Source organism: Podarcis gaigeae, assembly GCF_964106915.1.
Source record: "Podarcis gaigeae genome assembly, chromosome: 9".
Taxonomy (NCBI): Eukaryota; Metazoa; Chordata; class Lepidosauria; order Squamata; family Lacertidae; genus Podarcis; species Podarcis gaigeae.
Window position 1 is genome coordinate 14,011,069 of NC_139685.1, and position 121,963 is coordinate 14,133,031.

General features: G+C 43.8%; 1 protein-coding gene and 1 long non-coding RNA gene across 8 annotated transcripts; both read left to right on the plus strand.

Moving 5' to 3' along the window:
* Positions 1 to 8,421: 8,421 nt before the first annotated feature.
* On the plus strand, positions 8,422 to 100,119 carry RBPJ (recombination signal binding protein for immunoglobulin kappa J region). 7 transcript variants are annotated; one of them, XM_083755011.1, is made up of 13 exons: positions 8,422 to 8,604; positions 8,654 to 8,740; positions 49,786 to 49,936; positions 78,326 to 78,364; positions 80,949 to 81,044; positions 83,532 to 83,697; positions 84,807 to 84,981; positions 88,454 to 88,591; positions 88,698 to 88,810; positions 90,311 to 90,451; positions 91,991 to 92,146; positions 92,545 to 92,648; positions 94,322 to 100,119. In XM_083755011.1, the coding sequence occupies exons 3-13, from the start codon at positions 49,932 to 49,934 to the stop codon at positions 94,635 to 94,637; spliced, it is 1,449 nt and encodes a 482-aa protein (XP_083611137.1). In that variant the 5' UTR covers positions 8,422 to 8,604; positions 8,654 to 8,740; positions 49,786 to 49,931; the 3' UTR covers positions 94,638 to 100,119. The 7 variants fall into 7 exon arrangements, 6 of the variants coding, with proteins under 6 accessions (XP_083611137.1, XP_083611136.1, XP_083611141.1 ...); XM_083755010.1 differs by lacking the exon at positions 49,786 to 49,936; XR_014567986.1 differs by lacking the exons at positions 8,422 to 8,604; positions 8,654 to 8,740; positions 49,786 to 49,936 and adding an exon at positions 57,466 to 57,578 and having other exon boundaries at positions 94,322 to 97,743; positions 97,866 to 100,119.
* Positions 85,003 to 86,288, plus strand: LOC310852187. The gene is made up of 3 exons (XR_014568019.1): positions 85,003 to 85,445; positions 85,823 to 85,845; positions 86,223 to 86,288. It is a non-coding gene; the product is annotated as an uncharacterized lncRNA (long non-coding RNA).
* Positions 100,120 to 121,963: the final 21,844 nt, after the last annotated feature.

Sequence of the window (121,963 nt, forward strand, 5' to 3'; positions counted from 1 at the left end):
TCAGGGGAGCATTTGCAACCGTCAGGCACCATTCTTGAGTGAATTGGAGAAATTGAGATTTTTGCAGAAATTGTGACCCCGGGGCTTAGGGATTTTTTCAAAAAAATCTTTTTCCGCAGGTCAAGTTATGAGGGCTTATTTCTTGTCCCGTGATAAAAAGCCTTCTGTTTCGACCGCCAAACCTTTCAGCGGAGCATTTGCAACCGTCAGGCACCATTTTAGAGTGAATTGGAGAAATTGAGATTTTTGCAGAAATTGTGACCCCGGGGCTTAGGGATTTTTTCAAAAAAAAACCTTTTTCCGCAGGTCAAGTTGTGGAGGGCTGATTTCTTTTCTTGCGATAAAAAGCCTTCTGTTTTGACCGCCAAACCTTTCAGGGGAGCATTTGCAACCGTCAGGCACCATTTTTGAGTGAATTGGAGAAATTGAGATTTTTGCAGAAATTGTGACCCCGGGGCTTAGGGATTTTTTCAAAAAAATCTTTTTCCGCAGGTCAAGTTATGAGGGCTTATTTCTTGTCCCGTGATAAAAAGCCTTCTGTTTCGACTGCCAAACCTTTCAGCGGAGCATTTGCAATCGTCAGGCACCATTTTAGAGTGAATTGGAGAAATTGAGATTTTTGCAGAAATTGTGACCCCGGGGCTTAGGGATTTTTTCAAAAAAAACCTTTTTCCGCAGGTCAAGTTGTGGAGGGCTGATTTCTTGTCCTCTGCTAAAAAGCCTTCTGTTTCGACCGCCAAACCTTTCAGGGGAGCATTTGCAACCGTCAGGCACCATTTTTGAGTGAATTGGAGAAATTGAGATTTTTGCAGAAATTGTGACCCCGGGGCTTAGGGATTTTTTCAAAAAAAACCTTTTTCCGCAGGTCAAGTTGTGGAGGGCTGATGTCTTGTCCTGTGATAAAAAGCCTTCTGTTTCGACCGCCAAACCTTTCAGGGGAGCATTTGCAACCGTCAGGCACCATTTTTGAGTGTATTGGAGAAATTGAGATTTTTGCAGAAATTGTGACCCCGGGGCTTAGGGATTTTTTCAAAATAATATTTTTCCGCATGTCAAGTTATGAGGGCTTATTTCTTGTCCCGTGATAAAAAGCCTTCTGTTTCGACCGCCAAACCTTTCAGGTCAGGGGAGCATTTGCAACCGATTGGCACCATTTTTGAGTGAATTGGAGAAATTGAGATTTTTGCGGAAATTGTGACCCCGGGGCTTAGGGATTTTTTCAAAAAAATATTTTTCCGCAGGTCAAGTTGTGGAGGGTTGATTTCTTGTCCTGCGATAAAAAGCCTTCTGTTTCCACCACCAAACCTTTCAGGGGAGCATTCTAACAGTCAGGCACCATTTTTGAGTGAATAGGAGAACGTCAGATTTTTTGCTGAAATTGTGATCCCGGGGCTTAGGGGTTTTTCATTGTAATTTCATTGTCCCCGAGAGGGGGCAATGACAATAAAGATATTTTTATTTTTATTTTTATTTTTATTTTTATTTTTATTTTTATTTTTTTCAAAAAAATTCTTTTCCGCAGGTCAAGTTGTGGGGGGCTGATTTATTCTCCTGTGATAAAAAGCCTTCTGTTTCCACCGCCAAACCTTTCAGGGGAAAATTTGCAACCATTTGGCACCATTTTTGAGTGTATTGTAGAACGGTTGCAGTGCTCATCTCGCTTTACTAGCCCAGGGAGCCGACATTTGTCCACAGACAGTTTTTCTGGGTCATGTGGCCAGCATGACTAAGCCGCTTCTGGCGAAACCAGAGCAGCGCATGGAAACTCTGTTTACCTTTCCCACCGGAGTGGTACCTATTTATATACTTGCACTTGATGTGCTTTCAAACTACTTGGTTGGCAGGAGCAGGGACCGAGCAACGAGAGCTCACCCCATTGCGGGGATTTGAACCGCCAACCTTTCTATCGGCAAGCCCTAGGCTCAGTGGTTTAGACCACAGCACCACCCGCGCCCCTCATTTAAGGGTAATTATAGTTAATTATGATTTAACTGAATTGCTTTGGCAACTTTGCCTTTGACAGAGGGAGTTTTTGCTTCCCAGACACTCTTCCTAGGTTGTGATCCTTACATTTGGGGTTTAAAAAGTGTAGACATCCTTTTAAAAAATAAAATAAAATAAAATACATTCTTGCTTTTTTTCTAGAGACAAAGGGACCCACAAGTTTACTTGCAAGGTGGCATGATATGTTGGCATTTCCTGTGATGCTGCTAAGTTTCAGGTTATTCATTCCACTTTAAAGCTTTTCAGTAAGAAATGAGTCACGCTTTGATGCGAAATACAGATATGAAAATGTCTGAATTTAAATGTGCAGTTGCTTACATTGTGTAAATTTACATTGTGTAAATTGCCAGGTCTCCCTGGAATAAGTCCTGGTGACCAATCGTGCAGTCCTATGCACGACTCCTTGAAAGCAAGTCCTAATGAGTTCAGTGAGACTTACTCCCAGATAACCATAGACTAAACAGATTCATCCTACGCATGTAACCTTAAATGTGGTCAGTGGAGTCTGCTTCTGCATTAGACTGCAGTCTGATACTTGGGAGTAGTCTCACCAAGCTCAGTAGGAGCCATGCATATGATGGCTTGTGTTGTGCACCAGGAAGTCAATGGCTACCGGTCATGATGGCTATACAGTGGTACCTCAGGTTAAGTACTTAATTCGTTCCGACCGTACTTAACCTGAAACTGTACTTAACCTGAGAAACCACTTTAGCTAATGGGGCCTTCTGCTGCCGCCGCACAGCCGGAGCATGATTTCTGTTCTTATCCTGAAGCAAAGTTCTTAACCTGAAGCACTATTTCTGGGTTAGCAGAGTCTGTAACCTGAAGCGTATGTAACCTGAAGCGTATGTAACCGAGGTACCACTGTACGTTAATTCAATTAATTGCTTGCTACATGTTCTAAGGTGTATTTACTTTCTCCCATAATTACCATTTAAAGCCTTTTCCTGTCTCACAGGCCCTCAAAGCAAGTTGCCGTACAATAAAATCATGAAAGCATGAAGACAAAAAACACAAGCAGTAGCTTATTCCACAGTAAAACGAGCATTTATCAGGAAGCATTGCTGAATAAAAAACACCCAGACCTCCTAGAGATTGCAGTAGAGCTGGTCTCATGAATTTCAGAGGAGAATAAATTCAACAGTGCATACAAGCACTGTAGGCAGTAGCATGGCAATTCTGAGAGAGACCATCAGCATCCAATAGAGACCCATGGACTCTTGTTGACTAGTTTGCAGATTTGACCGTAGCTGGTGTGTAAGCAGAAAATGGGAGGTTAGTGAACTTCTATACCACATATTTCCATACTGTCAGAGCTGCCCAAGGTCCCAGCTCACAAAGGACCAACGGCAGTTCTTGTTATATACAAAAGTCTTTATTAAGGTTCAGTTTCGATTTCAAAGCCGCGGCGCGCAGCTCTACGTCTCAACTCTAGACCGCTGAAGCTCCGTCTGAATCTCCTCCCCCCAGACACCAGTTTAAGACTCTAGCCTTGCTCCACCTCTTCCTCTGCTCTTTCCTCCTCTGGGTCCGTCTGCCCGCTGGGGTGTTGCCCTTTCTGGACTCTTCTGATGCTGAGTCCCCGGATTCTTCCCCCTGCCTCCGGCGTGCTTTAGGACCTGGCTCCCAATCCGGGCTTACAGCTGTCCCGCGCGCCTGTACATTTGAACTTGGCACGCACGCCCAGCCGGCAACCTTCCTTCTGACCGTTTCACTGCTCCTGTCACTGCTTCCCCCTTCGGGGGGGCTAGCTGGACCTGACTTCCCCTCCGTTCCCTCGCTCTCCGATGGAGGCGTGGCCAGCTCTGACTCATCTTCTCTCCCTACTGGAGAAGACGCTGGCCCTGATTCATGAGACTCCTCCCCCCCCCCCACTCCGCTCTGGTGGGGGAACTGGTCCTGATCTCCCGCTGCTGCTTTGGGAGTCCCCGCTGGCCCCTTGCTTCTGGTGTGTCCCCCCTGGGACCCCCCTTGCCCTGGCCACCGGCGCCCCCCTCTGGGAATCTCCTGATTCGCTGGAGAAGCTCATGGAATCTCTCGTGCCACTGTCATACTCCCCTACGCTGCCCTCAGATTCCTCCCCTTCGCTCTCCATTTCCTCTCTCCCCTGTGTCTCTGCTCCTGAGCCCCTGACACATACTGTGTTGTGACATGTTAGTGTCGGCTGCAGTGGTGTCATGTGAATGCTCCCAGCTCTCCTCCCGGGGCTGGAAAGGGGTTAGTTTATCATTTCTGGGAAATGATATATAACGAATTGAAAAGGGTGTTTAAAATAATGTTTGTAAAAACAAACAAACCCAGAAGCTTTTCTTTTGGGAATTATAGGGACAGAACTAGCTAAACTGTATAGAAGATTATTCATGTATGCTACTACAGCGGCAAGAACATTTCTCACCCCAAAATGGAAAGAAGCAGAAGTCCCAGAAAAGGAAGAATGGATACAAAAACCGATGGATACAAAAGGAAGAATGGATACAAAAACCATCTCGCTTTATTGGCCAAGGGAGCCGGCACACAGCTTCCGGGTGATGTGGTTAGCATGACTAAGCCGCTTCTGGCAAACCAGAGCAGTGCACGGAAACACTGTTTACCTTCCCGCCGGAGTGGCACCTCTTTATCTACTTGCACTTTGACGTGCTTTCGAACTGCTAGGTTGGCAGGAGCAGGGACCAATCAACGGGAGCTCACCCCGTTGCGGGGATTCGAACCGCCGATCTTCTGATCGGCAAGCCCAAGAGGCTCAGTGGTTTAGACCCGCGTCCCTTTGACAATAAAGAGTTTACTATCTGCCATGTACATTCCTTTGGCTGGGACAGAGTGACAGGAGCTCTGTCCGTCGTGGGGATTCGAATCGCCAACCTTCTGATCGGCAAGTCCTAGGCTCTGTGGTTTAACCCACAGTGCCACCCGCGTCCCCAACTTAAGGGAGTACTTAGTACTTAGTAAAGAGACATCACTTTTAAATTAAGATCTTAGAACAACCAGTTAAGTCCTGAATAAAGTCAAATTTTTTACCTTGGCAAAAGGGGATGAACACTGCAAGATTTGTGGTGCTAAATACCATCTGTAAAATTGTTTCCAGTTTTCCTTGGAAAGCCATTTTCAGTAACAAGGGTTACAGAGTTTACATTGAAACCCTTGTTAGGGAGCAACTGTTTTATTATTTTCCAGATGATGGAGTACTATCACAACTCATACAATGATTTTGTCCTTTTCACTAAAACACATCACAGGACTTTGCTCAGGGGTCCCATGACAGTTCTGTGATTGTCCCGCCTCCTAACTATTGTGTACCGATTGGCATTGCATTTAAGTCTAGGAATAAAGCAGTATTGGGAGCATGATAAAGTCAACGAGTGGCGTTTTTCATTTCAAAGTTATGTTCCAAATGGAAATACCAGAACTATAGCACATGATCCAAATATTCTTACCAGCTGTGGAAAATCTGAACCCACCCTTTTATCCAATGACAGTTCACATTTTTTTCTGCCTTTATTGGAATTCCACCCTACTGCATTTTGGAGAAGGCTCAGTTCCAACCGAAATCCAAACTGTGTTTCAAGGATCAAATACTCTCCCATTAGTATCAACAGCCTAAAATATTTCCTATTTCCAGGGGGCCAAACCACGCCACCCCTCTTTAGGAAGCTCAGTAAATAAGAATTTAGACAAACAGATTCCAAGTCATGCGCAACAGAATTAATTGGTGGAATAAATTTGTTTAGAGTGATGCATTATTATTTTTGGAATAACAGCTAATAGATTAATAGCCTTTACATCCAATTGCACATTTAAAGGGCCCTATGCAGTGCTCACTGGAGAATATACCCATTTGGAAATAATTTGCATTTCTATTTCTTCCTCTGATGACTAAAAGTATTATAAATGACAGGAAGGAATAGCCTATTTTTATGAGTTGATTTTAGTCTTCCTTCCAGCTTGGCTCATGTTCATACATCATGACTAATAAGGGAGGCTGCTTACTTGGAAAGCCAGAGGGAAAATCCCATATAAAACAGGTACACAGCTTGGAAGTCTGTCGTTTTGAAAGAAGAGTTCATGGCAGCCCCGTAAGGATTTCTTACAACCCACCCTTCCTTCAGGGAGTTCAGGACAGCATAGCACAGGAGTGTTGCTAGTTGTATCTTCCCAACAACCTATTGAGGTACATTAAGCTGAGAGATAATGAACTTTCTAACCAGGTCAAAACAAAAAAAAATCCTTCCAGTAGCACCTTAAAGACCAACTAAGTTGGTTCTTGGTATGAGCTTTCGTGTGCATGCACACTTCTTCAGATACACTGAAACAGAAGTTTCCAGACCCTTCTATGGTGAGAAGGTGGGGAGGGGCATTACTCAGAAGGGTGGTGGGAATGGGTGATTGGCAGATAGCTGTGATGAGCCTGTTGACGACTCTTAATTACTGCAATAGGTCTTACAGGAAAAAGCAAGGGGTGAGAAGGTGAAAAATGGCTTTGTCATGTATAATGAGATAAGAATCCAATGTCTTTGTTCAGACCAGGTCTCTCCATGGTTTTAAGTTTGGTGATAAGTTGCAATTCAGCAGCTTCTCTTTCCAGTCTATTTCTGAAATTCCTTTGTAGTAAAACAGCTACTTTGAGATCTTGTATAGAATGTCCTGGGAGACTGAAGTGTTCTCCTACTGGTTTCTCTGTCTTGTGATTCCTGATGTCCGATTTATGTCCGTTTATTCTTTGGCGTAAGGTCTGGCCTGTTTGTCCAATATAGAGAGCTGAAGGACACTGTTGGCATTTGATGGCATACACAATGTTAGACGATGAGCAATTAAATAGTCCCGAGATGGTATGTGTGATGTTGTTGGGGCCAGTAATGGTGTTGTCCAGGTGTATGTGGCAGCAAAGTTGGCATCTGGGTTTATTGCAGGCTCTGGTGCCAGTGTCCGTGTTAGGTCTGGTAGTAGTATTATTGTGGGTTAGGAGTTGTTTAAGATTTGGTGGCTGTCTGTAGGCAATGAAAGGTCTTCCTCCCAGAGCTTGAGAAAGAGAACTGTCATTGTCCAGGAGAGGTTGTAGATCTCTGATGATGCGTTGTACTGTTTTAACTTGGGAGCTGTATGTGATGACTAGAGGTGTTCTGTTATTTTCTTTTTTGGGTCTGTCTTGCAGCAAGTTCTCTCTGGGTATCAGTCTGGCTCTGTTGATCTGTTGTCTAACTTCATCTGCTGGGTATTTTAGTTCTAAAAAGGTTTGCTGTAGATCTCTTAGGTGAGAGTCTCTGTCTGTAGAATTGGAACAGATGTGGCTGTAACGTAGTGCCTGGCTATATACAATGGACTGTTTGGTATGTTTGGTATGGTAGCTAGAGGCATGTAGATATGTTTGTCGGTCAGTTGGTTTACGGTATAAGGTGGTGTCTATGCGCCCATCCTGTATTTTTATAGTAGTGTCCAAAATTTTATTTTGTTTTATTATTTTTTTATTTTTTTACTATGGCAGACCAACACGGCTACCTATCTGTTTCTAACCAGGTATTTCAGGTAGACTCACATCTTCCTGGATCCAGTCCAATTCAGCATTCACTATACCACACAAGCTTATTTAGATAGCTAAGTGTTTACCGATGTAAGGAAGTGAGAGCTGGACCATAAAGAAGGCCGGTCACCGAAGAATTGATGCTTTTGAATTATGGTGCTGGAGGAGACTCTTGAGAGTTGCTACCTCAGGGTATGATTGATGCTACCTCAGGGTGAACACACCCAGCTCCCACTCTCCATCCCCCACCCCAGGATGTGGGGGGCATCTTTCAGAGCCACCATAGCCTCATACTACTTCCAGTATTGGAGGCAGCCTAGCTTATTTTATTTATTTATTTATTTATTTATTTATTTATTTATACCCCGCCCATCTGGCTGGGTTTCCCCAGCTACTCTGGGGGGGCTTTAAACAGAAGATTAAAAACAGAATACAATTTCAAACATTAAAAACTTCCCTATCTTACCTCAGAGGGTTATTGCAAGGATAATTTGGACAGGGAAAGCACACCATATATACCACTTTGAGTTCTTTGGAGGAAAGGTGGGTTTTCAAGTGAAAATAAGGCATAAAGTAAAAACCCCTGAGAGTACAAATGTGTTTTTTTGAAAGCTGCCTAGAGGTGGTGAGTTAGCAAGAACTTTCAAACCAGTGGAACCGATAATGCACAATGACTAAATGAAGAACAGCCGGCCACCCAATACCCTGGGCAGGCAGGTGAATTTTCATGAGATGTTGGAAACTGGATCACAGTCAAGGCCCACCTTATTCTTTTTTATTCCCATAGGGATGCGAGGCAGGGGGTGGGAAGCCAAGATCCAGCTGCTCTGGACCTCCTGGTGAGGGTAAAATTAAGGGGCAGGCCAGGTGCTTGGAAGCTGGATGAAAATATCAAGTGTTGACATGGGCCTGAGATGGAGAGAGAAAGCCCACAGTCCATTGGGTGAGGTCTTGGCCAAGATCTGACTTCACAATGGGCTGCAGAATGTTTTGTTTCCCAGGAAACCAGGTGAGTTGTTTGAAAGGATCCTGAGATCAGTTAACAGCTCCTTCAGCTGCCTCCCTTCAGATCGGTTGACACCGCAGATGTCTGTCTGCTTCAGAGAACTGCCTTTTTTTTGGATCAGTTGATGTCAGAAACATGGGTCTTCGGACAACTATTTTTGGCTCAGTTGAAAGCCCAGAGAATGGTCTTCTGCCTCCCCTTCTACCACAGAAGATAAGGTAAGAGGGGAAGAAGCCTTGCTCTTCCCTCCACCCTTTGGGCAGTTTTAAAAGATGCTCCTTGGTTATTTGACCTTCATAAGTCCCATGCTAGCTAATTTTCTGATTATTTCGTTTGTCTCCATCCAAATGTCAGCAGAATTGCCACCTTCCCACCGCCTCAAAAAAAATCAGTAAAATGCTCCCCCCGCCCCCTATTTCACCATCCACATAGGAAATTCTGGGATCTTATTTTTCACTCAGCGAAACAATTGCAATCTATAAAACACTGTTAACAGAGCAACAACTAAAAAATAAGCCAAACATCACAACTGAAGCAAAAGTCATATTACATGATTAACAAATCAATACAGAATAAACCACAGAGCCGAGGACTTGCCGATCAGAAGGTTGGCGGTTTGAATCCCCGTGACGGGGTGAGTTCCCGTTGCTCGGTCTCTGCTCCTGCCAACCTAGCAGTTCGAAAGCACGTCCAAGTGCAAGTAGATAAATAGGTACCTCTCTGGCGGGAAGGTAAACGGCGTTTCCGTGCGCTGCTCTGGTTCACCAGAAGCAGCTTAGTCATGCTGGCCACATGACCCAGAAGCTGTACACCGGCTCCCTCGGCCAATAAAGCGAGATGAGCGCTGCAACCCCAGAGTCGTCCGCGACTGGACCTAACGGTCAGGGGTCCCTTTACCTTTACAGAATATATAATCAACAAACAACATTAACAGAATAGCAACCAAAAGTAAATTAAGCATCTTCACATATAAAGTGCAGTGAAGGCAAAGGTGGCTTCCCTCAATGACGGGTGCTGAGAAGAGTCACATCAGCTTCCCTCAGTGGGCAGTGCGAGGGTAGAGGCAGCTCAACATACCGTATTTTTTGCTCTATAAGACTCACTTTTTCCCTCCTAAAAAGTAAGGGGAAATGTGTGTGCATCTTATGGAGCGAATGCAGGCTGCGCAGCTATCCCAGAAGCCAGAACAGCAAGAAGGATCACAGCTTTCACTGCGCAGCAATCCCTCTTGCTGTTCTGGCTTCTGGGATTCAGAACATCTTTTTTCTTGTTTTCCTCCTCCAAAAACTAGATGTGTCTTGTGGTCTGATGTGTCTTATAGAGTGAAAAATACGTAACTCTCTCATATTTCCAAGTCTAGTAAATGTGGCAAAGCAATGCTATGTTCTCCTCCTTAGGTGCAGACACCTATTTAAGAGCCAGTGCAAAGGCTTATGCAGACTATAAATATTCAAATTTACTCTTGGCTTGTGCTTCTCCCTCTGCATTTTTTAAATTACTTATTCAAGGAGTTATATCTTGATTTTCAAGGCAAAAGTCTTCACAAAGTGGCTTCGACTCTAGCACAAATAAAACCAGTCAATGGACTCTCATGGCCAGCAGTGTGATTTTATTCCCTCACTTCTGTTTTCTTGCAAGCATAAACAAGCTGCAGCATTCTGGATGTCATTCAATTTCACCGTCATTTTTCTTGGAATTCCCTCTCAGCTTTTACGTGAGTCATATGTCTGACATATTATGCCCGCATTTAGTGCATCAGACATGTTGTTTTCTTAAAAAAGGGAACTCAAATTAAGAGAATCAAAGTTTATTAGCATCCTATATCCTTTTAATTTTCTTTTCTTTTTTCTTTTTTAAATTTATTTATTCAAAGTTATAACAAAACATATTTTCCAAAAACATATCCTTATTCCTCCCCCCCCATTTTTTCCTCCCTCCCCCACAGAACCCATCCTCCCACCCCACCCCCCAACTTCCCTCAGTTCCAGTCTTTGGTTTCTCCAATAACACTATTTTCTGCCTGTTACAGAGTTGTGTAGATCTTCAAACTGTTTGGCTAATTATTATCAGTAAAAAATTTGTGAATGTTTATTCAAAACCTGCCAAGGAGTCCAGTTCACTTTGTTGTGTCTTCAAATACTTTGTAAAAGGTTCCCATTAGAGGATGGATTCAAGATGGCGACGTGAACGGCAGCCTTGTCCTATGCTCGGTAAAGCTTTGTTTTTATTACCTACTTTGGTGGGTTCTAAGGGCCCTAAGACGCCTTAAGGTGTTTATTTTAGAAGTTTTATTGTTTATGGTTCAGATTATTTCTACTTCTCCCATAAATCTGCAAGAATTCGTGGCAGATAAAGATAAGTGTGGCAGTTAAAGACTGTTAAAGGGAGCAGGGCTCATTAACAGCACAACCTGCCCTGACCCTGCAATTTTGAGAAATCCTCTCCCTTTTTTATTTGCCGACATGAGAGGGAAGAAACGCTGCAGGCAGCATTCCAATGAAGCCACGAGCACGGCCAAAAAACAGACTAATATCAGGGATTTCCTACCTGACAATGACCTAAACGAGATCTGTAGAAACTTCCCTACAGCAAACAGTTATGAGGCCCTTGCTCCCAGCACTACTCATGAGGAGCCTGCCGGCATTGTGGACGGCCCACAACTAGCCTCGAGCCTGTGCCTGAAGGAACAGATGGAACAGACTCTTGAGTCCCTGCAAAAAACTTCACCTGAATTATCCCAGCCACCAGCCCAATTAAACAAGGACCGAGAGACACTGGAACTGCTAACTTGCCAGACTGAGTTGATAACATATACCATCACTAACCTATATAAAAGGCTGGATGGGATTGAAAAGAAGCTCGAAAAAGTCTTCGGCTTGCTCAGTTGCCCCTCCTCACCTCCTCAGCTCAACAATACTGCAAATCCTACTCGCCCCTGCTCAACTGCGCAGGCTAACCTTGCACAAAAACAAGTGAGATGCCTGCCCAACCAAGTACAAAACTCAAGTCTGCAACTCCAGAACAGCAAACTTGCAGTACTGGTGGGAAACCACCCTTTGAATCACAACAAATGGGTGGATAAACATTCGGTCGCAAATTCCCTGTCCCAACTGCAGGGGGAGACACTACGCCCCGCAGATATCGTGGACATCTCATGGCTGCCTTCTGGACCTTATATGAGACGTATGGTTATTAACTTTAGATCTACCCACTGCGTTGCAAAGATTCTAGGACTAAGAAACCGTACAAGAAAATGGCACATCTATTTCACAAGGGTATTCACCAATCTGACCCGTACACCCCTATGCACCAGGATAGGTGCTGTCTGTGCTGATGCCGGGCCTGTGTGCCATAAAGAACAAACAGTCGGGGGATTGGAGCCAGGACACATTACCCCTCAGAGAGTGGCAAGCCTGCCCGTAAATGACTTAATTGATTTTTTACACCCCCCGCTTGGTACCCTGGCCTCCACGTGCAACGAGCCTGGTATTGGACTACTGAAGCAAGATCAGTTTGAAATGCTCTCGTCCTCATATGCCTCGATGCCGGAATTGGAGGCTTCTATTATTTCAAGCCCAACACGTAACCAAGATCCACAGCACTTGTTAAATTTTGACCCGCTAGCAGTACCGTCACAAGATTCAGCTGTTGACCTGCTACCTGTACAGCCTATACGGGTCGACAAAGCCCTCGCTCTGCAAAAACCAGCGGAACATCATGATACATCAGCTGATCATCATGATATATGTAATGGTGTCATCGAAGATCCTCTGGGCCAAATCAACCTACTGGCCCCCCAGTCAAAGCCATCACACCTACCTAGGGACCAGGGACCTCAAACCTGGAACCACCAAGCAGAGCAGAAGGAGGAGGAGCTTAACTCAGGAGCCCCAAACCACCGGAAAAGTGATTGACTGCCACTATTTCCACCATCACCCTATTTCCACATTCTATCTTGGAACGTGGCGGGATGGTTATCTAAGCAGGGTGACGTCGACCTTCTGGATTTCCTTACAAAATTTCAGATTATATGTCTACAGGAGACATGGTGTTTAGATCTCCATGTTCCTTCTCTTCAGGGATACGATGCCTTTGCTACCCCTGCGATAAAACCAAATCTCCGAGGCCGACCTAGTGGTGGCTTAGTCACTTTTGTTTCCATCAAGCTAAAGTGCAAGGTCCGGCAACAGCAGTGGGCGAAGAGTAACAACCTACAAACCCTACTTATCTCTAGCAGTGAAGGAGGTGACTTCCTCTGCTTTAATATATATATCCCTCCCATAGGTACCCCTTCCCAGTCGTCACAAATCTGGGAAGATTTAGAGCTATGTTTGGAGAAGGCTGAACTAGAATTCCCTGGCATGGATATCCTGCTGGCAGGTGATTTCAACGCCAGGAGAGGAAACGACTTTAATACGTACTGTTCTAAATCTCAGTTACTGCCAGAGGCAGATTGGTTTATTCCCTGGTCCTCTGACGATAAGGTCTTGAATAAGGAAGGCATTACATTAATGGAGATTGCCTTCAAACATAATTTGTTTAATTTGCATGGTACCCATATGGATAGGTCAGGGGGTTTCTTTTCTTTCCTTGGGCCTAGAGGTGCGAGCGTTATTTATTATATCCTGGTCTCCCCAAAACTTTTGGAGAGGTCACAGGGCTTTAGGACTTTCAACAGAACTGAGAGTGATCACCTCCCTATCTCAATCTCACTAATCCCCCGCGGTTTGGAGGATCCGCAACACCGTAATCACTGTGCAGACCTACCTCCAACTCTGGCCCTTCGTAGGCGTAAATGGAACAGCGACCTGGAACTCAAAATCAAACTACACCTGCATTCACCTGACTTATTGGCCTTGAGAGACCAATGCATTTTATCAAATTCTGACCCATTTTTAACATTTCAGCAGGTCTCAGAGTCGCTCCTCCCATTACTTACGAACTCCAACCCTCCCAAACAACAAAATAACTCGAGGGCCTGGTTCGACAAAGACTGTAGGAATATAAGATCTTTGCTTAGGAAATTACAAAATAAGGTAAAACAGGAAGGGACCCTGTCCTCAGTGGAAAACCTGCGCAGGTGGCGCTCTCATTATAAAAATACTCTAAAATTTAAGAAATCCCTCTATAGAAAGGAACAATGGGAGGCTCTCGACAAGGCGATCAAATCGCGGGACGATAAAAAGTTCTGGGAAATAATTGCTCAGGGAGTCTCACCCAAAGGGAAAATTGTAACCAATAGTATCTCATCTAACTTATGGTACCAACACTTTTCCCGGCTATACACAGCTCCAAACATTGCTAAACCGAGCCAGTTTCCTCCTATTAAAAACGATCTATTAACGGGCTGGGATCCTGTTACCGAATCAGAATGCTTACAGCTAATTAATACACTCAAGAATGGCAAGGCTCCCGGTGAAGATATGATTCCTCCTGAGGTGCTTAAACTAAATGCCCAGTGGTGGGCTGCTTTTTTGGCCCAACTTTTCACGGCAATAAATGATACATGCAAAATCCCAGAAAATTGGAAACTGAGCCTGGTAGCCCCCATCTATAAGAAGGGAGACCCCCAAGACCCCTCAAATTATCGCCCCATAAGTCTCCTGGACATTGTGTATAAACTTTATACTCGCCACCTGCTAAACAAATTGGTTGATTGGGCTGACCACTCTAACTTGTTTAATCCGGAACAGGCAGGGTTTAGAAAGGGCCATAGTACAATAGGCCACTGTTTGGTATTACAGACAATGATAGATAAGTATACAAAGACATATAAGAGCAAACTTTTTGTGGCTTTCGTAGATCTCACATCCGCTTTTGACTCAATCTGTAGGGACAAATTATGGCAAAAACTATATGGCACAGATATTGATAGACGACTCCTCAAAATACTTAGAGAGTTACATTCAGACACCACAGTTAAAATTAGAACTGGGATGTCAGGCAACTATACTGACCCTCTGCCACTGGGGAAAGGGGTTAAACAGGGCTGTTTGTTAGCACCGTTCCTTTTTAATTTTTATATAAATGACATTGTTCAACATATGGCAAAGTATAAGTCATCAGCTCCTGCCCTGGAAGGCAAACACCTGAACATACTGCTATATGCTGATGACATGGCGGTCATGGCACTCACTCGAAGGGGCCTACTCAGCATGCTGGAGGGGCTCGCAGCTTATTGTTCTCAAAACTCTCTAAAGATAAACTATGATAAAACAAAAATTGTGGTGTTTACTAGAGCTCGACATACATTTAGATGGTCTCTAGATGAACACAAAATTGAACAATGTCTCCTCTTTAAATATCTTGGTATCACCTTCCAAGCCACATCTAGCTGGCTTGCCCACTTCAAGACTGTAGCCCTTCTAACACGTAGGACAACTGGTGCTCTGCTCAGCTTTTTTTATTCGAGGGGAGGGCAACTGGTGATCCCGGCACTAAAAATTTTTGTTGGAAAAGTGATTCCACAGATGTTATACGGAGTAGAACTCTGGGGTTGGAATCAGAAGCTGTTAGAACGGCTTGAAATCTTCCAAAATTTTTATCTCAGAAGAATTCTAGGCCTCCCTCAGAGTACTCCGGCAGCTCTCCTAAGAGTGGAAGTAGGATTACCTTCTGTGTCTGCCAGGGCACACTTAAGATTCCTGCGTTTTTTTACCAACCTCATAGATGCCCCGAACACCTTATTGGCTAAACAAGCCTTTGTATCATTACAAAATAACACTACTTGGCATAAAAGTCTATCAGACATTCTATCCAGATACAACCTACCTGAGTTAAATACTCTCAAATTGTGGAGCGCTGATAAAGTTCGGGAATGGATCTTTGAAAAAGACGCCTTTATGGACTCCACCAAGATAAAGAACTCTGGGTTTTCCTACTGGCTCCCCCAAGTAAAAGCAGTCAAAATCTGTGCCAACTACTTGGTCGAGATCACTGACCCCACCCTTCGGAGAGCTTTTACTATGGCACGGTTTCAAACATTGCCAACTGCCTACCTGACCGGTAGATACACAAAAACCCCAGTAGAACATCGTCTATGTCCTTGCCTTATGAGAATTAAAGAGGACCTTACACATTATTTCCTCTATTGCCCCATTTATTCGGGCTTTAGAGATGCATTGCTGCAAATTATACCCAACTGTATAACCAGTCCTGAAGATAGAGTAAAATTTTTGTTAGTTGATGCAAACCCACGCATTACCCATGTGGTAGCGGTCTTTGTGATGAAGGCCATGAAAGCCAGGGAAAGATTTATGAACGACAATGTAAAGACCCCTCCATCGTCTGTTTGACTCGCTGCTCGTTTTCCCTCCTTTTCTATTTTGTGGGAAGAAGGTTTTGTCGGCATAGTATGTAATGAATTTTAACAATTTTTAACTACTGTAGTGTTGATTTTTGTGCACAGGCATGGTCCTCACAATAAACGAATTTGTTGTTGTTGTTGTTGTTGCAAAAGGTTCCCATTCTTCCTTAAAGTCACAGTTATCCTTTTATATTTATATATATATATTGCAACCAAGGAGTATATAAATTGTATGACTAACCAAATAAGTGCCCTTGAATGCTGGAAATTACTGGGAACCAGTGGCTTTGGTTAGCAGAGACATTGGAGCACATCACATATGTGGGAATAGAAGTAGCTGCAAATTACTCCAGCAAATGTTAGGGAAGGAACAGCAGCGAGTTATGGGAAAATTTGCTGGGGAAATGCTGCTTTGACATAGTGTGTTCTCCCTCATGGAGAGCACGTGTTGTGGTGGGGGCTGACGAGACACCTCACTGTTGCTAGGCAAATGGTTTGGCCATCCTTTAAGCAGGGGCGGGCTGTTACTGGGGAAAGTTATATGTTGCCATTTAGTGATTGACAGCCCTATTTGTTAAATACATTGCACACAGCGACAAACTTCCTCTCTTCGCTGCATGCTTCGGATCACCCACCCTCCCTTCCCTAATGTTAGGCTGTTTGCTTGACCTTGCTATGCCTGTCATGGGGTCGTCTGCTTTGGGGCAGGAGACCGGTAGGAATTTTGTCCATTTGGCTGATTGGCTGGTGTCATTTGGTTTTTGCCTACTGCGTAGCAAATCGTCACAACTTGTAAGGTTGTGGTTAGGCATTGGTTTGGGAATTGGTTGGTGGAGGGGTATGGATTTGGCTGTGCCTGCCCCTCCAAAATGCTGCTGCTGCTTCAAGGGTTTTCCGTTAAAGGAACCCAGGGGCTCCCCATGCTTTTGTCCGAAACCCCCTGGCAAGGGGCTAGGGCCACACAAGCCCCTGGGAGCATGCTGGGGAGAGGTGAGGCATGGTTCCCAGTCCTGTCTCTCTCCCCAGGTGACTTACCCTTCCTGACTTCGCGGGGGGTGCGAATGTCAGAGCTGTCCCCGTGTAGTGTTCAGGGAAGTTTTTAATATGTGACATTTTAGTGTATTGTTCATCTCTGTTGGAAGCCGCCCAGAGTGGCTGGGGAAACCCAGCCAGATGGGCGGGGTACAAATAATAAATTATTATTATTATTATTATTATAGTGCTACCAATGCCTAAGCAACCACTCACATTGCTGTATTTGAATAAAGTTGTGGCCAAAATTATGCCAAAAACTTTAAACAAAAATTAAGTGTCATTGTGTTTTTCTTTGCGGTGTCTTGGGGACCTCGACGTGCAACTAGTGTGAGGTAATCCCCTCCCCCAAAATATTTATCCATTTAGCAGTACAGTACAAATTATGCAAGAATATGCATATAGCCAGGGGAAAAGAATTATATTTCACACACACCCCTTCCCTCTTTGCACTTCGTTTATTAAATGTGACTAATTTTTTGGCGCTTTTCTGTGCAAGATCTGTTAGGGCACGATAAAATGGGTGTGATCATAGCAGTTAAAAGGTCTTGTTTCTTCCCCTGAGAATTATGTGCTGTTATTTTACTTCAAAAAATCCATGCTAGTCAAAGTTATGTTGGATAACAAACCCTAGCTGTACGCTGATACGTTGCAAGTCTTCCACACAGGTTAATAAAAACAATCAAAACATTATCAAAACAATCAAAATACTAATGTATACATGCTAATAAACAATGCACACGTAACGAAAGCCCCTAAACAATACTCCAGCACACAAGTACAAAAATTAACCTATAACATTTAACAATTTAAAACAGCCCCACCCTCCAAATAAAACAGCACCCACCCAAGCTGAAAACCCCATCCCCATTAAAACAATAATTTGTTTTACACCCAGTGAAATGTGGATGTCTTTAAGGTTGAATGTTCAGTGGAGGAGATTCTGAGAAGCGAATTAGTTTCCCCCAGCCCTCGCTTAGTATGCTGTGAACTCACTGTCATGGAATTCTACTCAGTATTGATCCAGAGCATATTCCAATGTATAGTTAGCAGAGTAAAAACGTAGACACGTTGCAGGATTCTCAAAAAATAAGACCAGGGGCAATTAATATTTCATCCAGCAGAGCTTTACTGCTACTGAAGGCAAATGAGCATCATGGCCACAAATCCAATACATTCAGGATTAGCGCTGTCCATAAGAAAACCAGTTGCAGCACACTTAACTTAAACTTACAATAACTTATAATTCTAAACTTTAACACTAAGCATACTATGTACAGAACACCACACCAGAAGGAAAAGAGATAGAAAGAGAAAAGTGAAACCCAGGTTCCTTCTGGCCTCTTATTATAGTCAGCATGACCTTGACAGAAAGAGATAACAGAGTCAGTTTAAGCCAGCTGCCCTCAGCTTCTCTGAAGGAATAACCCAAACATCATGAACCTTCTGCTTATTTCTTTCACACAGAGAAGCTTCCTGAACCCTCTTGAATTAATTAGAATAGGAAAGATCTCTACACATCAGATCAATACTTTCTGTACTAAGAAATGCAAACTGACACTCAAAGCGGGAGAAAGAATTAGGAGCCAATCTATGCCCTCTGCTCAATGCCATGGCTAAGAATTCATGCGGAGGTGCAGAGTGGGACCAAGTGCATAGCTCATCTCCATAGTTGTCAAGCGTCCCTTATTTGGCGGGACAGTCCTTTATCCCAGCGCCATGTCCCGCTGCTGTCCCTTATTGATGATGTCCCTTAAATTTCCGAGGTTTCATGCTCGCCCGGCTCGGGAGGGATGCAGCGGCTCAGGGTCCTCTGCCGCGAGAGAGAGCGCACACATGAGCTGCCGCATCTCCATCTCACCCTTTTCCCCCTCAGGGGCGCGTTGTGAGGGTGGTGGCGGGCAGGCAGGCAGCCCCTCTCTTGCGAGACTTCCACCGCGCTGCCAGGGGAAGCCGGAGGCAGGCCTGAGGGAGGAGGAAGAGGAGGGGATGGGGGGGACGCAGAAGGGCAGTGCTTCAGTGGCTGTGGTGGCACCGCAAACACCTCATGCCGGGCTCGCAGGCGCATGGGCGAGAGTCTCTATTCCACCCTCTTTATAACTCTTTATAATAGCTTTTCAAATAAATTATAAACTTTCCCCATTCTTTATTAAAGAGGTCCTCTTCCTGGTTTCTAATTCTGCCTGTAAGCTTTGCCATCTCAACGTCGTTCATCAGTTTTGTCTGCCACTCTTCTTTGGTGGGAGTTGTAGACCCTTAGGATCATCTAGTCCAACCCCCTGCAAAACACAGTCAGTCGCAGCAAAAGCAGCATGGCTCCATCAGTGCCGGATTTATGTATGTTAAGCAAAATCCCGTATTTTGCCTGCTGATCCCTTATTTCCAAGGCTGCTGGTCCCTTATTTTCAAATCTGTAACTTAACAGCTATGCTCATCTCCCGGGCAGCAAGTAGAAACTGGGTACTTTTCTAATGATCATGGATTTGCTGCTATTGGGAAGCTCCCTGACTTGGATCACCCCAAGGTATTTGTCCTGGGAAAGATGCGTCAGGAGAGACCTAGGCAGCCTAGCTTAGCCAACTCTTGAAGAACCCTTTGAGTCCCTACCCCTCAAAAATCCAGGCAGGAACCAAACTGTCATCGCTGCACACAATGATTTATGCAGAAATGCTGGGGTAAATTGCCCCTGGCAAACAGTCTCCTTCTTGTTTTCTGCTCTTCAGGATGGTGAAAGAATGTTTGGTTCTGAGTTCCATTTTTTATAGTATTTTTCTCCTTCACAGAACAGCTATGTAATGCGATGGCTGGATTTTCCTTTTCCCCTCTGTGGTTTCTTTGGATTTCAAAGTTCTTAAAGATTCAAATGTTCTTACTTACTGGATGTTTGGGGTATTGCGGTTGTCAGTTTCCAAAGCCACACCATCTATTTATTACCTCATCCAAGAACTTACTAACCCTGGGGCACAACCAAAACATGTGTAACTAATTACCTGGAGAACATCCACAGCTCAAATAAACAAATATAATTTTTTGAAAATTGCTTTAAAAACTTTCATTCTGGTGCCTGATGTTCTCTACAGAATTCTCTGCAGAGAATTCTCTGCTAGATAAAAATAGATTATTCAGCTCAGGGGTGCAAATTCACAGATCCTTTCATCTCATTACTATTAAGGTACTCTAATTCCACAAAGCCCACAAGCTTTTTTTAAAAAAAGCACTTTGAAGGCATTAAAAATATATTTGTATCTGAAGTCTCCAGTCTAGCAAAAGATGCCTAAAATTTCAGAAATCTAACATCATGGATCCTCCTAATTACCTTGTGCGAACACCAAGGCTGTGTGCACATTATTAATTTATTCTGGCTCCAGTGCACTGCCACTGCTAGCATCTGAAGTCATATAGGCACAGTCCACAATCCCTATCTAGCCTGTACTTTCTTGAGAAATGGTGCCGTTCAATGTATTTCCCCTCAAACTGGTTTCCATCCGATTTGAGCTAAGTTCAGTTTGTATTCCAGCTGAGGTGTGCACATTCCAGACAGCCATTGTGCATATGCAAATGACAACTCATGTATTGACGACAGTGAGAGTTTGGGTGCAGGTATAGGCATACGAAATCACTTGCATATGACTTGGTTGTAAACAAAGCGAAACAAAACCCGCAAAGTGCTTTAAAAACCAAACCATACCCTCCAGCATTTCTCTGATGAAAATTCCAGTTGCATTTCTTATTACAGAAAGTATTAATCTGATGTGATCTTTCCTATTCTAATTAATTCAAGAGGGTTCAGGAAGCTTCTCTGTGTGAAAGAAACAAGCAGAAGGTTCCTGATGTTTGGGTTATACCTTTAGAGAAGCTGAGTACAGTTGGATTAAACTGATTCTGTTATCTCTTTCTGTCAAGGTCATACTGCACATAATATGCTGAGTGTTAAGGTTTAGACTTATTGTAAGTTATTGTAAGTTTAAGTTAAGTCTGCTGCAACTGGTTTTCTTATGGACAGTGCTAATCCTGAATGTATTGGATTTGTGGCCATGATGCTCATTTGCCTTCAGTAGCAGTAAAGCTCTGCTGGATGAAATGCAATTGCCACTGGTCTGTTTTTGGGAATCCTGCAACGTGTTTAAGTTTTTATTCTGATAACTATACATTGGAATCTACTCTGGATCAATACTGAGTAGAATTCTATGAAAGAAAACAGGGACGTCCTATTCAATAATAATAATAATAGCCTGCCCATCTGATGGGGTTGCCCCAGCCATTCTGGGTAGTTTCCAACATATTTAAAAACATAATAAAACATTAAACATTAAACAACTTCCCTATATGGGGCTGCCTTTAGATGTCTTCTAAAAGCTAGGGGGTGCCTTTAGATGTCTTCTAAAAGATACGGGACATGGGTGGCACTGTGGGTTTAACCACAGAACCTAGGGCTTGCCAATCAGAAGGTCAGTGGTTCAAATCCCTGTGACGGGGTGAGCTCCCGTTGCTTGGTCCCTGCTCATGCCAACCTAGCAGTTCGAAAGCACATCAAAGTGCAAGTAGATAAACAGGTACTGCTCCGGCAGGAAGGTAAACGGCGTTTCCGTGTGCTGCTCTGGTTCGCCAGAAGCTGCTTAGTCATGCTGGCTGTTAAGTTGGGGGTTGACATAGCCGACGACCAGCGATTTCTCCAAATAGCTCTTTATTTCGTAAGCTGGAATAGAACTGACTGCAAACAGCTCAGCCGGCCTGCTTTTATAGGCAGCCGGCTGTCAACATTGTAACAACAACAGCCCAGAGTTCCCGCCTAAAATAACTGACGCGGACCTGAGGGAAAACTATCTACAGACCTGAGTGAAAACTATATACAGTATCCCCCTGCTGGCCCAGGGTGAAACTTCACTACATAACACCCCTCCCCACCGAGATAAGGCGTTAGTTACAATCGTAATGGTTTCCTTATATACAGCACTACGCGTAATGGTTCAATTAGGCACAAAAGCATATTGGTTACATTTCCCATACTTAGACCAACAGTGATACATGTCCAACAACATAGTCCTTTAAATAAGTTGGGCGCTTGGAAACTCTGCCAGACCGCCGGGGACTGGTAGCCAAGTCCGGAGAGCCACACAGTTCTTGCTGAGGCTGTGGTGCGACCCTAGGTGGCGTTGGAACCAAATTCCCTGGATCCGCTGCTGTGGGTGGAGCCTCCGCAAGTGGAGTGGTCTGAGTCTGTGGTAAGTCTGGCAGACCCTCTGAAGCGGCTCGGTTCGGCTCCACGCTGGCAGTTTGCGAGGGAGGTGTAGGTGGGGCCTCACCATCTGTACGTGTCTCTTCTGGAGCCGCAAGTGCAGTTGGGGGCACCTCGGTAGTGTCCAAGTCCCCAACCCTGCGCCTAAGCTGGTCTATGTGCCGTCGCCACAAGCGTCCGTCTTCGAGTGCCACCTGGTACGAGCGAGGTCCAGTGACTCCCACTACTGTGGCTGGCACCCAAGGAATGTCCCCCACATAGTTCCGGGCAAAGACCTGGTTTCCTGGGACAAATGACCGTGGCGCGTTGGCACAGCCTGGGGGTTCAGCCATGGCAAAGTCCGGGTGTAGCCGGTCGAGCGGTGACCTGAGGCGGCGGCCCATAAGCAGTTCAGCAGGACTCCTCCCTGTGGCCACATGAGGGGTGATGTGTTGCACGAACAAGTATTCGGCGACCCGCTCATGCCAGTCTCCCCGGTCCAGGCGCGCCAGTGCCTCTTTTGCCGAGCGCACCATTCTTTCCGCTTGCCCGTTGCTGGATGGATGAAAGGGTGCCGTTAGGGCATGGCGGATGCCCAGTCCCAAAAGATACCGCTCAAACGTGCCTGACGTGAACTGTGGTCCATTGTCAGAGACAAGGACATCAGGACACCCATGCGTTGCAAACAGGCCTTGCAGCACCCGGATGACAGCTTCGGCAGTGGTGGAGGGCATCAGGGCGACCTCCAGCCATTTGGAATAGGCGTCCACCACTACCATAAAGGTCCGGCCGTGAAAGGGGCCAGCCAGATCAATGTGCACCCTCGACCAGGGTGTCTTTGGCGTCTCCCGGGTGTGTCCCTTAGCTGCCGGTGGTGCAGGCCTCGACTCTTGGCACGCTTGACAGGCGGACACCCAGGCAGTGATGGCATCGTCCATATTAGGCCACCAGACGCAACACCGAGCCAACGCCTTCATTTTGACAATTCCCGGGTGGCCAACGTGCAGAGCCTCCAGGACGCGCTGACGGAGTCCCTGGGGAATCACGACGCGGTCTCCCCACAGCAGACAGCCGCAATGAGCTGAGAGTTCATGTTGTCTGGTTGCGAAGGGCTGGAACTCCGATGCAAAAGGCCCTTGTGGCCACCCCCTCCACACCCAGTTGAGCACCCGGCTGATGGTGCGATCCTGGGCAGACGCGGAGGCCACAGTGGCAGCTGATACAGGCGCTGCCGGAAGATCCTCAATCAGAAGGAGCGATGAAGCTGGAGCCGGGTCTTCCACAAATGCTGGAAGAGGGCAACAGCTGAGGGCGTCGGCATGGCCCATCGATTTCCCCGGGCGATGGATGAGCCGGTAGTGGTAGGCAGCCAGGAAAACAGTCCATCGCAGCATGCGTGGCGAGAGGACCGGTGGAGTTGGACGATCACCGGCGAGGAGGCCCAGGAGTGGCTTGTGGTCAGTGATGAGGTCAAAAGTCCTGCCATAGAGGTATTCATGGAACCTCTTCACTCCAGCCACAAGTGCCAATGCCTCCTTGTCGAGCTGGCTGTAATTCCGTTCCGTCGGAGATAGTGTCCTGGAAAAGTAGGCGAGTGGTGCTTCTCTTCCATCTGGAAAACGGTGACTAAGGACAGCACCGATGCCAAAAGGTGAGGCGTCGCAGGCAAGGACCAGCGGCCTGGATTCACTGTACTGTACCAGCACACTGTCTGATGAAAGGAGAGCCTTGACCGCGTTGAAGGCCGCCGTCTCCCAATGACCCCAGGCCCAAGGCGTCTTTGTACTAAGGAGTCGGTGAAGAGGCTCAGCCACTGTGGCTTTGTGGGGCAGGAACATGTTATAAAAGTTCAGCAGCCCCAGGAATGCCTGCAACTCCGTCTTGTTCTTTGGGGTGGGGGCCTGCTGGATAGCGCGGATCTTGGATGTGGTCGGGTGAAGGCCGGAGGCATCGATAAGATAGCCCAGGAACTCTACCTGTGGAACGGCGATCTGGCACTTCTCCCTCTTTACCTTGAGCCTGGCCTCTTGGTACCTGGTCAGCACGGCACGGAGGCGCTCGAACAGCTGCTGGTGTGAGTCTGCAGACACCAAGACGTCATCAAAATATGGTACCACGCCTGGAAGCCCTTGCAGGAAACGCTCCATAAGGCTTTGGAAGATGCCAGGAGCCACACTCATCCCGAACTGCAACCGGCGGCAACGGAATGCCCCCCGGTGGGTGACGATCGTCTGGGCTGCAGCAGTGGCATCATCGACTGGCAGTTGTTGATAGGCTTGGGCAAGGTCCAGCTTAGCGAAGACCTTACCCTCACCCAGGGAATGCAGCAGGTGTTGGACAACAGGAACCGGATAAGCGTGCTGCTGAAGTGCCTTGTTGATCGTGCACTTGTAGTCAGCGCAGATTCTCACCGACCCATCTGGCTTGACAGGCGTGACGATGGGGGTTTCCCACTTGGCGTGGTCAACCGGCTCCAAAACTCCTTGGGCGATCAGTTTGTCCAGTTGTTCGTCCACCTTAGCCTTGAGAGCAAAGGGAACCCGGCGTGGCTTTAGCTTGATGGGGGCGACTTGTGGATCAAGGCTAAAGGAGATGGGCGTACCTGTATATTGCCCCAAGGTGCCATCAAAAACCTCGGCAAAGTCTTTGACCAGACCCTCAGTCTCTGCGTTAGAGATGCAGTTGATGCCGGTGACTTCCAGGCCGAGGGCATCAAACCAGTCTAGCCCTAGGAGGCTTGGCCGCTGACCTTCGACCACCACCAACCGGAGCAGGCCCGAAAAATCATTGAAGGCAATCCGGAACCGGCCAACGCCTACCACAGGAATGTCGTTTCCCTGGTAGTCTCTCAGGTGTACACGGTGAGAGTCGAGTTGCCTTTTGGACACTCTGGGTACCAGTCTTTTGATGGTGCTCCACGACACGATGGACAGGGCAGACCCGGTGTCGATCTCCATGTCACATGGAGCTCCTTCAATGAGCACCGTGACGTTCAGCTTGCGTCGCGTAGGCGAGTCGGTTTGGCCAATCGTGGTTCCAGACGGGCAGCGGCAGTTGGTGAGAGCGAAACAACTTTCCTTGGCAGACTGGAGTGAAGGCTTGGACTTGCGAGTTGATGAAGGGGGGGTGTCAGACGGAGCCGATCGGCAGACCTTAGCGATGTGGCCCCTTCTGGAACACTTCCTACAGATGGCGTCTCTGAATCGACACTTGGCACGGGAATGGTTGCCTCCGCAGCCGGCACATTCCGGTTGGCCCTTGGACTTCTGTTGGAACTTCCTGTGCTCCCGCTTTGTCTGGTGCACGTCATCGCCTTCACTGGAGGATGCCTCATCACTGCTGGCCTCTTCATGATGCACCGGAACTGGCTCCCTAGCAAGACGCGGGCTGCTGGACTTGCGGATCTCCTGGGCGGAGCGTTCAGCAGCTTCTGAGGCCACAGCCTCCTCAATGGCTTTCTGCAGCGTGAGGTCTGGCTTGGCGAGGAGACGCCGTTGCAGATGGATGTCCCGGACCCCGCAGACGATTCGATCCATCAGGGCATCGTCTAAGTCTCAGAACTCACAGTGCATTGCAGCCTGTCGCAGGGCGGTGGTGTAGTTGTTGATTGACTCCCCCTCTGCCTGGTTCCGGTGGTAGAACGCATGGCGGGCAGCAATCTTGGACGGCTTTGGTGCGTAGTGGTTGCGGAGCTTCTCTTGGATCGTGTCCCATGGTGTTGCCTGGACTGCTTCGGGCGCAACCAATGCTCGGGCCGTCTCAAACACCTCAGGCCCACAGAGGCTGAGGAATAGGCCCCGCTTACGATCCTTTGATACTGCTGTCAGCTCGTTGGCTTGGAGGTAGCAGTCGAACCGAGCGAGGTAGGAATCCCATGATTCAGAGGCTGGCGCAAACGGCGGTAGAGGCACAAGTGAAGCCATGATTCCGATGCCGGCGTGAAGGGCGGTGGATGGAACACAGTGCTCTAGCCAGAACAGTCAGCTCTGAATTGGTTCTGTCCAGTGATTTCGCTCAGTGATTTCGCTCTGTGATTCAGCTCAGTGATTCAGCTCAGTTCAGAGGCTGGCTGCATCTGGCTGTGCTCTGATGTCCATCGATCCCATCCTCGTCGCCAGTGTTAAGTTGTGAGTTGACATAGCCGACGACCAGCGATTTCTCCAAATAGCTCTTTATTTCGTAAGCTGGAATAGAACTGACTGCAAACAGCTCAGCCGGCCTGCTTTTATAGGCAGCCGGCTGTCAACATTGTAACAACAACAGCCCAGAGTTCCCGCCTAAAATAACTGACGCGGACCTGAGGGAAAACTATCTACAGACCTGAGTGAAAACTATATACAGTATCCCCCTGCTGGCCCAGGGTGAAACTTCACTACATAACACTGGCCACATGACCTGGAAGCTGTACGCCAGCTCCCTCGGCCAATAAAGCGAGATGAGCACCGCAACCCCAGAGTCGGTCACATCTGGACCTAATGGTCAGGGGTCCTTTACCTTTACCTTTGAAAGCTATATACCATATTTTCCGCCCTATAAGATGCACCAGACCATAAGACACACCTAGTTTTTGGAGAAGGAAAACAAGAAAAAAAATATTCTGAATCCCAGAAGCCAGAACAGCAAGAGGGATCGCTGCGCAGCGAAAGCAGTGATCCCTCCTGCTGTTCTGGCTTCTGGGATAGCTGCGCCGCCTGCATTCGCTCCACAAGACGCACACACATTTCCCCTTACTTTTTAGGAGGGAAAAAGTGAGTCTTATAGAGCAAAAAATACGGTACTCATCTCCTTGGCTCAGGGGTCACATAACTCCATTCCGTCCAACATTTCTCTGATGAAAATAGGGACGGTCTAAGGAAAAGTGGGGCATTCCAGGATCAAATCAGAAACCGGGATGGCTTCTGTAAATCCAGGACTGTCCCTGGGAAATAGGGACCCTTGGAGGGTCTGTAACACTAACATCATCATTGGCACACCCTCGTTCAGCCACCTTGCTCCTCATTTTACATGGAAGCGCATTCTGTTTTATGTTTAACAGTGAATATTTCTCACTGAGCAGGTAACGCACATCGGGTGAAGCCATCCTCAGCCTCTCCCTGGTGTGCACAGCAATGCAACAATATGACTTGAAATGCAGGGGGGGGGTCACGACGGCAACAACTTTGCTCCATTTTAAGCTGCTAACGTGTGCATAGCCAAAGGGAGCCTGACTCAGAATTGGCCTGCATGTTCCTACCTAGTGATTTTCCCTGCAAGCATTCCCACCACAGCATTCGACTTATGCGGATAACTTAGCTCCAGGAAATCTATGGTTTTCTGTTGACATGTAGTTTTGCCCTAAGGAATGGTCACAATATTTGGATTTCTATGCTAATTAGTTACCATAGCGTACTGTGCTTCACTATGGCGTAAAGAGTCGAAGCCAAGCGCAGCGTTCCACACGGGAAGCCAATTGCTTTCAAAAATATCCTTTCTCTCAGCCTGTGCCAGGCCTCAAAGCACTCCAGAGGTTAACATCACAGATCAAGGAAAATAAACTCTCCGTGACCAACACAACAACTATACTTTCCCTAAAATGTTATGTTTTGGATTCTTCTGTGTACCAAAATGCTTTTCAGTTTGTTTCCCCTGAATGCCTTATTTCTTGATGTATTTCAGGTTTGTCACACGCAACCCCACTTTCAATACTGTTTGTACCTGCAGTATTAACTTTATCAGATGAACAAGTAAATTCTTGAGACAGCAATGGTGGACGAGTGGTGGATTAATTCTGCTTTAGTTCATCGCGAAATGCTCCCCAATGCTGCCACATTATTGCTGCCCAGCACAACAAAAGCAGGACCAAAATAAATCAGAATATTTGTGGTATTGAAAAATTATGGGATTTCAGCAGAATGTTATGGGATATGCGCTGACTGGAAGTGAAGCAGGAGGAAAATAGTACAGTACTGAAAGCAGATCTGGGTTCAGGCTTTACTAAGCCATGAAGCACAAAGGGTGACCTTGGGCTATTTGCTATCTGTCATCCAAATCTGGGTTGTTTTGAGGACAAAACCTACAAATGGTGCCCTGAGCATTTGTGGAGGATGTAAGCAACATAAAGTAGCTTCTTGGATCCCATCTTATTCACCTTAAGAAACTTAAAAGTAGCGTTAAATTTGAACATATTAAACTCATTTCCTACACTTCGCTGCCATAAACTTAAGAAGCTCTGGAAGGTTTCCATTTTGCTTCTAATTCTCCTTCCCCTCAGTGATTTTTTGACTCAGTCTTATATAACTGGAAATGTTTAGCATAATTGAGCTTTCCCAGATGTTAGCCAAACTTGCATTCCAGGCACAGTTCTTGTTTCTCAAAAGTCACCCTAGCCATAAATTACCAGTCAATTCTCTTCTTACTCCCTGGAGAACATCCTTTCAGTTGCCCTACCAAAGTTGCAACTGGATCCTCCATTGATATCATACCTGAATTCTTACTAAACATGGAGGGGGGAAAGCAACATGCATGGCCCCCTTTAGCCTAGGACTGTGCTAAAAGGAGCCTAGGGGGCCATTGTAATGTTTTGGGAGTGAATAGGATTATCCACACCACTGGTCGCTGTTTTTAGGAGGGCGATTGTGCTTTTTCCTAACCACACCAAAGGTGGGATGCACTTAGAATGAGAAAGGGTTTGTGCCTGTACAGTGGACGCTCGGGTTGCGAACATGATCCGTGCAGGAGGCATGTTCACAACCCGCAGCATTCGCAACCTGCAGCGCTGCGCCTGCGCAGGTCATGATTTAGCGCTTCTGTGCATGCTCGAGCACCGAAACCCGGAAGTAACCCGTTCCGGTACTTCTGGCTTCGGCATGGTGCGCAACCCGAAAATGCAAACCTCTGTAACCTGAGGTATGACTGTAGTCACATCCCTTCCATTCCTTTGAAGGTGACCCAGAAACTACAACTAATCCAGAATGCGGCAGCTAGACTGGTGACTGGGAGTGGCTGCCAAGACCACATAACACTGGTCTTGAAAGACCTACATTGGCTCCCAGTACGTTTCCGAGCACAATTCAAAGTGTTGGTGCTGACCTTTAAAGCCCTAAAAGGCCTTGGCCATTATATCTGAAGGAGCGTCTCCACCCCCATTGTTCTGCCCGGACACTGAGGTCCAGCTATGGGGGCCTTCTGGTGGTTCCCTCACTGTGAGAAGCCAAGTTACAGGGAACCAGGCAGAGGGCCTTCTTGGTAGTGGCGCCCGCCCTGTGGAACACCCTCTGACCAGATGTCAAAGAGAACAACAACTACCAAACTTTTAGAAGACATCTGAAGGCAGCCCTGTTTAGGGAAGCTTTTAATGTTTGATGTATTACTGTATTTTAATATTTGGTTGGAAGCCGCCCAGAGTGGCTGGGGAAACCCAGCCAGATGGGCAGGGTATAAATAATAAATTATTATTATTATTATTCCATTCCCTCCTTCCACCAATTAATAAATATGGGAGTTATTTACCTCCCTCTCAGCTAGCCCAGGATGTCCATGCAGATGTCCTTTGGCTAGCCATAAGAAGGAGGCACCGCTGTCACCCAAGCACTGAAGGCCCAGCCTGGGCACAGCTTGCCTCCCTGTGACTCCAGCCTTGATGAGGGCTATACCACTGTCCTTTCCCCCCTGCCATGATGTGTAACTTAGGTTGTTGGGTTTTTTTAACCAACAGCCTTGAGCTCCTTAGCCTGGCAACCCCAAAGTCTCTCCAAAAGGCAAAATAAGGGAGAGCAAGCATGAATAAATAAATATGGGACTGCTGCTGAAATCCTGCATTGAATTCTCCTCTCTCACCCCTGTAAAACCTACTTTTGTTCAAGGCATCTCATTCATATATGTGTGTGAGTGAGTGTCCAAACACTAGGTTAAATTCTGGAAGTTACTTTGGAAACAATTTCCGCCCCCCTTCGCTGCAGAGCTCCAAGGAAAAGAGGCACATACTGACATAACTTTTTAGCACTGTGACCAACATATTTCTCCAAGCAAATGCAGCCAGAACCACTTGCCAAAACCAATATTGACCCAGTCCTTCATCCAATCAACAAACGCTATTATTTATAAGACTGGGTTTTTCTTGGTTGAAGTTCAAAGCAAAGCTCCAAGGATTTTCAAAACTATAATAATGAGAGGATTTAGCTTTCCAGAAAAAACCATGCCTCGCTTTTAGTTGCAACGGGAACACTAGGTCACTGCAAGTAAACATTCAGATAACCTTTTCAGTTCTATACATTCGTTTTCCTCCACAGTTGTAACAAGTCCTGAAATTGTATGGGTCTGAATTAAGGCGCTGTTGTGTAGCTGATGCTGTCCTGAAACTTAGTATGCTTCTTCACATGGGATGGTAGTCTTAATCAGAATAGACCCACTGAAGTTAATAGATACGAGTAATTTATGGTCATTTATTTCAATAGGTCTACTTTGAGCAGGACTGAGCAGAATGTAACCCAGTCATGTTTGCATTGCTTTTCACATTTCCTGCATCTGTAATTCAGTGCAGGATCGAAGGAGAAAATAAGTTTGATTCTTGCACTTTTCTAAATAATATAAACCGAAGCACATCTGTGTTTTGAAACTCACACTTCTGCAGTGAAGTTCTCCAGCCAAAGATGGGTAGAAAGTGTACCTAAAACTGTGTTGATTAGTAAATATCATACATTAAGCAAACTTGCATTGAAATGTGTATCCAGTACAAAACTAAAATGCTCAGAAATGTTGTGTTAGAGGTTTTTTTAATGTAATATAGTGAACTGTTTTCCCAGTAGTGATGTATGGAAGTGAGAGCTGGACCATAAAGATCTCCGAAGAATTGATGCTTTTGAATTCTGGTGCTGGAGGAGACTCTTGAGAGTCCCATGGATTGCAAGAAGATCAAACCTATCCATTCTGAAGGAAATCAGCCCTGAGTGCTCACTGGAAGGACAGATCCTGAAGCTGAGGCTCCAATACTTTGGCTACCTCATGAGAAGAGAAGACTCCCTGGAAAAGACCCTGATGTTGGGAAAGATGGAGGGCACAAGGAGAAGGGGACGACAGAGGATGAGATGGCTGGACAATGTTCTTGAAGCTACCGGCATGAGTTTGACCAAACTGCGGGAGGCAGTGGAAGACAGGAGTGCCTGGCGTGCTCTGGTCCATGGGGTCACAAAGAGTCAGACACTTCTAAACGACTAAAGAACTAAACAACAACAAATAACAGCAACAACAATAGTGAACTGTGTAATGTTTCTGAATTGAAGATGGGGGATGAGGACAGGAACTGAGAGAAACAGAAATAGCCAGATTTTTCCATCCCTGAATGGAAGGCAATCCTTTCCTTCATCATAGCGTTCAGCTGATATTTTGAATGGCCGTTTTCATAATAAATCAGAAGTACTTTTCTCTCCGCACATCTGATAGCTGAGCCATTCTGTCTGAATGAAAATGAGGTCTGCCTGTTACTCTGGCACCAAGTGACAATTTTGCTTTCAGGTGTGACTTTAGAGAAGGCCACTGCCTCTTTCTCTGCCCAAGTCTCTGTTCTGAGCATGTGTCCTGATTTAGAAGGCAGCAAGCTCACAGCGGTGACTCATGCAGTGATGCCACACGCAGCCTCCTCCTCTGAGAGCAGGTAATTCTGCTGCCTGATCCAATTATCCCGCGATGCAGAGATAATTGGAAACAGACAAGGCCACGGCAGCAAATGCAGCTGAGAGGCAATGGGCACACCCTCTCCCGGTTACCGAATTAGCTGTCATCTATAAGTGGTGCTTGCAGCGGGGTGGAGTGCTCAGTTTCAGAGTTCTAGCCAGACAGACATCCCCTTTCCCAGGATACACCATTCCATTTCTCCACCCCAGGTTTCTGCTGCCATTACCCTGTTCTCTCCAACAAACAGCCAGTGTTCTGTGATCATGGAGCATCTCTTGGGCTGGTTTTTGTGGTGGTAGCTGCTGGGTCCCTGAAATATACTCAGAGTTGAGTAGTGATTTCATGCTCTCTATTTTAGCTCATCATGGGACGTGGGTGGCGCTGTGGTCTAAATCACAGAGCCTCGGGCTTGCCAATCAGAAGGTCGGCGGTTCGAATCCCCGTGACGGGGTGAGCTCCTGTTGCTCGGTCGCTGCTCCTGCCATCCTAGCAGTTCAAAAGCACGTCAAAGTGCAAGTAGATAAATAGGTACCACTCTGGCGTGAAGGTATACGTAGTTTCCGTGCACTGCTCTGGTTCGCCAGAAGCGGCTTAGTCATGCTGGGTGTTATGTACTGAAGTTCTCACCCTGGGCCAGCAGGGGGATACTGTTTTCAGTCAGGTCCACATATGCAAATACAGGATTGAAAGTGACATTCAGTGATTGGATAGTTACAGAAAGTGGTTACTGTTGCGTTGTAGTGGAGCTCTATATGAGCAGGCTGGCTGAACCCTTCAGTTCAGTTCTGTTCTGGCTGTGAATAAACAAGAGCTGTTTGAAGAATTGCTGTGTCGTCTGACATGTTCACCCACAACTTAACACTGGCCACATGACCTGGAAGCTGTCTGCGGACAAACGCCAGCTCCCTCGGCCTATAGAGCGAGATGAGCGTGCAACCCCAGAGTCATCTGCGACTGGACCTAGCAGTCAGGGGTCCCTTTACCTTTACCTATTTCAGCTCATGGGAACAGTGATTTAATCCACCCCAACCTCTGGGTCCCGCACAATGGGTCCCGCGTGATTGGTTGATTCTGCTCCTCTCCTGGAGCCTACCTGCCTATTGTTCTAGTGATAGGCTGATTCACTTTCTATTGTGGCCTGATTGGGTGGCTCCTGCAAGCCAATCAAATTGCTGCCTTCTAGGATCCTACTGCTCTAAGACCCAATCTCAGTACATAGCAGTCCCCATTAGCATTTCTCCCCTCTAAATATTTGTTTTACAGCTGCAAACAATGGGATTGCCCAAGACCCACCAGTGTGTCCTCCCTCTTCCATACTGATGGCGCTGTTTTGGTGGCATAAGGACGCACATTTGGAGAATGAACCAGCTATAAGCATATATCATGGGTAGGAAAACTAAGGCCCGGGGGCCAGATCCGGCCCAATCACCTTCTCAATCCAGCCCACGGACGGCCTGGGAATCAGTGTGTTTTTACATGAGTAGAATGTGTGCTTTTATTTAAAATGCATCTCTGGGTTATTTGTGGGGCAGAGGAATTTGTTCATTTACTCCCTAATATAGTCCAGCCCCCCACAAGGTCTGAGGGACAGTGGACCTCAGTGGCGTAGCGTGGGTTGTCAGCACCCGGGGTAAGGCAAGTAATTTGCACCCCCTAACCCGTGGATTTGCACCCCCTAACCCGTGGATTTGCGCCCCCTAACCCCCAGATGTTGCGCCCGGTGCGGCCGGCCCCCCCTGCACCCCCCACGCTACGCCACTGGTGGACCGGCCCCCTGCTGAAAAAGTTTGCTGACCCCTGGCATATAGGATAGAAATTGCCTCCCTCGTCCACCAAACAACAACCCTGGCAGAACTAATTTTTCAAGAGCAATCCTCCGTTTTGATTTGGTTAGTCACAAATTCTCTCATTCTCTCTCTCTCTCTCTGTCTGTCTCTGGCATCTGGAAGCAGCTAAATGGTAGAAAGCTATTCCTGAAGTGAAACCAGGTCATCTATTTATTTACCAATTTTTGAAATACATTTTATTTTATTAGCAAACAAAAATAAAAGATAAAGAGCATAAAGAAATACAGTTGCAGCAGGTTGAAAGCAGCATAGGTGAAGACAGATCCCCCATAAGAACTAAAGGCAGCTTGAAAGACAGCCCCTCCTTTCACCTAAAAAGGATTTGCAGGTTACTGTATTCCCCCTTCCAAAAAAACCCCCTGCTTAACTATAAGTAAGAATAAGACAAAGGAAATTGTCGGCTGTAGGAATCGGTGGCTTTTTCAAACTTCTTTCAGCTCTCCAATAAATAAGTGTCAAGATATCTAGGTTTATTACTAAGGTGTCCATCTCTGTTAATAATAATAATAATAATAATAATAATAATAATAATAATAATAATAATATAGTAGTAGTAGCAAACAAGATAGCACGGCTGTCTCCTTTGTTACAGTACTTTATCAAGCTGTCAATGTACTGCTAGTGCCAGAATGGTAGTACAGCTTTGGTTAAAGTTACTCCCATTACTCCATTAAAAAATATAATCCCCACAAGCTTCTACTAAGGTAGAACTACATTGCTTCAATGAACACGTGATCCCAGACCTAAACTCATGTTTGCTAAAGGGAGTAGGAGGCATTTGTCGAGGAGATCCAGTCGTCTCGGAGCCCCCACGTCACATTTACGTTGCAAGCGAAACCTGTGTTTGTGCTGTATGTTTGCTTCCACCTTTTCGCTGCCCTTTCTTAACCATGAAAGCCTTTGGGCAGTTGAAGCAGTGAGCAAACGGGGGGGGGGGGGGAGTCAAAGGCTTTCGTGGGCTGGGGGGAAAGGTATCAAAGCACAGCATTTCTCAAGAAAAAACAGGAGAGATGCAGGAAAGCTATGGATTGTGGCTAATGGCATAAGCACAATTCTTTCCAAACAACCAGTGGAAGTGCACTGGATGCAAAATAAATGAGTGTGCATACACAGCCAGCTTGCAGAAGTGTTTAAATAATTACTGTGGGGTTATTTGTAGGGAGGTTTTTTTTCCCCCCACAGCATACTAGCAGTTCTCCCATGTGTCACACTAATGTGCTCCTAGACTCAGCTTGCGAATGGTTGATCTGTCCCAGGAGTGTCTGTTGTGAGTGACTAACAGTGGCAAAGGTAAAGTGGCAAAGGTTTAGGGACGCAGGTGGTGCTGTGGTCTAAACCACTGAGCCTCTTGGGCTTGCAGATCAGAAGGTTGGCAGTTTGAATCCCCGCGACAGGGTGAGCTCCCGTTGCTTGGTCCCAGCTCCTGCCAACCTAGCAGTTTGAAAGCACGCCAGGGCAAGTAGATAAATAGGTACCACTGCAGCAGGAAGGTAAGCGGCGTTTCTATGCTGTTACGTACTGAGCTTGGATCCTAGAACAATAGGCAGGTAGGATCCTGGAATGCAACAACCTGATTGGCCTGCAGGAGCAGCCCAATCAGGCTGCGGAAGGGAAGCAGAATCAGGCAATCAGACGGGACCAATTGTGTGAATAATGTATATATAGCCTGAGGTTTCAGGGGATATTAATTCACTGTTTTGTGAGCTGCAATAAAGAGCATGAAATCACTGTTTCTGAGAATATTTCACATGCACTTTGTTTTCCGTCATGGTTTTCCATTGCGCCAGAAGTGGTTTAGTCCTGCTGGCCACACGACCCGGAAAGCTGTCTGTGGACAAACGCCGTCTCCCTCGGCCTGAAAGCGAAATGAGCACCGCAACCCCATAGTCGCCTTTGACTGGACTTAACCAACCAGGGATCGCTTACCTTTTTTTTACCTTTTACTAGCAGTGGCTCTCCAAGATCTTGGGCAGAGGATCTTTCTCCACCCCTGGTTTATGCAACGCTTTTAACTCTAGAGACCATAGCTGTCAACTTACAGATTTGAAAATAAGGGACCAGCAGCCTCGAAAATAAGGGATCAGCAGCCAAAATAAGGGATGTTCTGGGCACAGGTATGTTCAACTTCTGAGCCCCTCCGAGCCAAAGGCAGAAAGCCCAGCCAGCAGCCAAACGAAGCCTCAAGCGGTGGTTCCCACAGCGCAGCAACCCGGCAAAGGGGATGCAGCAAGGAAAACCATCGTCACCTCTCCACTGGGAAGCGCTGAGCAAAGGCAAGTCCCCAGGCAACACGGCCGATTTGATCGGCACAAAGCATGCAAGCTCCATCCCCCAGTCGTTCTTAGACTCCTTATTGGGTGAGCAACGCAGCCAAGCAACACAGTTGGAGCCTCCCTGGCCGGCAGGGAGGGAGGGAGAGGAGCTGCTTCCTTTGAAACCCGGGAAATTGAAGGGACATCATCAGTAAGTGACAGCAGCGGGACACGGCGCTGGGATAAGGGAGTTTCCTGCCAAATAAGGGACGGTTGACAGCTATGCTAGAGGCGCAGGTAGGGAATGAACCTGTGACCTTCAACATGCAAATTTGGTGCTTTACCACTGAACAATAGCCCCCTCCCTGACTATCAGTCCTTCTCCTTTGGGAAACTTCTTCAGACAATGCTCAGCCGTACCCATCTGTTGTTGATCTATTTCGCTCTGTTCCCTACAGACGTATTTTTCAGAACTAGCTGTAGGTGACATGGAAACTAACAAACTTAGTGTCCATTCTTGCCGAGGGCTGCATTTATTTATTTTTTTAATATCATAGCTGACATTTAAACAATATGCGCTATGCTGACATTTGGCTGATTCTTCCACGCTGCTCAGACATTCTTGGCCAAAGCATTACTTTTGTGCTTGTTCTTGCATTCTTCAATTCCCAAACATTCTAGGCAAAATTCTTTTCCGGTAAATCAACCTAATGGTTGCTGGCATTAATTTTCCCATTTCTTATCTAGTTTTTAGATGTGTCAGCATTCTTAGCACAATATAACTCGAGAAAGAGGGGTTTTTTGTGGGGGGGGGGGGAGGTTGGACAAACCCCTATGGACCAGTGCAACAATGTAATTTAGATCCCTGGTCTTAATCCTAATAGCAATTTGTTATCTGAAACACATGCCCATTGCAGACAGCACTGGAATGCCTTCCAGGGTTCACACGCCCTTTTAGTGGGTTACCACTCTGGCGGCTACCTATCTCTACATGCAAACTGAGTGAGACCAACATTACTGTATATCAGGAAGATCAGTAATGGTGGACAATAGGTTGGATCTAGCCTAAGTGTGTTGTACTTTGTATTCATAGAAGTCAATGAGACTATATGCTATTGCATATAATATTCTATAGATTGCCTGACTGCATTGGACATCCTTGCCTGTCCCATCTTGATTTAATCCATAGCTAAGGTCTTCTCGTGTTTTACAGTCTGCCTGAAATGCTACATCAGTTAGACAATCTCATTTTTAAAAATCAGGATTACACCTTTAGTCAAACAATTTGTGTGCCTTCTGATGGAGACTTAATATTGCAAATGGGTTATTTGAATACTGGAAGCTAGTAGTTGGCAAGAAGTTTTCTTTTTTAAAAAATCACTGGGTTTTTGGCAGAGATGGGTTAAACTGGATTAAATGGCGGTGGGAAATACTGGCTGGCATTTTGATGCCCACGATGGTGTGTGGATGCTGGGGGAAAACTTGCATGTATGAGCAGCAACAAATCACAATAAATAAGCATTTGGAAGCCCCTTAGTTTAAATGTTCTTAATTTTCTGATGTTTGATGCATCAGCAAAATGTTTTCTTTTTCTGTTTCCCACCTATTATGTAGAATGTTGAAGTCTTAATCTGTTTTTCTAATCACTGATTTTAATTTGTTTAATGTTGTAAATAGTTGTCTTTCTTTTTGTAAATAGCTTTGAGGGTTTTTTCTTTTTGAGGGTTTTTCTTTTTTTTTAACAATCACAAAGTGTATAAATTTTATAGACAAGCCTTCCGTGATCCTATAACCTGAATTTGCTTAGCTTTAAATTTGTTAGAATGATATTAATTTTTATCACAAAATTTCACCAGTTGTCCTCATTTTCACTGAGTTCAGTGGGAGACCCAGATCTTCTCCCGCTGCCTGCAGTTTCTGGTATAGAGAGTTCCTAAAAGAGTAAGAGTATATGTATTTGTAAGGTAAAGGTAAAGGTACCCCTGCCCGTACGGGCCAGTCGTGTCCGACTCTAGGGTTGCGCGCTCATCTCGCTCAAGAGGCCGTGAGCCGGCGCCGTCCGAAAACACTTCCGGGTCACGTGGGCAGCGTGCCGAAGCTGCAGCTGGCGAGCCAGCACCAGCGCAGCACACGGAAACGCCGTTTACCTTCCTGCTATAAAGCGATCCCTATTTATCTACTTGCACTTTAAGGGTGCTTTCGAACTGCTAGGTGGGACCGAATGACGGGAGCTCACCCCGCCGCGGGGATTTGAACCGCCAACCTTACGATCAGCAAGTCCTAGGCACTGAGGTTTTACCCACAGCGCCACCCGCATCCCAATATGTATATGTACGTTTTTACAAAACTCTGTTCCAAAGCAAGGATGAGAAACCTGTGGCTCTCCAGATGGTTTTGGACTACAAATCCCATCACCCCTGAGCATTAGCCATTCTAGCTAATGGAGTCAAACAAAAACATTTGACACTTGGTTCGACTGGGAGGCAAGGGAAGACATTGATTCTTAAGCCTCTCTTGCATAGAGCAGCTGAATAGACAGAACAAAACTAAGTAAATATGGGTCGTCAAGGCTGGAACATGTTGTATACAGTTCTTTCAGAAAGCAAGAAATAAAAGAGGGGAGTAATTCACATCATGGTTCCCTATCCTGAGATGGATCTAGCTGTTGTGTTGAGTACTTCAGAGAAGCTTCTAGTTTGTTCCTTGACCGAGTTAAGTTTCTTCAAATTCATTCGTTCTAATTCATATGGGGTGCCAACTTGAATACGATACTGGGGTGGGGGCAGGTAAGCCTCGCTCCCCATAATCGCTGACAAAATGAGACACATGCATACTAATTGAATGGCAGTGCCCTTCAACTTGGAGAGCAGCTCCCTCAAATATTTTATAAGGGGGGCAAAGGGACCTTGGCCCCTAGGAGTTGGCTCCTATGGTATAGGATTGCTATCTTACTTAGGCTCTATACAGTGGTACCTCAGGTTAAGTACTTAATTCATTCCGGAGGTCCGTACTTAACCTGAAACTGTTCTTAACCTGAAGCACCACTTTAGCTAATGGGGCCTCCTGCTGCCGCCACGCCACTGGAGCACGATTTCTGTTCTCATCCTGAAGCAAAGTTCTTAACCTGAAGCACTATTTCTGGGTTAGCGGAGTCTGTAACCTGAAGCGTATGTAACCTGAGGTACCACTGTATTTGTTGTCTTATATAAGCTTGTGAGAGAGGTACAAATACATAATCTCCAGAATGATATTAATCCCGCTGGGATACAGATAATCTGGGTGTGTACTGCTTTGTATAATTATAGTCTGGCTAGATGAAGGATTGCATCCTGAGCCATTTTTTCAGCTTGAGCCAGTCAAGGTGGGTGGGGCTCTTTCTTCCCATATGATATTCGACTTTCGTAAATTTGTTTGTCCACCTTCTCCTCCTGACGTGTATGCTGACTTAGGCAGCGAAGTTCCGCGTTGGGGTTTATAAGCCGGGTTTGGTTTGCCTGCGACTTTCCATCGATGACAGGTTCTCCTCAAAGCCTCTTCTTCCCACTTGGAGCAACCGAGCAGAAAATCCCTCCAGGGTGACATCATGACAGCCTTTTCCTTCTTTTCACACCTATTTGATCTTTGACAGGTAGCTGCTGCGCATCCCATGCTGCTAACTCACATCAAGCTGCCTAGCGACTGATCAGCCCTCACCTCAAACTTAGGTGCTCACATGAACTGCAGCCAATTTTGCTGCAGTTCAGAATTATTTGCCCTGTGTCACCATCTCCCCATGAATGACCACCGATAAATCCATGCATTGTAACCATCAGCACAGCTATCACGTGGACGCAACCGAATGGTTGATCTTACAGTGGTACCTCGGGTTACATACGCTTCAGATTCCAGACTCCGCTAACCCAGAAATAGTACCTTGGGTTAAGAACTTTGCTTCAGGATGAGAACACAAATCGTGCTCTGGCGATGCAGCAGCAGTGGGAGGCCCCATTAGCTAAAGTGGTGCTTCAGGTTAAGAACAGTTTCAGGTTAAGATCGGACCTCCGGAACGAATTAAGTACTCAGCTTAGTCATGCTGGCCACATGACCTGGAAGCTGTACGCCGGCTCCCTCGGCCAATAAAGCGAGATGAGCACCGCAACCCCAGAGTTGGCCATGACTACACCTAATGGTCAGGAACAAATTAAGTACTTAACCCGAGGTACCACTGTACTGACATCCAACACCCTTTTAGAATGTGGCTTTGGGGGGGGGGGCGTTATTGGGTTACTGCTTTTGGTTTGCTTTTATATGTTGCGGTCTTGTTGTGAACCGCCCTAAGACCTCTGGGTACAGGGTGGTGTATAAGCTGAATTAATAATAATAATAGTTAAAAAAAAAAACAGTGGTACATTAGTAAGTACAATACTTAGTTCATTCCAGAGCTCCGTTCTTAACCTGAAACTGTTCTTAACCTGAGGTACCAGGTCAGCTAATGGGGCCTCCCGCTGCTGCCACGCCGCCAGAGCCCGATTTCTGTTCTCACCCTGAAGCAAAGTTCTTAACCCAAGGTACTATTTCTGGGTTAGCGGAGTCTGTAACCTGAAGCATATGTAACCTGAAGTATATGTAACCCGAGGTACCACTGTAGTAGTAGTAGTAGTAGTAGTAGTAATAATAATAATAATAATAATAATAATAATAATAATAATAATAATACCTGGGATGCAGCAGGAAGGGGCAGGGCATACATTTTGATAATTGTACAAGATCTCATCCATCCACAAGTCACATTTCCATGACCATTCTCACCGTCTGTGGGAATCTCACTAACTAGCAAAAAAATTAAAACCCAATGAGAGAACTCCTATTAGCCACTGGAGATTATTTAATCAGGAAGAAACTAGCAGATGAACATGAGAAGAATCCAGTTGAATCAGACCGACGTTCCACCTAATCTAGCATGAGGATCCCACACTAGCCTTGACTATTGCCATTAGCTTTTTTGCTCCGGCATTTGTAAAATCTATTTTTGTGTCCCATGCTTGTAAAAACAATGAGAGCTATTCAAAGCTGCTTTGGCAAGGCTTGGTTCAACTTGCAAGTAATAAATACGCTGGGTTGTATCCAAAGCTGCGTGAGTGGAGTTCTGTTTTCCCAGTGGGACTTACATTTCCTCTTCCTCCACCACATGTCCTCAGTCTGCTCTGGAGGGGCCCTCAACCCTCCAAAGTTGATTTTGATGGTGCTGGAGGGATCAGGAATGGAAGAGGAAGTTCCATGATACACATAGAAGTGGGATATCTACAGTCAAATCTAACAATGCATATTCTTGTCAATTAGTAAATCTAGGGGCTAACGACCATAGAGCTATAAATTTTTAGATAGGCGGATATAGACCATAAGAATGCAATCGGTGGAGAGAGAGTGTTCTGTTTGACGTCATTCCCCCTGCTTCCAGTGCAGGTGATAAAGGAAAAGCCAGTCCTTTGAGTTAAGTTGTGGGTGAACATATCAGACGACACAGCGATTCTTCAAACCGCTCTTGTTTATTCACAGGCCAGGACAGAACTGAACTGAAGGGTTCAGTCAGCTTGCTTATATAGAGCTCCAGTACAACGTTACTGTAACAACTTTCTAAAACTATCCAATCACTGAACGCCACTTTCGATCCCTTATTTGCATAACTATCTACAGTATCCCCCTGCTGGCTCAGGGTGAGAACTTCAGTACATAACACTTTGGTTAATCTGGGCCATTTAGGACTTTAGAGGTGGAAACTAGTGGCACGCGGTCAGTGGACTGGAGGGATTAAGCTAGTCCTCTAAACCAGTGTTTTTCAACCACTGTTCCACGGCACACTAGTGTGCCCCGAGATGTTGCCTGGTGTGCCGTGGGAAAAATTGAAAAATTCAAAAGATTAAAAAAAAAGTCAAATTTTCGGCCACTAGGCTGGCGCCGGACTGTGTCCACCCTATTTTCCATCCGTGCTGGGTGGGGATCAGATCGGATGGGATCGGATGAGAGCGAACAGGCGGTCCGCTCTCAGCCGATTCCCCATAGAGAGCAGCGGGGCTCTGACATCTCCCTCTCCGCACACAGTGGTGGTGTGCCTCGTGATTTTTTTCATGAAACAAGTGTGCCTTTGCCCAAAATAGGTTGAAAAACACTGCTCTAAACGTTCCTCTGGCTCTTGCTGGCATGGACAGGCAGACTCCCCCAAACCCTGGGTGGCCCGCGTGTGGAATAACGACTCAAGACAATGTGCTATGGGATTAAAATTGGCCGCAACTTTATTATGTTTCAGATGTGGGTAGACCTTGGCTCAGGCATTGGGCGTTTATCCCTCCCAGTTCCCCGCCGGGGATCTGGGGAACACCAGGGTTATCCGGTGTGAGTGGAGGATGGGCTGGCTCTGGAGAACATATGTTCAAGCAGAGTCGCAGGGGAGAGCAATGACCACCTCTTGGCGTACGGCCAAAGCCTCCCCTCAAACAACGCCTTTAATGAGGAACCCTGGTATTGTCGCCGCAATGGAGGGGGGCATGGGTCACTGCTGCAGGTCCCCCCCCCCCCCATTTAGGGAACACAGACTAAAGGATTCCGTCCAAGGCCTGATACCGCCAAAATTGTGACGTTTTGCTACGGAAAAGGCAAACCTGCCAATGCAGGAGAATTCCTTTCCGGCCCTTCAACAGCGACCTTGACGTAGCAGCGCCCGCGTACCTGTGAAGAAAGGGTTAACTTGCAAAAGCAGTCTTAACTGAGGGTGGGTAGGGTGGGAGAAGCTCTGGAGCCAACTGACAATTCCCAGGTAAGATCCTCCCCCGATTGTGTGGGCAGGTAGTCCCTCCCCCTACCTGGCCTGATCACCTTGGCAACGCCTCCCCAGGCGGGATTGGGCAACTGGCTGAGGTAGGCGGAGACCTCCAGGTATCCCACCTGGGGAAGGCGAAGCGAAGCCTGTGCTAATGGTGCTGCATAGGGTCCAGGGGGCTGCGCACAACCACACAAAGGGCGCCCCCCATTTAATGTGGGGAGTAAAGGTAAAGGGACCCCTGACCATTAGGTCCAGTCGTGACCGACTCTAGGGTTGCGGCGCTCATCTCACTTTATTGGCTGAGGGAGCCGGCATACAGCTTCCAGGTCATGTGGCCAGCATGACTAAGCCGCTTCTGGCAAACCAGAGCAGCGCATGGAAACGCCGTTTACCTTCCCATCAGAGTGGTACCTATTTATCTACTTGCACTTTGACGTGCTTTCAAACTGCTATGTTGGCAAGAGCAGGGACCGAGCAACGGGAGCTCACCCTGTCACAGGGATTCGAACCGCCGACCTTCTGATCGGCAAGTCCTAGGCTCTGTGGTTTAACCCACAGCGCCACTCGCGTCCAATGTGGGGAGTAGTCATTCCTAAAGCCCGGGAAGCTTCTGCCCAGCTGACAGAAGGAGGTACTATGCTCATATCGTATCTTCTTTTTCTCTTCTTTGGCAAGACATCATGTAGGCGATGTCACACACACACACCCCATCGCCCTCTCAAGCTGGCACCTCTGACCCTGTTTTCCTGCAAAAAAATTCACCGCATGCCTCTGAGTCCCGCTGCATGCTGACAACTTCTAGGAGACACAGGTGAGAGCTACTGAGTACAGGATGGGTACCAAACCTGGACAATCTACCTCAGAGGGAGCACTTTGTGACTCCCGCTAGAAGTGCTATCCCTCCTTTAACATCCCACACCCCCCAGTGGCACCCATTTATTCACTTTTTTGCATCAGTGGTTTATTACATTTTTAAAAAAATTACGTATAATAACAGCAATAAATAATAATAGAAACCGAGGCTGGTAATTTTCAAAAATACATTATTTTGTAACATCTGTGCTCTCTGGGATAAAGATTCGGCTGACTTTCCTTACTTTATCTGAGCCGAGAAAAGCGCATTTTGCTGTTTTCAGCTCAATATTATTATTTTTCTGTAGGCTGACTCATATTCTCCAGTCTTTTGCCCTTAGGGAAGATACAAGGAAATGATGTAATGCCTCAGACATGGGCCTTATTCTGCCTATATTTTTAGTTACCCTGTATAAGTTGCATTATAACAGAAGGCAAGCTTCTCTTTGATAACTGAGTGGGTGGAGTGGGACTGAGCACCATTCAGATGGAACTGCGCACTATATGGATGCCCCGATATCCTGGGATTTTCTTGGTGTGCCTTTTTAAAGCATGCAATAGTTTCTACAGTTAGTTACTACAGCTGCGTGGTAAATATTAATTTCCTTACGTAGAGGTGGAAATGGGTTTTAAAGGTCAGTTTATGGAAAGATGACAACTCCAGGAAATTCAAAGAGGAAAGTTTTCGCTCCTCTCCCTTTGCACCCCCAAGATACCTTTTTGGAGTTTAGGGGCTCTTCTGAGCAGTGGGGTAAAAGTTGGGGCTGAATTGTCCCAAATCAAGTAGGATTACCCATCTTGAGCCATTCTTCCCTCCCTCTTCACCCTATCCCACATGGTTCAGAACATGAGTAGGCAAACTAAGGTCCGGGGGCCAGATCCGGCCCAATCGCCTTCTAAATCTGGCCTGTGGACAGTCCGGGAATCAGCGTGTTTTTACATGAGTAGAATGTGTCCTTTTATTTAAAATGCATCTCTGGGTTATTTGTGGGGCAGAGGAATTTGATCATTTTATATATTTTTTCAAAATATAGTCCGGCCGCCCACAAGGTCTGTGGGACAGTGGACCAGCCCCCTGCTCAAAAAGTTTGCTGACCCCTGGTTCAGAAGGATCTTCCAAACCTTTGGGGAGACTTTTCCTAGGGTTAAGATGTCTGCAAAGGAGGGAAAATGTTTGTTTAGTTGCCTTTTTTAAAAAATTTGGATGTAGAATAGATTAGAATAATCCAAAACATCCAGAGCTCATTTTGAACAGAAAGGCTTGAGGTGATAGCAAAGTGCCTGTAGATTTTTGGTCGAAAATGTATAGAATGCTTTTGGAACCACATACAAAGGATGAACAGGTTAAATCTGTAATGATACACTGGGCGAGGGATTTGGGGCATAATATCCAACTTTCAGATTGGGAAAGGTTATGGAAAACTAATTTGAAATTCTCGGCATGCTGTACATTGAAAGAAAACTATATGAAAATGATGTGCCAATGGTACTTGACTATCAGTAAGTTAGCAAAAATGTGTAAGACAGGTACAAATATCTGCTGGAAATGTAAAGAAAAAGAAGGCACCTTTTATCATATGTGGTGGTCTTGTAAGGTAAGCATTCTGGGAAATTATATATAATGAGCTGAAAAAGATGCTCAATTTTTATTTAAAACACACCAGAGGCTTTTCTATTCTAGATGCTGATATTCCAAGGGAGCAAATTAAACTGTTGGACTATGCCGAGATGGCAAAACTGACTGGAAAGCTCAGGGACCAAGAAGACCAAAACTTTAACAAAGAATGGGGAAATTTTATAATTTACCTTGGAGACCACCATAAGCAGATGAAAACATTAGCAGGACTGCAATAACACTCATAATGTAGCAAGTACTATAGGGATAGTGGAGTTATATAAAACTGAAAAAGATGCAGTAGAAAAGGTTTAATAATAGGACCCACAGAGGGGAAGGTGGGAAGTCCAGAGATTCGGATGTTTTTGGTTGTATTGTTATAATTTTATACTTGTAAAATCAATTTTTTAAAAAAATTAAGTGCTCATAGATTTTTACCCTGCATAGCCTAATGCTCTGAATGGAAATTAAGAAATTGGATAGTTCCTTTTGAACAGGAGCAGGGAAGGAGGATAGCCTTGCAGACGGACTGTCTCTGGGGACTGGTAATAGGATAAAGGGCCTTTCACCTCTAGGTCACTGATCTTAATGTGGCCAGAATGCACAGCGGCTGAAAGTCATTACCATCTTATGTCTGTTCAGCAGCCTCTGAGGTAGGACTCATTGTTCTCTCAGAGTCCTTCCAAGTGGCCAGGTGGTCGTGACAGAGAAAATCATTACAGTTGATCGGTAATATAATTTATGCAATTCGCAGCAGCCTCAGCAAGAGCAACAAATGAACTTGAAAACTGGGCAGATGCTCTTTACTAAGGCAACACATACTGGGTAGATACAAGGAAACACGGTATTAGGGGTACAAATAGCTGCTGGAAATGTATTTTGTATTTTCTTTTGTTGTAACTATGTATGTTTTATAATTTGTACTTAATAAAAATTAATTTTTAAAAAAGAGAGAAAGAAGGTACCTTTTAGCGCATGTGGTGGACATGTAAGGCAATAAAAGCATTCTGGGAAATGATATATAATGAATTTTAAAAATGTTTAAAATAACATTTATAAAAATAAACCAGAAGCTTTTTTAATTAGGAATTGTAGGTACCGTTATCCCAAAGGAGTAGAAAAGACTTTTTATGATTTGAAAGAGTGTTTGGTCCGGGAATTTGTGTCCTTTTGGAATCTAACAAAGGAAGAGGTGGAATCTACAATTGTAAAGGCCTATAGATTTGGACCTAGAGGTAAAAAGGACTCAAAAATTTTGAATGATTGCATGGTAGTCTTCCAAACAAAGGATAAAGAGATAAAATTCTGGGATTGCATTACAAGAAGAATTTTGAAGTACAACACCACTCAATTGTTTTGTTTAAAGAAAATCCAAAAAATTTCTTAGCAAAAAGGAATAACTATTTAGATCTTACAAGTGCTTTGAGAAGAAAAAAACATCTTTTTTTTAATGGAAATTTCCACAAGGCCTTTCATTTAAATACCAGCAAAGGAAATATTGAATCAGGTGAATTGAAGAAAAGAGAAGATTCTTGGAAAAGAAAGCTAGGGATTTTGGATTTGACACAGGAGCAGGAATTGATTCAGGGGGTGCAGTTCGGGAACAGAATCAGAACTTGGGGCAGGAACCGGACCTTCAGATTTGGACTGAGTGGCAAACTAAGCTATTGGACTATGCCAAAATGGCAAAACTGACCGAAAGCTCAGGAACCAAGAAGACCAAAACTTCAAGAAAGAATGGGGGGGGGGGGAATTAAAATTTATTAAGGAGACCACTGTAAGCAGATGAAAACATGAGCAGTAATGTTTGTAACTTGTAACGTAGCAATTATCATGGACAATATGGAGAAATATAAAACATGGATTATGAAATAATATGCAGTTGAAAAGGTTAACAAAAGGACCCATGGAGGTGATGGTGAGAATTCCGGAGATTCTGTTGTTGTTGTTTTGTCGTTTAGTCATGTCCGACTCTTTGTGACCCCATGGACCAGAGCATGCCAGGCACTCTTGTCTTCCACTGCCTCCCACAGTTTGGTCAAACTCATGTTGGTAGCTTCAAGAACACTGTCCAACCATCTTGTCCTCTGTCATCCCCTTCTCCTTGTGCCCTCTATCTTTCCCAACATCAGGGTCTTTTCCAGGGAGTCTTCTCTTGTCAGGAGGTGGCCAAAGTATTGGAGCCTCAGCTTCAGGATCTGTCCTTCCAGTGAGCACTCAGGGCTGATTTCCTTCAGAATGGATAGGTTTGATCTTCTTGCAGTCCATGGGACTCTCAAGAGTCTCCTCCAGCACCATAATTCAAAAGCATCAATTCTTTGGTGATCAGCCTTCTTTATGGTCCAGCTCTCACTTCCATACATCACTACTGGGAAAGCCATAGCTTTAACTATACAGACCTTTGTTGGTAAGGTGATGTCTCTGCTTTTTAAGATGCTGTCTAGGTTTGTCATTGCTTTTCTCCCAAGAAGCAGGCATCTTTTAATTTCGTGGCTGCTATCACCATCTGCAGTGATCATGGAGCCCAAGAAAGTGAAATCTCTCACTGCCTCCATTTCTTCCCCTTCTATTTGCCAGGAGGTGATGGGACCAGTGGCCATGATCTTCGTTTTTTTGATGTTGAGCTTCAGACCATATTTTGCGCTCTCCTCTTTCAACCTCATTAAAAGGTTCTTTAATTCCTCCTCACTTTCTGCCATCAATGTTGTGTCATCTGCATATCTGAGGTTGTTGATATTTCTTCTGGCAATCTTAATTTCGGCTAGGGATTCATCCAGCCCAGCCTGTTGTCTTTGTCCATGGAGTTTTCTTGGCAGGGATACTGGAGTGGCTTGCCGGTACCTCCTCCAGGTGGATCACGTTTAGTCAAAACTCTCCATTATGACCTTGGGTGCCCTGCTCGGCATAGTTCATAGCTTCTCTGAGTTATTCAAGCCCCTTCGCCACGGCAAGGCAGTGATCCATGATGGGGCCGGAGATTCTAGAAGTCTTTAAATGTGGATATGTATTTTGTATTGTTATAACTCTACACTTGTAAAATCACATAAAAATCATTACACACAAAAAAGGAAACACAGTATTAGGTGCATGGTAGCTACAAGAGAATTTGAACAGCAATGTATAGAGAACCCAGTAGGGCCTCATGAAACAACAGCCATTCGAATATTTGCAGTTTCAGTTATGTCTGTCTGGGTTAACTTCATATGTTGAAATTGGGGGTTGCATTACCAGTGGCATCTAATGTGGGTGTCAGCAGAACCAGCCTTTTTTCTTTTCTTTTTGCAGAGCCAGCCTTATAATTTCTAGCTGAGGACCATTTCCCCCTTCTCCGTCCCTACCTTGACACTTTGTTCCTCTCTCCATCCCATTAGAGCCTGAAATGTTCAGGCCACAATTACCTCCCCTGCTTCAAGCACCTCCTTTGTGATGCATATTAACTTGGGGTTATGTTTCCTTTGTTGGAGACGTGCGGCTTGTGTCCCAGGAGCAGGTTTGCTTTATTGTTCTTGCAGATCTGTACTGCTGGGTGCAGCTCAGCGGAAGCCATCAAGTTTGTGCCTGACTGATGCTGACCTGGACAACTGCTTAGACCCCCAGCAGATGGTGGTACAGGGTCTCCATCGAGCCAGAACTAATAGCCTGCACTGTTTCTCTTTTTGTTTCTGAAAAGAAGCCGGGCTGTGAGTTGCCCTCCTTTCTGTGAGAACAGCTGTATACATGGCAAAAGCTGGCAAAATGCTAACTGTCACTTCAGGGCTGTCTTCGCTGCCGTTAAGAATAACTCCTGGACAGTCAAAATCTCGTCTGAGCAAATTTGATGCGGATGCTTGCGGTTCTTCACACCGTGAGCTGGGACAGGGGGTAGGAGGCTGGGGATCGCTTCCCAACTGAGGTCCAAACCGACGGGTGTTAAAAGGAGAAAGAAATGAAAACCACCACACACATTCCCCTTTCCTGCATAATATTTCTTCACAGCTTTAGAAGACCACAATAAACCGTTTCAGCATTAGCTGTGCCCTTTCTCTTTGGGAAGTTATTTGAAAAGCCTGAGGCACTGAATCCATTCCTGTCCTGCCAAAAACCAAAGCGAAGGATTCTCTTGAAAAGCAATACATATCTCACTTCAGTTGTTATTGTTTCCCCCACCTTACTTCCCAGCAGGACTCAAAGCGCCTTACAACTAAAATAGAAACAACTAGAAACATATATTTAAAAAGCAATAATAAAAAAAAGATTAAACATTAGTGGAATTAAAATATATACACATAACCCTCAGTAGGCTTTAAGGAATAGTTGACTCACATTTAAAGCACATTTAAAGGACTGTAATTTGTTGAGAATGCTGGAAATGGTAGCTCTATGTGGTAGAAACTTCCCATATTTTTTATTTTTTGGGGGGCGGGGGGAAGTCATGTGCTTTAAATGTGTTTTGAATATGCTTTAAATTTATACAGTAGATCTGCTAACCAGTGCTGAGATTAGCATTCCAGACTATCTCCTCTAACTCTGTCCTCTGCCTTGGGCTTAGATTTGCCTTAAATTTCCGCAAGATTCTCATCACGAATAATGATCTGTTGTTTTGTAGCACTATAACATGTAATCATTACAATTATTAAATTCCATAAAATGCCAGGTTAAAAACCTGCACCTCTGTGAATTCCAGATTCTTTCTAGACAGCTGGTGTGTTTGTGTTTGACAGAAGGATTTGGGGACCACAAAAGAAGGGCATTTGAATGGGAAGTGTGTTGGCAGCAGCAAAAGCTCCATAATTACTGCAAATGGGTGCGCAGAGTGTGACAGATTTGACAACACCCTCGGCTACAGGAAAATTTATTCAGCACCATAATGAGGTAACTAGTAATCTTTTTTAAACTCCCCCCCCCCCCCAACGCAGTGCTTCTCAGACTACCTGGCTAGCGAAGCTGTCTTCCCTCCTGCAATGTGACCAATACCACATTTGGTCTCTGAAGCCTCCCGGCCAACCTGGGCTGTGGTGGTGGGGTCACCGAGGACTGGAGGACCCATTCTGCAGACCACCACTTTGAGCAGTGTTGCACTAGTGAGATTCTCCAACTGCAGTGGTTGCCATAGTTCTCAAGAGACAATGGAGTGAAATCAAACTGCTGTGTTGTTGTTTAGTCGTTTAGTTGTGTCTGACTCTTTGTGACCCCATGGACCAGAGCATGCCAGGCACTTCTGAAAGCTATGGTTTTCCCAGTAGTGATGTGTGGAAGTGAGAGCTGGACCATAAAGAAGGCTGATCGCCGAAGAATTGATGCTTTTGAATTATGGTGCTGGAGGAGACTCTTGAGAGTCCCATGGACTGAAAGAAGATCAAACCTCTCCATTCTGAAGGAAATCAGCCCTGAGTGCTGACTGGAAGGACAGATCCTGAAGCTGAGGCTCCAATACTTTGGCCACCTCATGAGAAGAGAAGACTCCCTGGAAAAGACCCTGATGTTGGGAAAGATGGAGGGCACAAGGAGAAGGGGACAGATGGTTGGACAGTGTTCTCGAAGCTACGAACATGAGTTTGAGCAAACTGCGGGAGGCAGTGGAAAGCACCGAAGTGACCTCACCAAGGTCCAAGCCTGGGCAGTTTGTATGGAGGTCATGGACTACCCAGAATACAAGAACCCCTTATTGGCCTCGCTGATGGGGTCCAAAGGAAAGCAGAGCAAGAAGTTTGGTGCCAGCTTGGCTGCATGAGTTGCTGGAAGGAGGAGTATAAGGCACCATCCAACTGTCTTAGGGTCTCCATTCTGGATTTGTGTATTGTTTACTCCTTAACATTTTCTTCTCCACACAGTAGCAGAGGTTTAGGAGCAGACTTTTCCTTCTCCTAGATGAGTGACCTTTCCAGGTTGATAAGTTCCACCTGCCCCTCACTTCCCTCTACGGCACATGCAGAAACCACCTTGACCATTGGACAAACTCTTGGTCTTGTCCACTCATGTCTTTGCATGCAGGGGAAGTCCCCAATTCACTAAAAGTTTGAGACCCATCGGAAACATTCTTTCATATGTGGGGGACTTGTAAAGGGGTAAAAGAGTATTGGGAAATGATCCATAATGAATTGAAAAAAATAGTTTAAAAGTACCTTTTCAAAAAGGGACGCGGGTGGCACTGTGGGTTAAACCACAGAGCCTAGGACTTGCCGATCAGAAGGTTGGCAGTTCGAATCCCCGTGACGGGGTGAGCTCCCGTTGCTCAGTCCCTGCTCCTGCCAACCTAGCAGTTTGAAAGCACATCAAAGTGCAAGTACAGTGGTACCTCAGGTTACATACTCTTCAGGTTACATACGCTTCAGGTTACAGACTCCGCTAACCCAGAAATAGTGCTTCAGGTTAAGAACTTTGCTTCAGGATGAGAACAGAAACTGTGCTCCGGCGGCGCGGCAGCAGCAGGAGGCCCCATTAACTAAAGTAGTGCTTCAGGTTAAGAACAGTTTCAGGTTAAGATCGGACCTCCGGAACGAATTAAGTACTCAGCTTAGTCATGCTGGCCACATGACCCGGAAGCTGTACGCCAGCTCCCTCAGCCAATAAAGCGAGGTGAGCACCGCAACCCCAGAGCTGGCCATGACTACACCTAGTGGTCAGGGGTCCCTTTACCTTTACCTTCCCAAAAAACTCAGAGTCCTTCTTTTTGGGGAGAATTCATGCTGAAATACCCAGGTGTCCAAAAAGTTTTTTTATGTATGCTACTACTGCGGTCTGTGTTTTGTTAGCCCAAATATGGAGAACGAGTGAGGTCCTAATCAAAGAAGAATGGCAACTCAAGTTGACAGAATATGTACAACTTGCACACTTAACATATAGAATAAGAGAACAAGAAGAACATATGTTTAAAGAAGATTGGGAAACGTTAGGCAGCATTAAGATAAATTCAACAGTGTAAATAAGTTTTGGTGGATGTAATAATGGAATACTGAATGGTATAGTTTTTTGTAAAATATGCAGGGATTTATGATATGTAAAATGAACCATGGAAAGAGAAGAAGGGAAGTCACTGATATCTTAAAGATGTAAAATGAGTATTTTAAAAGGACCCCTGGACAGTTCAGTCCAGTCAAAGGCAACTATGGAGTATGGTGCTCATCTTGCTTTCAGGTCAAGGGAGCCGGCGTTTGTCCACAGAAAGCTTTCTGGGTCATGTGGCCAGAATGGCTAAACCGCGTCTGGCACAACAGAAACACAGCGACAGAAACCAGAGCGCACAGAAAAGACATTTACCTTCCCGCCGCAGTGGTACCTATTTATCTACTTGCACTGGCATGCTTTCAAATTGCTAGGTTGGCAGGAGCTGGGGCAGAGCAACGGGAGCTCACCCCGTCACGGGGATTCAAATTGCTGACCTTCCACAAGAGGCTCGGTGGTTTAGACTACAGCGCTACCTGCGTTCCTTACCTTTAAGCAAGTACCGTATTTTTCGCCTTAGAGGACGCACCGTCGCATAAGGCGCACCTAGTTTTTTTGGGGGGGAATTATTTTTCCCCCAGGCGCGGGGCTGGGGCAGGGGAGGTCCGAGCTTCCCCTGACCCCAGCCCCCAAACAGGCAGCTCTCTGCAAGCCGTGGGAGCCCAGCGCTGGCTCCCACGGCTTGCTGAGAGGTCCGCAAAGCCTGGACGCGCTGTGCTCAGCGGGTGCAGGCTTCAGCATGCAGGCAACTCTCCGCAAGCAGCGGGAGCGCTCCCGCTGCTTGTGGAGAGGTCCGCAAAGCCTGCATTCGCCCCATAGGACGCACACACGTTTCCCCTTCATTTTTGGAGGGGGGAAAGTGCGTCCTATAGGGCAAAAAATACGGTAACCAGGTTGCACACCTGCTCTGAGAGTGACTGGACAATCCAGTCACACCCAGCATAACAATACAGCAGAATTACTACCTTCTTTTCTCATTGAGGCTGATTCAAAGAGTTAAGAGCAATGAATCCTGCATAGATGAAGCAGGAACTTTCCTTGGCAGACAAAGACTTGGGGCTTGCATCAGATTTATTTTGTGTGCCCTGCAGTTTGAGAAATTCTTCCAGGGCAAATGCTTTTTTCAATAACAAGCAAATATTCAAATGAATAAATGCTAGTATTTTGTGTGTGTGTGTGTGTGTGTGTGTGTGTGTGTGTGTGTGTTGGGGTGTGTGTGTAATGTTTGAAATGTATTAAAGGCTGACCTATTTTTTTCCAACATGTTTTCCTCCCAGTTGGATTTAAGGCACATAAATTAAAGGCCCCTTAAAATTATCACCTAGAGACAGTTTATGGCAAAAATCCAGAAGCCATTCATAGCTGAACTGAAGCAGCATGAGCCCAGAGGGAGGGATACGTATTTTCAAAAAGAGAACTTAAAAGGATTATGGATTGTTTCATGAACTTTAAATAGAGGATTTGCAAAAGTCCATTGAATGCAGGAAATGTTCCTTGAATGGAACCAACTTCAGTAATGCAGATACGACAAAGAGCGAGAAAAACTTCATTTTATTCATTTTATATATTTAAACCTCACCCTTAAATTAAAATAGAGGGGAAATCGAGGTTGGTTAGCTTGACTTAATGCCATAAATAGGATTGGATTTAGCACAGTTCACATATATAGGAAAAATACAAGTTTTTCCACATACATTACACAAATTAACGTGTCTTTTTTAAAAACACAAGTGTATTGATAGTAGACTTGAATTCAACCCCCCCCCCCATTTTTTAAAAAATGTATTTAAACACAAACCCACACACCTTTCACTTTCTCCTCAATTAATAGTATTAAAAGTTATTTTCTGCTCCTCTTAAGCTTGGGGAAATTTCTCCCCAGAGGCTCACCTGGTGTCTTCATTATATATGTGTAGGTGCCAGGCTAAAACGTTTCCCTTCAACCAGATGTTCGCCTGATGAACATTTATGGCTTTTTAAATGTGTTTGTGGAGCTTATTGGTTTGTTTTTGTTTTACGATGTGTCCTGTGTTCTCATTTTGTATTTTTCTGTTGTGAACAGCCCCACGGTTTTCAAATGACGAGCGGCAAACAAATCTAAAAATAATAGTAATAGCAAAATAAAGTGAAAGTCAAGTCCTTCTGCCTTAAGTGGAAATGGTAATTATATTGAGGGTCCAATGGAATGAATATCATGACAACTAGTAAATTCTTATCTGCTGCAGCCTTCATCTGTCTTACCAGCCATTGTAATATACCACTTGTTATCTTCCACCTATCTTGCAATTGAGGACTTCTTGGATCATTCTTTGTCTAGCTCCTCCCCTTTGACCTTACCGCCTTGGGTGACCCTACTGGGAGACTCCCAAGGGCTTCGCTCACAAGGGTCATAGGAACGTGCAAGCCCACTCACCACAACAAGGTGATGATCCAGCAAGTTGAGTTTGGGGTGGGTTTTTGGAAGAAGCAATGGTGCTTCTACATCTACTTTGTTGGACAGGTCATGTTGTGTGGATGCCTGAGCATCGTCTTCCAAAGCAACTACTCTATTCCGAACTTAAAAATGGAAAGCATAATGCTGGTGGTCAACAAAAGAGGTTTAAAGACTCTCTCAAGGCAAATCTAAAAAAATGTAGTATAAACACTGACAATTGGGAAACATTGGCTGTTAGTGCTCCAACTGGAGAACAGCCTTTACCTGGGTGTCATGGACTTTGAAGATGCTTGAACTCAGGATGAAAGGGAGAAACTTGATAGGAGGAAGGTACGTTTAGCAAACCCTCACCAAGATCAACACCAAGCCGGAAACCTATTTCCCCACTGTGGAAGGACGTGTGGATCCAGAATTGGCCTCCACAGTCACTTACGGACTCGCTGTTAAGATTGTGTTCATGGAAGACAATCTTACTCGTCTAGGAGTGATTGCCAAAGAAGAAGATATTGAGGATCGCTGCCCACGCCCAACTGAGCTCACTCTCCCTATTGCAACCAAGAAGGCTGACTTAGAGGCAATTCATCAGTGACCCAAATGATGCACAACGCATGCAGGCTTACCCAAATGTAATTAAAAACCAGTTAATCCAATTTTTAAAAAATGCACCGGGGTAGTCTGTGGTAACCTGAGGGGAGGGATGCAAAATGCACATTTAAGAAACACACACAAAGGAGCCTTTTGCTTATTTAAGCTCCTTCACATTCGTTGTTGGCTTCCTTCTCTCTCCCTAAAACACCTCACGCCGCTGCCCCCATGCCCGCAATTCGGAGTCCACTCCTTCCCGCCACACTTCATGCTGTCTGAAATGGTCCCATCCGATATAATAATAATAATAATAATAATAATAATAATAATAATAATAATTTTATTTATACCCCGCCCTCCCCAGCCAAGGCCGGGCTCAGAGCGGCTTACAAGCAATAATAAAAACAAGATGAATGATTACAACTTAAAAACAAAAATAAAATACAACATTAAAATAATGGAACATTAAAATATTAAAATGTAGCCTCATCGCAGGAGGAGAAGGAAAAGAAAGGGGGGGGAAAGAGAGGGAGGGAATCAAATTGACTCCAAGCCAAAGGCCAGGCGGAACAACTCTGTCTTACAGGCCCTGCGGAAAGAAATCAGATCCCGCAGGGCCCTGGTCTCATGAGGCAGAGCGTTCTACCAGGCCGGAGCCAGAGTTGAAAAGGCCCTGGCTCTGGTTGAAGCCAATCTAACTTCTTTAGGGCCTGGGACCACTAGGGTGTTATTATTTATGGACCTTGAGGCTCTCCGTGGGGCATACCGGGAGAGGCGGTCCCGTAGGTACGAGGGTCCTAGGCCGTGAAGGGCTTTAAAGGTCAAAAGCAGCACCTTAAATCTGACCCTGTACTCCACTGGGAGCCAGTGCAGCTTGAAAAGCACTGGGTGAATATGCTCCCATGGCAGAGACCCCGTGAGGAGCCTCGCTGCAGCATTCTGCACCCGCTGGAGTTTCTGGGACAGCTTCAAGGGCAGCCCCGTGTAGAGCGAATTACAGTAGTCAAGCCTGGAGATGACCGTCGCATGGATCACATGGATATAGACATGGAAGCGTGGGAACGACTGTGGAACATGGATATAAAATTTACAGCATGTTATGGTCTAAGAGAAAATTATATGAAAACGATACATTGATGGTATCTAACACCGAGTAAATTGGCAAAAATGTATAAATCTAAATCAAACAAGTGTTGGAAATGTAAAGAGAACAAAGGTTCTTTTTATCTTATGTGGTGGGCTTTTGGTAAGATTAAAGCTTACTGGGAAATGATATATAATGAAATGAAAAGGATGTTTAAAATAATGTTTGTAAAACAACAACAACCCCAGAAGCTTTTCTTTTGGAAATTATAGGGACAGAACTACCAAAATTGTATAAAAACTTATTCATGTATGTGACTACAGCGTCAAGAATGCTACTTGCCGCAAAATGGAAAGAAGCAGAAGTCCAAAGTCCATTCTTTGTATCCAAAGAATGGATACAAAAACTTATGGAATATGCAGAAATGGCATACTTGCCAGAAGAAGAATAAATCAAGATACAGTGGTGCCTCGCAAGACGAAATTAATTCGTTCCGCAAGTTTTTTCGTCTTGCGAGTTTTTCGTCTTGCGAAGCACGGTTTCCCATAGGAATGCATTGAAAATCAATCAATGCATTCCTAAGGAAACCGCCTTCAGTCCAGGTCCGGGGACAGTCTGTCCCCCGACCTCTTCTGAAGGCTGGGGGGGGGGGGGGACAAGGGCTTTTCTTCCCACCCCCAGCATTTTAAAAAACCCCGGGACAGCGGAGGACTTCTCCGCTGTCCCGGGTTTTTTTAAAATGCTGGCGGGAGGCAGCGCTGCCGTCCGGGAAAGCGGAGAAAGCGCTGCGTTTCTCCGCTCTCCCGGGAAGGCAGGCAGGGGGGAGCAAAGACTTTTGCCCCCCGCCGGCGTTCAGAAGAGGTCCAGGACCTCTTCTGAAGGCCGGTGGGGGGCGAAACTCTTTGCTCCCCCCCCCCGCCGCCTGCCTTCAAAAGCCGTCCGGGAAAGCGGAGAAAGCGCTGCGTTTCTCCGCTCTCCCGGGAAGGCAGGCAGGGGGGAGCAAAGATTTTTGGCCCCCGCCGGCGTTCAGAAGAGGTCCGTTCTCTCCCATGCCGAAGCCTCAGCGCTCGCTCGGTCAGGCGTAAAGGGAATCCCCCTCCTGCCCCTCCCTCTTCCTATGACCGCCCTTCTCGCGATATCCTTTCTCCGCTTCCCTCGAAGAGATCTCGCGAGTCTTCGGGCCGAGTTCCCACGCCTGTTGTGTCTGACTTCTGAGACGGGAGAGCGACACAGACCCCGTCAGTGTGTGTGTGTGTGCGTAAGTGACGTAAGCGAGTGGGCGGGGTTTCCCGCACGCCCCGCCCCCTTTCGCTCCTTCGCTGTTGCGATAAGCTTGTCCTCCCCCCCCCCCGCGCGTGCGCGCTGCTGATTTCCGCGGGGAGGCGCGCGCGACGGCTGCCTCGGCTCCCTTCTCGCGAGAGTAGGAGTTTTAGCGAGAGTTTGTGGAAGATGGCGCCTGTTGTGACAGGGTGAGTGCGGGGGGGGGGGGTGGCTCTCTCGACATAGTTCCTCAGGGGCCCGTTTCCTTCCCGTCCCTCAGCCGGCCTGCCCGGCTCTCGCCCCTCCGCCGCCCGTTCCTCGAGCTCCGGATTTGGGTGGGGTCTCCTTTCTCCTCACGACCGCTGCCGCTTCTCCGGTTGCGGGGGAACCGGAACGGTGGTGCTGGTGGTTGTGGGGAGGCCGAGTCGCCTGGGTCCTCGACGGGCCGGGGGTCCGGGTGGAGGGAAAGTCCCGCCTCGAGCCTCGTCGCTGTGGGGAAGCGCTTCTCGACGCGCGGAGCTCGTCGCTGTGGGGAGAAGCGGGGGGCTTCTGTGGGGAGAAGAGGCAAAACACCCCCCCCACATGGAAACTGCCTGGTCCTGCGTCTCTCCGGCTCAGTGGTGTTAACACCCCCCCCCCCAAAAAAAAAAAAAAGGAGAGGGGGGGAAAGCGCTCTAGAGTAAAAGTCACTTCAGGGGCTCTGAGGAACTTGGCACGTCTGCGCGGCTCTTGGCTGCTTTTACTTTGGGGGTGCATCTTACCATCTGCCTTATGCAAGGAGGAATTCCATCGTGTTGCCTTGACACTTGCGTGGTGCTCTTGTTTGGTGGTGCCTGGAATGAGGCGCAGCCCCCCCCCCCCTCAAGTGAGAGCTGTCACTTCAAGCCCCCACCAATGCCCTGCATGGTTAAGCTGTCCTCTGGTGTGTTGCATTGCATAACTAACTTCCCCAGCTTCCTTGCAGTGCCTGAGGTTGTTGCGTGAAATTGGTTGGATTGAAAGCAAAGGCTTCCGTATCTTTGCTTTGTGGTGTGCGGTTAATGGGAACGTCCCCCTACGTGAGTTGAGCTTTGGGTCTTAGTGACATACTGAGCATGTTCCGGTTTTCCTTGAAGGGGCCCTAACTCTTACTCTCAGGGTTGTGGTTTTGAGCCCTACAGTGGGCCAAAGGTTCCTGCTGTGCAGGGGGTTGGACTCTGTGATTCTGTCTCAGAAGCTGATGATGCCTTTTTGTGTTGCTTCATGAGGCCCTCCAGTCTTCATTAAAGGTTGCTGCTGCATACCACACGTGTGCTTGACTTAAGTTATGGGTTGTCTTCTGGCAACAGCATCAGTCCATTGGGGCTTAGAGTTAGCCTTCAAGGTAGCCGGTGTCATTTAGGTCACATGAGTTCATTGAAAGCAAATGATGCTTTTTGGTGATTGGGTAGGAATTTGTTGTATAGAGATTTCTGGTGTTCAGACATTACAGAAACAATCTCCTGTTCCAAACTCCAAATGTGTCTGCAGTCTTACGCTATAATTTGCGAAGTGAAAGTATACCACCTCTATTAATTATGGAATTTACTTAAAGTGTCTTTAAGATTAGTGTGCTGGTAGCTTGATTGAAAATATCAGAAAAGTCCTTCAATAAAGTCACTTTCTAATACGCTTTAGTATCACAGTATGCAACTAATATGTTGCTCCCTTCCCCTCCAAAGAAAGCAGGAATTGTTTCTTACAAATTTCAAATTATTTAAGGTTTTAGAGTCGGGGTGTCAAGATGAAAGTAGGCTTGGACTATTTGATTCAGCTATTCTGTGGTTTATAGATTCTTTTTATTCTGGTCATGTATTCAGGGTACGCTTTTTTACTGTTGAGTATAAATTGCTCCTAACATTCTGAACTGAAAAGTAGTTCCTTCTAGCTTTAGGTTGTTACAAATTCAAATTGCTTGTAAGTGAAGGCAAGGTAAATGTGTTCTTCAGGATCTAGTTCTCTGCTTGAATAAGTATCGAGTATTGCACTGAACAGTTAATTATTATGCTGTTAATATTCCTAGATCCATTTCTGACACAAAGTTAACATCAAAAATCTTATGGAATATGTTCTTCTGTCAGTATATTGAAAAGTCATAAAAAGTAGTACCTTGCTAATTGAGAGCTACTGTTTTGTGCAGACAGAATTTGACTTATTTCCCACCCTGTTCTTCACACTTTGGGCCTCTTCTGGCTGGATCTTAGTTGCTGCTTTATCACTGTAAAAATAACTTACATATTATTGGGCACTTTGTCATACATAATTTAATATTTTATGTAACACTTCCATTGTGCAGATGCTATGCTGAGACCATTATTAGAGACATAGGTATCATTTTCTTAAGCAGCAGTGCAGCATATTTGGAGAAAATTTGATTGATGGGGGGCTTTGAAATTTACTTTGAAACCTAAGGAGAAATTCCATCCGGTGAAAAATAATGCAAGGCAGATACACACTTAAGAGGGACGATGGACACCAGCAGGAATATTGGGGGGGGGGGGTCCATTGCCATGCTTTTATAAGATGAACAGCATGCATTCATATCCAAGAATTTGGTGATACCACATTTTTATAGGGACGTGGGTGGCACTGTGATCTAAACCACAGAGCCTAGGGCTTGCTGATCAGAAGGTTGCTGGTTCGAATCCCTGCAACGTGGTGAGCTCCCGTTGCTCGGTCCCTGCTCCTGCTAACCTAGCAGTTCGAAAGCATGTCAAAGTACAAGTAGATAAATAGGTACTGCTCCGGTGGGAAGGTAAATGGCATTTTTGTGCGCTGCTCTGGTTCACCAGAAGTGGCTTAGTTATGCTGGCTACATAACCCAGAAGCTGTACACCAGCTCCCTCGGCCAGTAAAGCAAGATGAGCACCGCAACCCCAGAGTCGTCCACGACTGGACCTAGCGGTCAGGGGTCCCTTTACCTTTTTCTAATCAGTGTTTGTTTGAATACTGTACCCTCTGTAAACTTGTGGAAACAACAATGAAGAACTTGGACAGGTTGCAGAGAGAAGAGGGACATTTGGAAGCTTAGAAAACTGCTTTGCAATGTGAGGTTCCTGCGGCAAAATATTCCTAGGGCAACCGTTCAACTGTACCCTATAAAGCAAGGCTGGGCTGAAGGTAGATCAAGATCTACTGGTAGATCTTCGACTGATTGTCAGGGTTTTGTACTTTCAGTTGTTTAACAGTACCAGCAAAAATTAGTTTCTTTGCTAAATTAAGACTGCTGAAATAAATAAAAGTAACCGGGAATGTATTTTTGCAGGAAAGGGTTAAAATATCAGTGTTGTTTTGGACTGAAAACCAATTCCTAGGTTTCGAATGTGCTCAGAAGCATCCCCCTATTTTTTTAAAAAAAACAACCCTATGTCTCTCTTGCACCTAGCTCTCTTGAGTAGATCTTGTGGCGCTAACAGAGAACAAAGTAGACCCAACAAACCTCAAGTCTGTCCACTCCTGCTCTAAAGTATTTGAAGACATGGTATATTTGAGGACGGACTCTTCTGTATTCCTTTTCTAGTGGCCCACCATTCATTTATCAGCAACGAAACAGCTTCCTCAGTGGAAGGGGATTTAGAAGCAAAGAAATAATATGAGAGTGCAAGTATTACTTCTCCTTGCCTCTATCTGTCATCAGGCAAGTTGACTACCTGCCCCAAATAAAAGTACAACTTGTGCATATATACAGGTAGAGGGGGTGACAGCACACAGAGATGAAGGGCACTGGACTCTGTCAACTGTGCTTGAAGAGTTAACACCTGAAAGAGTAACCAGATTTCTAAATGTCCCAAGTGACGGAAGTTTGATACTGGTAAGCTTGTAAGAGACTGCTTAGAACAAAAAATTATAGCTGTAAACTTGTTCTTGTAAAAGTTGCCTCTCTGATTATAGCTGTAAACTTGTGCTTGTAAAAGTTGCCTCTCTGATCAGAATACTGTATTAAATTGGTTTACTTCCCCCCAAATAAATCTTGACTTGGTTCAGTTTTTTTAAAAAAGACATTGGTTTCTTCTTATTTATTTACCCAATTTATAGGCCACTTGATCCTTTACACATCTATATGAAACTCATACAAAAATGTCTCATAGTTTTTTAGAGACTGCCAAGTTTGTAGAGTAGATAGTGCTTTGTAGCCTTTTAAGTATTGTCCCACATTTGTAAAAAAAGTCTTACATGGCAAATATGAATTCCTTTTGTGTGAAGAGGTAAGAAGGCTTCTATAATCTGGATCAGTAGTTCTGTGTTTTCTCAGGCTGTTGATACATCACAGATTACTTATACTGCCATGTGGAGGCAAGCAGGTAGGCTTGTAATTCTTGTGGGGTTGTTTGCGAGCCTTTATCAGGGCATATAATGGTTTGTGTCCAGTGTATCTAAGAAATGTCCTCCTTCTTTATGTTCTGTCTTGCACACCAAGATTTATCAAGAGTATTTTACTGACTGAATTAATTTTGTGCCGTGGAATCAGGGTGTTTATAAAGAGTTTAATTGCTTGACTCATAACTAGGAATCTCTTCTTCCTAGACATTTATTGGAGCCTAAACTGAGGATTTTTCAGAAATACTAAGTAAGTCTTCATCATTATTGTGTCTGCTATTTGATAGTTGAGGTTAGGTAGCACAGAGCTTATTTGTATGTATTTACTTTCTGTTATAAAACCCCATTATAAGTTGAATTGACTGTGAATTAAGTTTGGCTACCCACTGAGATTTGTAGTTGGTCATGCTAAAAATGTGAATAAACAAATAAGCACCTCTGTTTTTTATTCAAAGGGAATGGTTAGGAAATTGGCTGTACAGTACTACAAGTGTTGATTACTAGGTATCTTACTGTGTTTAGGCACTGTATAGCTATTGAATATATTCCTGAATATAATAACAGTAAAACAAATGAATGAAATAAGATGATGTGCTAAAAAGAGTGGATTTGATAACAGCAGTAGTTGTGGGATCCACAGTATAAACTTACTACCAAACTTATTAACTTTTCTGTCTTCAAATGTAGATAATTTTTATCATTGAAAAATATGATAGTATTACCTGTTTGTTTCTGCATTTGGAACAAAACTTTGTGAACAAAAATATATTTACACAATCCTTTGAAATTCTGACCTTAAATCTTCTCTCCAGTAGCATAAGTCACGAGCCATTGCTTTCACAGTTAATTTGGTATAGGCTTCCCTCCCCACTTCCTATTAAACAGTACAGAATGGGGAGGAATTAGCAAAAGCGGGGGAATGGGTTTGTGGCTGATCTAGTGTGGCTTTAGAAAAAATAACCGAACTATTGTCAAATGAAGTAGATTCAGTTCCCCACTGAAGCTGAGTAACTTTTATATGCATCTTATAGATTATCATCAGTGTTAGAAACTGAGATATGAAAGCTAGCAGCTAAATGGCACCTTAAACCTAGGTTATGGGCGCAACAATTGAATGTCTAGGCACACTTCTTTTACAAGAATACAAAGCTGAAAATGAATGAACAGCTAAAATCTTAATATTCATTTTTCACATGCTCTAGTCCTCATCTGAAGACTGCAAAAAAAGAAAGCCATGCTTCCCCTGTCCACCTCCCTAATATTCTTAAGAGGGTCTCTCCTATAGTCTGCAGAGAGTGACTGGAAGTGGAGAGGCAGAAAAAGATCCTCCTTTCCTTCCACTCTGCAGTTTTAATCTGAAATCTTAGGCACAGTACTGCGCCCGAAGCTCAGAAACTGCTCACGCTAATGAAATTCCTTGTCGCAAAATGTGCCTAGAACGCTGGTTATCATGATATTCATTTTAGAAAGCTCTTTATGAACTTTTATATTTATTAAATGCAGTAAAAACTAGGAAGTGTTATAAACTTTCCTGAGGGAATAGAGAACAGAACGGACTGTTAGATTACCTGATTAAAGAGAGGGGCATGAATGGAGCAGGCAAAAGTGTATATGTATGCTTTTCATTAGCATCTGAGAAGCAAGGTGGCAGCTGTTGGAACAAAGTTTTTGAACTCAAGTGATATACATTCTTGTGTATTGTTGCACATCATCTCGGGCACTTAAAAGTGGATTGGTAATTCATAAACACAATTAACATCACCTTGCCTGTTCTGCTGCTTCTAGTTATTGTTGTCATTGGTGATTTAGATTGGCAGGTGTTGTCATAATGAACTATTATTTCTTTTGTCTTGTTCTTTGGATTGGTAATCTTAGTTGGTGACTAGAGACTAGGTTTTGTAACCTGCTATGGAAAGCTCTTCAGTGTTTGACTTAAATAGCTTCTGGAATGCTCAGGCAGGTTGCACCACATAAAACCAGCAGGAAACATGCTCTCTCTAATTTACTGTTCAGAATTTGTACTAATAAATGTATTCACCATTGTGAAGCAATCCTTAAAAAAATTACTCTTCTGTATTGCCTTGTGCCATGTTGAAGTAGTGATCACTCTTAAGACACTGGGGCAAGAAGTATGCTTATAAGTATAAAGTGCAGAAGCTATTTAGAGCTTTTTAATTTAAAACCATCACTTTAAAACGTGCCTGTTGTGTGTCTTTGAAGAAGTGTGTTAGCTAATTAGGATTCGGAAACATTCCATTATATGTACAACATTAATATTACTTTATGTTGCAAGAGTGGAAATATGCTCAAGAGCTAAGAAACCTTAGGATTTTGGTCATAATTGGATGGTAGAACCTGGATGTCAACTCTGAATTACTGATTATCACATTGCTCTGTTTTTAAATACAAGCTGTAGAAATTAGAGGGTTCCAGGTGTGTCAGAATATCGGGAAGTTACTAAAAATATAATAATTCAGCAGCAGCCTAGCTCTTTGAGTAATCATTTCTATAAGCCTAAGAATACTAATGCATCACAATATGACGCCTAAAATCAGCTAGCATAAGGAACAATCTTATCCCCATGGAGAAGGAATTCCATACCTTTTGTGCCACAACAGATAAGCCCTGCTCTTCATAACTGCACTGCAGAAAAGAGCTGTAAATAGAACTATTGGGTAGGGCCTCTTCTTAAGCCATTGGTTGGTAGGTACTAGGGGAGCTGTATAGAATTTTATAGACAAATGTTAGTACCTTAAATTTGACTCAGTAGCAAATAGGCAGACAGTTCAGGTATCAAATAGGCAGTCAGCAGCCTCTTCTGCACCACCTGCAGCTTCTGCATAGACTTGAAGGAAAGTCTCACAAAGAGCACATTGCAGTAGTTTAAATGAGAGGTTACCAGAGTATGTATTAACATAGCTGAGCTATCAAAGTCCAGGAGCAACTGTAGCTGGGGAACAAGTCAGAGCTGGACATATACAGTCCTTGCCATCTGGGCTTCAAGGACATATGCAGTTCTTGATGCTATCTGGGCTTCAAGTGATAGCAGTGTTTTGCCAAGAGCTATTTACCTGCTCCTTCACAGTGAGTACAACTCTACCCAACTCCAGATGCAGGTGGTGCTGTGGTCTAAACCACTGAGCCTCTTGGGATTGCTGATCAGAAAGTCGGCGGTTTGAATCCCCGCAAGGGTGTGCTCCCGTTGCTCTGTCCCGGCTCCCACCAACCCAGCAGTTCAAAAGCACGCCAGTGCAAGTAGATAAATAGGTACCTCTGCGGTGGGAAGGTAAACAGCATTTTTGTGTGCTCTGGTTTCCGTCATGGTGTTCCGTTGCGCCAGAAGCAATTTAGTCCTGCTGGCCACATGACCTGGAAAGCTGTCTGTGGACAAACGCCTGGTCCGTCAGCCTGGTCCCTCAGCTAGATGAGCGCCCCAACCCCATAGTCACATTTGACTGGACTTAACCATCCAGGGGTCGTTTACCTTTATGTTTTTACTGATGACAAACTTTAAAAAGCATTGGGGACAAAATAGTACCCTATGGAACCCCACAGCACAAGTGCTGGGGAGCTGAGCTGCTACAGTCTGGTACTGGTCCTGCAGATAAGAAGAGTAGAGCCCTGTATTGTGGTGCCTCTAGCTCCTAATCCACAGAACTAATGCCAGTCAATATTATAGTTGGTTCTTTCAAAAGCTGATGAGAAGTCAAGGAGAACTAGCACGGTCTCACTCTCCTGATAAAAAGGTCACCAGTCGGGGTAACCGAGGCCATTTCCATGCTGAACCTAGGCCTGAAGCCAGAATGAAATGGGTCTAGATAATCTGCTTCATCCAGACACACCTGGGACTGACTAATCACTACCTTCTCAATCATCTTGCTCCCATAAGGGACATTTTTGACTGTGTGGTAGTTACCTAATATCACTATATCCATGTAGGACCTCCTGAGAAGGAGCCTCACCATCTCCAGAGCAATTGGCTGCACCCTCTTCATCATAGAGAATCAATCACTCCTTAGACCCACTCTCAAGTTGTTCCTGGGTGGCTTTTATTTGCCATAATGGACTTAATTTTTTCAAATTGCTACTGTCTTCATGTCTTAAGAGGCCTTGGAGTGACTAACAATAAATTTATTTATTTTTAAATACTATTCTGAAAGTGCTAGGAAAATATTTATAATCATTTCTGTAGTGGGATCTTGAAGAATAAGTTAAACAGGCTTAGGTTAAAATAATTTTTGGTTTTTATTGGAGCTTGCTTTTGCTGATATTCTGTCTTCCTTTGGTGTCTAAGCTCCCCCATCTGGCAACACATTGCACTTTTCTTGGCTTTCTGCATCTGACAGTGGTTGGTAGCAAATTCCTTTCTATAATATTACATTACTGCACCACCATGACCACAGGAAACCTGTTAGGTTTCCAAGCACTTCCAAGAGCTTAGTGAAATATTTGGATTTGGGTGAGAGGATGAGCTGCTCCAATGCTGGATTAGTCATGCAGCAAGGTTAAATGACCTGCTTCAGGTGGTACTGGGGAGGTCGCAGGTAGATGAAGTCAGGAATTGGTGTCTGTCTGTCTGGTTTAGAATTTTTTGTTTAAAGTATTGGTCCTAGAATGGGGCCGGTGCCTGGATAGCTCAGTTGGTTAAAGAGTGGTACTGATACTGTAATGCCAAGGTTGCATGTTTTATCCCTGTATGGGACAGCTGTATGTTACTACTCTGCAGGGTGTTGGACTACATGGTCCTGAGGATCCCTTCCAACTCTATGATTGTATGATTTCTTTGATTTCCAATTAATTTCAGCCAGCAACATGTGTTAAGACATCCCTGGACAGCTGGCGTTTTGTTTTTAGACAGGAATCCCCTTCCTGTCTGTCTGGGTTGACATTAACCCCTCATTCAGATTGAGACATGTGCTGTCTTGTTCCAGCTGCACTTAGTGACTGCTTGTTGCTATGCAGTTCCTGGGTTTCCAGTCAGCTGGGTACAGCAACAAGGTGTAGGAAGCAGGTGATTAACAGCTGATCAGAATGGTGTACTGCGCCCAGGGAGGGAAGGGTAGGGTTAAGCACAAGTGCCGCCCCATTTCTGTGCTCCATAGAAAATGGTGAATTTTGTGGAAACATTTCAGCTGCTGTGGATCCTTTTTCTTTAGCTTAAAAAAACTTTGCAGCTACAAGTTGCTACAAGTGGAGCTCCTCTCAGTAGCTGGCAGGTGGTGGCTGCTAGTTTCCTTCTTCAGAAAGTCCTGGATGCATTAGCCACTTGCTTATTTGTGAAAGCTTGTCCCCCACCCCACCCCCAAAATTCCTAGAATGATACTGCATTCAGGAAAGTTGCAGGAAGTGTGTTGACAGGTGGGGGAAGCTAATGAGAAGAGCTCTGATATTGCCACTGTTTTACACAATATTTTGAATGAATTTAGAATCACTGAGCATGGCATGTCATTATTGGTCCATTTACCTTTATGTGCTGAAGGCTGTTACCCACAGTAAAAGTTGAATATGGGAAAATAAATAAGTATTGTCATTTTAAACATTTCTGGAATTTAAAAATATTTATCTGGGTGAACAACATAGATTAGAAATTCATGAAATTATTATCGGATATATTGGTTTGCTTATACAAGTACTACCACTTCAGACCAATTTTAATTATTTCATTCAAACATTCATTTACTTTTTTGGGTCATGACTTGAGTGTAGATGAATTATTTGATTAACTTGGGTGCTTTGTCTTGAAAAAATGTAATTGTTTCTGGTTGGAGCAGTGTGCGCTCTCTGCCTTGGGCTGAATTGTAGCATGAATGAGGTGGCAAAGCTTTTGGAGTTCACTGGAACTCCTACTGCCACTTTTTAAAAAATTGAAGTAGTTATTAGAGTGATTCACTGGGTGCTTTGTCTAGGATTAAATTCCTTTTTCATCTGCTGGATTTTGTTGCTGTTTTACCAAGATATATATGGGTGATTGAGCTGAATGGAGTTGCTCTCTCTCAGTTCTGGTCTTCTGGGTGCTTGTTTCAGAATCAGCATAGATTTGAGGGTTGGGGAGAAGCAGTTGCTGTCTTCTACAAGAATTCTGCCTCTCCAGTCTTCCTGTTGGCTTTGAGTGCCAGTTTTGAGTGTTCGTATATTATGTTACATACTCAGGAAACATTAGGATCCTATCAGAGTATCATTCACTCCACTGCTCACCAGTCTCTTTAGCTGAGCTGGGAGTCATAGTCTCAGATTTGGGGTTGAGGACTGCTGGGATGATTGCCCTGGGGGACCTCAACACCCATGCTGAGTGCCTTGTCTGTGGTGGCTGAAAAATTCATGAGTCCCATGACAGTCGTGGGGCTATTGCAACATGTCATCAGCCTAATACATCCTGGACAGAAGGATGGTGGTCTGAAGGTAGATTTTATTTTGACTCCCTTGTTATGGCTGGACCACATTCTGTGGAGGTTTAGCTTGTTGCTTTAATCCTTCCATGGTTGGAGGAACCTATTAGAATAGTCAATCCCAGAGACTAATGGATTCTGAGGGATTTTTGAGGGATTTTCAGCTAGGGTAGCTGATACAGTGGCTGATACCTTGGGTTACATATGCTTCAGGTTACATACGCTTCAGGTTACAGACTCTGCTAACCCAGAAATAGTATCTCGGGTTAAGAACTTTGCTTCAGGATGAGAACAGAAATCGCATGGCAGCAGCAGGAGGCCCCATTAGCTAAAGTGGTGCTTCAGGTTAAGAACGGACCTCCGGAACAAATTAAGTACTTAACCCGAGGTACCACTGTATTTTTGTCAGAGTCCTGATTACTTTCTGGAATACAGATGGAGGACTTGGGCAGTTAGCATAATCGCTCCCAAGTGCCCTTTTGCAAGGAGCAGAGCCCATTAAGCTCCTTAGTATACACCTGAGCTGAGGGAGGGAAGCAGTTTGGGAGACAGCAAGAGTGCAGATGGAGGAGGACTAATAAGTTCAATCAAACAAAAACAATATCACATTATCTGTCTATCTGCCTATTCTGTGTCATAAAGGAGGTGAAGAAGCAGTTTTTGTCCATCACTAGTGAAGCACTTCCAAGTGTTTTGGGGCCCTTTGCAACCTGGACCTCCCTTGGAGACACACTGCATCATGTTTGCTAGGCATTTTGAGGACATTCATCACATAATTGATGCCAATATTATCGCAGCTCAATCAACTCAGTTAACTAGGCCAACTAGTTCAGTTTTATTGGGTGACTTCTGATTTTGTAAGACATACAGATGTGAATGTAGGGTGCGGGTGGCGCTGTGGGTTAAACCACAGAGCCTAGGACTTGCCGATCAGAAGGTCGGCGGTTTGAATCCCCGCGACAGGTTTCCTGTTTCTTGGTCCCTGCTCCTGCCAACCTAGCAGTTCGAAAGCATGTCAAAGTGCAAGTAGATAAATAGGTACCACTCTGACGGGGAGGTAAATGGCATTTCCGTGCGCTGCTGTGGTTTGCCAGAAGCGGCTTGGTCATGCTGGCCACATGACCCGGAAGCTGTACGCTGGGTTCCTCGGCCAATAAAGCAAGATGAGCGCTGCAACCCCAGAGTTGGTCACAACTGGACCTAATGGTCAGGAGTCCCTTTACCTTTACCTTTTTACAGATGTGCATGTGGTCCAGGGTATAGTAGGCGAAAGACAATTGTGGTTAAGACAGTGAGATTCAAGCTAGGTTCTTCCTGCCACATCTGCCACTGGTAAAATAATGTAAACGACAACAAAGTTGCTGCAGCTGTTAAAGGTAAAAAAAATCCATCTCTCTCGTTGGCAGTTACTTTGCTGTATATCTCTTAAAACCTGAGGGAATGCTTCTCCATTTCACACTAGTGAATGGGACTTCAAAATTGGGGGGCATTTGGGCTCAGGCGTACGCTGCATATTACTCAAACCTTAAGTAATACACCTTTTTGAGACAGGGAAGCATGTGTAAGACTTTTTTCTTTTGAATTTTTAGTTTCCGTTTGTTGAGACAAAAAGACAATTGCTAATCTTTCCATTTCCTTTTGCAGTAATTTAAAAACTATTCTGCATTTGATTAACCTTTTTCCATGTTGCCATGCCTACTGCAGAATATTTAAGTTTTGTAGAAGATCACAGGTGCGTGAGCAATTCCACTGGGGCACTTTAGACGTTACCACCACATGTTGTGAACTCTTTGGCAAATTTCTAAATGCCAGGCAGAGGAATAAGTGACTTCTCTAAAGCACGAGTGAATGCCTTTGAATATGTAGCATTAGAAATAAATTGGACCATGGGAGAAAAAATAAACACACCATCGTAAATAAAGGTGAAAAGCACACTACTATTGCATTGATGTTTTCCAGCAAAACAGCAGCCATTTACGTAAATGGAGCCTTGGACTTTTCAACTTGTTTGTAGTAAGAGTAAAAGTTTGCTGGGGCATGGCGGTTGTTGTCCTTTTGTCTTTACATAGTGCTGTGATGTGACATTTTGCCTGTCCATGAACTTCTAAAATGACTGAGGTGACATGGTCATAGAAAGGTTAGTGCAGTTTAATAGAAATGGTAGTGGATCTTATGATAGACATGGGCATGTAGTCCATTTTTTTAAAAATTTTGTTGTGGTTTAAATGAGACAGAGATCTTTCTCTCTCAGCATGTGTAGTATTTGATTGATATCACACAACAGTGAACTCTTGACTTTCACTTGAAACCACAAAGAAATGATGAAAAGACATCTTTACAAGTCATGCACAAAAATGCCTTTTGAAATAAAGGCCTTACTGTTGATCATCACTCTCTTGAACAATGTTCAAACTGCCATAATCATTCTATGGTTATTTAATTTACACATGGAAAATGAAATAAGGGGTGAAAATTTAAAATGCAAAAATGAATTTTAAGTTCTTGGCATCCTTCTGTCTCAAGAGGCAATGGAGTGTGCCTCCAGGGGTGAAGTCAAATTGCTGCGTTGTATGTATGGAGGTCCTGGCCTCACTGATGTGGTCCAAAGGAAAGCAGATCAATACGTTTGGCACCAACTTGGCTCTGTAGTTGCCAGTAATAGGGCTACAGTGTACCATTCAGCCATCTTGGAGACTCTTCTCCAGATTAGTGTAGGGTTTACAATTATTATTATTATCCTTTTCTTTTCTCGGAAGATATCCTGCAAGGCAGCGGAAGTTTAGGATCAGAGTTTTCCATCTCCTAAATGGGCTACCTTCCTAGTCTGGCAAGCCTCACCTGCCCCTCACCTCCCTCTATAGCACGTTCAAAAAAATGCCCTCTTGACCATTAGATCCACTGTTCGGTCTTGTCTGCTCAGTTCACCACAGCCTGTCTTTACATGCAGGGAAAGATCCTATCTGAGGGTTTGAGACCCATTGGTTACCCTCACCTGGTTTAGCTGGCCAGTTGGAGCCGTTTCCTGTGGTGTAGCTACTCTCGCATACTGAGAGCTTCTAGGAGCCATGGGTAATAATATTAATATTAATAATAATAATAATAATAATAATAATAACAACAACAACAATAATAATTTATACCCCACCCATCTGGCTGGGTTTCCCCAGCCACTCTGGGCAGCTTCCAACAAAATATTAAATACAATAGTCGATCAAGCATTAAAAGCTTCCCTAAACCTTTGACCCACAAAACTGAACATAACTGTCTATGTATGCAACTGTTCAATAAACTTGTTGTTTTCTGGGGCTGAAATAGCAGTGGTGGAAGATCAGGTTAACTTATACGCATTGTTCAAGTCTGATTCATGTAGATAAAATATAAAATATATGTATGGGTGGGACATGAAACTCCTCAAGAGGTCAACAAATTTTGGGGAAGCTTCAAGCTGGGGAAGAAGGGATAGTTCCCAATTGGAAGTGAACAGGGGAATGAAAATATTCCTGAAATTTCCCTGAGATGCAGAAACTATGTCTGTTTTAAGTTTTTAAAATACTGTGAAAAATGGGGTCCAGGTTGTTCTTGCTCGCCCACTGCATGTAAGGCATGACGTACGACTTTGGTTATATGCACCTCACCTGCAATAATATATTTTGTCATTGGTATGTATTTGCAAATGCCTGTGTCACATCACATGTGATGTTATACATGTAGGGGGCATTTACATGATATCTGAACTCATTACCACACTTCATATGCTCTCTATATGAAATGTGGCATGTTAATGAGCATAATACAGTTACCATTTAAGTATGGTTGTGTGAATCAGTCCTATGCATCTTTGCAGTGCCCTGTTTGAAGTGACTTGCGGTGGAATATGCAAACAATACAGTGGTGCCCCGCAAGACGAATGCCTCGCAAGATGAAAAACTCCCTAGACGAAAGAGTTTTCCGTTTTTGAGGTGCTTCGCAAGATGAATTTCCCTATGGTCTTGCTTTGCAAGACGAAAACGTCTTGCGAGTTTCCCCCCTTCCCCCCCTTTTTCTAAGCCGCTAATAGCGCTAAGCCGCTAATGGCCGTGCTTCGCAAGATTAAAAAACCGCAAGACGAAGAGACTCACGGAATGAATTAATTTCGTCTTGCGAGGCACCACTGTATCAGTCAATAATTTCTGGAATCTTTTTACTAAGAATCTTTCCAATGCAGTCATTATTTTGCCGTCTAGGTTTGGCAGCTTTCCATTCAGAGGGTGTAGTTTCCTGGTGTTGGCTTTTAAGATCCAAAAAACAAAGACACTGGTGTTCATCAAAATACAACTCTTCATTCATTTATTTTTCACAAAGCAGCTAAAGGAGGAGGCAAAGGCAGAGGGTGAAGAAAGAGCTGTGAGTGGAGAGGGCCGCTTTCTCCATCCTTTGGACCCCCTGGGAATCTCAGCAAACTTTCTGCACCTAGAACTGGGTGCAGCTGAGTGGGGCACAGTTGTGGGCAGCCTAAGGAAGTGCCATCCACCTTGGGCCTGCCTGTAAAAAGCAAGTGAGAATGAGAGACTAGGGTGATGTCTGCTGTTTGCAGAAACTCTTCTCGTGCGACTTTTGTGGGTGAGCTGAAAGTTTGTTTAGACCCTTGGTAAAAACTGGGAGGATGGTTGTATCAGAAGGAAAATGAATTGATACTGATTTTTATATATTGGCAACTTTTTATTAATGTAACTTTATAAATATGTAACTGTATTCTTATAATGTTTTGTTTAAATTGTCTGTTGTTGCTTCTTTTTTGTACACTGTTTAGAGATGACAGATACTTTCCAGATTACTTGTGTATTACTTTCAGGTGACCAAGTTGGAAAGCTTTGGTAAACTGGAAAATGTTGTTTTTTTTAGGTCATCTGTTTGTCACAATGAGTAGGTGAGGTAGCCAAAATATTTGGATTGATTTTAAACTCAATCAGTCAGAACTGTGTGCAAGAAATTATAAAAATTACAAACATTATAGAAGTACGTTTTAACACAGGTGGTCTCTAGCACACAGGACCGCAAGTTGTAGAAGTAAGTTCTGTCAATATGTTGAGCTGCTGTGTGTCTGCGTGTTGTATACATATACAGTATAGATTATTTCACCACAGATAATTTTTGGAGTTTCGTGGTATTTCAGTACATAGGAATCCTAGGATACTAGTAACAGATTAATTGGTAGGATACATCTTATTTATATAAAGATAATTGAATTTACATTTTATTTGCTCAATGATAAATCAGTTACTTGGTTAAGAAAATGTGAGGAAATTGATCAGTTCATTATGTATGAAAATGGAGGAGTAATTAAAATTGCAAATTTAAGAGAGTTCTAGTTTTAATTTATGTAGTTGATTAGAACCGCATTATTTGTCTAGGTTGTCAAAAATCTGAATTATGAACTGATTTATTAGAATTAACGATGTCTATATAAAGCTCAGAGACAAATAGGTGTTTGAAATATGACCCAAAAGGCAGAAATCACAGTCTAAGAGGATCATCAAGGAAAAACTTTCAACAGAGTATAATTTTATTATTATTAAACTAAAAGCTTCCAAGGCCAGAGCCCCTTAGGAGATGTTGAAGAGAGAGAAAAGGTGTGGAAGAATAGTTATGTGTGAGAGAAAGGAGGCAGCAAATGAAATTGGATGAAAGGGAGAGAATTAGAAAATAAAAATTTTCATCTGAGCAAATTTAGGACTAGGAAATAAACTATTAAAAGCTGTACACAATCTTCAGCCTCAAAGGTAGACTGCTTGAGTGAAAGGAGAGAGAAAGCTGATTGAAGAATGAAAACTATGCTACTATAGAAGCATTAATGAAAGGAAAAGAAAATACATTTTGAGACAGGATATATCTTAAAATTAACAAGAATCCCAGAAGAAGACCACCACCTTTTAAAGGATACTTAAAACTTGGATCAGACTATAGTTGTAGAATGCACTTAATATTAAAATGTTGGGTTTCAGTTTAAGCAAAAATAAGTCATAAGGTATTAGAGCTTTCTTAACTGTGAACCTTTATGAGTAAGAAATCAACATATCTATCCAGATCTACACCAGTACTTTTTTTGAACACTCGCTCTCTGAAAATTCAGTGAGATTGAGAATTAAATGTTCGAGGCATAGGGCTGTATTAAGTCTTATGTGGAATAGACAGATTGAAATTAATGAACCTAAGTCATGTCCATTAACTTCAGTGGGTCTGCTCTGAGTAGGACTAGTGTTTAATATTCCCCATAATCTTCTTTTTGTTAAGTTACAGGCTTTTCTTAAGAAAGAATGGATTACAGCTGACATAGAGGAATTAGTTCATGGATATTAAGACTGACAGAGCCCAGGCTGCAGCAGTCACTGAATAAGGATGAATAAAAACCCTAATGACAGAGAATGTTGAAGATTTAACAGAGGCTATAATTGGCTGCGTGGGATACGGATGGCGCTGTGGGTTAAACCACAGAGCTTAGGACTTGCCGATCAGAAGGTTGGTGGTTCGGATCCCCGCGATGGGGTGAGCTCCCGTTGCCCGGTCCCTGCTCCTGCCAACCTAGCAGTTCAAAAGCACGTCAAAAGTGCAAGTAGATAAATAGGTACTGCTTTGGCGGGAAGGTAAACGGCATTTCCGTGCGCTGCTCTGGTTTGCCAGGAGCTGCTTAGTCATGCTGTCCACATGACCCGGAAGCTGTACGCCAGCTCCGTCGGCCAATAAAGTGAGATCAGCGCCGCAACCCCAGAGTCGGCCACGACTGGACCTAATGGTCAGGGGTCCCTTTATCTGCATTCAGGCTGCATTCAGACGATCAAATCTTATATTTGAAGCCAATATCTAAACAGGTTGCAACACCACACCTGTTTATTATCGTCCTTCACTCAAGCTAGCAAATAAGCCAGGAACCTCTGTTAGCCAAAGCTTGGTTAACTGGGTTAATAGTTACAATAGTTATAAACAGTGTTCAAAAGGTGACAGGTGCATTTTGCACCTGGCTTTCAGACACTTGTGACCAAGTGCACATGCCGGTGCCAGGATGGTGCCTGAAGTCTCCACCATTTGAAGGTGCATGCCTGGAGATTCTTGTTTCCACACACTAGCAACACATCCTTTAGAATCCTGTTACGTTTTATCTGTACAATCAGAACTTTGTATTGAAAAATTTGATATTTGAGCCATCTCATTCAAAAATGGCAACTAAGCAATCTGTTTTGGCTTGCTCCTGTTTTAAGGAGCAATTTTGCACCTAGCTTATATATCTTTAGTTTCTAGTGCTGGTTATAAATAAAAAGAGCCAGGGCCTCCATGTTTGGCAGCCATTAACCACAGAGGGCCTTCTCGGTAGTGGCACCCTCCCTGTGGAACGCCCTCCCACCAGATGTCAAAGAGAAGAACAACTACCAGACTTTTAGAAGACATCTGAAGGCAGCCCTGTTTAGGGAAACTTTTAATGTCTGATGTATCACAGTATTTTAATTTTTTTTTTTTTTTTTTTGGAAGCTGCCCAGAGTGGCTGGGGAAGCCCAGCCAGATGGGCGGCGTATAAATAATAAAATATTATTAATTATTATTTTCCTGGTTTGGACGTAGTCGAAAGCTATGGGTCATGGCTTTCTGATGTACTTGCCTGCTCATGTGAAGGAATGAACAAAATGGCAGTTCCACACATTTGCTTGCTTGCTTACGGAGTGAAGCAAATATTCTCCTTTTTATTTCTCATGCTCTTTACTTTTCTTTTTTTTTTATAATAATTTTTATTAAGGTTTTCCAAATTAAAACAAATTAAAACAAATTAAATCCAATTTATAAACTTTTTGCCAATAACCAGGACTTCCCCTCCCTACCCCCTCTTGTGTTCCAAATCTTCCAAATAAACAATTAAATTCAACAAGTTCTTATCCCCAAATTACACTCATCATCAGTAACCCAATTTATCCAAATTCCCATCCCCTAAGATCGATCTATTCCCTTCCACGAGTTCCCCCCTTTCAAACATAGTACAGATGGAAATAAAATAAATATGAGTAGTGATTTTACAACCTTTGGATTCCAACTTTCCCTCCCCTCTTTCCCCTTTGCGTTTCACCTATCCCTCTACTTCTAATATCTTCCTGGAGTTCCCACATTACACTATGTCCCTCAGGTTCTTTGCCAGTCTTTAATTACGAGTGTCCAATCATAGAAGGAGTCTATCAAAAAAGGGGCCCATTTCTTCTATCCAGGTTTTTATATCCAGGAGTAAAAACTCCAATTTTGTTTCCATAAGCTTGTCAAACCTGGATATCCCAAATGTTCCCTCTCCCAGTTCTGTCCAGTTCTTGTTGTTTCCTTGTTCTTGTCAATCATTCTCCTCCTTTTTGTTTCACTGTTCTCCCACAGAAATGTTCTTTTTCCAAAAGTCTAGTATCTCTGCAGAGGCTTGTTATTCAGGAGCAAAGCATTGCATCATGTTCCTTTCATTTTCCAACAAATAGTTCCATTGTTTCCTGTAGTGTATAGACCTCTGTAGACAAAATAATGTTCCATTCCTGCAGTTTCCCAGGAGATTAAAAGTTCCATTCAACTGTTCAAGTTTCCTGTCAAAAACACATGCAATATCCCTCAGCTCCTCTAGATGGATTACAGTAGCAAAGTTCCCTTCCAGAATCACATCCACCAGTCCAAGTAGCTTGTTAGCCCATATTTGAAACAGTTTATGTTCAATTTATAACAAATGTAACCGGCAAAGTCCTCATAACAAAGTCTCTATTTTAATCTTCCTTTTTGACAGCTCTTTAACAGCTGTCAAAACCTCCATTGCTCTTCTCCAGGCAGTTTCACGAATCGCTCCAGGGATTCCGGGGGGGGGGGGTGCTTTTTTAAAACAATTCCACTTTTCTCCTCCAGCTCAATCTTATAATTTTCCCTCGCGAAGTTGCTAATTCGGCGAAATAAGGTTACACTCGATCTTAGTTGTCCAGTCCTTTGTTTTGGCTCTTCTACAATTTAGGGGTGGGCTGACTTCCTTTTTTCCGCCTCCCCCATTCGCTCCAAATTTTAAAAATTTATCCCTTTTTTTTTTAGTCCATATTCCAATTACTCACGGGTTCTTCTTTAGGTCCAAATTTTCAATAGAAGAAGTCAGCGCTCTCCGCCGGATGGCATGCGGCTGCGCTCGGCAGGGATAGCAGAGAACTCAAAGCACCACGCTTCTCCCCGGCACCCGATCCGTAGCCTTTAAAAAGGCTCCTTCACGAGTCGGGAGAGCGCTAACGGTGCCAGCCGAGTCTCCATGTCCACGGCCTCCTCTGGCCGTGGTTTTTAAGGGTCCCCGCATCGCCGGTGCGGTAGGACCCAGCCCCTGCCAAGCAGGCTCCCTCCTGAGCTCGGAGGGAGTCCGCCATTCGGCGATGGCGCCGACCCGGAAGTCCTCATGCTCTTTACTTTTCTAATATGGATTTGTTAATGCAAATGAATTTCTGTAAATTATATTTATTCTATGTATTGAAACAGGTTTTCCCAATAATTTTCCGGATAAATTTGGACTTGGGGGTTTGTTTGTTCTGTTGCCATAGTGTGATAATAGTCATGCATCTGGAGGTGGTTCTTCACACAGGGGGTAAACCCCCGCTATAAATAAGTCAGAAATTAAATCGTTATAACAAAAGAAAATAAAAACCCTATGTAAAAACCCTATAGAAAGGTTTGTGCTCTCTGGTGCCATCTTGTGTTGCATATTTATAATGTATTCAAATCACTGTTTTTTTTACTAATGTAGCTGAGTCCTGGGTTTTCTTTTACTGCAGTTACTGTTTTTTGAACTGATAACTGATGTTAACAGGCATAAAATTTAGATTTCTTTTATTCATCGAGAAAGCACAATTAAAAAATAATAATTAACAATGTGAATTTTCATATGTCTTTTTTTAAAAAAAATAAAACTTATGCTGCATAGCACGTCCATGCTAGAATGAATGGTTTAACTGGGAAAAGTGAGAGCTGCCATTTTTAATAGGGCTTTAAAGTTTGGAGAGATCCAGGAAAGGGTAGATAAGATCTGCATATTTTAAACACTTCTTTAGCAGGATTGTGCTGCTCTGTTAGGCTTGCAGATTGAGTTAACAGTTCATATACTCTGTTAGCTGGACAGATTGAAACTGCAATCTGTACATGTATACCTTGGAGGAACACAGTGGGCCATACCTCTGAGTAAGAAATGCTACAAATGACTGTTTTGTGTGTTTTTTTGCTTACAGGAAATTTGGTGAGCGACCTCAACCTAAACGGCTCACCAGGTAAGACATAATTATTTGTGTTGCTAGAGCCTAGTTTATGCAATTAGTGTCTTAGTTCCTTCAGACTTTGGGCAGGCAATTGCATGGTTCATACGTTTTTTGAACTATGTATGAAGATCTAGATGTCATAAAAACAGGTTGTAGATTAGCCTTTTCCCAATATGCTAAATTTTTTTGTGCAAGTATATCCCACCCCCCACCCCCCGGAGAAATTACATTTGACCATGTAACTCTATTCCTAGCTGTCATTTGAAATGATATACTGGTACTCTAAGAACAGTTTTACTATTGCATCTGTTATTGGAATGAACTAGACCTAAATACACAGTGGATTCCTTTCTTGTCCCACCTTGAAAATACAAATATTATGGCAATATATTGTAAAAAGAAGGGTGAAGTGAAGTCAATCCAACTATGGAATAATTCTTCACCTCTGCATTTTTATTAGGTCAGTTTTCAACCTAAAGGTACCACATTAATTTCAGATACACGGTGTATCTGAAGAAGTGTGCATGCACACGAAAGCTCATACCAAGAACTAACTTAGTTGGTCTTTAAGGTGCTACTGGAAGGAATTATTTTTTTGTTTTGAACTGGATGAGAATTTCTTATCATTGGGCAATATATACTTTCTTGATGCCTTTTACTGTTGTTGAAATATTCAGCCAACCCTTTTTTAAAGTTTAACTTTCACAGTTTTATTAGTACATTTTGTGTCTGGTCTTTCCAGTGTTAAATCATACCCTGTTTCTTGGCAAAACACTAGATTTTGAATCCTTTTTTGCTTTAGTTTGTATTCTCCAAACAGTCCTCCTGCAGACAAATGTTCTATTTTATCTGTATGTTAGCATTATTTGCAATGCGGGTTCTCTCCTAGTAGCCAAGGACAAAGCTAAAGTTTACAGTTCCTGACAATGGGGTGGCATTCAATATTGTGAATGGAAGCAGCCTTTTGTTCTGTGAACAGAAGCTGTTTCCACTCCCTGGAGCACCAGTGTGGAATGCTAGTCATAATTTTCAGAAAGACAGTGGACCTGACATCTTTCCGCAGGGCCTGCAAGACAGAGCTGTTCCACCAGGCTTTTGGTCAGGGCGCAGCCTGACCCCCTCCTCTGGCAATCTGCACAGAATTTTGCTTGATGGTTGCCATTAATTTGATCTTAATTTGATTTTAATTAATTTTATATTGAATGTTTTTAGAATGTTGGACTATTTTGATTGTTGTTAGCCGCCCTGAGCCCAGCTTCAGCTGGGGAGGGCGGGATATAAATAAAAATTTTATTATTATTATTATTATTATTATTATTATTATTATTATTATTATTCTATGCATGTCATTGCTTCTTCCCCCTCTTGGTAGCCTACTAGGGAAGCCTTTGAAAAGTAATCATTTCCATAGGTTCTGCCCTATGATAACTGCATATTGTTCAAAATGAAATGGGAAAGTACTTGTAATCTTAAGCGGCAAATCCCCTAACTATAGGCAGATGTCAGCATCCTAAAACATTTGTCTTAGCTGCTTTTGTTTCATATGCATTTAGAAAAATTTCTAGCAAATATAGAATTAGAGATACATCCAGGACTGTATTTTGGAATGAGTTCCTGCTTGCTCTGTAGTTAAGCCATTAAAAGGCATGTAATTCCAACCAGAGTATACTTTGAGGCTGAACAACTTAGCCATTTAACATTTTCCTTCTATTTTAAATAAAGGTTTAAAAATACAGTTGTACCTCCAGTTACGTATCCCTCCGGTTACGTAAACTTCGGGATACGTAATTTGGGAAGTATATTTCTGGGATTTTTGCCGCATGCGCAGAAGCACTCTACCGCTGTTCATGTGTGCGCAGAAGCGATCTCTCCGGTTGTGAAAACGTCGGGATCCAGCCAGACTTCTGGAATGGATCCCATCTGCAACCAGAAGTACCACTGTATTAGACTCTCGAAAGAGGCTGTTTATCCTTTCCGAGTAGAACTAGATTTTGTAGATAGGCTACTGGTTGTGAAGACAAAACAAATGAAAGTGCCTCAACTGTGTTAGGCTCTTGATCCATCTATCTTGTAGTGTTTACTCCGAAAAGCCACCGCTGTCCAAAGGCAGGCTGATGTCTTCTCCAGCTCTGCTAGAAAGCAAGGGCCAGATCCCAAGTCATTCTTTAAATCATGTATTCCACTAATTATAAACCTTATGGTGGATAACTCTTGGACTTTCACTTCACTACTGTTGCCTGAGGACAGGGAGGTGCTTTCTGCAGGAGGAGGGACTCAGAAACTAGGTTAAGCCACCTACACGCCCCTTGGCAACTCTGTAAGCCACTTGAGGTTGTAAAGGTATGTGCCTGCAAATATCTTGTACTCCACGTACTTGGGCTGCTTATTTTGCCGGAATATTTTTAAATATCAAAACATGAAGCCAACATGGTGCCCTCCTTAAGTTTTTGGACTACCACCTCCCATCAGCCCCGGCCAGCATACCCACTGGTCAGGGACAATGGCAGCTGCAACGCCTGGAGACTACCTTTGCTATACAGCTTGCTTTTTATGAAGAGTATTTCTATTAATTTTATTGTGCCTTTTTAATTCTCAGGGAAGCAATGAGAAACTATTTAAAGGAGCGTGGTGATCAAACAGTCCTAATCCTTCATGCAAAGGTTGCACAGAAATCGTATGGAAATGAAAAGAGGTTAGTGTTGTGCTGTGTGCTCTGTTGTGCCATTTTGAAAGATTATGGGAAGTGTCATACACAAAATCTTTTGCTGATCTAGAAGAACTTCAGGCATCCACAGTATCTTTTCTCCAGATTTCGGTAGTGCCATTTCAAAAGCTCTATTATACAGTGTAAGTTTGGTTCCAGGTTGTTTAAAATTATTATACTTGTACAGTGTAAGTTTGGGCCCTTGGTTCTCTGAAATCCTGAAATTTGCTTTGGGTGGAGCTCCACCTAGTGTACACATAAAGGCTGGCTTGGTGTTTATATGTTCTTCAACTGGCCAAATGAGGAATGCTAATGAAACCTATATTAGTTTTTTCCCCAAAAATGTTTTCAGCATACTGGAGTGAAAAATTGGAGTGGAGATTATTCTGGGGATACTTTTAGTATCAGTTGATATTTTAGATAGAATCTTTTTTTCCAGTTTTCCCCTTGTTATTATAGCTATAAAAGTCAGCAGTTAGGCTCAAAAACAGCCTAACAAAACAGAATAAAAGTAGGTGTTTTTTGTGATTTTGGGGTTGATTTCTTAAAAATCATTATTGGAGGGGTTACAACTCTATGCTGTGATCCCAATCTCCCCACCCACCCTCCATCCTGGCATCAGTTAAACAGCTTGCATTATTCCCAGTGGAAGCTGTTTGTTTTTTTAAAAGCATAAATTTGCTGCACAGAGAAACAAGGAGAGGAGAGAAAGAGAGAGAAGGTGATAAAGTGAAAAGGGGAAGAGAGAGACTGGAATGGAATGAATGAATCATTGAATCATAAGAATTGGAAAGGACATCAAAGCTCATATTTTTCCTGCCAGTGCTAGAAAAACACTACCACAGCATCCTAATAGGTGGTCATCCAGACTCTGCTTAAAACCCTCCAGTGAAAGAGAGTCTGCCACCTTCCAAGGTAATATGGTTTTGGTGGGAGAGGGGATGTTAGAGAGAGGGAGGAGTGATCCACTTTTGACATTGGCCCAGTCCCCTATGGACCTGCTGCCCGTGACCGATTTTCTCCAAGAAAATGCAGTTCTGGGGATGGCAAAGACTCCCCACACCAGTCTTACATTTCTCTTTCTTCAATGGGCAATTTAAGTACATGTTTGATGTCTCTAATAGAAATCAGTCGGGCTTAGAAGTATGCAATAAGCAGTAGTGCAGATACCTTTTATATTGTTATGTAGCCAAGGCTGTGTTTGTTGCTCTGTAATTCCACAGTCTCCTCCTATTGATTCTGAAAACAGAGTATCCAGGAATTTCAGTTTTCGTTTTTAAAATAGTGTGTTTCTTCATCCTAAAACTGTAGCGATTGCTCTTTGAAAAGTATTATCACCATTATTTAAAGCATTTAGAGCTCTTCAGCCAAAAGTGTCCCCAGAGTGGCTTATTTCCAGTCAATTAACATAAGACTATATACAGTCAATAAAAAAAAACAAAACCCTTCCCTCAGGCTAACAGTAATAATAAAAAAGACACACAAGGGAAAACGGACAGGGAGAAAGTGGTGGGCGGGGAGGGGGAAGAATCAAACTCAGAACATTGATTCTTGAATAGTTATTCTTATAATGATAGCTGGCACAGTATATTGGAAAATGTGAGAAATGCCTGGTAAATGCTTGCAAAGTAGGAAATGAGTTTTAGTATCCTGCATAGTTAGTTCCTTATGGCTAAGCAGGAGCAAAATAAAACTATGCACAGTTAGTAAATGTTAGTAAATCTCTGCGAGCCGTATCATTTATGTTTCTTTCTTTCTTTCTCTCTCTCTCTCTCTCTCTCTCTCTCTCTCTTTCTCTCATTTTTATTAAATTTTCTGTTTTACAATTTAAAATACTCATTTTACATCCTTAGGATATCAGTGACTTCCCTTTTTCTCTTTCCATGGTTCATTTTACGTATCATAAATCCCTGCATATTTTACAAAAACTATACCATTCAGTATTCCATTATTGCACCCATCAAAACTTATTTACACTGTTGAATTTATCTTAATGCTGCCAACGTTTTCAGCTGTACACAATTATTTCCCATATATTCAATAAACATTTTCTCATCTTCTCTAAACGTATGTTCTTCTTGTTCTCTTATTCTATATGTTAAGTCTGCAAATTGTGCATATTCTGTCAACTTAAGTTGCCATCCTTCTTTGGTTGGGACCTCACTCGTTTTCCATTTTTGGGCTAACAAAACACAGGCCACGGTAGTGACATACATAAATACCCTTTTTTGACACCTGGGAATTTCAGTCTGAAAGGACTGAAATTGTTGTTTTTTGGAAGGTGCTTTTAATCATTTTTTTCAATTCATTATGGATCGTTTTCCAATACTCTTTTACACTTTTACAAGTGCACCACAGAACCCAGTTTCTCTTGCTTCAGATTTTGTTCAGAATTGTATTTATTTTGTACAGAATACACACAGCTTTAACCAAATGCATTGAGCTTGAACCCAACATTCCGTTTTTCATCTTCAGGTTCTTTTGCCCACCTCCCTGTGTCTATCTTATGGGTAGTGGGTGGAAGAAAAAAAAAGAACAGATGGAACGGGATGGCTGCTCTGAACAAGAGTCTCAACCATGCGCCTTTATTGGGATAGGTAATAGTGACCAAGAAATGCAGCAGTTAAATCTGGAAGGAAAGGTAGGATGAGTACAAATCTGTATTTTATATGCTAGGTGACTGATGTATTGAAGGCCTTCTGAGTCATTTTTCAGTTTGTGTTTTATGGCAATAAACCGGCTTAAGAAGATAAAACATAGAACGTGGTCTCCTTCTTGGGAGTAAGTCATTGATTGGGTCACTCTTTTCGTTCTCAGGAAAATGAGTAGATACTGAGTAGAGACTGTGTACAAGAATTCATCCTATGTGTAAACTTGTTGTAAGCATTGCCTGGAGTAGGGGACACTAGCCTGTTTGGATCGGGGGCGCATTTCAGAATTTGAACGTTTACAGACCTGATCTGTTTAAAATTAAGATTCCACATATGAGCGTTTCTAATGCCATTAGTGCAAACAAAAATGCAGCCAAGCATGCTGTACTTGGGTCCATAAAAACTGGACGTCTCATAATTCAGTAGCCACACATCTGTGATGCTTGCTAAGGAAGTATACAGCTCCCTGAAGTGTTTGAAAAGCCTCATACGCTTTTGGAAGCAAGCATGCGTAGACCTTACTCAGATAGTTCATAACAATGTTGGTATATTTACAGCAACCTGGGATGTTGGGGAAATTGCATACATCCCTAGATGTCAAGGGGGATTAATTGAAGTCTCTTGTAGTATCGTAGTCCTAGCTTTTCTCTATGAAGGAGCATTTCACTCCTTGACCGACCAGAGAGAAGAAAAGGTTGAACAGAGTTCTGTGCCTATAGGTAGCTAGTTGCCTGTTTCTTAGGGTTTGTTAATTGATTGCATTATAGGGAGATGCCTCAATCCAGTATGAGTCTCATCCATGCTTTCCTTTAATTATGGGTACCACACCCCAGTTCTCTTACTGTTACTGCCCTGTTACTGCCACCTATATGTCCCATATGCTTCAGACAATCCCATAGAACATGATTGACCATTTCCTCCACTCCACAAACCTCGTGACATTTGGAGTCAGTCCTCCAAGCCACTCAGAAGAGCACAAAGCCCAGTCAGAACAGATCAGCTAACAAATTGCCTTAGCACATAATGCTTTGAAGTCATAATTTGTCCTTCTGTCGCTAGTTAAAACTTCTAATGAATTGATTCCTGTACTTATCCACAGAACTATTGCACAGCTAAAACCTTGTACATATCTGACTCCGACAAGCGAAAGCACTTCATGTTATCGGTAAAAATGTTCTATGGCAATAGCGATGATATTGGTGTGTTCCTCAGTAAACGAATCAAAGTAATTTCCAAACCCTCTAAAAAGAAACAGTCACTGAAGAATGCAGATTGTAAGTATTGATTTTGCAAGCTGCTTTGAACAGCACAATGCCACCTTTATTTGTATGTCATAATTTTCAAACGGGAAAATGCCCTTAATCGTGCATTGGGTGTGTATGTAGGAACAGCAGCACTGCCATATGATAACTGGATCTAGCAATTTAGAAGGGCACGAACCTTTATAACAAATACATCATAGAATAATAGAATTGAAAGGACCCTGAGGACCCCCTGCAATGCAGGGATATGGAGCTGTCCCATATGAGAATCAAACTTGAAAACTTGGCATTATCAGTACCATGCTCTAACCAACTGAGCTATAAATAAGGTAAAAAAAAGTGGTTTAGACCACAGTGACACTCGTGTCCCAACTGAGCTATACACATCAATGACACCCTTTAACTTTTGAAAAGGTGATTTCTTCAACTTGCCACTACAGTATTCTGGAACATGCAATGCATTGTTTGCTGTAAAGGTAAAGGTAAAGGTACCCCTGCCCGTACGGGCCAGTCTTGACAGACTCTGGGGTTGTGCGCCCATCTCACTTAAGAGGCCAGGGGCCAGCGCTGTCCGGAGACACTTCCGGGTCACGTGGCCAGCGTGACATCGCTGCTCTGGCGAGCCAGAACCGCACACGGAAACGCCGTTTACCTTCCCGCTGGTAAGCGGTCCCTATTTATCTACTTGCACCCGGAGGTGCTTTCGAACTGCTAGGTTGGCAGGCGCTGGGACCGAGCAGCGGGAGCGCACCCCACCGCAGGGATTCGAACCGCCGACCTTTCGATCGGCAAGTCCTAGGCGCTGAGGCTTTAACCCACAGCGCCACCTGCGTCCCTATTGTTTGCTGGGCAGAACCCAATTCAGACTATAAAAAGGTAAAGGTAAAGGTACCCCTGCCCATACGGGCCAGTCTTGCCAGACTCTAGGGTTGTGCGCTCATCTCACTCTATAGGCTGGGAGCCAGCGCTGTCCGCAGACACTTCCGGGTCACGTGGCCAGCGTGACAAGCTGCATCTGGCGAGCCAGCGCAGCACACGGAACGCCGTTTACCTTCCCGCTGGTAAGCGGTCCCTATTTATCTACTTGCACCTGGAGGTGCTTTCGAACTGCTAGGTTGGCAGGCGCTGGGACCGAACAACGGGAGCGCACCCCGCCGCAGGGATTCGAACCGCCGACCATGCGATCGGCAAGTCCTAGGCGCTGAGGTTTTACCCACAGCGCCACCCGCGTCCCTAATTCAGACTATAGGGAGGGTCAAATGTGAGAATGTTGGCCCACATAATATACACCCTATGTATACAAAACTACATTGATAAGTTAGTAAGATTGTTTCCACCTCCACCCCACCCCCCAAATACTCCAAGTACTTTATCTTTTCCCAAAAAAACGGTTTACAGTCTTTGAAATTTTAAAATGGAATGAACTTTTAAAAAAACAAATTAAGAGACTCGGGACTTTCAAAGGGTGATAGCCAGTGCTGTGTGAGTGAATGACTGCTTGCGTAACAGGTTTTCTTTTTTTGTCATTCCTATACCCCCAGTAGCCTTCCACACGCCCAGCCTTTGAGCAGATCACCTTGCCCTCAAGCAGATTGGTGAGGGGGTGTGTGTGTGGCGGGGAATCCATTGGACCAGTGGTGTCCATTCTACCGGTGGATGCCTGGATCTATCTATTGGCATCCATCTTTCTCTACGGTCAATGGAGTGCACTTCCGGGAATGAAGCCAAACCGCTGGAGAATCACGGCTACTGCTGTAGCTGCAGAAGCCAGCTACCGTATTTTTCGCTCTATTGGATGCACTTTTTCCCCTCCAAAAAAGAAAGGGAAATGTGTGTGCCTCCTATGGAGCGAATGCAGGCTCCCTGCCTTCAGCGATAGCAACGCGAAGCCTCCGAAGCCTGTGCTCCGGAGGCTTCGCGTTGCTTTCACTGAAGCCAGGAGAGTCTGGTCTTTGAGGCTGACGGTGGGGGAAAGCAGGTGGGAATTCCTCCACCTCATAGAAAAGCCTGCGGGAGCCGCGCAGCCTTTAAAGAGCACACCGCTCTTGGGGGCTTTTCCCCAAGGAGGGAGAAGGGACTGACTGGCTGAGTCAGTCCCTTCTCCCTCCTGTGGGCTTTTGTGGGAGATGGGGGAATTCCCCCACCTCCAGCAATAGCAGGGAGAAGGTCTGGGAGAAGTGCACAGGCTGCATGCAGCCTGTCCTCTGCTCCCAGAGCCGAGGGGGGGTGTCACATTTTCCCCCTTGATTTCCCTCTCTGGAAACTAGGTGCGCCCTATGGTCAGGTGCACCCTATAGAGCGAAAAATACGGTAATTGCAATTGCTGCCTCCTGTGTTGCTTTTGCTGCATTAGCAGCACCAAAGTGACCTCTGGGGCACAAGCCTGGGCAGTGTGTATGGAGATCCCGGGTTGCCCAGATGATAATACCCCCCTCTTTGGCACCAGCTTGTCCGCAGGAGTTGCCAGAAGGAGGCATACAAAACGCCACCCAACTATCTTAGGGACTCCATTCTGGATTTGTGTAGCGTTTACTCCTAAGCCTTTTCTTCTCCTGAAGATGTCCTGTAAGGCAGAAGGCAATTTTACTTGTAGCGTTACAGAATTACCGGGTGAACTAGTCCGTGTAGGAAACCCTCTTAAGAGGTGTGCCAAGTGTGACACTTCATTTCAGCCAGGGAGATGGATAGGGCGTTGCTGTCTCATAGCTAATATTGCTGCCTTCCCTGCTACTCCTATAAAATGCAAACCTGGAGCTCATAACATTTGCAAATGATCAGATCTGTTATCCTACATCATAAATTGCAGCCCAAGTGGGAAGTGCAGAAGTGTCAGTCACTTCCCTTCTGCTTCCCGCTAAATGTAGTAAATTCTAAACTAGTGCTCAGATGTGTTAGAATGGTGGTGTGGTGCAGAATATTGGCCATGTTAACCTCTATTTTGGTTGGTTCCAGACACTCTGAGAAAATGGCTAGGCAAAGCTGCACACAAAGAAGCCGCTTGATTTTACAATTGTAGTATTTGGAGGAGGAGGGGAAACAGTGCCAAGATTTGGAATAAGGCCTACAGAGGATGGTTGAAAGGGATACCTGGCATATTAATTTCAAACACTGGAATTAGAAGGAAATGCTTTGTTTTTGCTGCTTTGGAGAAAAACAGTCAGTTGCAATTGGCTTGTGAATCTGTTACTATGGCCACATTTAAGGAATTTTAATTTTATATATATTTAAAATAAAGCATAGATTCCAAATTTCTGAAGTAGGTTGCGATTCAGGATTGTGCTTTCTTATATATACACATTCTCTGGATTTTAGCTTTGCAACTGAAAACATTAAAGTACTTTTGGAAGGAATATGTAGCAATAGATTATTAGAGTTGCTGCCTAGATTAATTTTGCATGCATGGTCTTTTCATGCAAATCTTTATTGCTTAACAGTCTAAAGACTGACATATTTAAATATCTGGCTTGTTGGTTTGTTTTTACAGTGTGCATTGCATCGGGGACAAAAGTGGCACTATTCAATAGACTTCGGTCGCAAACAGTTAGCACGAGATACTTGCACGTGGAGGGAGGAAACTTCCATGCCAGCTCACAACAGTGGGGAGCATTTTACATTCACCTCTGTAAGTAAAGCTTGCGATTGAAAACCCATACTTGTCTGTGCTGTGTGATTGCTTTTGGAATCTATTGATCTCCTTGCATACTAAAACCTTTTCTTTTCCTCTGCAGTGGATGATGATGAATCGGAAGGTGAAGAATTCACAGTTCGAGATGGCTACATTCACTATGGGCAGACGGTTAAACTTGTTTGTTCCGTCACTGGCATGGCACTCCCAAGACTGGTATATTTGTTTTTAAATTTTAGATCTAGTATTATATTTATATCCCACCTTACTTCCAAAGAGAGGTACACGGTTCTCCCTCTCCTCATTTTATCCTCTCAACAAAGCCCCAAGAGGTAGTTTAGGCTAAGACGGTGGCTGGTCACCCAGGGAGCTTCATGGTTGTGTAGGGATATGAATCCTGGTCTTGGATCCTGGGCCAACACACTAACCACTACACCACACTGGATCTCTACTCCTTTGATAACACATATATATTTTTATATATTTGTTAAAGAATAGAGAACTGGGAATACAGTTTTTAACTGATAATCAGTCTTTAAAAGCTACCAGGCTGGTTATACATAGCTGTTAATGGTTGTAAACTATTCTATGTTTTGATATACCGTACTTTTTGGCTCTATTGGATGCACTTTTTCCCCTCCAAAAATTAAGGGGGAAATGTGTGTCCCCCCTATGGAGCGAAGGCAGGCTCCTTGGCTTCAGCGATAGCAACGCGAAGCCTCCGAAGCGCAGAGGCTTCGCTGTGCTCCGGAGGCTTCGGGTTCCTTTTGCTGAAGCCAGGAGAGCAAGACTCTCCCAGCTTCAGCAGAGAGGGAGAGCTGCGCATTGCCCCTTCAGTGAAGCGGGAGGAGAAATGGAAGGGGCTCCGTTTCTCCTGCCGCTTCGCTGAAGGGGCGCTGAGCAGAGAGGGGGAGAATTTTTTTTTCTTGTTCTCCCCCTCTAAAACAAGGTGCGTCCTATGGTCGGGTGCGTCCTATAGAGCGAAAAATACGGTACATTTGGTTCTGTGCAAGGTATACCAATGTAGTACAGTTTAAGGCACTGTTTCAAACTCCAAATCCTTATTGTCAATTTACTACAGTATGCTTAGTGCTTAAATTAAAGTGCCTCCTGTAGTTTGCTAGGTTTGATGAACTATAGAAGCTTCATATGAACACGGATGAAGTGTTTAACTGGCTCCTGATACTTGATGAATCCCTCCCACAGTTAGAATCCCTCAAGCACTCTTTTGATACCAAATATATTCACATACGAGGGACGCAGGTGGCGCTGTGGGTTAAAGCCTCAGCGCCTAGGACTTGCCGATCGAAAGGTCGGCGGTTCGAATCCCTGCGGCAGGGTGCGCTCCCGCTGCTCGGTCCCAGCGCCTGCCAACCTAGCAGTTCGAAAGCACCTCCGGGTGCAAGTAGATAAATAGGGACCGCTTACCAGCGGGAAGGTAAACGGCATTTCCGTGTGCAGCTCTGGCTCGCCAGAGCAGCGATGTCATGCTGGCCACGTGACCCGGAAGTGTCTCCGGACAGCGCTGGCCCCTGGCCTCTTAAGTGAGATGGGCGCACAACCCCAGAGTCTGTCAAGACTGGCCCGTACGGGCAGGGGTACCTTTACCTTTACCTTTATATTCACATACAAGTTCACTGCTGCCGCTTTTCAGTGCCCAGAAACAAGTTGCATTTTGATTCCAAGTGTGTCTTATGTGCACTTTTTTATCTACAGATAATTCGAAAAGTGGACAAACAGACGGCATTGCTAGATGCAGACGATCCAGTGTCACAGCTCCATAAGTGTGCGTTCTACCTTAAAGATACCGAACGAATGTACTTGTGCCTTTCCCAGGAGCGAATCATCCAATTTCAAGTGAGTTAGTTGACAAACGGGTAATATTACACGTCGACATAATCTCACACTGCACCAGTGCCAATCCAAGGGAACAGAGTACACAAAGTTCCAGCTCCTGGTCTGGAGCTCTTGAAAGGAGCGGGGTGGCAAGGGCTCAGCAATTCCTGGATCAGATTCGCTGCTAGCGGGAAAGATTGTATGTAGCACTGCACACCTTTGTTGCAGATCAGACCTTTCCTTTGAGGTTTAGCTGAGGTTTCAGAAGCTTGCCTCATCTTGCAAAGTATTTTAGAACTAGCTGTGGAGCTGCAGATTGATGCATAGCATGGCAGATGTTAGGAGCTCAGTGTGTGGTGGAGAGCTGCCTTGAAATGGGTGCAACTACCGTATTTTTCGCTTTGTAAGACGCACCAGACCATAAGATGCACCTAGTTTTTGGAGGAGGAAAATATTCTGAATCCCAGAAGCCAGAACAGCAAGCGATCCCTCTTGCTGTTCTGGCTTCTGGGATAGCCTCACGAAGCCTCTTCAGGGCAGTGGGATGAAGGCTCCCCCAGTTCTGAAGAGGCTTCGCGCGGCTAAGTCAGAAGCTAGAACAGCAAGAGGGAGCGCTGCGCAGTGATCCCTCTTGCTGTTCTGGCTTCTGGGATAGCTGCGCAGCCTGCATTTGCTCCATAAGATGCACACACATTCCCCCTTACTTTTTTAGAGGGGAAAAGTGCGTCTTATAGAGCAAAAAATACTGTCCTGAAGAGGCTTCGCGCCTGGCACTTGAAGGGGGCGGGGAGAGGCAAAGGGCTGGGGAAAACTTTGCAGTAAGAAGCAAGGACCAAAGAGAAGGTGGATTTCTGTGGTGGGGTAACTGTGGCCCTCCAAATGTTGCTGGACGACAACAGCCACCACCCCTGACCACTGGGCCATACTGGTTGCAGTGGACGGAGTCCAATCATATCTAGATGGCCAGAGACTTGCTATCTGCAGCATCTGTGTATCTGGCCTAATAAGGTCCAGCTTCGAGGGCCTTCTGGCAGTTCCCTCCCTGCGAGAAGTGAGGTTACAGGCAGAGGGCCTTCTCGGTAGTGGCACCCGCCCTGTGGAATGCCCTCCCATCAAGGAAATAAACAACTATCTTCAGGACTTTTAGAAGACATCTGAAGGCAACTCTGTTTAGGGAAATTTTTTATGTTTGATGTGTTTTTTTTTTTTTAATATTCTGTTGGGAGCCGTCCAGAGTGGCTGGGGAAACCCAGCCAGATGGGCAGGGTATAAATAAATTCATTATACTGAACTTAGGCTTCAGTATAGTGCAGTGCTAAGCAGCCTAATTTAAACAATTGGGAACTACAGTAGAGGGGCTTCCCTGAGGATCCTAGCTTTCAAATTATGCAAGTGAACACAACTAGTTTGTGAATGATGCTTTTGCAACAGGGAAGCCCCTCTCTCCAGACAAAGGTGGCTTGATGTGTTACAGTTGATTCATTCTCCGCCTTTTTGTTTTGTTTTGTTTTAACATGAAGCATTCTTGGCCACCTGATTACTTCTCTGTTTTTTTTAAAGGCCACTCCATGTCCAAAAGAACCAAATAAAGAGATGATTAATGATGGAGCTTCATGGACAATCATTAGCACAGATAAAGCAGAGTACACCTTTTATGAGGGAATGGGACCTGTCCACGCTCCAGTAACACCTGTGCCTGTTGTAGAAAGTCTGCAGGTGAGTTGATGTCCCTGCACTCATCTTGGGATTTAGTTCACATAGGTGCCACCTGACATTAGCTTGCCAAGTTCAAGAGTTGACCTTCTGCGAGTGGTAGAACGGGAGTAGCTTGCAAATTATAACAACAGTAGTTGTGCTAGGGGCTGCACAGCGTCTTTTGCAAGTGCAAGACGGCCCTTGGTTTGGGCTGTGGTGCTACACTAAAAGCAGGGCTAGCTTCTTGCTTCTTTATTGCATTAATCTAACAAGTCTAATTGGTACTTCAGCTAACTTGGTCTCAAAAAACGTTGCCTCAAAATGCACATAGCTGCATTTTGTGCATTTCTCGAGTGATTTGTGCACTTCTCACAAGTATCTGATAAGTTTATATCTCATTTCCCCACCCCAACCCCTAGTTGAATGGAGGAGGGGATGTAGCAATGTTGGAACTTACTGGACAGAACTTCACTCCAAATTTACGCGTCTGGTTTGGAGATGTGGAAGCGGAAACAATGTACAGGTGCGGTATCACACTTAACGATATTTCTTTTCACACATCAAGTTCAGAATGTGTTGTTGTTTTTTGTGGACTCTAAAGATAAGTCTGTCATCTGTTTAGGTAAGTGTGAGAGTTAATTAACCACTTAGCCTTGAATAATATATCAATTTTAAATTAACTTGCATATTACCAAAACTTCAATATAGGTGCCTGCTTTTGAAGTAAATTACAACTTAGGAGGCCATCTGTCCAACATTCTTTTCCATTTCCCATTACACTAGCAAACAGGGAACCAAAAATGCTTTTATCTTTCATCATGCCACTTAAAATTTTGCCCAAAGCATCGTTTATCTGTTTGAAATACTTTTATACCGCCTTTTCTGACAAAGTCCTTTCAAGGCCCTTAAAAAAGACAAGTTAGCTTCATATTCATAGCAAGAATGGTGGTGTTCCCGATAATTTACAGTACAATCCATTGGTCCTCAGTGATCATCCTTTTCCATGCATACTGGTAATCTGTACAGCCATGCCAACCCACCAAAGTTTTCCCAGCAAATACACCTTCCCAAACCGAATTAATTAATTAATTAAGTTTGGGAAAAGGTATATCAGTTAAACAAACTGATACTTTCTGGACTCATAGGGCTTTGTTAGTGGTGAATAACTTTTGTTTGGAGAAGCAACTGGCAACTGTGTTAGAAACAACTGCTGGAATTTTTATTTTAAGGGTTTTTTTTTTTGGGGGGGGGGGTGTTTGACTCCGGTCCCTTGCTCCACAGTACAAGCAAAGCCAGAACAAATTAAGGGGGAAACTTTTTTTCCTGCAATTTCTCTTACAGAGAATGAAATAAAAAAAGATCTGTTAGCTATGTATAATGTATGTATGTATGGTGATTGCAGAATCAAATTTTTCCTGTTGGAGAATTTAGATTGCCTGGGTTCAGAACTTTTTTTTTTTGTTACTTCGTATGGAGTATCCACAACTTTGCACATTCTTTCTTGGCAATAAAAGTGTTGGTCAGCTAATGCGCTCTCTCTCACTCTCTCTCTCTTAATATTTATTTATAAATTTAAAAAGTGGCTGAGGAAACCCAGCCAAATGTGCAGGGTATAAATAATAAAATAACAATAATTATTACAAATTTAATACAAAATACGCACTTCCCTATTAATATTCAGTTACCATTTGACTTGCCCTCAATGGTTTCCCCATAATTTCTGATGCTGCTGCATATTTTGATTTTTCTATGCCCTATCCTTTCTGCTTATTTTCAGGCGCGTAGTTCCTGCTGTTTTTCATTCAAATCCCACTTGCAGTTTCCACAAGTATACAATCACTCTTTAAATACAGTGGTACCTTGGGTTAAGTACTTAATTTGTTCTGAAGGTCCATTCTTAACCTGAAACTGTTCTTTACCTGAAGCACCACTTTAGCTAATGGGGCCTGCTGCTGCCGCTGTGCCACTGGAGCACGATTTCTGTTCTCATCCTGAAGCAAAATTCTTAACCCGAGGTACTATTTCTGGGTTAGCAGAGTCTGTAACCTGAAGCGTATGTAACCTGAGGTACCACTGTATTCTACAAAAGGTTTCCAATCCTCCTTAAAGGCTGCCTCTCCTCGATCCCTAATTTTCATAGCTGAATTTGCCAGTTCTGCATATTCCGACAGCTAACGTCTCTTCCCTCTTCCCCAGGTGTGCAGAGAGTATGCTGTGTGTCGTTCCTGACATTTCCGCATTCCGGGAAGGCTGGAGGTGGGTCCGCCAGCCGGTCCAAGTCCCAGTCACATTGGTGCGCAATGATGGCATAATCTACTCTACCAGCCTTACATTTACCTACACGCCAGAGCCAGGACCCCGACCCCACTGTAGTGCCGCTGGAGCAATCCTCAGAGCCAACTCCAGTCTCCTGGCATCCAACGAAACAAACACAAACAGCGAGGGAAGCTACACAAACGTCAGCACAAATCCAACCAACGTCACATCATCCACGGCAACAGTAGTTTCCTAACCACTGCTCTTTTATGTGGAACTTCTAAAAAAAAAAAACTTAAGTGCTTCGAACAATGAAACTGAACAACTTTTGTGGTTTCCCGGTGGGGTGGAATAACCTCTTCACTGCTCTTTGAACTTCTTTCACCTACAAGTGCTGATCTCAGTAGAAGCCACAACTAAAAAATCGCGGGGAGGAATGGCCCATTTCTATTCATACTCAAAATCTATTTTTAGTTGTCTCTTTTAAAAATGGGCTCAAAACTAAAAATAAATAAAATAAAAGTGGCTGGGATACAAGTTGAACTCGAAAACATGGACATAACATAGTTTTTATGGACCAAGGAAACGCTTTAGTATAAAAGGTACATTTTCACCATACCTTTTTGTATCACAACATATAGTATGCTTTTGTTACCAAATAGTTTATATATTATTTTTTTTCCTCTGAGCGTTTGCTCTGAAGTATACTCAGGTTCCAAGCCTGACCATTCTTGTATAATCACCATACTCTTCCAGTTTTTAAAAAATATATATATTTTTGGTCTGTGGCTGGAACTTGCATTTTTTTAAACTGAAGTCTTGTGACTTTTTATGAACTGATTTTTTTTTTATTTTCACCAAGTAGAACCTTGTAAAGGCCAGCATATTTTTTTTAAGATGATATGAAGTTTGTGCAAAAGCTTTAAAAAAATGCCTCTGCCTTGCCTGCAATACATGCAATGTATGTTAACTTTAGAGCTCCTCTTTCCGCCATTGTGGACAGCTCTTTCTATGTGTTCCTTTGTTATGTATTTATAGTGTTGATTCATGAGGTTTTTTACATTACAAATGTGGCCTCGTGCAGTTTTTCTTAACTGCTCATGCTACTGGCATCTGTTGGTGTTTCGGAGGGTTTTTCCTTCCACGGTCAATACATGCATTCAGGTTGGCTTTTTTATTTTTTGCTAATCTTGTACATAATTTGCTATTAAGTGTAAGTTAAATGTGTGCGTGATTCTTTTTTTTTTAAGTGAACTGTTCCCAATAGCTTCATTTGGCAGCCTCTTTTTCTGTCTCGTTGGCATATGGCAACATTCCCCCCCCCCCCCCTTGAAGCATTAGCCACAAACAGGATTGGTCGGCGCATCTCTTCCTTGCGAGTTGGGAGCCATCACAAACCAGCATGGCTATATCCTCAGACGTCAGGCCAACCTAATGAGCTTCTTCTTTTGTATGATATTACTTTCTTTGAGTGTGACGTCATTGTACAGTTAAATGATAGTACTTAGAAATGGCTAATTGCAAAAGCACTGATATGGACTACACTTCTTCCTTCCATTTCTCTGTTGCCAATAATCTACTGCAAGGTTCATATCTTTCCCCGATTGCACATTAATGGAGGGCCAATTGACACTACTGCTTCTCTCCAAAGTCCTTTTCCAAAGCTTCTTGTCGAACGCTCCATAGGGACTTTTGGGACCGGGGCCAGGATCTTAAATGCCTGTTCATGTGTTGAAAGCAGCAGGAGATGGAGTCCCACAGGGATCCTTGTCTTTGCTGAGATAGGCTAACGTGGCTACCACTCTGGAAAGTGTGCATGCGCAGTATTTCTGCACCCTCAATAGGGAGGCAGCGGGTATCCCTTGCCACCTGCATGGAACATGCCCCATCAGGGCCTGTCCCAACCTTTCGGAGCAGCTTTTGAGAGGACCAAAAGTTGCTCAGGAAGCAGGGGACGAAAAGCCCCAGGCTTATATGGCCACAGGGTTTCCCCCTGCCATCATATGCCTGGGAATCCTTGCGATTGAGGTATATTGGATGAAGGTTTGTTGGACTGTGGTGGCGAAGAAGGCCCAATCCATAGTAGACCCAGCCACAAGCCTTTCTGCCCACGGCTAGGATTTCCCAAGCCCCACTAGTGGGAGCGGAGAAGTGGTTGATCTTGAGTTGCACTAGTTGGATATTGGTGGTACTTAAATTTGGAAGTTGTCGTGTCTTATCTCTCTACCCCACCCACACTTTGATGGTTGAGTTGAAGCAATTTCTCTCTTGATTTGTTGCATGCATAGAAGTACCCTTACACTTCCTAGGATATAGTCCTGGCGTGCATTTCTCATCCTCCCTCATATTACATTCTTCCATAAACACAAGGGAAGTGTTTGACTACACAAGTAAGCAATGTTAGTGACTTCCACATAGTCCTCATGTTTAATCAGCACTGTTACTTATATTTTGAGTAGATTTTTTTCCACATCAAGGCTGTAACTTCTAAACCCATCCAGTTAAATCGGTGCCACTGTCTTGAAGTGCGCTGTGTTGTCTTTTCATACTGTGTAACTTGCCCCCCCCCCCAACATTGTCGCAAGCCGTTGGTTCTTAATACTTAGCCAGTTACTGCCTCTCCTCATCTCTCTCTCTCTCTCTTTTTAGTGACCAAGAGCAGGATTCACTGTGGCCTTATCTCTGGCTGTTTACTGGCCTTTACTTGCAAGCCTGTATACGTTGTCTGTTCTTAATTTTCTCCCGGTTGTAACGTAGTGCAAATTGCTTCATGGTGTGTGCTGAAGAAGTATTGACTTACGCAGCGCTGTTCGCTCACGGACTTCAGGCTTTTTGCTGAATGTGTTTGGGATCAACACATGCTAGTGTTTGAGGTTTTCAGAAAAATCAAAACTAATAATTGCATACACAGTTGATAACTGTTACAAGCTTATCAGCTTTCACAGTACCCCAGGTGTCGTCATTTTTGCATATAGCTGCATCTCATCCTTTTTAAACTCTTTGCCCTGCGTTGCCCAAATGGCATACATCCAATATTTGTATCTCTTAAGGAATTGAACTGAAGGAATTATATCTACTTTTTGCCTTTCTCTCTACACTACAGGATAGTGAGAGAGTGTTTTTGGGGGGAGAGATAAATTCACTTTTAAGCAGTACCTTGTAACCTTAGACACTTGGCTTTTGTAACCTTTTCTTTTTCTGGACTAGCTGTCCTGTTATCTTCAGGTAGGAAAATTGGTATATTGGAAATAGTCTTCCAGACTAAAATTAGAAATAATCTTTCATTGCTCTGAGTACGTTTTATTCTCTAAATCTCTTTAGCTGATGGATGGATCCTTATTTTTTCATAAATGGGTTTGGCTGTTCAACTTCCATAACGTAGTGAGCTAAATTTGCCTGCTAATGTGCAGTACTTGGGCGGGGGGGGTGGAATGAAACTGCAGTCTACAAAATGCTTTCGGAATAAGGTTACTGGCCTAAACAGGGCTACCTCAGAATAACCAGTCAAAATGATCATAGCTGGCATAAGAGTGTTATGCTACAGTCTTTGAACCCTGTTAAAGGCCATGTTATACAATCAGAATATAGTTTTTCTGAGACTGCACTACTATAGGTGGAAGGGACTGTTTTGGCTTTTAAATACCTTAAGTCCCTATAAAACCAGCTTATGGAGGGGAGAGGGTTCACCTTTTCCCATGCTCATACAAAATTCAAGGAGTTCTCCACCCTCTGTGGCAGCATTCAGACATGCAGTCCTTCCCTCTTATAGTGGAACATCGCAGAAATATGACTTGGTTTTCTAACCTGGTCCTTATTCTTGCATCTTTGGGGAGGATAAGTAACATTTTTTAGTTGATTCAGACCACTTTTTAAATTGCTTTCCAAACAATGTGAGAGAGCAAGCAGTATGCTCTGTTTTGTATGGAAAAAGCAGCTCAGTGCTGAGTGCTGCTGTTACATGTTAGGTCACCGTTAAACCTTCCGGAACATATTTTCTACAGGTCAGTCTCGAGGGGTTGCACAAGTCGTCTGCAAATCTCTCAATACATCTCTTAAGTAGAATGTGTTTGATTGCACCTCTGACACTGGCGCAACCCGTTTCAGACCAAATAGCTTCATAGCGGCTTCCATTCTGAAACAAAACACTTAACTTATGAATCATGGCATTTATTTTTTCTTTAGAAAACTGGTTTATGTGAGTGTAGAGCGTCTGTACTTTTCCTGTGCCAGGTGTTTTAACTTGTTTTCAAACACTGTAAATGTGGGGTTGGGTGGCAGCATAGCGTTAGAAGCAAAATTTGGCTTTCCCTAAACGCTTTTGGGTCTGAAGTTTTTCTCTGTGGAAACTGCAGTACTGAGCAGCTGCTCCAACATTGTGAATGTGTGATTCCCCCCCCCCCCCATATTCTGTTCTGTTTTGTGGAGCTTTATATGATACTCTTCTTACGTTGTATTGTTCTTTTGGAATTAGAGCATCACCACAAACAGGACATTCAGCATCCTGGAAGGAGAGAGATTTGGTCACAGCTCATGTCTACTTGGAAATCTGTTTATACACGTGTGCATTTAGAAGTGAGTTGGGAGTTTCTTCTCGCTGTGAATGAAATTGGCATTTTGTGCACCCTTCCTCAGTCAAAGCCCCTTAGATAACCCTCTCCCAGCTTCCTACTTACATGCAATGCAGCCAAACACTCCATGTGTCAAACTCCTCCATCCCTTGGCTGAAGGCATCGGTGCATTCCCCACAATGCCCTTCATGTTCTTTCAACGTTATGCGTGGAATGTCAGAACTTCTCTGGTGCTTGTTGGTGGCTCTCTGCTAAGAAGCCATTTGTTCTGGCAGCAATCTCTTGATGCTGGCTGCTGTTAAGAGTTTTTGTACGGCTGAGGACCAGATACATCAGTAGACAGGAACGGCACAATTTCCCCTAGACGTGGAATGCAATCTTAAAGTAAACAGTTTGGGCTTCAAGCACACATCGGTAGTAAAGCCCCTGTTGATAAGACTTCTGAGTAAAATTGCATATGATTGAGGGAATGGGGAATTCACGAGACGGAACATTGGTTGCAGGCCTCTTGTGGTGATGTTTATCTGTATGTGTGTATGTATGTGTCCAGTCCTCAAAAGGGTTTTATTTTGCAAACCGTGCACCTATAAAACTTGGTAGCAATAAGATAGAAGGCTGATCAAGTCTTTGCTATACCTTTTGTAGGAAAATGAATCTGCTCAGATTTTATAATTCATCAGTTAAAGCCTGCAAAAAATCAGCAGTTTCCAGGAATAAATAAAAGTGAAATGTATGCCACATCAAGTGTGTTGTCACATGTACAGAGTGTGTAATTAGCTCGTTTGATATTTGATTTTAAAACGTTTCACTCAACCGTGTCAAGATTAAATTTAATGTTCTGTTACTCTTCCTGTGACTAATTAATCCAAAAAAAAATGTATGACACTGAGATGATTGCAAACTTGTTAAAATTTGGGTGCGCTTCTGCACACAAGGGATTGGTTGACAGTGAAGTCATCTGTGTAACCAGAAGAGCAGAACATACCCATGCAAGAAGTCAACTCTGTGAGGAACTGCACTCTGGACTCCACTCAAACTGGATATGGAATCTCTTTTCATACAGCTTGTAAAAAATTGCAGAAGTTAGACAAGACTGTTTTTTTATTCAAATACTGTAAATATGAACTAGTTCACTTTTTGATATTATTTATTAAATAAGGAAAAAACGAACTGTTTAATTTCATTTAAATTCATAGCTAATTAAGTTGGCTTTAGATAGTTGAAACATAGAAAACTTGGGTTTAATTCTGGTTTGGGTTTAGATGGTAACTTTAAAAAAACACACAACTGCATTTGAAATTCTGGTTCGGATACAATGCAGAAAGGGAAATTGATCAACTCCTTGGAATTTAATTTATAAAATGAATACAGTGGTACCTCGAGTTACAAACGCTTCAGGTTACAAACTCCTCTAACCTGGAAGAGTTACCTGGAGTTGAGAACTTTGCCCCAGGATGAGAAAGGAAATTGTGTGCCGGTGGTGCAGCGGCAGCAAGAGGCCCCATTAGCGAAAGCACGCCTCTAGTTAACAGTTTCAGGTTAAGAACGGACCTCTGGAACGAATTAAGTTCATAACTAGAGATACCACTGTACAATGATTAACCTGAAGGAACTAATCTTTTCTGAACATGTGGCTGGGATGCAAGCAGCTGTGTCTCTGCATACTTTGCGGCATTTTAAAACCCCAGAAACCTGTTCTCAAAAGGTTGGCTTTTTATTTTTTTTATTTTTTAAGGGGGTCCATATTTGTAACTAAGGCAGCATGAAGATCTGGAATTAGAAAAGGAACTGTGGGACCTCTGGTGTTTTATACAGAATCACTTGGGTACATAATACAGAAATCTGTCGGTCCTGACCTTTTTACATGCAATTAATACAGCATTCCACTTTGCTCCCTGTCAGTCAGTCACTGATTGCTTGAAGGTGGAATTGAGCCATCAGCACCTGACACACACACACACGTTTTTTTCTAGGCATGCTTGCATAGTAGGAGTAAAATGCACACTTTTAGCTCATTGAGTTTAAAGCAGGGGTCAGCAAACTTTTTCAGCAGGGGGCCAGTACACTGTCCCTCAGGCTTGGGTGGGGGTGGGGGGAGACGGACTATATTTTGAAAAGGAAAAAAAAGAACAAATTCCTTTGCCCCACAAATAACCCATAGATGCATTTCAAATAAAAGAACACATTCTACTGATGTAAAAAAAACACCAGGCGGGTCCCACAAATAACCCAGAGATGCATTCTAAATAAAAGGACACATTCTACTCATGTAAAAGCATGCTAATTCCCAGACCGTCCATGGGCCGGATTTAGAAGGCGATGGGGCCACATCCAGCCCCCGGGCCTTCGTTTGCCTACCCGTGTTTTAAAGAGTATTTATTTATTTATTTGGTGTTTCAAATTAGAATTTTACAATCACACATACAACATGAAAACAAGCTTCCATAGAAGCTCCTGGGCTTCCCTCCTCCCCTTTGTGGGTCCTATTGTTAGTCATTTCCTCCTGCATCTTTTATACTAATCCAAATCTTTTACAACTCCATTCTATCCGAAATTCACCATTAAACTGCAAGTGTTATTCCCATCCTAATAACGATTTGAACTGTTTACAATGGTTTTCAAGGTAAATTATAAAAATCCCCCCCATTCCTTATTAGAATTTAATAAGAAGAATTAAAATTCTTTAAGTCATTTTTGCCATTTCGGCATAATCAATTTAATTAGCCATTCTTCTCCGGTTGGGACTTTGTCTTCTTTACATCTCTGGGCCAATAACACCAGCGCAGCTGTTGTCACATACATAAATAGTCTTTTCTGCCCCATTGTGATTTCGGCACCTAAAATTCCTAAAAGAAAGGCTTTGGGGCACTTTTTAAAGAAACAGTTATTTTAAGCATTTTTTAAATGTTTAAATAGAGTTTATGATTCAAATTCCATCTGCAAATGACAACTATCTTGCACCTTAGCTACTGCTGCTCAGAGGAACATTGGCCATTGCTAATACAGTGATACCTCGGGTTAAGTACTTAATTCGTTCCGGAGGTCCGTTCTTAACCTGAAACTGTTCTTAACCTGAAGCACCACTTTAGCTAATGGGGCCTCCTGCTGCTGCCGCGCCACCAGAGCACAATTTCTGTTCTCATCCTGAAGCAAAGTTCTCAACCTGAAGCACTATTTCTGGGTTAGCGGAGTATGTAACCTGAAGCGTATGTAACCTGAAGCATATGTAACCCGAGGTACCACTGTACTTTGGTCTTTTCTTGCTAGAACCATCAATAGTCAGGCAGTGGGGTTTCTCTTCTGATTTAAACATTTCAAAGTGTGTGGATATTCCATGTGTTCAAAGCCACATTTGCAATAGACTTGCCAACAAAGTACATAAGCAGCCTGTGATTGGATTCTTGATACACTATGGTTACACTTAAGTTTTCTTGGTTATGTACATGTTATAAACAGCATCTTAAGGCACTATGTTCATATTCCTAAGGAGGGTCAGAGAAGTCAGTGAATGTGATGTTAGAATAACACACATTTATAGAGTACTTTAAAGTGATCAAAGCACTACGTACGTATTTTTCACCTAGTAATCCTATTAATGCAGGAACCGGGTGGCGCTGTGGGTTAAACCACAGAGCTTAGGACTTGCCGATCAGAAGGTCGTGGTTCGAATCCCCGCAACAGGGTGAGCTCCCATTGTTCGGTCCCAGCTCCTGCCAACCTAGCAGTTCGAAAGCACATCAAAGTGCAAGTAGATAAATAGGTACCACTCTGGCGGGAAGGTAAACAGCGTTTCCATGCGCTGCTCAGGTTCGCCAGAAGTGGCTTAGACATGCTGGCCACATCACCCAGAAGCTGTACGCTGGCTCCCTTGGCCAATAAAGCGAGATGAACGCCGCAACCCCAGAGTTGGCCACGACTGGACCTAATGGTCAGGGGTCCCTTTACCTTTTGTAATCCTACTAATAACCTTTAAATATAGGCCGGTATTATTTCAAGAGTGGCTTGTTTCATCCTGTTTGCCGCTTACGTGCCTGGAGCAAACTCTGGAAGAATTCCTAGCCCGAAATGCTCCCTTTACTACACCAGCTCTAATACGGTAAGCCATTTTCATGCTAAACAATAATGCACCTGACATTTTATGGAGGCGGGGAGGCGTAATTTATCCTGTCCGGCTGCATAAATCATCCTGGCTTTTATCCTTTTAAAATTCTGTGAAACTGAAGTGTAGCCTTTCTCAAATATTAGCTATCTTAACATACTATTTCCCCGTTGCGCTTAACAAAAATCGAGGTTTTGTGCAAAGTGCACGAAAGTACTCTGGGGTCATTGTTACTGCTTTTATTTTCATTTCATAATTTATTCCCTTCCCTGCTATGCGGGAGAAACTCGATTTTGGTCGTGAATGGCAGGCTTCCATTATTGTTAATGAATAAAATGGTGATAATGGGCTTATTGCGAGGTAACCACACAATATTACTGGCTTTATTAGCTGAGAAGAGCTAGATGATTACATGCCTTGTGTTGTAAGCAATGGGTTTGCAGTTGCTTTTAACACCCTTTCCTCTCCATTCACCCAGCCACCCCTGTCAAAGAGTAGGTCACCTGATACGTGGCCATTTAAAAATAAATCCTAAGCCTTCACTGCATTATTTTTGTCCATACCTCCAAGAATTTCGTAGCTATACATGTGGTTCTCCCAAATCACTTTATACTCACAACATTTCTATGTAGTAGGTGAGGCTGAGACAGTGACTGACCCATATAGTCTATATACAGTGGTACCTCGGGTTACATATGCTTCAGATTGCATACGCTTCAGGTTACACACTCCGCTAACCTAGAAATAGTGCTTCAGGTCAAGAACTTTGCTTCAGGATAAGAACAGAAATCGGGCTCTGGCAGCGCGGCGGCAGCAGGAGGCCCCATTAGCTAAAGTGGTGCTTCAGGTTAAGAACAGTTTCAGGTTAAGAACGGACCTCTGGAAAGAATTAAGTACTTAACCTGAGGTACCACTGTACAATGTAAGCTAGATGCAAGTGGCACTGTGGTCTAAACCACTGATTCTCTTGGGCTTGCTGATCGGAAGATTGGCGGTTCGAATCCTCACAACAGAGTGACCTTCCGTTGCTCTGCCCCAGCTCCTGCCAACCTAGCAGTTTGAAAGCATGCCAGTGCAAGCAGATAAATAGGTACCAATGCGGTGGGAAGGTAAAACGGCGTTTCCGTGTGCCCTGGCTTTCCCCACAGTTGCACCAGAAGTGGTTTAGTCATGCTGGTCACATGACCTGGAAAGCTGTCTGTGGACAAACGCCTGCTCCCTTGGCCTGAAAGCGAGTTGAGTGCCGCAACCCCATAGTCGCCTTTGACTTAACTGTCCGGGGGTCCTTTACCTTTTTTAAAGCTAGACCACATCTGTCTGAAAAAGCAAAATAAGAAAAGTGCTGTTGGTGAACACAATACTAAAGTGCCGTGGGGCAGGGGAGCTACTCATTTTGGAGGGAAAAAGTGATCTTCTCTTAACTCTGCCTAGCTTAGTACAGTGGTACCTTGGGTTACAGACGCTTCAGGTTACAGACGCTTCAGGTTACAGACTCCGCTAACCCAGAAATATTACCTCGGGTTAAGAACTTTGCTTCAGGATGAGAACAGAAATCGTGCTCTGGCGGCGTGGCAGCAGCAGGAGGCCCCATTAGCTAAAGTGGTGCTTCAGGTAAAGAACAGTTTCAGATTAAGAACAGACCTCCAGAACGAATTAAGTTCTTAACCAGAGGTGCCACTGTATTGTCTCCTCTGCCTGTAGCAGATCTTCTAGCTTTCTGGCAAGGATATTTTCCATCCCAAGACGGAAAATATCTGCTTCTCCCCCAGACCTCCAAATGGGCAACCTTTATCTTGGTTTTGGTGGTAGTCCCTTGAATATGCTTCCCCTGTTTTATTTCTGCAACTACCCTGTCTGCTTCGCGGTTGCAAGTTCGTGTTTTAAACCGGGTTGCTTCCACACAAGCGGTTTAGTCTGGAATCGCCACTCTACTTTTTTATAATTTTTTTATTGAGTTTTCCACAATTATAACAAATATCGCCTAACAAACTAACAAACAAAAACAGAAACAAAAGACAACAAAGTACATCCAAGAAGAAAACAATACACAAATAAACAATAAAAACAAACTTAGTTCTTTAACGATCCAACCTTATAAACATATTATTGACTTCCCCTAGTCCCTTCCTTCTGAGTTTCCTTGTATCTGGATGTAACAGCTTTCCAATATCATTATTAAGCAAAAATATTTCCAATTGTCCTCTAACTTATTCACTTTTCTTACTGTTGTAAATCCAATTTATTAAATTAAATCCTAATTTGATCCTAAGCCAATTTGGTACTTTCAAGTAATTTCTAATTATTTATATTACAATATTTATTCAAATAGTCCTTAAATTTATTCTAATCTTCTTGGTATTCCTCTTCTTTCTGGTCACGTATTCTTCCAGTCAGGTGAGCTAGCTCTGAAAAGTCCATCATCTTCATCTGCCAATCTTCCACTGTTGGTATTTCTTGTGTTTTCCAATTCTTGGCTATTAAAATTCGAGCAGCTGTTGTGGCATACAAAAATAATCTAACATCTTTCTTGGGCATTTCCAATCCTGTTAATTCAAGAAGAAAGGCCTCTGGTTTCTTGATAAATGTATATTTCAACATTTTTTTCAATTCATTGGAATCGCCGCTGTTCGTCATGGTCCTCCGGTCTTTGTGCTATATTCCTTTTGAGAGTTCACAGAATCAGAGTTGTTTTGGAAGAAAACGGAACGGTAACACAACCTGTTGTCGGTGTTGATGACAGTTTTAGGTGCTTTTTTTAAAGTAACTTTTTATTGGATTTTATAAACAAGGATCGTAGGAATAATAAACATTATAAATAAAACCAAACATTATAAATAAAAACCAAGTCTTCTAAAGTCACTTGTATATCGCAAAAATAGCATCATAAATTTGCAATAATATCTACAACATTTGATTCATTATTAGTGGTCGGTGTACAAGTCCTTGGTTTCAATAAATCAAGTGGAGTGGATAAAATAAAAACGGCAAGTGGAAACAGGATAGAACTGCTCGGCTCTGTTTTGATTTAGGTGCTTTTTGTTTCACGGCTCACAACTACGTTGCACCTCTTCACATGGAAAGAATGGAGAAACACACAAGTGGCCAGACCCATCCGTCTACCCAGACTCACACCGACACATTTGGGGGTAGAGAGTTGGTTGCAATCCTGTTTTCCACTTACAGTCAAACTGCAATGATGGGATAGCACCAAAAGCCAGCTGTAGTAATAACAACAACAACAACAACATTTATTATTTATACCCCGCCTATCTGGCTGGGTTTCCCCAGCCACTCTGGGCGGCTCCCAACAGAATACTATTATTATTATTATTATTATTATTATTATTATTATTATTATTATTATACATTAAAAACTTCCCTAAGCAGGGCTGCCTTCAGATGTCTTCTAAAAGTCAGGTAGTTGTTTATTTCCTTGATATCTGATGGGAGGGCATTCCACAGGGTGGGAGCCTCTACCGAGAAGGCCCTCTGCCTGTTTCCCTGTAACCTCACTTCTTGCAGGGAGGGAACCACCAGAAGGCCCTCAGTGCTGGACCTCAGTGTCTGGGTAGAATGATGGGGGTGGATATGCTCCTTCACATATACTGGGCAAAGGCTGTTTAGGACTTTAAAGGTCAGTACCAACACTTTGAATTGTGCTCAGCAACATACTGGGAGTAAATGTAGGTCTTTCAGGACCGGTGTTATATGGTCTTGGCAGCTGCTCTCAGTCACCAGTTTGGCTGCCTCATTCTGGATTAGTTGCAGTTTCTGGGTCACCTTCAAAGGTAGCCCCACATGGAGTGCATTGCAGTAGTCCAAGCAAGAGATAACCAGAGCATGCACCACTCTGGGGAGACAGTCTGCGGGCAGGTAGGGTCTCAGCCTGCGTACCAGATGGAGCTGATAAACAGCTGCCCTGGACACAGAATTGACCTGCGTCTCCATGGACAGCTGTGAGTCCAAATTGTTTCCCAGGCTGCGCACCTGGTCCTTCAGGGTCACAGTTGCCCCATTCAGGACCAGGGAGTCCTCCACACCCGCCCGCCCCCTGTCCCTCCAAAACAGAGAAGCATGCACTCTTAGTTGGTGAAATGGGTGCTTATACTGCTCTATCCCATGGGCACTACTTTCAAGATGGTCTCATCGTTGGAAGAGCAATGATGTTCTTAGTTGTTGTTCTGAGACTCTGGAATGAACTCAACAAGGGGACCTATCCATTCCTTGTCAGTTTCTGGAAAAGACCATCTTCATTGTGTGTAAACTTCAAGTGTCTGTTTAGCTGTCCAAATACAGTGGTACCTCAGGTTACATACACTTCAGGTTACATACGCTTCAGGTTACAGACTCCACTAACCCAGAAATAGTGCTTCAGGTTAAGAACTTTGCTTCAGGATGAGAACAGAAATCGTGCTCCAGTGGCACGGCAGCTAAAGTGGTGCTTCAGGTTAAGAACAGTTTCAGGTTAAGAACGGACCTCTGGAACGAATTAAGTACTTAACCCAAGGTACCACTGTAAGTCACCATGGGGCGGTCTTGTAGTAAGGTAATGATATATAATGAAATGAAAAGTATGTTTAAAACAACCTCTGTAAAAAAAGAAAACCCAGAAGCATTTCTTTTGGGAATTTCAGGGACAGAACTACCTAAACTGTTTAGAAACTTATTCATGTATGCTACCACAGCGGCAAGAAAACTACCTGCCCCAAAACGGAAAGAAGCAGAAGTCCCAGCAAAGGAAGAATGGATACAAAACTTATGGAATATGCAGAAATGGTGAAACTTACCAGAAGAATAAGAAATCAAGATAACAGTTATATATATATATATATATATATATATATATATATATATATATTAAAGAATGCAAATGGTTTATTGAATATTTACAGATAAATTATAAACAGATAAGAACATTGGCAGAGTTATTATAATAACCTGCAATTTTATAAGAGTATATATTTAAAGAAGATGAATAAATAAGCAAATTAATTTGAACATGCAGAAGATATTAAAAACAAATTTAAGGAACCGCAGAAAGAGGGAGAAGGAAAACAAGTTTTGGAATGTCAAAATGATTATAAAATTGGTGAAATGTTTAAAATTAGTAAAATGTATAAACTTGAAAAGTATAATAAATAAATGGAATGAATGAATGAATAAATGAATAAATAAATAAATGCATATAAGTCACAGTGGAGTGCCCAGCCTGCCATTTTTCATACAGCAGCTGGTGTGAATAATTTGAAATATTAATAATGTATATGAAATCGTGTGTGTGTGTGTGTGTGTATTTTAATATAGTTCGTCATATAATCAAAATAGTACCATTTTTTCTTTTAAGTTGGTCCAGGACCAGTGCTGTTGTTGATGCTGTCAGAGCTTTTTTTCAGCCGGAACTTGCCGGAACCTCAGGTGGGCGCCATTGCCATTCTAACTGAACAAGAGATGTGTTCATGGTGAGTCCTGGCACCTCTTTTTCTACAAAAACAGCACTGGTTGTTGTTGTGATATATTTCTATATACCCTGGATTATTATTTTTCCTGACAGGGAATTACTGTTGTAAGGTATGTTAGAATGAAGTAAATGGTTATATTCCTAACCAGTGACTTAAAAAAGAACAGGCTGGAGATGATAATTAGTGTGAATGATGGGATGAGGAAAACATGCTCTATAAATGTAATAAATAATAATGTACGGGTTTGAGCCTCTAATAATAATAATAATAATAATAATTTTTATTTATACCCTGCCTTCCTCAGCCAAGACTGGGCTCAAGGCGGCTAACACCAAATATAAAAACAATTGATTGAAATACAGCTTTAAAACAGCTTAATGGGGGGTGATCCAGGGTAAAGTTGGAAACATCCAGAAACTTTGATCTGTTTGCAAGGCATGGTAAAGCGCTTGGAGAGAAAGAGTAGAAATGGGTTTCACCATGTGACTTGAAAACAAGTGTTACCACAGAGAAGATGAAGAAAGGCATCGTCTCGGCCAACCTGCTACCTCCTTCAAAGTATTCGCCGCTATCAAAGATAAAAGGTGCACACAGGTGGGGAGAATCTCACAGCTACTGGAGAGGCTTTGAAAAAGTACCGAAATGCATATGCTGTTGTGCCAGATGCCAAGGTCGACCAAAAGCAAACAGCGTGGATTTTTGGCTCGAAATCAGATGCTGGAAGGAAGCCGACAGAAGCCTTTGGCCAAAGAAGCTGTGGAAATTCAACATTTTATCCATGGTGTGTATTAATACCGCTTTTCCTTTATGGCAAGAGCTTAGACAAAACTAATGCAAGCATGCAGAGTATGGGTTCTGGTTATTATTATTATTATTATTATTGCAGTGGTACCTTGGGTTACATATGCTTGGGTTACATATACTTCAGGTTACAGACTCCACCAACCCAGAAATATTACCTCAGGTTAAGAACTTTGCTTCAGGATAAGAAGCAGCGGGAAGCAGGAGGCCCCATTAGCTAAAGTAGTGCTTCAGGTTAAGAACAGTTTCAGGTTAAGAACAGACCTCCAGAACGAATTAAGTTCTTAACCTCAGGTACCACTATATTATTAATTGAATTTATATACTGCCCTATATCCGAAGGTCTCAGGCGGTTCACAGAACAAAATCAAAATATAAATCTACAATATATACAGTGGAACCTTGGTTCTTGAACGCCTTGGTACTCAAACATTTCGGCTCCCAAATGCCAAAAAAGTAAGTGTTCCAGTTTTCGAATTGTGCTTTTCAGAAGCTGAACATCCGATACGGTTGACTATTGTTTCCAGGGCACCTGCACCAATTGGTTTTCGAACGTTTTGGAAGTTGAATGGACTTCCAGAACGGATTACGTTTGAGAACCAAGGTTCCACTGTATGATCAAAATAAAAACAAAAACCCAATAACTCTCCCCAAAAGAACCACATATTAAAAGGGCTTAGGATGTCAATCAAATCAACCAAAGGTCTGGTTAAAGAGGAACGCTCAGGGGTCGCATAAGTAGTTAGCATGCCAGAGTCTCGTTCGTTATCGGAATTAACCAGACAAGTCGCTCCACCAGCTAAGAACGGCCACCCACAGAATCGAGAAAGCACTGTCAATCTGTCAATCCTTTCTGTGTCCCGGCTGGGTGAGCTTCCCAGTGCTATTCCAAGAGCAGAGTTGCCGTATTTTTCGCTCTATAGGACGCACTTTTTCCCCTCCAAAAATTAAGGGGAAATGTGTGTGCGTCCTATGGAGCGAATGTAGGCTCCTTGGCTTCAGTGATAGCAACTCGAAGCCTCCGAAGCACAGAGTCTTGCTCTCCTGGCTTCAGTGAAAGGAATCCGAAGCATGTGGAGCGCAGTGGGAACTCGCGCTGTGCTCAAAAGGCAACAGGTCGGGGACCAGCCCCACAAGCGAAAGGAACCTGAGGCTATCTGGAGAGCAAGAGGGGTCTCCAGATAGCTGCCTGAAGCCTCCGGAGCACGGCAGGAGCTCCCTCCGTGCTCCAGAGGCTTCGGGATGCCTTCTGCTGAAGCCTGGAGAGCCAGGGGGGTCTGACCCCTCTCACTCTCCAGGCTTCAAAGATAGGAGCGCAACAGGAGGCTTCAGGTTCCTTTCGCTGAAGGGTAGGTGCTCCTTCAGCTAAGGCGTAGTGCCCCTTCAGCTAAGCGGGAGGAGAAATGGAAGGGGCTCCGTTTCTCCTGCCGCTTTGCTGAAGGGGCGCTGCACAGAGAGGGGGAGATTTTTTCTTCTTGTTCTCCCCCTCTAAAACAAGGTGCGTCCTATGGTCAGGTGCGACCTATAGAGCGAAAAATACGGTAATTTGCCACTACCATTAGGCTAAAACTGTATTTGTTAGGAAAAATGGTGAGATTGTAACGCAGTCCTGACAGCTGCATGCATGTGAAATGATTATCGATAGGATCTGGAGGGTGTTAGTACCAGGTGAAATGAAACTCTGTAGTAAATGTCAATAAAACTGCTAGGCATGTTGTTCAATTATCTTGTTGAACTTGCAGGGTATATCAGTGTTATAAAGTTATCACCTATATATATCAGTTCAGCTATTGCAACTTCCCCCAACTTTATCCTGGGAACTGCTAGCTCAGTGAATGTTCCAGGGCTTCTTTTAAAACTCTAGCTGCTTCCAAAAAACTGGTGGGGTGTCTTTGAGGAAAGTGACCCCCTGTTCAGGGGCACATTCAATTACACAGTTAGGGACTTGTTTATTTCAGGTAAACCTTATTTATGGAACCCACACCCATTAAAATATAGCAAGGTGGTGTCTTTGAATTGTGCTCTCTGCCCCCAATGTGTTTTGGAAGCAGAAGGAAATTGCTGACGAAGTAAATGAACTCTGGAGACAAAAGATCAAGAAAAAGAGCTCATCCCAGCAGGAATTTGCTTTACCAACAAGTCAGCCTCATTCAGCGGTTATCTTTGCTAGACCAGAAAAAAAACCCTCTTCTGTTCTGTTTTTCTGCTGGAAGCCCAGTGTGCAGCAGCAAACAATCAAATGTGAAACATAACAAGCGTCATCTCAGAGGCGTTTTTGTCCGATTTCCAAACCTTTTGCGGGATTGCACAAGATAAGAATGGAATTAGCAAATCATTGTCTTGGGAATACAAGCTCTTGCATGGATTCCATCCTGCTGCTAAGGCATGCCTGACGCCCGCACCATTTTTCATTCAGCTTTTAAAAGAACGATACTGAGCTGCAATTTTTCTTGGTTAGAATCAGCAAATGAGTTTCTTTTATTTGGGATGGAGGGATTATCTGTCTCCCGGAGCAGGCAGTTTTCTTTTCTTTTTTTCTGAAAAATTTATTGGTTTTTTACCATTTCCTTTTAAATCCATACAAAAAAAATATAATCAAAGCATAAAGAATTCTCCAAATTCTCAGACTTCCTTCCCTCCATCGACAGCCCTTTTTCACTGCATATCATAACGTTCTCTATTTGTCCATAAAACTCTAATTATCTCCATAGTTCATTTCACATTGCGAGTGTTATTGTATTCCTGCCAATGTGCTTATCTGCTTACAGTCTTCTTCCGAGTAAGTTACAAATTTTCCCCAGTCCTTTTTGAAGATTTCCTCATCCTGGCTCCTGATTTTCCCAGTCAATTTGCAAATCTCAGCATAGTCGATCAATTTTATTGTCCACTCTTCTCTTGTAGGAATCTTGTCTTCCTTCCATCTCTGGCTAACGTCATGTCCATGAAAAGTATTTTCTGTTCCCTTGGTATCTCTGCACCTATAAAGGTAAAGGTAAAGGGACCCCTGACCATTAGGTCCAGTCATGGCCGACTCTGGGGTTGCGGCGCTCATCTCGCTTTATTGGCCGAGGGAGCTGGCGTACAGCTTCCGGGTCATGTGGCCAGCATGACTAAGCCACTTCTGGCAAACCAGAGCAGCGCACGGAAACACCGTTTACCTTCCCGCCGGAGCGGTACCTATTTATCTACTTCCACTTTTGACGTGCTTTCGAACTCCTAGGTGGGCAGGAACAGGGACCAAGCAACTGGAACTCACCCCATCGCGGGGATTGGAACAAGCGACCTTCTGATCGGCAGGTCCTAGGCTCTGTGGTTTAACCCACAGTGCCACCCGCGTCCCTCTCTGCACCTATAATTCCTAATAAAAAGGCTTCTGGTTTTTTTTTAAACAAAAGTTATTTTAAACATTTTTTTAAAAAAACTCATTGTAAATCATTTCCCAGTAAGCTTTATTCCTGGAGCAGGCTCAGTGGTGCCATCACAGGTATAATCATCAGGCCATCTCGGGGCCAACCCAACCATGAGGCAAGGGGAGGTGCTTGCCTCAGGCGGCAGGATCCATGGGCAGCAAATCCCAATGTCAGTCTTTATCTCCCCCTTGTTCCTGATGTACATCTCCATTCACCCTTTCTTCCCTGATAGGGAGGCTCTGGGCAATCTCTTGCTATCCTGCAGGGCAGCACTGCAAGTAAAATCTCTTACACAAACAAGACTACCTGCTCTTTCATGCAAGGTGTCGTTCCATGTTTTGCAGGGCCCGTGGACACATTTGCAAACTGAAATAAGCTGCGGTAGGCACCATGCATGCACCACAACCACATCTGCATGCTTATAAACACTCACTTTCCTCCTCTGCTAGCAATAAGGCTTGGGGGGGGTGTGGAAATATTCGCTTCCCTCCAATTTGGGGAAGGGGTTGATTTCCTGGTAAATACAGCTGGGAAGGCAGGAGTTAACTTTCTTTCCCCTGCTGCAGTCTCCAGGATTGATTACAAAGAAGAAGAGTAAAGGTAAAGGAATCCTGGAAGTGAAGTCCAGTCAAAGACAACTATGGGGTTTTGGTGCTCATCTCGCTTTCAGGCTGAGGGAGCCAGTATTTGTTCACACACAGCTTTCTGGGTCATGTGGCCAGCAGGATTGAACCGCTTCAGGTGCAAGGGAACATTGTGATGGAAACCAGAGCCAGTGCCGGATTTACGTATAAGCTGAACAAGCTATAGTTTAGGGCCCCACTCTCTTGCCCCCCCAAATTAAAGGGATAAAACCTGGATGTACATTTCCAAAATATAAGATAAAAAAAAACCTGCTTACAGTTAGAGCTTAATAATTATTTCATTATTAATATACTTCTTCTTAATTGTATTTCAGTTTAACAAGTACTTTGATAAACTACATATTTTGTTATGTGCAAATGTCTTTAGATACCTATTAGGTCCATAAATCACCATATAGCATTTACTCAATGCAAAAAAACCAGCAACCATTTGTTGTTGACAAAGGACAGCTGGACATATAAAGGGCCCCATTACCTTCAGGAGCTTAGGGCCTCATCAAACCTAAATCCGGCCGTGACCAGAGCGCACAGAAACGATGTTTATCTTCCCGCTGCTGGGGTACCTATTTATCTACTTGTGCTGGTGTGCTTTCGAACTGCCAGGTTGGCAGGAGCTGGGACAGAGCTTGGAAAAAGTCTCCTATTGGAGGCAATAGGTTTTTATCTTCCAAGTCTCACATTAAAGGGACAGATTATCCCCAAGACAGAGATGGATGCAGTATATAAATTTAATAAATTTAATAAATCTATCCTCATCATTACCATCCTTGGCAGGAAGCAGGTGAATTCAGTTTTCAGGATAATTACGTGGTGTTTGTCAGCTCAACCCTCTGCTGCTTCCCTTTCTCATCCTTCTGCAGCAACTTCCTCTTCTCCTTTTTTAATATTTAAAAAGCATGTTTGTTGCTGATACAGCTTAAGGTGAACATGAACTTCTCTTTTGTCTGTGAAATGGAAGCTTGTTTTGTTTTCCTTCCCTCCATTCTGCTGCTACAGACCCCAGGTGTACTAGCAGAACAATATTTTTCTTAGTATGTCTAGCATTGAATCTGGTGTTTTTCATATGTGCCCCTACTTCAACAAATATTATAGCAACTACACAGTATCACATCGACCACACGAGTGAACAGGCAAGTATACTGATTATTATGTTCCATAGGTAAAGGTAAAGGGACCCCTGACCATTAGGTCCAGTCGTGGCCGACTCTGGGGTTGCGGCGCTCATCTCGCTTTATTAGCCGAGGGAGCCGGTGTACAGCTTCCGGGTCATGTGGCCAGCATCACTAAGCTGCTTCTGGCGAACTAGAGCAGTGCACGGAAATGCCTTTTCCCTTCCCACCGGAGCAGTACCTATTTATCTACTTGCACTTTGATGTGCTTTCAAACTGCTAGGTTGGCAGGAGCAGGGACCGAGCAACGGGAGCTCCCCCCGTCGCGGGGATTCAAACCGCAGACCTTCTGATCGGCAAGTCCTAGGCTCTGTGGTTTAACCCACAGCGCCACCCGCATCCCTATTATGTTCCATAGGTCTTCACAAATGACCATATATTTTGCTGCTAAAATTATGCAGGTCTCAAAATATCTATGAACGTTAACAGATTTTAGGAAAACAAAGTGCTTGAAAAAGACTCCCATCATGATGCTGTCTGGTGTGTGCACACATCTATGTTGTTGCTTGCCACCTTTGGTCAAGCAGGTTTTGCAGGTTTTTAAACAATACAGAAACCTGGAAAATCTGTTTACTTGAGGGCAAGTGTGATGAACAAACTGCTTCCATCAAAAAGCCTTGTTTTTAAGGTGATACCAATATTCTTTTTTTTAAAAAAAAAATCTATACCACCTTTCATCCAAAGATCACAGGGCAGTTTACAATATCAAACTACAAAAATACACAGCATGGTAACAAATGAAAGAATAACACGCACACACCCAGTAGATTTTCAGTTGCTTCATCCACACACATAACTTATTCCCTGATGTTTGCCTGTGCCAAACCAGTTGATAGTTCACTAATATGCGATAAGAAAGTGTATGTAGCAATTCTCTCATCCATGCAAACTTGACTGGGTTTTATTTGTTACAGAATGTGAAGAAAACCTGGCAACAACTTTACATTGGAAGCTCTTCCAGGAAAGAAAGTATCTTTGACTTTTATATTATTATATAAAGTGTTCTGTACGTACACTAATGATGCTGTATAAATCATCATTAGTTAAATTTCTGCTTATGTTAAAAACATAAATTTACCACCCCCTGCACTATGAGATCACCTGCATTATTGCAGGGCAAAAGACAGAAAGGAACCCTCCATTATGTTGAGCTGAATAGTCAAAATAACCCTTTTACAATGCGGTGCAAAGCTGGATATTTTAAAACGTTCTCCTCCTTTGAGTTCGTTGCTGTGTTTGCACATTAAGGAATGAAATGCTCTCTCAGCATTGAAGCAAATGTTGATAACTTCAACAGCAGTGTGTGTCAGGTAGCAACAAATCATGGCATGTGAATATGAAAGGTTTCCAAATTTTCCCTCCGTTGCTACGCTAAGCAGGAAGAACTATACACACGTACTTTGCGGAGGTGTACTCTAGGCATTTGAGAACCCTGTCATTTCGGGTGCCTAGGTACAAATGTAGAAGAAGAAGAAGAAGAAGAAGAAGAAGAAGAAGAAGAAGAAGAAGAAGAAGAAGAAGATTATATGCCGCCCATCTGGCTGGGTTTCCCAAGCCACTTCTGGGCAGCTTTCAACAGAATATTAAAAACACAATAAAACGTCAGACATTAAAAACTTCCCTAAACAGGGCTGCCCTCAGATGTCTTCTAAAAGTCAGGTAGTTATTTATTTCCTTGACACCCGATGGGAGGGCGTTCCACAGGGTGGACACCACTACCAAGAAGGCCCTCTGCCTGGTTCCCTGTAACCTCACTTCTCGCAGTGCGGGAACTGCCAGAAGGCCCTCGGAGCTGGACTGAACAATGGGGGTGGAGATGCTCCTTCACATATACTGGACCGAGGCCATTTAGGGCTTTAAAGGTCAGCACCAACACTTTGAATTGTGCTCGGAAACATACTGAGAGCTACTGTAGGTGTTTGAGGACCGGTGTTATATGGTCCTGGCGGCCACTCCCAGTCACCAGTCTGGCTGCCGCTTTCTGGATTTGTTGCAGTTTCCAGGTCACCTTCAAAGGTAGTCCCACATAGAGTGCATTGCAGTAGTCCAAGCGGGAGATAACCAGAGCATGCACCACTCTGGCAAGACAGACTGTGGGCAGGTAGGGTCTCAGCCTGCGTACCAGATGGAGCTGGTAGACAACCGACCTGGACACAGAATTGACCTGCGTCTCCATGGACAGCTGTGAGTCCAGAATGATTTCCAGGCTGTGACCTGGTCCTTCAGGGGCACAGTTACCCCATTCAGGACTAGAGAGTCTCCCTCACTTGCCCACGCTCTGTCCCCTAGAAACAGTACTTCTGTCTTGTCAGGATTCAGCCTCAATCCGTTAGCCGCCATCCATCCTCCAAACGCCTCCTAAACTGCATTTAGGCAACGCTTTGCAGACATATTGAAATATTCTTAAGCATCTTACCAACACTTCTTTTTTTAAACAGATGCATTTGTAGTCATGATAGCGTGAAAGTCAGCATGTTAAAATTACTATGTGGATGTTCAGAACGAGCTTTCACAAAAGAAAATACATACACTGAGTATAAATCGTGTGATGCCCGTTTTTGTCTCTTGTTCTGGAGAGTGAAGAATTTGGCCTGTAGCTAACCAGCCCATCCAAACAGTATATCAAGACAGATTAAAATAAGCACTTAGGAAAACACAAAGAGAAGTTACATGATTCTGCTGTAAAATTACTTACACAGATATACAAACATCAATCATCTACGCAGTAAAATAGAAGAGGAAACATTTTTATAGCCTGTATGTATATTCAGGGCATTCCAAACCTCTCATAGAAATGGCTTATGACTTCTATTGCATTTTGCCTTTTCATGTAGTTGAAGTTATGTGTACTCCAAACTATTTTTAAAAAAATAAATTCTAAATGTAGTCAACTTTGTACAAAAATGCTGAATTTTGGGGGTTATATATATAAATTGAGGACACTGGTATATTGCATTTTTGCATGATCTTCCATTCTGAGTGCTGTACCTGGGATTTCTGCCAGGCTGCAGGCAAGGAACTCAACAGGGCACCCTTCAGTTACTTTAACCCTTCAGTTACTTTAAAGTTCTTATTCATCCAGTTTCCTACTACCTTCCACCCCACCACTAAGATCTCAGCAGACATTGCCCATAAATTAGGGTTGCCATATTTTGAAGAACAAAAAAGAGGACACATTTGCTGACATCTCCTTTGAACTATGGATCGCTGTGACGACCCATGAAAAAGAGGACATGTCCTGGAAAAAGAGGACGTATGGCAATCATACCATAAAACAATTTCAAGTGTACCTTTGCATCTAAATGAAGCCCGGGCTACATGTGTTATCCAGGAAGTTATGCTGCACAGAAATCACCCTGAAAGTAATGGACAAATCTATAGGAAATCAAGTACCACACAAATGAAATTGGTGGGATGTAGAGGCACACAGGACTGGCATGCCTGGATGGAATTATTCTATCCTGAATATTTCCTTTACGGAAGGGATTGGCAGGCTTACCTTCCTGTTGTCCCATGTTTGCATGATTGCCCTTCCTAACCTTGGTGATAAGAACCCTGTTAGCCAATCCTAATAAGGAATTGGTCCTTGTACATGACACAAGGCTGGATAGCTTAGTCGCTAGAGCGTGAGACTCTCTCCAATTATTTTAATTAATTTTCCAACTTATTACAAATCCAACCAATCAGGTTTCCTGCTCTTGCTGCAAACATGTGTTGATCATTTCCTCCTATAGCTGCATCATTTCTCATTTAGTGTTCAGTTGTCATCCGTCAATCTTTGTTACATCATTCTTGCAAACAGAGCCTCCTTACAAACAGAGCCTCTGTTACATCTTATAAGTATAAAATCCATTTCACATGTGTAGTCCTTCATAAGCATTGTTGTTTCAGACCTGGTGTGCTGGGATAATTAATAACTGTCTTCCATTGTTCAGTTCTTTGCAGTGTTTATCTGGATGGAACAAGGTCACATTCCATTCCTTCCGCTGTTTACCAACGAGCGTATGGGCTGCAGCCATAAATAACTCACAGAGTACATGTCCAGTCTCTGCCATTAAAATTCCGCTCTGGAGTTCTTCCTTGGCACACACTTAAAAACAAAATCTTTTCTTAAGTTTGGCTTCTTACCGGATCTATTCGGCAGCCGTTCATTCTTCTTGCTCTGCATTGCTCCATCACAATCCAAAAATAATTTTAAATAAAATCCATCTAACCTTGGTTGGGTCGGGGGGGGGCATAATAAAGAAGAAGAAGAGTTTGGACTTGATACCCTGCCTTTCACTCCCTTTAAGGAGTCTCAGAGCAGCTAACATTCTCCTTTCCCTTCCTCCCCCACAACAAACACTCTGTGAGGTGAGTGGGGCTGAGAGACTTCAGAGAAGTGTGACTAGCCCAAGGTCACTCAGCAGCTGCATGTGGAAGAGAGGAGACGCGAACACGGTTCCACAGATTATGAGTCCACTGTCTTAACCACGACACCACACCGGCTGTTAAATTCCTTGTTAAATTCCTTGTTGAGCATAAATCAAAAGCTGGACAGCTCAGTCGGCAGAGCATGAGACTCTTAATCCCAGGGTTGTGAGTTCAAACCCTACATTGGGTGAAAGATTTCTGCATTGCAAGGGGTTGGACTAGATGCTTCTTGGGTCCCTTCTCATTTAGTGTTCAGTTGTCAGCCTCTACACTTGCATACATTTGCTTGCACAGTTCTTATTCCTCAGACTACAAAGCATTGGTATGTATACTTGGGGTGTGTGTTACCTGATCTTATGGCTTGCGGGGGTTGAAAAAATGAATGTCAGCATCAAAGATACCTGAGTCCCGGTGAGTTCTGACTGAAAAAAAGCCCTGAGTATAAGCTACTCTGTCGGTTTCAGCCCAATGCCTTACCTGCAAGAGGAATAAATCACTCAGAGCCTAACTGGCAGTATACAGAATGAACTACACTCCTACCCGAACAGTTATCTTTCCACAAGGGCTGACATTGATGCCAAAATCCAGCATCGCCTGAGCTCTGTGAGTGCGGCTTTCTCCTAATTGAAGTGCAGAGTGTTCGAGTACTGGGACATTCGCAGGGAAACCAAAATGCTTCTTTACAAAGCTATTGTACTACCAACCTTACTGTATGCTTGTGAAGAAGAAGAAGTAGAAGAGTTTGGATTTGATATCCCGCCTTTCACTCCCCTTCAGGAGTCTCAAAGCGGCTAACAACCTCCTTTCCCTTCCTCCCCCACAACAAACACTCTGTGAGGTGAGTGGGGCTGAGAGACTTCAAAGAAGTGTGACTGGCCCAAGGTCACCCAGCAGTTGCATGTGGAGGAGCGGAGACACGAACCCGATTCCCCAGATTATGTGACTGCCGCTCTTAACCACTACACCACACTGGCTCTCAATTGTGAAACATGGACCACTTATAAATGCCATCTCCAACTCCTAGAAAGATTCCATCAACAGTATCTCTGACAATTTCAGTGTGACCAGGAAATGACCTATCTAAACAGTGAGTTAGTTCTTAGTACCATTTTTATATTTTACTTTATTTATTTATAACATTTGTATACCATTTAATATAACAAAAATCTCTAAGCAGTCTACATAAGAACAGTGAAAACACAACGTTCAATCATTTTGCCCTAAAAACTAGATAAAAATTAGATAAAAACAAAACACAACTGTATCATCACAAGTAAAACTGAGCAATGCACAAAGCAAAAAACATGAAGAGTTGGAGTCCAGGAAAGGTAAGCATATACATGATTTAAAGAGGTGTTTGAAGGTTATTTCTCTCTCTGCCTCACAAATCACCTGAGGAATGGCATGGCTGCTATCGCCGAAAAGGCCTCCACCCACCTCTGGTGACAGTCCTCTGGTTGTGGAAGGACCAACAGGGTATCCTTGGAAGATCTTAAAAATCAGGTTTTTTTTAACCAGGGTTCTCCAATCACAATATTTTGGGAAAGCAATGTTGCAGGAACATAATGCCTTGTTCTTAGCTGTCCTCTGCTCCTTGCTAGATCTGCTAGTGGTAATTGCTTGGAAAAAATGCTGGAAATTTAAGTCCTTCTCCCTCTGTGCCAATGAGCTTTGCACTTAGTTTATGTGATTTGGACCTTTGGTGCTCATTGGGCAGAAATCTGAAGCGCCCCCCCCCATTTATCATAACTCTCTCTCTCCTGGGGTAGGGAACTTCTGGCCCATCTATTTGGTCCACCAGGCCATTACTCACCCCAATCCATGCACTTACCTCACTTCTGATGCCACACCTGACATCAGGTGTGAGGCAAGTAGAGACTTGGCTGGATCAAAGTGCTCGTTGTTGGATTAGCCTAGCTACAACACTCTGAAATGATGCAGGTCAGAGTAACTTTACAGTGTATGCCATTTTCATATTGAAACAATTCCCCACAAAACCTTAACTCTCCTTTGGTCCTCTCCCCAATTCAGATTGAAGGGGCCTAGTACAAAAAACCCTGGACCTAGTAATTTGACAGGGTTGATTCACTCAGGAGTTGCCTGCAAATTTAATCCTGTATATCTGAAGGAACATCCCCACCCACATCATTCTGCCCGGATGCTGAGGTCCAGCACCAACGGCCTTCTGGCGGTTCCCTCACTGTGAGAAGCCAAGTTACAGGGAACCAGGCAGAGGGCCTTCTCGGTGGTGGCACCTGCCCTGTGGAACGCCCTCCCGCCAGATGTCAAAGAGAAAAATAACTACCAAACTTTTAGAAGACATCTGAAGGCAGCCCTCTTTAGGGAAGCTTTTAATGTTTAACAGACTACTGTATTTTAATCCTTTGTTGGAAGCTGCCCAGAGTGGCTGGGGAAACCCAGCCAGATGGGCGGAGTATAAATAATAAATTCTATTCTATTCTATCCATTTCTATCAAAAGAAAAAATGGCTAGCAACCCTCCCCCCCCATTTCCCTATAATCTAAACGGGGAATGACCATAGCTTTATTTTTCTAAATTGGGATTCAATCCAAATCAAGTTGTTTTCTGAAGTAATGGATTGGCGTCTGAACCAAATCTTGAGGTCAGGGCAACCCTCTAATAGCTGCAGTTCAAAACATTGACAGATCAAGTGATTGCTGATTGCTGATTGCTTTGTTTTATGGTTATTCCCACTAATTAGGAACATAATAAGCACTCTGCTAGATCAGATCAAGGCTTCATTTAGTTGGTTTGGGATTCTTCCAGATCTGATGCGTACCTCTAGCTATTGTGTGAAATTGTCACAGATAAAATAACGGTGATTCTTTGTGGAACTGCCTGGACTAAAAATGTGATGTCAAAGCCTATTGGCAAAGTCTGTTGCTTTTGGGGATGGGTGACATTTGCCACCCTTTATTTTTTTCCTTTTGTGGGTGGACGTTTCGCCGCACAGCACCCGTTTTCCATCTCTGAAATGGAATCTCTTCTTGTTCTTGGT

Coding starts and splice junctions, on each gene's coding strand:
- RBPJ (XM_083755010.1), top strand. CDS start 8,658: ATGGGTCTTCGGACAACTATTTTTGGCTCAGTTGAAAGCCCAGAGAAT. Junction 88,592..88,697: donor AGCATTTTACATTCACCTCT/GTAAGTAAAGCT, acceptor TTTCCTCTGCAG/TGGATGATGATGAATCGGAA. Junction 88,811..90,310: donor GCATGGCACTCCCAAGACTG/GTATATTTGTTT, acceptor TTTTATCTACAG/ATAATTCGAAAAGTGGACAA.